Source organism: Anthonomus grandis, chromosome 10 (assembly GCF_022605725.1).
Source record: "Anthonomus grandis grandis chromosome 10, icAntGran1.3, whole genome shotgun sequence".
Classification (NCBI taxonomy): Eukaryota; Metazoa; Arthropoda; class Insecta; order Coleoptera; family Curculionidae; genus Anthonomus; species Anthonomus grandis.
In genome coordinates this window covers 22,011,633-22,132,929 of record NC_065555.1, presented here as the reverse complement: position 1 = coordinate 22,132,929, position 121,297 = coordinate 22,011,633, and the positions used below count along the sequence as shown (strand labels likewise).

The 121,297-nt window shown below is 33.5% G+C and overlaps 3 protein-coding genes and 1 long non-coding RNA gene across 4 annotated transcripts; 3 read left to right on the top strand and 1 right to left on the bottom strand.

Moving 5' to 3' along the window:
* Positions 1 to 11,664: 11,664 nt before the first annotated feature.
* On the top strand, positions 11,665 to 12,520 carry LOC126741719 (uncharacterized). Its single transcript, XR_007662299.1, has 3 exons — positions 11,665 to 11,939; positions 12,054 to 12,255; positions 12,317 to 12,520. It is a non-coding gene; the product is annotated as an uncharacterized LOC126741719 (long non-coding RNA).
* Positions 12,521 to 17,724: 5,204 nt separating this feature from the next.
* On the top strand, positions 17,725 to 35,635 carry LOC126741308 (E3 ubiquitin-protein ligase TM129). Its single transcript, XM_050447701.1, has 5 exons — positions 17,725 to 18,060; positions 18,107 to 18,315; positions 34,543 to 34,789; positions 34,842 to 34,973; positions 35,053 to 35,635. The coding sequence occupies exons 1-5, from the start codon at positions 17,818 to 17,820 to the stop codon at positions 35,317 to 35,319; spliced, it is 1,098 nt and encodes a 365-aa protein (XP_050303658.1). The 5' UTR covers positions 17,725 to 17,817; the 3' UTR covers positions 35,320 to 35,635.
* Positions 35,636 to 41,723: 6,088 nt separating this feature from the next.
* LOC126741528 (uncharacterized) lies at positions 41,724 to 46,293 on the top strand. Its single transcript, XM_050447980.1, has 3 exons — positions 41,724 to 42,086; positions 42,432 to 43,299; positions 45,060 to 46,293. Exons 1-2 carry the CDS (start codon positions 41,756 to 41,758, stop codon positions 43,286 to 43,288), a joined length of 1,188 nt encoding a protein of 395 aa, XP_050303937.1. The 5' UTR covers positions 41,724 to 41,755; the 3' UTR covers positions 43,289 to 43,299; positions 45,060 to 46,293.
* Positions 46,294 to 51,794: 5,501 nt separating this feature from the next.
* LOC126740950 (conserved oligomeric Golgi complex subunit 6) lies at positions 51,795 to 119,675 on the bottom strand. Its single transcript, XM_050447149.1, has 9 exons — positions 119,194 to 119,675; positions 99,238 to 99,487; positions 98,986 to 99,183; positions 98,786 to 98,929; positions 96,041 to 96,176; positions 95,674 to 95,903; positions 58,829 to 59,013; positions 52,259 to 52,388; positions 51,795 to 52,147 (listed from the first exon to the last, which is right to left on the bottom strand). Exons 1-9 carry the CDS (start codon positions 119,539 to 119,541, stop codon positions 51,888 to 51,890), a joined length of 1,881 nt encoding a protein of 626 aa, XP_050303106.1. The 5' UTR covers positions 119,542 to 119,675; the 3' UTR covers positions 51,795 to 51,887.
* Between the last annotated feature and the right edge of the window lie 1,622 nt (positions 119,676 to 121,297).

Sequence of the window (121,297 nt, the reverse complement as noted above, 5' to 3'; positions counted from 1 at the left end):
TTTAATTGAGCGCTCGGTATTCAATATACAGAGCGTCAAAATGAGAAATATAAAATAGTTTTTTTGAAGTAAGTCGAGTGTTTTACAAGATATGAAATTAAAATTTGATGTGAGGGGATTTTTTAGAATGAGAAATTTAAATCCGTTCACGGATTTTCTATACCTTGCAGAGGGCGCCACCTGCGGTATATTGCATGTGTTAAAAAATCTAGATACTTCTTTCTAAGCAAATTGCCTGACCTCAGGCACAAGTAACTTTTTACGTACTGTCAAAGTGACAAATTTAAACGCTTCTGACACTCAATTACTCCTAAAATAAATCTACATTTTTTAATTACATATTTGTATTTAATGTATTTTCTTACAACTTATAAAACCATGAAAACATCTTGGTGGCCTCGTCTCTGATTTGATTTGGACGCGTCCTTTGGATGGTCCTACTTATTAGCTTCTTTGGATATCCATTCTGTTGTAGGTCTTTGTAGATGGTATCCACTTCAGTCTTGAGATCCTCGTCGTTTCTACAGATGGTTCGAGCTCTATTGTAGAGGGATCTTATGATGCCTACTTTGGTGGTTGCAGGATGGTTGGACTCAGCCAGCCAAGCGTCGATATACCCAACATCTGGAAGCCTCTACTCTCAGGACAGTGTAGGATCTAGAGAGAGGCGTGTCCTCCTCCCCCCCAACTCTTTTCACGATGACTTTCCTTTCCACATCGCTGCACACATCTAGTATATAAGCCTATAGAATAGTAGTTTGCTGTCAGTTTACACTTGATAACGGTTGGAGATACTTACCAACCGAAACGTCGTGTTACATTAAATAAATAAGACAATGCAAGTCCGACAAGATGTCTTCACTGTACCATTGTCTACCACCTTCAAAAACAGATTATAAAACCATAATGGCTCATAGACGAAGAAATGTACCCTTTTCTGAAATGGCGGATAAGGTTTTGAAGTTTGGTAAGTTTTATATATTATTGTAAACAGTAAATACCTGTCAATAGTCAACTAGGAAAATGTGACTCGAATGCTAGTTTAGCCGCTAGACGCTAGGCCCAGACATTCCAAAACCGATTTCATCCCAAAAGAATTTTTTAAATTTAATTAACCGCTTAATGGAGACTGGAAATTTCAGCGGAAGACGGAAGGGGAATTGCAGCCGTCCGCGTGCGATTCAACCAGGGCAAGAGGAAGAAATTTTAAGAATTGTCGAAGGATCGCCAAACATTAGTTTATTTATTATTAGTACTAGGGTTTTGGCTGAACGGGTGAGAAATAAATATTGGGAAAAGCGAGATTTTACCCAGTTCATCTAGTACAGGGTTTTTTACCCGACGATCCCGGAGTAATACTTACTTTTTGTAGATGGTTATGTGAAATAAATAATAGAAATGTAGATTTTATAAGGGTGATTTTGTTTACTGACGAAGCCACGTTCACGAGAAACGCAATGACAAATATCCATAACGCACACATATGGGCTGAACAAAATCCTAGGGCTATAGTTAAGACACATCATCAAGTAAATTTTAAAGTTAATGTGTGGGCAGGTGTTGTGGATAACTTTCTTTTAAGAACCTCTCATTTTGCCAGGTAATTTGACTGGTTTTGGGACCATTTCTTTTACTTCTTCAAGAAACACTGCCCGATTTGCTTGATGATTTTCCTCTAAATTTAAAACAAAATCTTTGATTTCAACTCGACGGTGCTCCAGCTCATTGTGCTATAAATGTTAGGAACTATTTACATTAAGTATTTTCCAATCGCTGGATTGGTCGGGGTCGAGATGCTCCTGTTGCGTGGCCACCCCGTTCGCTCGACTTTACACCTTTGGATTTTTCAGTCTAGGGATGTATGACTTTGTGTATATGGTTCGGATTTTAAACGAGCATCATTTAAGGAAAAGAACCATTGCACCTGTAGAGCATTTCAGGTTGAAACCAAACTCAAAGCCTTAGATTTTCTTTCATAAAGAGGGCTCGTATGTGTATACAAATGAATGGAGGTCACGTAGAACAAATAATTTGGGGGTCATTGTTTTTTGATCATTATGATTGTTAATATAATAAGTTAATATAATTTAGCATTAATTTAGAAAAAATAATCTACGTTTATTTTGTTAACTTGTTAAAATGTATCTAGATTTTAAAATCTAATCTAATAAACGGATCCTCAGACATTTACTAAAAAATCTTTTTTTACAAGAAAATATTGGATAATTAGATTTTTTTGTTTACTAGAACTTTATTATACAGGGGTACAAAAAAGTTTTGGTATTTTTAACACATCGCAGATGACGCCCTCTGCAAGGTATAGAGAATCGGTTACTGGAATTTAATTTCTCGTTCCAAAAAACCCCCTCGCACTAAATTTGAATTTAATATCTTATGAAACACTCGACTTACTTTAAAAAAACGATTTTATATTTGTCATTTTGACACCTTGTATATTGAATACCGAGCGCCCAATTAAAAAATGGCATAACAAAAGTCGCATTATTTTGGTCCACCCTATATATAGCCGGCGGATTGGCCTCCTTTTTCCGGATACTCTGTATATGTATCCAGATTGGCGAATGGATTATTACACCTATAAAGTTTCTAACAGACGAAATGTTGCAACGCTGCAACGCCGTTCGAGGTCGATTATTTTAAATTTTAACCGTTGGAATCGGTTTTATTGGAAGCGATCTATCGGTTTTAACCGTGTTTGGTTGAAGAAACTTCGTAATTTGTCAGCTGTCGCTGTCATCATTTTGTTTGTTTGTAAATAATACCCCAGACGCCAGTAATGTTATATGTAATTAGTTCTTAAACATAAATATCAAAAAAGAAAACTTATTAGCCATAATAAATTTTGTGATCTTTAAAAAGGAAATAATTTGTTGTTTGTTTTTATTTTTTCCCGCACTTATTTCAATATCTTTGACATTTGAGGTTTAGAAAACAGCTCCGGACGTCGGTAATTACTGTTCCAAATTGATGACGTATAAGGGCTAATTGGTGACGTCACATATGTCAACACGGTTATAACTATAACCGCTTGGACGTGTTTGGTTAATACCATTTAGGAACGGTAATTATCGATAGACCGCTTGGAATCGGTTTTTGTGTCTGACGTCGGTGGGGGTTTTATCTTTTGCGGCAGAGTTTAAACAAATATTACGCGGTATTGGTATAATATTTTTCTAATGCAGGAATTACGTGTATAAGACCCGCATATATTTGTAATTACATTTTTATGTTTTGCATTGCATATTGAAAATTAAAGCGTTGTCCTATTAAAATAAAATATAAACTCTAACAAAAAAAACAGAATGTAAAAATAATATAAAAATAGAAAATAAAACTCTAAATAATAAACCTAACAAATAATTCTTTAAATAAAATGCTCAAAAAGACCTCCTTCTTTAGCTAAATAAAAGATTACCCTATCGTGAAAGCTGTTTCTTACTTCCAAAAGAGTTTGAGCTAAAATAGAATTGACAGATTCAACAATTTTGTTTCTCAACTCCGCTAAATTCATAAGCCTACTATTATGATGTTTATAAATAGTCTCCCTAAGGTAGCCCCATAAATAAAAGGCATTTGGTGACAAATCAGGAGATCTCGGAGGCCATTTAATTGCCAGTTCCAATAATAAGGCGGTTAGGAAAAGTATTTGCTAAAAATTCTTTTACTCTAACTGCATTATGAGCAGGACAGCCATCTTGTTAAAAATAGGCTGATCCATGGTCTATATCAGGTAGGAGTTGAACCGCAGGAAGAACTTAGTTCTTAGCAACTCAAGGAATCTTTCAGCATTCAAAGTACCATCAATCAAAAATATGCCCAATAATATGGTAATGTGGAAGAAAACTTCTGTGCTCGTTTTCCAAAAGTAACGAACAATAGAAGGATTGTGGTTACCATGCAATGGAAAAGAGAACTCATCTGAAAACAAAATATTTTCTAAGAAATTTTCATTTACCTTTTCCATCATGGCGTCACAAAATTCCATTCTTCGCCACTGGTCTTTAGAAAACACCTCCTGAGTTTTAGAATATTTCAAACATTGCATTCATATTTTTTCTAAATACTCGTCACAGTTTTATGGTGCATACCCAGTTCCTCTCCAATACTTCTGCTTGATCGTGTTAAATTCAAAACTAAAGCACTACAAACCACTTCTATCCTTCTTCTATCCCGCCGTCACCACCACTTCCGTCCCGCCATTTTATCTCCTGGTCCCTTTCAATGGGTGGTTCTTGAGCTTTGATGTGATGTGAAAATTTGACACGACATTTAAAATAGTTTAGGCACAAGGAATCGGTCTATTTTCCAAATTTACTGAGAATAAATTCCTGCTTTGTACTGTCGAATAGCGTCCATAAAACCATTTAATCAATTGAACTTTTTCGAAAATACCCCTTTCATAATGATAAATATTAAAAAAATTATAATAGCGCTTTAAGACTTAACAATGCACTATTTAATCACACAGCAAATGAGGTTTGCTGATTGTTCTGTGCCGACAATAGCAAATCAGATCGGAGTTCGCCGCGCAGCTGATGCTTATCAACCAAAAAGTTAGCGAGAAGCAGTCTTGCCATTTATAATGCCTACCGGGTGGTGCGTCGCCGAGCAGAACATAGGAAATCTCATGTAAATTTTAAGGAGGTCAATTATTGGCTTCCCTGTACATTATATAGAAAACATGTAAGATAACTTTTTGAAGAGACCAATCTGGCAAACCCTTGTGCAAAGTTTAAAAAAAATTTAATAAGCGAATCTTGAATTATTCAATTAAATGTAATTGCAAATTTTCGGTTCAGGTAAAACCAAACTGGCGCCAGTAAAATGAATATTGTCACTGACGTGAGGAAAAGTGTCAATAAATCAGTTATAGTCGATATTTGAAAACAAGTATGAATTATTCAATCGACGAAAAAATAGTTATAATTAAGTGGCATTATGCGGGAAACAGTTTTAGAGCAGTATCTGAAATGTTTTCAGTTTATTTCCCCACCAAGCCCATTCCATCCATTTCAAGTATTAAACGTATTATCAATAAGCTCGAGTCCAAAGGTACCGTAATAAATAATTGTAAATGTTCAATTCAGGATATCGAAAATAGAGCCGAAGAAAGAGGAAAACAAGATGGTTAGTAGTAGTACGAGGGTTCTTGGGCAAGAGGTAAATAAACATCATACAACGGTATTGCGCACTTTAAAAAAAACACAAATATTATTCGTATACAGAGTAAGTTTTTTAAAGTGTTACAATGCGATATGTCAAAAACGGCTGCAAATTTTTTTTGACATTTTGGTGACATTTCAAGTATACCGGGGGGCACTTTTTGTGATATTTTTGACATTTGTCCCTTCACCTTCCTAAGAGGGGGGGAGGGTCACTTCCTTATTTTAAATGGAATGACGTGTTTTTTATTCTTAAATACGAATCTACATAAAATATGAAGTCTGTTTACAAAAAATTTTTAAAATTGCTCTGCTGGTTATGGAATTATGATCAAAAATGTTTTGATTAAATTTAAAAATAATTCGAATATTTTACCACAATAACAGCCGGTTGCCATGGAAATCCTACTGTTTATTTTACTAGTATGGATGGAAATGAAAATCCTAGTAACAGTAGGATTTCCATGGCAACATAACAAGCAGTGTCACATAAAAATTTTGACGTGTTATTAACAAGTAAATTGTGTTTAAAAAGAAAAAAATGGAAGCGAATTTCAGTATCGAAGTAGATATGTTGTTAATTTTGGGGGAGTGTAGAAAAAATTATAGGGAGGCTGCAGTAGTATGGGCCGAGAGGTTTCCGGATATTCCAAAATCTCATATGGCCTTTAAGAGACTGGAGACCAGAAGTCGTATGACTGGTAGTCTAAAAAGTAAACGACGAAATCGGATTAAAACGCAAACAGATGAAAATAAGGCAGTTGCTGTATTAGGAGCAGTAGCTATTGATCCTCAAATCAGTACCAGGCGGCTTGCTTTAGATGCTGGAATTAGTCAATCATCAATTATAACAATTCTGCACCGGTACAAGTTTCATCCTTACCACATTACACTTCATCAAGAGCTTTACGGACATGATTTTGAGAATCGCATTAATTTTTGCACTTGGATTTCAACAAAAATGCGTGGAAATAACCATTTTTTGAGAAACGTTATTTTTTCTGATGAGGCTTCTTTTAAAATTGCGGGCAGGTAAGATTTAACTTATTTAAATTAGAACATATTCAAGTTTTGGTTGTTTGTTTTTCTAAAAGGTAAACAGGCACAACATTACTGGGCAGCAAATAATCCTCACTGGATGAGAACTGTACCAAATCAACATCCCTGGTCTGTGAACGTATGGTGTGGTATTTTCGAGGATAGAGTTATTGGTCCGCATTTTTTCCAAGGTCATTTAAATGGACAGGTCTACACAGATTTTTTAAGAAATCAGTTACCTCGTCTACTAAACCAAAATTTAAATCCTAACGTATGGTTTCAGCAGGACGGAGCTCCACCCCATTATGCCATACAGGCCCGTACTTATTTAAATGAGATTTTTGAAAACAGGTGGATTGGTCGAGGTGGTCCTGTCAACTGGCCTGCTCGTTCGCCAGATTTGATCCCCCTTGACTTTTTTTTATGGGGATTTATAAAAGACAAAGTAATGGCTAGTGCACCTACAACTCCAGAGGGCATGAAGAACAGGATTCGTTTTGCTTGTTCATTAGTGACACCAGCAATGTTACAGCGGGTACGAAACTCATGTCAAGAAAGGATAAGAAAGTGTTTGGAAGTCGAAGGCGGTCACTTCGAACAGCTCCTTAGGCATAGTACATAGACGATAAATAGTTAAAAAGTAGGAAATAATTTGTTTTTATTGCAGTAGAATATTCGAATTATTTTTAAATTTAATCAAAACATTTTTGATCATAATTCCGTAACCAGCAGAGCAATTTTAAATTTTTTTTGTAAACAGACTTCATATTTTATGTAGATTCGTATTTAAGAATAAAAAATACGTCATTCCATTTAAAATAAGGAAGTGACCCTCCCCCCTCTTAGGGGGGTGAAGGGACAAATGTCAAAAATATCACAAAAAGTGCCCCCCGGTATACTTGAAATGTCACCAAAATGTCAAAAAAAAATTTGCAGCCGTTTTTGACATATCGCATTGTAACACTTTAAAAAACTCACCCTGTATATTCGAAAAACATCAAAAGCTGCAGGAAGGAGATGAAGAACGAAGAATGGCATTTTGTTTTGAAATGATGGAAAGAGCAAATAATGATTTTTAAGAAATATTTGTTTTACCGATGAATGTACATTTACCCTCAACAATGAACCAAATGTTCAGAATTGCCGGTATTGGAGCCATGAAAATGAACATCGCTTTGTTCATACTCGGACACAATATCCCCAAAAAACAAATGTATTCGTGGGAATTATCGGACACCATATCATTGGACTCTTTTTTATGGACTATAACCGAACAGCTGAAACCTATTTGAACTTATTTCAAAATCAAATTGGACCCGCCTTGGAAGAAGTTGTTCAGGAAGATCAAATGATCTGGAAAATGCTTTTAACGGCAATATTATTTGTCCACGGTACCGGATACTTTGGCCAGCCAGGTCACCTGAACTTTCACCAAATGACTTCTTTTTGTGGGGTCATTTAAAAAGTGTAAAATTTGAGAATCTAAACCAATTACAAAATGCAGTAATTCTCTATTATTTTTAAAAAAGTTATTGTATTTTATTCCACACTTAGTAAAATAATTAGAGTTCTGTTCTCTCTTTTTTCGGATCTATTTTCGATCTTCTGAGTTAAACATTTACAATTATTTATTGCAATGTCTTTGGACTCAAATTTACTAACAATAGGTTTAATGGTTGAAATGGACCAGATAAGCTTGATGGACAAATAAATTGAAAATATTTCAGATACTGCTATTGGTTTAATTAAATTCTAAGTATGATAACATTATTTTTTTAATAATCGATAATAATAATTGTTATAGGTTTAACTTTATCGTTATATTAAATAAAAGTTTAGATAAAAAAGTAATGTTAACGTGTCTTACTTTGAATGTATGGTTGTGAGCTTGATAAAACGAAAAAAAAACATTTCTTGTATTCGGCTGTACATCAGATTTGACAAAGCCTTATAACAAATTGTTTGCTGGTGGCTGGTTTTACCTGAACCGAAAATTTGCTAATTTCGCAATTACATTTAATTGAATAATTCAAGATTCGCTTATTAAATTTTTTTGAAACTTTGCACGAGGGTTTGCTAGATTGGTCTCTTCAAAAAGTTATCTTACATTTTTTCTGTAAAATGTACAGGGAAGCCAATAATTAACCCCCTTAAAATGTACATGGGATTTCCTGTTCCGCTCGGCGACGCACCACCCGGTATATGTAGTCTTTGATTCGAAACAAAAACAAAGAAAACACCAAGTCACGGTCTTACAACATATAATCACAGGCTAAACTTGTCTTACACTAGCTAGAGCATCACCAGGCCTTTAAAAAACATACACAAACTTCACACTACATCAAGTATATATAAGACAAATATGTAAAAAGCATCATCATCTATCTTGCATCCATCTATTCCCGTACTCAGTATAATCATGGTGGAACTTTGATATTAATAGAGAATAAGTTTTTAGAAAGATATAACTTTGTTGATATAACCAAGTTTGAGTATCTCCTGGAAGAAAAAACTTTTGAATTTTGCATTGTTTATTCTAAAGAATTAAATTTGTACATTTTAGGCCTTTACAGGTCTCCCTCGAGTAATTTTAGTAGTTTTATTGATAAATTATATAACATTTTAAGCCAAATATCGGTAAATGCATCACTAATATTGACAGGTGACATTAATGTAAATTTTTTAGACTGCAACAACTCTAACAATCATTTGTCGATACATAGAGTGCTGAAATCTTTTAATTTAAGTTTGCATGTTGACCAACCTACTCGCATCACTGCTAATTCAGCATCACTTCTAGATTATGTTTGCTCTACTCTCTGTGAAACGCAGGTTGCATGTAGAATTGTAAATGCCGGGTTGTCTGATCATGAGGCCGTATTATGTTCCTTTCTTCTAAGTGAAAAAAAGTGTATCTCAAGAAAAAAAAAGTGCGGAAGGTTGTTCACTAGAAAAAATTTCTGTAAGTTTAAAGAATGTTGTAATTCAATAGACTGGAATGGTATCATTCTTAACAACGGTGATCCTTTTGATAGTTTCCATTCAACTTTAGTGGATGTTTTTGAGTCAACTTTCCCCATGGTGACAATTACGGAAAAAAGGAGAAGACCCTGGTATAGCAGGGGTCTATTAGTTTCTGGTAAAAATCTTCGGTGTTTGCACTCCATAAGAAAGTTTGCCTTGGACAACTCCAAATTCATATCCTACTTTAATAGATATCGCAAAATTTACCGTGATACAGTGAAATTGGCAAAAAACTTATACTACTCAAGTAAAATAAACCAATCAAGAAATAAGTCTAGAGAGTCTTGGAAAATTGTTAATGACTTACGTGGCGAACATGGGAACCCTTCTGTTTTTAATAGCACGGTGTCGGCCGAAACACTCAATCATTTTTTCAGGGTGTTGCTTTGGGTCTATCAATATTATTGCCTCAGTCTGTTGGAGATCCGCGCTCATACTTACACAACATTAAGGTGCCTGAAACATTTTTCTTTGGACCAACAGATTCGTGAAATAATGGAAGCTCTATCCTCAATGAAAAATAAGAACTCCTCTGGATGGGATGGGCTGTCACTAAAGGTCCTAACAGCGCTACCGCTACCAACCCTTGATTCTTTGGCTGAGGTGTTAAATGTTTCACTTTCAAGTGGGTCCTTTCCACATTTACTCAAGGATGCCTTGATTATACCATTATTTAAGGGTGGAAACTATGATGACCCATCAAATTTCAGACCCATAGCCCTGCTTCCCACGCTTGTAGAAAGATTGGTAAAAACTAGGATGATGGAATTTCTGAAACGGCATAATGTTCTTAACCATCAGCAATTTGGATTCCGGACGAAACTGGGTACATCTGATGCTATTTTCAATTTTTTGGAGAGTCTGTACATGGGGTTGAATGCTGGGGAGAGTGCGGCGGCGGTGTTCTGTGATTTATCTAAGGCGTTTGACTGTGTAAGTCACAGAATACTGCTACAGAAGCTAGAAACCTATGGATTCAGAGGAGTTGCTCTCGACTGGTTTCGTTCTTACCTATCTGGAAGAACACAAAGGGTATTCTTTGACAATGATATGTCATCCCGTCTGAATATGGACGCTGGTGTACCCCAGGGTTCTGTTCTTGGACCAATATTGTTCCTGCTATATGTCAATGATATCTCTCAAATTCCAATTAGGGGCAAATTTACTATCTTTGCGGATGATACAACATTACTTTGGCATGACACTGACACCAAGAGATTAAGGAATATTGTTGATGAAGATTTAATTCTTGTAAAGTCATGGTGTGAATCTAATAGATTAACTTTTAATATTTCTAAAACTAATATTTTAACTTTTAAATGTAACCTTGGAACTATCACTTTGCAAAATGAAACAATAAGTCCTTCTGAAACATGCAAATTTTTGGGCCTGACGATTGATAAGCAATTAAAATTTGAAAATCATATCTCCTCTTTATTAGGGAAGTTATCATCCAACTGTTATGCTATTAGAGTAATAACACGTTCTCTGGGACTTGATGTGGCCAAAATTGCCTACCATGCTCTTATAGAGTCTTATCTGAGGTACGGTATTGTGTTTTGGGGTGTGTGCTCTCAGTATTTGTTCAGCTCTCTATTTATTTTGCAAAAAAGAGCCATACGCTATATGTGTGCAGCTTCCTTTCGTAGCCCCTGTAGGCCATTATTTTTAAAACACTCTGTCCTGACATTGCCATGCCTTTTTATTTTAGAGACTGTTTGTCTTATCCACAAAAAATATCGCCATCAACTTGGCCCCCCCTCCTCGGGTTACAATCTCCGAACAACCTTCTCTTTACCTCTGCCTATCCCAAAAAGTGAGCAGATTAAGTCCTCTTTTGTATACGGGGGCAGAAGGCTTTTTAACCACCTACCCCTTTATATAAGGCTAATAAATTGTGAAAAACGTTTTAGGAAAAATATAAAGAAACTCTTGCTTGCTAAAGCATTTTATTCTGTAGACGAGTTTTTAAATACAATCTTTTGACAGTGAAGAATTTTGCGCAGCGTAATGTGAATTCTTACTACCCTTTCTTTGGGTGTGTTCTATATTCTATGTATGTAAGAATTGTTAAAATTTTTATATTTTTGTAAAAGATTATGTTGTCAACTATCTTTAAGATTTTATATAATGCTTTGTTAACAACAGATGATGTTATGTAACAATAAAGCTATTTTTGACTTTGACTGTGACTATTCATTTACATTATTTATTTGGGTAACAAGTGTGTAAAATGATCCGGTGATAATGATGTGATAATGCAGAGAATTTTACACACGTGTAACTTAATAATAAAACTTAAAAATACAAACATTTTTCTACTACCGAAGAAAATATAAATGTTGACAAAAATGCCTCAAAAATGTTGACAAATTATAAATTAAATTTCAAATAAACGTCAAATTACTTTTTACGCATTAGTGCATAAAAAGACTTTTTTAGGCACTAGTGCGTAAAAAGTGAAACTTTATAAACTTTGCGATGTATGTAAAGAGAGCCCTTTACGGAGGGTTGTTGAAAAATAGTGATTTATGTAACAAGTGCATAAAATTATCTTTTTTTTATGGGGAATTCTCTTCATTTATTTATTTATTTAATAGACGGGATCAACCCCATTAAAAAAAATATTACAAAGTTCAATAGTTACACTTAACCATAACTTAAAATAGCTAAAATACAAATATGTTTTTACAGGTAAACCAACATAAAATCATCAGAAGAGTTTACACAATCTCTCTAATTTGATTCCTAAAACTAGACAAGCCAATGCCCACAACCTCAATATCCTCATGATTGATAATATTTAAGGTTCTTTCGATAGGGGAGTGAGTGGCATAGTTGGTACTGTGAAAAGGCAAAGCAAATAGTCGGTTTCGTCTCAAGAGTCTTGAGGGGACATTGAAGCTAATTCTACCGAGAAGGTCGGGGCATACAATCAGACGAATACGTCTTTCTCTCAATGTTGTCATAGCCAGCACTTCCCGTGCATCATCATAAACATGATCGTTCGGTATTTCCAAATTTAATTTAAATAGACAAAATCTTAAAAACTTACTCTGAATCCTTTCAAGGACCAGACAGCTGTTCATGTAATAGGAGGACCATATCATTGAGCCATACTCCAATAAAGAAACCACCAAAGACATGTACACTCTCTTACAGGTCTCGACTGATAGCTCTCTACATTTACGCAGAACAAAACCCAGAACCCTGGAGGACCTAACCACTACATTATGTATGTGTATTTTAAAATTTAAATAATCGTTAAAATAAATGCCAAGATCCTTGATTGTGTCAGAATACTGAACAGGGCTTCCCTCTATATTGTATGATGTTACAACTTTTTTACTTCTTTTGTGAAAACTAATATAATTACATTTCTTTATGTTTAACAATAAGATATTGTTGACACCAATCATTTAGCCCATTCAGGTCATTCTGTAACAAAATTTGGTCTTTGGGAGTCTGGATTACTCTATAAAACTTCAGGTCATCTGCAAACAATAAAAAGGCACTATTTTCAACACATGTAGCTATATCATTAATGAAAATGTTAAAGAGCAATGGTGAGCAGTGTCCACCCTGAGGTACACCAGAATATACATTGATATTGCTGGATCTAGCACTACCCAATGTAACCTGCTGAGTCCGGCCTCACAAGAAGCTTGTGAACCAGGCAACTATATGATTGGAGAAACCAAACACTCTAAGTTTCTCCTGCAAGATTCTGTGATCGACTCTATCAAAAGCCTTGGAGAAGTCTGTATAAATCACATCCATCTGACATCCCCTCTCCAAGGCATCCAACAGATCCTGCTGATAGATCAACAAGTTAGTGATCGTAGATCTGCCCGAACTAAACCCATGCTGCTGATTGAGCAACAGCTCCTTGCAATAGAAATAAATTTGGTCGTAGATTAGACTGTCCAACAGTTTTGGAATGGCCGACTGGATGCAAATGCCCCTATAGTTGCCTATTTGGTCATTATCATCTGATTTAAATATTGGTACCACAAAACTATGCTTCCATAATGACGGAAAGAGTGCTGCGCCAAGGGATTTCTGAAAGGAAGAATAGAGGGCGAGAAACAGTACAGACACATTTTTGTAAAAAATAGTTTGGTATCCCATCAGGACCTGAACTAACTTTGGCCTTTAATTTTAAAATTTTATCAAAAATCAAACCAACAGACAGTTGGGAATTAGGAATTGTCATATTTTCTCCCACCTGTTAACCCATATAATAATTGTTATTTTTATTTATATTAGTATTGTAGACAGTTGAAAAAAACTGGGCAAAACCCTCCGCTATCTGTTCGCAACCAGAAAATTCGTTATCACCATAATAGATTGAATTTGGAATTTTATTTACTGCCTTCCTACTGTTGAGGTGATACCAAAAGCTTTTAAGGTCAGTACACAGTAATTGGTCTAAATTTAAAATATAATCACGGTAGCAAATATTCGTTAAAGTTTGGCACCTCGCCCTGAGATTAGAAAAAGTGACATAATCAGATTGATCACGAGTACTGATGTAATTCTTGTGAGCAATCTTCTTCTGTGTAACTAGATATTTAAGTTCACCCGAGAACCACTTGGGAAAATCAGGTGTCTTATATCTTTTGAGAGGAACAAAAAGGGCTATTGCCATGTTTAAAATGTGATAGAATAAAGAGACAGCTTTGTTAATATCAGTCGTGTTCAGTATTGTAGTCCAGTCAATTCTAGATAAGTAATTATTAATGCCATCATAATCTGCAAGCTTAAAATCATAATAAAATTCTACATACTTTACATTTGGCTTGAATCCACCACACAAATCTAATTGAAAGTTGACCGCTTTTGAGATTTATCAAAAAGGTAGTCGATTGCTTCTGTTACCACAAGATTACTTTTATTAGTGAAGATCAGATCCAAATAAACCAATCTATCATTAGGTATTGTTATTTTTTCAAAAAAATTCAAATAAGCATAAAACTGACCTAGAGTTAAACCTGGAGAGTTAGGACTGCACTCAACCACAGCGCCAAGATTGTCACTCCCCCAGCGAGCATCTGGTACATTAAAATCACCGAAGACATAAAAATCGTAATCAGAATACTCCTGCCGAGAATATCTATCTAGTAGCAATGGCTTTCATACAAACTGATTTCAGAATTAGGGGGAATATAAACCCCTCCAATAATAAGATTATTGTTACCCACTTTACATGATATAAACAATTGTTCCAGAGAATCATATACCAACTTAATCCTTTTAGAACTAATTCTATCACTTATATATATTAATACTCCCCCACCTCGGTTCTTACTGCTAGTGACACGAGATCTATCACAGCGGAACAGGTTAAATGATTTTACAGCCAACTCAGCATCAGAGAATCTATCGGAGAGCCAACTCTCCACAAACACCAACACACTGTATTGATCTTCATAAAAAAGGATCGGCAATTCCCATGAATAAAAAAAGGAGATTTTACACATATGTAATATATAAAATGTTTTCTTCTACCAAAGAAAATGCAATATAAATAACATTCAATTAAATTAAAAATACCAAATTACTCTACGCATTTGTGTGTAAGAAAACGTCAATGTCAAATAGACGTCAAATTACTTTTTGCGCAATACTATCTAAAAAGGCTTTTTTTAGGCATTAATGCGTAAAAAGTCAAACTTTATAAATCCTGGGAACAGTGGCGGCTCGTGAATTTAGGAAGAGGTGAAGCGCAAAACCCAAAATATACCATAAGCAGCAAAAACAAAATTTTAAAACACATAATAAAAAATTAGTATTAGAAAGACACTTACCCACGCTTATTGTTACATCCGAGGCAGTATTTATTTACTTTTTAAAGATAAGGTCTATTCTTCGGTCTTTTAAAGCTGCAAATTTATCAATGATATCGTCATAAAATGGTTCTACACTTATAAGTTCATTTAAAAGTTCCTTTTCAATAGAAATCTTTGCTAAGTTAGTAAGCCTTTTTTCTGTCATTGAATTCCCTAGGAATGTTTTAATTCTTTTTAAGCAAGAAAAACTACGTTCAACTGAAACACTTGTAGAAGGAATGGTCACAATTAGACGAATTAATTTTGCAGCTTCTTTAAAAATGTCACTATTTTCGTGTAACTGTTCCAACAGTTTATCTAACTGAATATTGCGGTTATTTTCGTCATTATAGATGAAGTTTAATTCATTTTTTAGTCGTGGCAAATCAGTAAATATATCAGGGAAAGAGTCTTTTAAATTATTTAATGATCATGGGAATCAATGGGAAAATCCCTAGAATACTCTTCAAACTTAGTTGTATCTATCAACGTAACAAAAGCATTTTTTTCCAAATCTTAAAACCTCGTATCAATTTATCCTAATATTGTATCTAAAAGTTCATAATATAGAACTTTGTACTTTTGAAAAAGTTCTTTGGTCGTCAAAGTTTTTCGTCCATGACGATAATTCGATGGCACTGACACTCTCAAATTCACGATATCAAATAATGATTGGAAACTGTTTTCATTTCTCTTTTCTTCAATAAGTTGCTGGGTGTTTTGAATTTGTGACATGCAAAGGCTAATATTTAGTGAACGTTTCTGTAACGTGTCAAAAAGAATATTAGTAATTTCGAGAATGTCACTAAAAATGCTGATGAAAAGACCAAACTCAAAATCATGGAGGTGGTTCAAGAAACCAACGCTTTGAGTTATTGAAGTTTGATCCGAAGTTTTGTCGTCTCTAATTTCAGCAAATACTTATTTTAAACCATCCCATTCATTATGAATAACATTTACAATATTAGAGTTAGATGTCCATCGCGTTATTGCTGACGTAGGTATTCTTTTTTTAATGATCTGATCAGCTACATAAGTTCTTTTTGAAGAATGATGAAAAAATGAGTGAAAACTATTCACATTTGCAAAAAAATACGACATTGTGGTATAGTACTGCAACTCTGTTGGAGTACTAAATTAAAACGGTGGGCTGCACAGTGTACAAAAACGGCTTGTGGAGCTTCAACTTTAATTTTTGATTGCAGACCATTTACATGTCCAGACATAACACTAGCACCGTCAAAACACTGCCCCACTAATTTCGAACGATAATCATATTTTTCTATTCTTTTGGTAAGAATATTCTAAGTTAATAATTCTAAGTTAAGAATTCTAAGTTAAAAATCAGCTGTTCGGTCCGAACTTACATCGAAGAATCCTAAAAATCTTTCGACCACTTTCCCTGCACTATTAACAAATCTAATTATTATGCTGCATTTGGACTTTTGAAGAATGTCCGTTGAATCGTCCACTTGAATAGAATAAAAATTACATTTGTTTATTTCACGGTCTATATGTTCATCGAGATAATCGGAAATGCAGTCTATTAGTTCATTTTGAATAGTTTTTGAATTGGCAGAGAAAATAGATGATACCTTTTTATAATGCTCTCGAATATCTATGTTACTAATCGATATGTACGAGTGCAAAAGTTCTTTAAAATTACCACGATTGTCCGAAGAATAAGTTTCATCATGCCCCCGAAATGCTAGCTCTTGCTTGGCTAAATACACAGTAGCACGAATGGGTAACTGCATAAACCTTCTATTTAATAGTACTTTATCGTTAAATTGTTTTATACATAACCTGGAATTTTCCTTTAGAGCGTCTTCAATAGTTGTAAGGTTTTTTTTTAAATTCACAAAGGACAAGGCAGATTGAATGTGCTCCGAAGATGCTTCATGTCTACTACAACCTCTTGTCACATTTCCAAAATTATTAAATCCCTCTTTATTGCATCGGATAAGTATTGCATCGGGGAGGTATTGATCCGGGAGGTATTGTATCGGATTATTGTTTCTGCTAATTGTGCTGCATTGACACATGCGGTGGCGGTCGCCGCTGCTATTATGAGAATATGTTTAGCGCGCTCGAGTTTCTGAATACTTTTACAAATATATTCTTTAAAGAATTACACTAATTTTGATAAATCAGATAAAATAAAGAATTATTTTGTTATAAAATATAAAACAAACTAAATTGTAAACGTAGATGTCGATTTTAAAACTCTTAAATTTTTTAAAATTTGTGGTGAAGCAGTGCTTCACCCGCGTCCCCTGACGAGCCGCTACTGCCTGGGAAGTGTGCAAAGTGAGTACTTTACGCACTGTAGTAGAAAAAATATTTTTAGTTTAAAAAACTCTAAATATTTATTTTTTACAAAAATTGAAAGAAAACTAAGGCCGTTTTGACAGAAAAGAAAACAAAACAAAAAAATATCCCAAGGTAATACGAAAGTCCCTATAATTGGTGTGTCGTTACTGTTGATTCAGCATCTACAAAAAATGTCCTTTCTCGTTGCCGGGCAATTGTGCAACAGTCTTACGCCGCTTGTCTGCAATCACGTGTTCATGTGAAATCAGCCTAAGGACCATCGTGATTGTATTGCCATACGTCATTGTTTGTATTATTATTATTATTATTTATTTATTTATTTATTTTTCCCTAATATGTCAGTTCTCGCTTTTTATTCATCTCTAAAGAAAGCATAAGTTTTTAAACATATTTTTTAACAGAATTAAATGTCGTCCGAAGTGGCATTTAATTTATTTTATTTACTAATATGTTTTGCAATTATTTATCCGCACGAAGAGTTTATCAGCACTGGGTTAACCATTCAAAATTGCATGGGAAACTTTTTGGGTTCTGAAAAACAACAATTTATAAGATATCACATGAAAAAGTCTATGTTGAATTTATTCGTGTATTCATGCCTACCTCTAGTATATATAATATTGTTGTTTTTATTGGGCTTTGAAAGTGAAGTAAGTTTATTCAATGTTATACACAAACTACCCACACATTTTGTAGTTTTTCGAATTATTTACAGGATCTGGAGTTTGTTGGAGAATTTTTGCAGCATCAAGTGTAGCAGCTCCTTTTATTGCTCTGTTTGAACTCAAAAGGTGGACTGAAAGTAACCATAAAAATCATCCTATTGTCAAACAACTTACAAAGTGTTGTAATAACAATAATGACTGGGAAGCTGTAGCTTCTGATATAGAAAATGAATATAGAAGGTACTGAGGTATTGAAATAAATAAAAATTTATATTTAAGTCAAGTCAAAGTCAAAATATACTTTATTTGCTAAGTTTACAAACTTATGCTAAAAGCTTCCTAATCCTAGAATTTATAATACAAGTATTTATTTGGTTATACAGGACAAAAACAGAATACAGAAGCATATTTTATATAAACAAAGACAAAACCAAATAATTTTAAATATTAAAATGAATTGTTAAAATACTCTTCAATGCTGTAGTAAGCTTTTGGTAAGATTAATTTCTTTAGTTCTCTCCTAAACTTTTTAAGGTCTGTAACAGTCCTAATCGAAAAAGGAACATGATTAAATATTTTACGACTAATAAATATAAGAGAGTTTCTTGTAAGTGAGGAGGTGGGGATTGGAAGAGATAAGTTGCCCACTTGACGAGTATTATGACTGGTGCAGGATGGTGGACTTACGGACTTATGTATGAGTGTTGCAGTTTCCAATATAAAGAGTGAGAAAACTGTTAAAATTCTTTCAGCTACAAAAAGAGGTTTACAAGAGACTCTCAGACCAACACCACACAGATACCTTAATGCTTTTTTCTGAATAGTAAAAATTATGTTAAGGAGTCCCTTGGAGCACAATCCCCAAAATGTCAAAAATCAAGCTTTGACAGCAGTATTCCATGATCCACACAATCAAAGGCCTTGGACAGATCACAGAACACCGCTGCTGCAGCCTCCTTGGAGTTCATAGATAGATACACATTCTCCAAGAATCTGAAAATGGCATCCTGCGTGCCCCTAGATGACTGAAATCCATACTGATTAGGGGACAGCACATTGTATTTGGTCAAAAAAGAGACAATTCTCTTTTTTGCAAGCCGCTCAAGAACCTTGGAGAGGGTAGACAAAATTGATATGAGACGGAAGTTAGAGGGTCGGTCCAAGATACCACCCTTATGAAGAGGGATAATCATAGCTTCCTTTAAACAGGATGGGAACTCGCCCTGAAGAAATGACTGATTGACTGCCCAAACCAAAGCACCCAAAGCGCTTGCAGGCAGAAGTAACAGCAGACATGAAGAGATACCATCGGAACCCGAAGACCTATAATTCTTCAAGCACTGAATTGTTTCAAGGACCTCGGTGGCATCTACAGGGTGAAAAAAGAATGATTGGTTGATAGCATTCCCATTAAGATACTGCAATGGATCGCAGTCACTGGGAACTGCTTCCAGTAACTTCTCAGCAATATTAGAAAAATAGTCATTGAAATCATCGGGCCCCAAGTCCGATTCAATCAACCGCCGACGAGAAGACTGCCTACATTCGTTAATGATTAACCAACTTTCCTTCTGTCTGTTACCGGACGAATCTAAGCACTCATTGTAATACAGTTCCTTTCTGACTTTTATCAGATGCCTATAAATTTTCCGATAATCCTGAAAATAAGACCTGATGAATTGATTGTCAATAGATTTGCGAAGTTTTGCTAAGCATCGCAAATTTTGAGCACTGAACAGGTAACACCGTCCAGATTACTGCAGAAATAATCAATAGTGGTCGATGAAGAGGACGAAATACGAGTGGGTGCATTAACATGCATGGTAAGTGCAAATGATTTGAAGATTCCATCAAGAGAAATTCTTTGCGGTAAGGAAACCTCTGAATAATTAATATTAAAATCTCCAGCCAAGATAACACGCGAGTGAATTGGGAGCCGGGACAGAAGACAATCTAACCTGTAAAGAAACAGACTGATATCCCCAGAGGGCGGGCGGTATATACAAATAACGTACATATTAAACAACTTACAAAAATACACCAAACACTCAAAAACCCGTTCAACTGAGGCATCACTAAACTTATCAACGGTACAGAAAAAGTTTAGAAAATGTCTCCTAATTGGAACAGCAGTTCCTCCATGCAGAGAGTTCTGTCTATAATAAACTGACAGTGGTACATACTCATCAATACAAAAACATTCATTAGGTCTAAGCCAATGTTCCGTTAATATAACAATGTCAGGAAAATTAAAATTAGCAAGCAGAAGTTGAAGCTCATCCACCTTATTCCGAAGGGATTGAATATTTAATAAAAATGCACTACAATGCTTTAATTTTGATATTGCAGTTGAATGAAGGGGAGCTTGAACCTCTACGGTCTCATCTATAAAAAAGAGTGAGAACCAGTCACACGCTCAGACGCAGTTCCCACGCTTTCGACAAAATTAGGTGATCTATCTAGTTTTAGATGCTTAGAATTATACAGTGGGTTTAAAAAATATTTTTTTATGTGGCCATGTAATATACAAGCCAAATCAGCAAAATGATTAGCATAATTGCATTCAAGTATTCGACTTAGGTCAATGCTGTTTCTATGGAAAGCTTTATATAATGACAGATTACTATTATATACGACACTGCAACCCGGTCCAAACAAGGGCTTGTCATAACGAGGAAAGTAGTGTTTTTACAGGGAATGATAAAATCGTTAATAATAGATGTAGGAGAATATGTTCCGTTCAACCACAAAATCACCAAATCGTTCTTGGTAAAATTGGAAGCAAGAGCTGAAGCAGTTAGTACCAAATCACGAGTCAAGCAACCAGGTTTTAGAAAATATTGAATGTTGTACACATGTCCCATTTTGTTACGTAAAAGCTTAAGAAACAATCTATTACATTTTCCAGCTACAAACAGAAGCTTTGGACGAAAATCATCAGGTTTATTGTTTTGTTTATTGATCTCAGTACGCACATTCCTGGAGTCAGTGACTGTTGATACCACCTGCTGAGTTTTCAAGAGCCCAATCTCCAAAAGGTGGATTTCTTTTTCTGCTTCTAAAACTCTTATAGAAGTCACCATCCCTTCATTAATAGAAGAATACTCATCAACATCTCTTTGTAGCAAAGAAATTTGATGTTTATATGCAAGAGTCTCGTTTTCTACAGCGTGAATGTTGGTAGTTAGGTCCTTATTTAAATCCGTTAATTTATCCATTTTGAGTGAAAGGTCCATTTTTTCCTGTTCCAGAGACTTTACCAACAAATTCAGATCATGTTCCTTAGTCTTAAAGTTGTCAATCTCGTAACTAAGTTCATCATTTTTTTTATTGAGAATATCAAGTGTCGATGAAAACTTTCTTTCCGCTTCAAATACTTCATCCTCAAAAACCAGACTATTTCTACGAATTCTCTCTAAGTGTCTATCCTTTTCCCTAAATTCCTCTATCATACTCTCAATTTTCTGTTCATAGGCTCTAGTTCATCTTTCCGTACACAAAATTTTATAGCCTCCCAACCTTATAACCTCAGATTGTCGCTCGAGGCAACTAGGGTGAAAGATTGAGTTGCAGGCTACGCAGCAGTAATTTAAAAAATCCTTATTTTTACAGCACTTAAAGCTACGATTCATCTTATAAAACTAATATTTCTAAGAATTTAAATGTGCTGCTGAAACCTGAATTTCCCTAAATCCTAATTATAATGTGAAAATGTAAACATAAATACTGAAATGTCAATAGAAACAAAAATAATAATAATACATGCCTTAGATAGTCCATAAAAGTTTAGTTCAGTCTTATCTAGTGAATAATGTTGAAAATGCCTAGTGGATCCCGGGTGCGAGAATAACAATGGAAATACCATCAATTGTTAGCAGAACTGGGCAGAGCAGCCGTTTAGAAGTTGGAGTGGAATTTCTTTATTTGAGGCTCCCTGTATTGAGAAACACTCCTCTCGTTTTCGTAGTTATCTCCAAAACAAAATTTCCCATATGATGATATAACATTTACTATGAGCGGGCTACTTTAAACCATACAAATGTGACCAAATAGTGGAGCCTTGGAACATACGTCTGATATTTACAACCAATATTAAGAATAATTGAATCATTTAGTTTAAAATAATTATGAATATAGGATCTTCTACTACATATAGATCTTCTACTACTGAACTAGGGTCTTCTCAAGTATCTTTGATTTTGCAATATTTTAAACTTTGAGTAGAAAGGGTAGTTTGAAAAGAATAGATTAAGAAAAAAAATTTGTGGAAAATTAGTTGAAAAATTAAACAAACAGTATATGCAGTGCATCCCAAAAGTTATGTCTAAATACATTTAAAATTCAGGGGTGTGCTCGAAAAAAAAAAACGCTCGGACCCGTCGATTTTTATTTTAAGGTGCGCATTTTTGTATGTGAAGTTTGTATATACAGGTTTGCCCAAAAATAAATTATGACCATCAACTTAATTTTTTCAAAAGAAAGCACCTTATTTTTATTTCAGTTTTGAATTTTGCGTGTAATTCTACATATGTTTCGTGCATCATGTCCTATACCTAAAGTCAACAGTTATCGAAAAAAAGATGACCAAACATTATTATTGTAGTTCACCTTACGAGTCACCTTATCTCTGAGAATTTTTATACAGAGCAAAATTCCATTCATTCGTTTTTTTTTTATTGTCGGCTGGTGAGCATGTATTTTCATAGAAACTGTATGCCAAACAGATATTGTCAAGTGTGAAGTGTACAAGCAAATTTGCGGTATTCACAATGGTAAAGTTAACAGAACAAGAAAAAATAGAAATTCTGTGCATGGTTGGGTTTGGTGATAGAACTGTACTCAAAGAGAAGCTGCTCAATTATTCAATGAAATCCATCCTGATCGTCCTCCTATATGTCAAAAGGTGGTAAGTAGAATAGAGGCTAAATTTAGAGAATTCCGTCATGTTAGAGATCTGCCGAAATCTGGTCGTCCTGCTCGAGATGAAAATGAACAACTTGACGTTTTGCTTTCTTTGGAAGAAAATCCATGCACTCCTCTGTTGCAGATTGGGGCAAATTTACACATGGCGAAATCTATAGTTCACTGAATAGTTAAAAAGCACAAATATCACCCCTACAAAGTTATTCCTGTGCAAGAGTTATTTGATGACGATTTCGATAGGCGAAATGAGTTTTGTGAACACTTACAAAGCATGTGCAATCTTAATAATAATTTAGTAACAAATATTTTTTCCGATGAAGCCACGTTCTGTTTGAATGGTAGTGTGAACAGACAAAATTGTCGATATTGGGCAACAGAAAGTCCGCATTGGATGATGGAGGTAAACACCCAGTAGCACTCAAAAACTAAATGTGTGGTGTGGAATAGTGCGCGAAAGAGTAATAGGTCCTTTTTTCTTTGAACAGACTTTAAAGGGACAAGTGTATCTCGATTTTCTCCTTTGAATTAGTTCCAGCATTACCAGCTTTATTTCCAGATCCATTGGACCCAGACTATCCTGACGAAAAACTAATTTTCCAGCAAGATGGCGCTCCTCCGCACTATGCTGCCATTGTGCATACATTTTTAGATGAAACCTTTCCCAATCGGTGGATAGGAAGGAGAGGTCCCATCGAATGGCCTGCGAGATAGCCTTACCTAACACCAATGGACTTCTTTTTGTGGGGATACCTCAAGTCGAAGGTATTTGTTAATAGGCCAAATAATCTAGATGACTTGACTTTAGATATAGGACATGATGCATGAAACATACGTAGAATTCCACGTGAAATTCAAAGATGAAATAAAAAAAGGTGCTTTTAGAGCCAAGCCGTGCCGGGAGTGCAAGGGGTGCGCCGCACCCGGGCGGCGCTCATTTGGGGCGGCAAAATATCCGAAAAATAAAATAAAAAAGCGCCAAGTAATGAAAAAAAAATTATGAATAACAAAAATTTATAAAATTTAAAACTTATAATTAAGGCGCCAACAGAATACAATGTTTACTGAAACCGAGCGTTGTTCCCCGAATCGTTGCTATAATAATAATAATCTATATAGATAAATAAATAGGTACCAGGACCAGGTAATAAAAACAATAGCACCGCAATTATGGTGGGTTCAGCCAGGGCGGCGCCGGCGCCGCCGCCGGTGCTGATGATGTTATAAGGGCGGCATAATTAAAAGAGCCGCGTAAAGTACCACCAATGGTAATTCCTCGAAATTTATTTCTTGCGGAATTTCAATACTTTTGGGTAATAAATAATATGTATTTTGGAGCTGCAGAAATAAGCGGGGGTGTAATGTTTAGAAATTCCCACCCTTCTGTTTTTAATTTATTTTAATTTGCGAGTTTTAAAGCGACTTGTCGATTAGTGTTTATTTTTAATACATTTTATATAAAATTGTGTTTGTGTTGTTAACGGTAAGTTTAAAATATTTTATTAATATCTTCCAAATATTTAGAACTTCATGCCTTAAGCAATTTTTCATTGAAAAAAGTAATGTCTGATTTTTGTGCCAATTCTAAAAAAAATATTTAAGATGGCTGATGGTCGAAAGAGGCTTTCTGGTTCCCAATACCGAAAAAGGAAGCTAGAAAAGGAGGAAGATGACAGGCGGTTAGCAGGTTCGTTAAAAAAGTTTTTTGCGTCATCAACGACCCTACAACCGGCACAACCTCAACCTTCAACAAGCCAAAGGCCGGATGTTCAACCTTTGACGTCAACTGAAGCCGATGCCGATGTAGAACAACCAAATGATGGAGATCAGCAACCATCAGGAGATGAACTGAAACAAGATGATCACTCGACGAATACGCCAACAAATACGCAAACTGAGAACATTGAAGCTGTTCAGGTAAATGAAGAACGATTTAAAGATCCAGCATATTGGCCCGAAATATTAACGGATAATATTAGATTATTGATTTTAGGAATAGGACCCGTTCAAATTAAAAATATTAATTTATATATAATATATATTATATATAATATATAATATATTTATATAATACCCATTAATAATTTAAATAGATGTTATAGCGCTGCTTACTTTGAAAAAAAATTAACTAACAATGAAAAAGTTCCTAGAACCTGGCTTATTTACTCAAAATCTAAAGATTCAGTGTACTGTTTTCCTTGTAAATTATTTAAAGTTTCTGATAATAGTTTTAATGAGGGGAATGGCTATAGTGACTGGCGACATTTATCTAGGACTTTAGAAAGACACGAAACCAGTATGGGGCATTTTGAAACTGTTAGGAAATGGCTTGAATTAAAAAAATCAATAGAAAAAGGTTTAACTGTGGACTCTATCAATCAAAATTTATTTCAAATGGAAAAAAAGATGGACTTCGATTTTAGAGAGAAGTTCGATTTTAGTTATCCAGTTTTTAGCTGGACAAAATTAAGCTTTTAGGGGTAATAGTCAAAAACTATTTGATAAGGGTAACAGTAATTTTCTGAAATTAATTGAGACGATTGTAAAATTTGATTCTGTAATGGCTGAACATATTGATATAGTCCAAAAAGATAGGAACAAAATGCTGCATTATTTGGGAGATAAAATACAAAATGAATTGATTTTTTTAATAGGAGAAAAAGTAAAAAAGTGTATTGTTGAATGTTTAAAATTATGCAAATATTTCTCAATCATTCTTGACTGTACACCTGACGTTAGTCACCAAGAACAAATTACCATTATTGTTAGATTCGTTTTTATTGATGATTGTTCTAAAAGTATAGAAATTCGAGAACATTTTTTTAGGATTTTGTAAAGTTACAAACACTGCTGGTCAGGGGTTAACAGATTTTTTATTAAATTATTTAAAAGAACTGGATATTGATATTGCCGATATGAGAGGTCAGAGCTATGACAACGGAGCAAACATGAAAGGCAAGCACAATGGCCTACAAAAAATTTTTTTAAATATTAATCCTAGAGCCTTTTTTGTACCCTGTGCCGCCCATAGTTTGAATTTAGTAGTTAATGATGCAGCAAAAAGCATTTTTTTAGCATTATTCAGGAAATATATGTCTTTTTTTCGGCCTCAACTTACAGATGGAATGCTCTCTTAAAAGAGCTGCCCAGGCTAACACTAAAGCCCTTATCGGATACCCGCTGGGAAAGCCGTATTGAGGCAATAAAAACTCTGATTTGAGTTAGAAAAAGTGTATGATGCTCTGTTTACGCTTTTTAATGATGAAAGCAGAGATAATGAAACAAAGAATATTGCAATGTCCCTAATAAATAAAATAAAATCATTTAAATTTATTTGTTCGTTAGTTATTTGGTACAACATTTTGGCAAAAATTAATATAGTAAGCAAAACACTGCAAAAGTCTAATGTTATTTTACCAGAAGCTGTACAGATGCTAAAAGAAATCAAATTATTTTTGACACAAATGAGATCGGAAAACGGGTTTTTAGACATGATAAATGAATCTAAGAAAATTGCGGAAGAAGTAGACGCCGAAATTTCCTTTCCAGCCATTCACTCAATAAGACCAAGGAAAAAAAAAACGTTTTTTGATTATGAACACAAGGATGAGCCAATCAAATCTCCAGAAATAAATTTTAAAGTAATTTTTTTTTAAAATATTCTCGATATTTCAACCTCAAAATTGGATGAGAGATTTCACGATTTACAAAAACATATTGAATTATTTGGTTTTTTAAACAATTTGAAAGCATTTTCCAAACCCGAAATAATGACCTATTGTAAGAATTTAGAAGCTAAATTAACTGACCCTGAAACAAAAAATATGGACATAAATGGATTGGACCTCTATAATGAAATCGACATATTATCAATTTACATTAATGATAGAAATATATTCTCGGCCAAAGAAATATTAATATATCTGGTTGCTAACGATTTGAAAGGCATATTTCCAAATTTATTCGTAGCTTTAAGAATATTTTTAACAATGCCAGTCACTGTAGCTCATGGGGAACGCTCATTTTCCAAACTAAAATTAATAAAAAACTGCTTAAGATCCACAATGAGACAATCAAGACTATCAAATTTATCAATAATAAGTATTGAGGAAGACATTGTTTCTAATTTAGATGTTACCGACCTTGCATATAAAAAGGCAAGAAAAGTAAATGTTAGCATTTAAACCAGGGTTCTAATTAATTTTTTTAAATTTCTTTAAATTAGTATGTAAGTATAAATAATGTAAATATATTTTCTTTAGGTGTTTATATCGATGTAATTACATATTAATATAGAAATACTTATATAAGTAAATAATATATATGCTTTTATGTATATTTTTTGTATAGATAATATTGATATATTGATTAATATATGTGTGTTTGGAATTTAATTCAATATGATTTTTTTATTACACCCTTTTTTTAAACGTTGTACTTTGGTAAGAGCATTTTTTAAAACACTTTTTATAAAAATCACTGCAGAAAGGGCGGCAAAATTAGCTCTTGTACCCGGGCGGCAAATACTTTAATTTGCTTTAATTTGAAAAAATTAAATTGATGGTCGTAATTTATTTTTGAGCAACCCTGTGTATACAAACTTAACGTACAAAAAGCGTCCGAGCGTTTTTTTTCGAACACCCCACTGAATTTTAAATGAATTTAGACATAACTTTTGGGATGCACTGTATAATCTAATTTTACAAACTGTCGTACCTGATCAGTTTAAAATAACAAGTGATATTAATAACTATTGCCAATAAATCTTACCAGTAACTTTCCAAAGCTTCTAGAAAAATGCATTAAAAATGGGTTAATAATTTTTTAAAATCATAAAATGATGTCAAAGAATCAATTTGGTTTTCTGAAGGGATGCAGTACAATGGATGCTATGTAACTAATATAGTCAATAACTTGAATTTAAACAAAAAGTGTTTAACAGTGTTTTTAGATTTGACTAAGGCCTTTGATACAGTCCCTTATGTTAAGCTTTTTGACATCTTACAAAACTATGGAATAAGGGGATTACCATATGAAATGTTCAAAAGCTATCTTTCAGGAAGGTTACAAATGGTTAGAATAAATAATGTATTAAGTGATCATCAAAAAATTGGTGTACCTCAGGTTCTTTTTTTATGCCAATACTTTTCATAATATATTAATTCATTGTTGAACTTGAGAACTGAGTTCTTATATATTCATTTCATATGCTGGTGATGCTGCACTTGCTATATCAAGGGAGTCTTGGGAGGAAGTTAAAAATTAAACTATCCTTAATCTAGGAAGAGTTCAAAATTGCAAATTAAGTTTAAATTTAACAATAACTGTGTTTATAGAGTCTTTTCCCTGACCAAGCCAAAACCAGCCTATCTACACTGCTAAACTTTTACTATTGCAACACATAGTATCAAAGAAGCAACATATACCAAATAATTGGGAATTATAATATTCAACTTCTTATGTGGCAACCTCAAGTCTAAGAAGATACACTTTTACATACATACATTTTATCTGTTAAGGGGTTTTTTAAATAGGAGCTTTTTGGGTGCAATTTATAAATCACTAGGTAAATCTGTTTTGACATGTGGTATTTTGGTTTGGAGAGGACTATATAATAATGCTTTATACAAGTACATACATGACATACAAATATCTTCTACACTACTAGGACACACAACGACAACACAAGAGTCATTAATAGTTAAAAATATTTTTTTTAACAGAATAGAGACAGTTATCTCTTGAAAATCTTACAATATTTTTAAATATATAGGGCATGCAGATATTCAAAACATCTAGGTACTTAGGTTATTTTTCAAAAAATAATTATTAAACATCTTGTAAATTTTTATATTATGTAAATTAAAACACAAATACACACTTTAAACATATATTTATATAAAAAAATACATATTACATATTTATATTTAAAAATAATATCGGTTTTCTGATTTATTGCAATAAATTGCAGAACCTGTCGAATGCCATTTCTCCATATAATTCTCTTTACATAAACTACATAATCATACATAAACATCATGGGAGGCTGCATTAACCCTAGGCGATATAGGAATTACTTAAAACATGACCAAAATACCTCAATATAGTTGGTACATACACCTGTTTCCAGATCAACAAAAAATTCTGGAATGATTCACAGTTAGGTGTAGGTAGGGAGAAACAGGCTTTAAATTTGTCTATGTCATTCTGTGTCAACATATGTTTCTCAATCAGGCCATCTTAAGTAGCTGATGAACAACTGGAATATAAATCAGGCTTTATTCATATATCAGGCTTCTTTTGGAGTGGACATCACATATTCCCAAAATCCAGTTCACATACAGTCGGCTCCCAGTTATATTTTCTTTTGGCTATTTCTGAGTCATCAATTTAAATTACCTAACCTGAATGACTTGATATTTATAGAACAGAAAAAGAATAAATAAAATTAAATTACATATAATACCACTTTAGCCAAAAGGAATAAATTGTCATTTTGCAATAATTGCAAGACTGCATAATATTTGCAAGACTCGAACACAGGCCGAAGTTTGCGATCTGTTTAACAATAAGTACCCGGAGAGGCCGATTACACGTTCGGTAGTAAGCAAAATTGAAAAAAAGTTTAGAGATTTTGGTCATGTTAGAGACAAATTCATTTAATTCAGAAGCTTATTGAAAATGATCACATCCGCAGAATTGAGTTTTGCGAAATAATCTTAAATAAATGTAACGCAAATCCACAATTTTCAAGATTGTTTTTTTCCGACGAGACAAGTTTTTTTTAAATGGTTCTGTAAATAGGCAAAATTTTCGTTGGCACCAGAAAATCCATACTGGAGTATGGAAAGTCACACACAATTTCCCAAGAAGTTAAACGTATAAGCAGGAATTGTGTGCACGTCAATTGTGGGTCCCTATTTTATTGAGGACGCACTTACCTCTGAAAAATATGTAGAGTCGCTTTAAAATCAGATAGTACCTACTTTAATTGCACTTTATGCAAATGGTGAAAAACCATTTATACCGGCAGATTCGATATGGTTCCAAGAGGATGGCGCCTCCCCACACTATTCGCCAACAGGTATAAGATGACCTTACCAACATTTTCCCAAATAGATGGATTGGAAGGGGGGGTTTTATTGACTAGCCAGCAAGGTCGGCAGATTTAACCCCATTGGATTTTTATCTATGGGGCTATCTAAAATCTAAAGGTTATTTTGATAAACCTGAAAGTTTAGAAGAATTAAAAAATAGAATTAGAGCCGAAATACAGCAAATCCGGCCTCAAACAATAAGTAAAGTATTAAAAGAATTTGAATATCGACTTGGTTACTGTCAGGATGTTAATAGTCAACAATTTGAACATTTATTTTAATTTTTTTGTTTTGTTTTTTTTTATAAACTGTTGCTATAAAATTTATAGTTATTTATAAAAAATTTAATCGCAAATTTCCTAATAAATCTTGAGGTTAGGTATAGGACATGGTATACAAAATACAGGGTGATTGATGGTTGATGGCACCTTAGACGTTTACGGAGAACGGAAAATAATTTTTTTTTGAAAATTTGGCAACATGGGTTTTAGCTGATGATCTAACGATTAAAAATATTTTTAGCGATGCAGCGTTGCCGCTTATACCAAAAAGTAGTAGCAACTTTGTTATTTTAAATGGAATACCCTGTATATTTTCTTATTTTCCGATCCGCTATCACTTTATGATTGGTTCTGTATAAGGTGTTCCTATACCTATCTTTAGTGGTTTTCGAGAAATTAATTATTTTCTTTATTTTTTGACGAAAACATAGATCCAAATAAATTTGTATTACTACGGCACTGGAACGCGCAGAACCTTGAAATTATAAACGTAATTTATGGAAGTATTGTACATTATTTTTCACTATGAAAATTTGTTAAATTTATAACCCTTTATAACGTAGAACAAATTTTATATATAAGGGTTGCTCAAAATTAGTGATTTTACCACTAGATACAAAAATGGTAAAAAGTGAATTTTTTTAAATGGATCACCCTGTATATTATAACATATTCTAAAAGGAAATTAAAATCCCTGTCTAAAGAGGTATTATGTTCCTATATCGAAGTAGTTCGGTTTCGGAAATAAAAGCAATTTTCTGTAAAAATCGCAATATTTTCACATATTTGCTTTAGTTGGCCATGAAAGGTCATGATAAAACAATGCTATGCTATTGATGTTTGACATTGACATTTAGTTGATTAATAGTAAATACGCTTGGGTGTTTTTTTTAAAATAGTGACCTAAAAATTCATTAAAATGGAAAGAAATAGTTATTCAAATGAAGTTTTGATGAATCTATTTATTATTCATGGACAATGTGACAAAATTGTAGCAAGAACATGCAGAAAGTTCAATGAAATGTACCCGAATTTACAAAAAATGGATAAAAGAAAATTTGTGCGAATACAAAATAACTTTATACAATTTGGTTCACAACTTAAAAATGATACAAGTTTGCCCAAGCCTGTAACGTCTGATGAGGACAACATCGTGAATGTTTTAGCCTACTTTCACGCATATCCACAAGCTTCCATCCGGAGTGCAGCAGATGATTTAGGCCTAACTTATTATTCTGTGCAAAGAATTCTGAACGACAATAATATGCATCCCTTTAAATATTCAAAAGTTCATCAGCTGAAACCGGATGATTACCAACGTCGCATTCAATATTGTGAGATACTTCTGACACGCACTCAAGAGGATCCAAACTTTCTAAAAAAAATAATATGGACAGACGAAGCAAAGTTTTCTAGAGAAGGTATTTTTAATAGAAGAAATCAACATTTTTGGGCTAATCAAAATCCACACGCGGTTAAGGAAATGGGGTTTCAAGAAAAATTTAGTTTTAATGGTTTTTGTTTACTAAAAGACAGTAGCAATATACAATCAAATAGCTTTTTTTTATTTACGACGGGTCATTAAACTCCCATAAATACATTCAGATTTTGCGCTCAGTAGTAGAAGATTTTCTGGAAAATTTAACGCTTGAAGATTATCGCACTTGCTGGTTCCAATTGGATGGGCATCTGCTCATTGCACTGAGGAGGTGACACGTGAGTTATTTGAGAAATTCGATGACCGCTGGTTTAGGCGTTTGGGACCATGGGACTGGCCTGCGAGATCACCTGATGTACAACGCAGGATTTTGAATTGCTTAGAAGTCAATGGCAATCATTTTGAAAATTTATTGTAAATTTCTTATAATCTTGTATCATTTTTAAGTTGTGAACCAAATTGTATAAAGTTATTTTGTATTCGCACAAATTTTCTTTGATCCATTTTTTGTAAATTCGGGTACATTTCATTGAACTTTTTACCACTTTTTGCCATTTTTGTATCTAGCGGTAAAATCACTAATTTTGAGCAACCCTGTATAACGTAGACCAAATTTTCATAGTGAAAAATAATGGACAATACTTCCATAAATTACGTTTATAATTTCAAGGTTCTGCGCGTTCCAGTGCCGTAGTAATACAAATTTATTTGGATCTATGTTTTCGTCAAAAAATAAAGAAAATAATTAATTTCTCGAAAACCACTAAAGATAGGTATAGGAACACCTTATACAGAACCAATCATAAAGTGATAGCGGATCGGAAATTAAAAAAATATACAGGGTATTCCATTTAAAATAACAAAGTTGCTACTACTTTTTGGTATAAGCGGCAACGCTGCATCGCTAAAAATATTTCTAATCGTTAGATCATCAGCTAAAACCCATGTTGCCAAATTTTCAAAAAAAAATATTTTCCGTTCTCCGTAAACGTCTAAGGTACCATCAACCATCAATCACCCTGTATACTTACAATTTTATACAGAATTAAAAAATAAAATAAAAAATGGGTGTTTCTATTTAAAAAAATTAAGTTGATAGTCGTAGCTCATTTTTGGTCCACCCTGTCTACATTCATCATCAAAATAATCGTGGCAAAAAATAAAAATTAACGTATCCGAGAGTTTTTTTTTCGAACATACCCCTATATTTTAAATTAATTTGTTCCGACTTGCGCGTGCTCACCGTATATAAAATAATAATTGGGCTTACTTGTTCACCTTCTGTAATAAGAATTGGGTTTTCCGCACTAGACATATATACTCGTCTGTCAGGCAGTTGCACAAGAGATATTGTTTATCATTTATTAAATTCATCATTCTGGCATAACATTCAATTCTATTAAATTTATCAATGAAGATGATTTATCAATACCTGTAGAAGAAATCTCCTGTTACATGAGTGAAAATTATTTAATTTGAAACAAGATCTTCCTTACTGTTTTATGACTCGATACTACTTCACATTATATAGAGGATACAAGTATTATAATCAGAGACTATACTTTTGAAAAAACCAACGATTGTTTGATGGAGTGCACCATATGTGGCTATGAATGATTGTTTTACAGCTGAATACCTAAAATTAAGCAAAAAAATCACCATATTAAATTTGTATATATATTGATTTTGTATACAGTGACTTTTGTAAAATGTATTTTTTATATTTGGAATTACATTGGAATCAAAAATTTTTCTTAAAATATTAAATGGGCTTTCATTATACCTGGTCTTTAGTATTTATTTCCTTCAAGCCAAATTGCGAATATTTTAAACAATTATGGATTTTTTAGAATGTTTTTCTATACAACCTGTTTAGTTTCGTATTTATTCTTTTCAAAAAGTTTGCTGACAAATTTACAATAACAGGCTATAATACAGTCTAGCATATAATGAACAATATTTTAAAAACATAAATTAAAATTCTAATTTAACTAAATTAATGTAATAATTTAACTACTAATTATATTATATTTTCCATTTTTTTAACAACTATAAAGTTCTTCCTATTAACAAATTCATCATAATTATTAAGGCTAGAAAATAACAAACATTTTATTCAGTACTATCCTTTTACCTAGTGATTATTATCCAATTAAATGAAATTAAATCTAGTCTGCCTAATTTACTTCTAAAAACTATAATAATTAATCATATTTTCTCTGATTCCTTGAGGGGAGGAGCGGTCAATTTGAAAATTCTGCACAATAACTGATTTTAATTAAAAGAAAACAATATACGATTTACTCAATGCCGGCAGAGATGCGAGAAAATCTACATATACTAATTGTTTGTAAATGTTTGCAGATACAACGTATAAAAATTAATATTTTTCTTCTTTGTCTTTACTAGTCTATCAAAATTTGAAGTTTATTAAACTAAATTTCTTGTAAAAAAATGTGTTGGCGGTTTTTAAGCTAATAAAATTATTTAATATTTATTTACATCACAAACGCCGAGACAGCAAGAAAAAATGCACACAATCATATTATCTTCACTCCAGCTACAAAAAACTGATAAGAAACAAAAACATTCTAAACTTTGCGACTAACTCGACTGAAAAAGCAAAACCTTCCTACCATGCAAATTAGTATTTTGACAGTTTAACTGTATTTTACAATTGAAATGTCAAAATTATTTGTAATTTGGAAACATAAATTCTAATTTTTTGTAGGTTGGGCTCAATATCATTTAAAACAAACCCTATCATCAAAATAGTAGTCACTGAAAATTGGCTTCTGAAAGTCACCCCACTGACAATCTTTTTAACACACCAAAGTGATGCAACCCTTTGTGTGAATCAGGCACAAAATTATCAGCTGTCTCATATGGGTGCCAGTGAGACTCAGTTTTTAAACATCGAAGTCAAGTGTACAAGAGCTGACAATTTCACTATAAGGATAAATTCGGTTGACTTTAAGGTAAAAATTTAGTTAGTTGACTACATGATGGTTTGTTTCTTTTTTTTTCTAGGATTTAGAAGACAGGTTGGCCAGGTCAATAAATATTTTACCAGACGTTAGATTTCATAAAACTGTAACTGAACAGTTCTTGGAGGTGTTTAAGCAGACTGTAAGGAAAAATCCGAAATACAATACCGATATGGTAAAAAACTTATTTCTTAACATTATTCCGGCTGAGATATAGTACTTATGTTATATGTGTTATGTGTTATATTTTTTAGGAACTAGACCAATGCATAGGTTGCTTACAAGCCAATCCACAAATTAAGCTTCAAAAACAATGCCAAAGTACAGAAAATCAAAGTATGAATTGCACCAATTGTTTCTGTAAGCCCATGTGGTGTCTTGATTGCATTGGCAAGTGGTTTATGTCAAAGCAGGACCCAGAATTAAAGAACCAATGGTTGGCCAGTAAATGTACATGTCCCATGTGTAGGGCAACTTTTTGTCTGTTAGATGTGTCTCTTTTAGGAAGTGTAGAGGAGTAGGCCAAGTTTTTATATTTCTGTCAGAGCTTTTTAAATAAAACTTTATAATATGCGGTTTACTAAAATGGAGATATGACATTTCTTATGCTAGTCACTAAGTCATTCATATTATTAATCAGGGTAATTGCTTGCTGTTGCAAATTTACTTCTCTCATGTTGCGGAATTTGACTTTCAAAACCAACTGAGCAAAACTCGTTTTGCTATCATTCTTAATTTAATGTGATAATCTAGATTGTGTATTATTAAAATATGTATTATATTTTACACGAATCAAATGTTTTTTTTTATCTAATAAACAAAAAAAAACATTTAAGATTTTGGTGTCTCATTAAGATACTCCCAAATGAGCAACTAGACCAAATAGTTCATACCCGCAGAAAACCTACCTAAGATAAATACATAATATTGCTTAACGAAGATGTCGAGGGAGGCCCGTCCGCAAATTTAAAGGAAAGGCCCACTCCCTAACTGAAATTTTAGTATGTGAATATTCAATGAGCGCTTATAACCATGCACTTTTTACATGTGTGGGTAATATTGGTGTTCCTCAAGGAGCTTGGATCCGTACTATTTTGGAGATATAGTAGTGATCTTATAAGCGTTGAATTATATGCCAAAAATACACTTCCTGGTGGCACTACAATGTCCCTTGCAGCTGATTTACTTGGGGATTTTCTTGAAGGTTCCATGTTGGCACTGTCAATCTTTAAAATTGGTTTTATATAATTAAACTTAGTCTTTACTTATTAAAGCAAAGACTACGAGATTTGATTTTTTCCAACAAAATATCTCTTTATATTTTTTAAGTTGGGTCACTATACAGATTGGCGAATGAATCACTAGACATATTTATTTTTGGTCTGATATGTTTTTTGTTAAATTTTAGAATGAATTAATAATTTGACATTTTTTTTTAATTGTTTCTAAAATAGAAAGACATTTCAGGTATGATAAAGTATAATGCTATTGTTTATTTACTTTTTTTAAATTTTTTGGCAGAAACTGATTAATTTTCTTTTTGTCAATCCGTAATAGCATAGTAAGAAGGCTATTGTTGAAAAGAAAATTTAATAGTTACTAGTTTATAAGGTTGAAGCTTAACATTTTTAATGGCTTATATACAAACTAAATTTATATTCGGAATACCCGACTCTATTAGGGATTTAATTTCATTTTTTGTTTATTTTTTTATATATGCCTAGTATAGTTTTATGTGTGGTGGCATTTTTTTATGTTATTCTTAGTTTTATCTTTTATGGATATGGCTAGGTTAGCTAGTTATTCTTCGGAGGCATGGCATTGGCGTGGGGTGCTGACGGAGGGTAATAGGAACAATCTTGTTTTTTGTAATGGATGATAATGGCGGAAATGGCCAGTTTGGTCTTAATACGCGTCAATTATTAAATTCCAATAATAAGTTTTTATGTGGTCATCTCAATATTCGGTCCCTTAATACTGGATTCGATGAATTTGTAAATTATATAACTGATAATAATTTTGACATTTTAGGATTGACTGAGACCTGGTTGACGGCTTATACTGATAATTTGGCACATCAAATTGAGGGTTATAATTTCGTCAGGAAAGATCGATTGGGGCGTGGCGGTGGGGTCGGTTTTTATGTTAAAAAATATGTTAATTTTGAAGTTTATCATATTCACAACCGGCCACAGAACTTCGAATTCTTAAGCATAAAAACTCAGATTTCTAGCAAAAATATTTTGTTTACCGTGATATATCGTCCACCTTCATCAGATATTAACAGTTTTCTTGATTCCCTTGAGGATCTATTTACAAATATTGTTCTTGTATTTGATCATGTGGTTTTTATGGGGGATATTAATATACTAAAAAAGTACTAAAATACTAAAAAGAGGATATATTAATTTACTAAAAAAGTGTACTTTTTGACAGATTTTTAGCACTCTTAAATACATTTGATTTAAATCAAGTAATAACCGAGCCTACAAGATGGAATATATCTAACAATACAAGTACCTTACTTGATGTCATTATTATAAATAAACATTTCCCAATTAATGGAGTCGGTTCGTTGTCTTGTCAGAAACCATTAGTGATCACAACTTATATTCGTTGTCTTGAGTTTCCTAAAAGTAAAGAGGGACATTTTAACATGAAATGTAGGAATTATAGTGTTATTAATACGGATTTATTTGAGCATGACGCTTTAAGACTTAATTGGGATAGTATCTATTACCTAAATTCCGTTAACGATATCACACTGAATCTCATTTCAAGGCATTATTCCTAACAGGCAAGATGTTGCAATGCCGCGGTCGCGACAACACGCTGGTGTTCGAGGATCGAGCTCGATTATTTTAAATTTTATTTTAGTAAGCGTCTGACCACATAACACATAAGAATTCTTATGTGTTATGTCAATAACACCTCTACTGTCTTTGAGTGGGTGTTGGTTATCTGCGTCTGACGTCGGTGGGGACTGTATCTCTTGCGGAAAAACTTTAAAAAATATTGTGTAAAACCCGCATATATTGGTAATTACATTGAAAATTAAAGCGTTGTTCTTATTAAAGTAAAATATGAACTCTAATAAAAATAGACATTGTAAACATTATAAAAAAAAACAGAAAATAAAACTGAATAATAAACCTAAATAATTCTTTAAATGAAAGGCTCAAAATACCTCCTTCTTTAGCTAAACAAAAGGTTAGCCTATCGTAAAAGCTGTTTCTTGCTTCTAAAAGAGTTTGAGGTTAAATGGAATTGGCAGATTCAACAATGTTGTTTCTTAACTCCTCTAAATTCGTTGGCCTAATATTATGGTGTTTATAAATAATTTCCTTAACCTATAACCCCAAAAATAAAAGTCATTTGGTGACAAATCGGGAGATCTTGGAGGCCATTTAATATCGCCAGTCCCACTAACAAGGCGGTTAGGAAAAGTATTTGTTAAAAATTCTTTTACTCTAATCGCATTATGAGCAGGACAGCCATCTTGTTGAAAATAGACTGATCCCAGGTCTATATCAGAGAGGAGTTGAACGGCAGGAAGAACTTGGTTTTGTAGCAACTCAAGGTATTTTTACGGCATTCAAAGTACTATCAATGAAAAATGGCCCAATAATATGGTCGCCCAAAATACCAGCCCAAACGTTCAACTTTTGAGGGTACTGAGTACGGAGGAATTGAAAAATATTGATTCGTACTGAGTACGAAACTGTGCTCGTTTTTCTGAGACCAGTAACAAACAATGAAAGGATTGTGTTTACCATGCAATGGAAAAGAGGACTCATCTGAAAACAAAATATTTTCTAAGAAATTTTAATTTTCATGTGCCTTTTCCATTATGGTTTCACAAAATGCCATTTTTCGCCACTGGTCTTCAGGAAAACACCTCACGAGTTTTGGAATTTTAAAATATCCATGTTTTTTTTTCAAATACTAGTCACAGTTTTATGGTGCATACCGAATTCCTCTCCAACACTTCTGCTCGATCGTGTGGAATCCAAAACTAAAGCACTACAAACCATTTCTTCTCGTCGTTATCGCCTGGACCCTTTCAATAGGTGATTCTTGAGCTTTAATGTGACAATTTCTACATTCTTGAAGGCAAAAAGATGTCTTAAAATTTGACACATTTAAAATAGTTTTAGCACAAGGAATCGGTATACTTTTAAAATTTACTGAGAATAAACCCCTGCATTGTACTGCCGAATTGCCTGCATAAAACCATTTCATCAATTGAACTTTTTCGGAAGGGGTATAAACCATAATGATAAATATTTAAAAAAATTAAAATAGCGCTTTAAGATTCAACAGTGCAGTATGCAATCACATAGCAAAATGAAGTCTGCTGATTGTGCCGTGCCCAAAAATAGCAAATCAGCGCCGCTTATCAACTAAAGAGTAAGCGAGAAGCGGGGTTGCTATTTATAATGCCTATGCGTAGTCTCGTATTCGCCAACCTGTATATATTAATGGACACTATTTCTGTTTTGTCTAATGCGATACATTCACTGCAATCAAGAAACAAGTTTAGACCAATAACTCAGAAGGGTCTATTTTTAGTGGGTCTCGGTAAGAGCCTTTTTTGCTTCGCCGACTTACTGAGAATGTTTCTTGCCGAGCATTGAGATTAGCCTACTTTGCCATCTTCCACTAGCAGCTATCTTATGCTATTCTTGTGTGGGACCATGCTGCAAATACCCATCTATTTGGCTTTAAAAGAAAGCTGTTAGAATAATCGGTGGCTTAGGATATGGATGGAGATAATTGCAGGAACCAGTTTAAAATGCTGCGAATACGTATGCTTGTATATTTACATACTTCAATTTATTTTGTAAAAATGTTTTCGAATGAAGAAAATTGGATATGCTAGTTTTTTTACATTTTAGGGTATCGAAATTGTTATAACGCGAAGCAGATGTATTTGAATAAATATCCCGAAAGACGGCAGAAGAACCTTCAGTAAGTTAGAATGCAATCTGAAAGAATACAATGCGTTTAAGAAACTTATGCGTTCCCGACAAAAACCAAGTAACGAAGACAAAGTGACAAACGTATTAGTAGCTGTTACGAAGAACCCTCCTATTTCAACACGGGAAATTGAAAATAATTTAGGCGTAAACAAATCCACGGCGAAATTCGTTTAAAAAAATACATGTTTCATCCGTATAAATACCGACCTTGTCAAGGACTTAGACCCGGCGATGCAGAGAGGCGTCGAACATTTTGCAAGTGATACAGGAGAAAATGTCAAGATACTGACGATTTTCCTAAGGAGATCATCTGGTCTGATGAGAGCATGGTAATGAAAAATTGAATTTTCAATAGAAGAAATCACCATTATTGGGCCACAGAAACTTCTCGTTTGGTGAAAGAAGTACACCAGGTGCGTTTTGGATTTAATATGTGGGCTGGTATTGTGGAAAGAAGAGTTTTAGACCATTTCATTTACTACCATAATTTAATTTAATTCCGAACTATATATGCAATGTTTTGAATTACTGCAAAACGATTGAGAGAAAGCTTTAGATATTGTTCCTCTTGCAGAAATTCGAAACCATTGGTTTCAACAAGATGGAGCACCTACTCATAATGCCAGAGTAGTTAGTAATATAAATAATAGATAATATAATTATTATTATGACAATATATAAATAGAATAGAAAATATCTATCAACTAGATTACCAAGAAGACATATCAGCACATATTTCAGAAGGCCCTGGTCAGCACGTTCCCCCGATATTACTTCCTTAAATTTCTTTCTTTTAAGATATATTGAAAATTACGTTTACAAAAACAACTTTGAAACCGAAGAAGAACGAAGATTAGTGTTTGAGTCTTTTGACAGTATAACTAACAATAATGTATTGGAATCTATGATAAGGAGATGCTATTTATGCTTAGAAAATGAAAGAAATCTTTTTGAACATCTATTATGATTCTTTTATTTTGTACTTTTTTATTGTTTATTTATTATTATTGTGTGTTATGTATGGTTATTGTTTCTTAACGTTGTCGAATTGATTTATTAGCCAGCATTAAATTAGTTATATTGAATATGCCTTAGATTGATTTTTTATAATATTATTCTAAATATTTTAGGCACGAGAAGATAAAAAGCAAAGATTCGTATCGTATTCGTGAGTTTGCCCGCGTTACGCAAACGGTCATTTCTTGGTTATTTCGTAATTTCATTTCGTCGTTAAACAATTTTATAAATTAATTTTTGTTGTTTAGCTTATTCATTATTATTCTACGTTTAATGTGAATAAGATTATAAATTCATTTTCAAGTTCATATTCTTTTAATTTTCGGGTGAATAATAAGAAATTATGACAGGAAGTTATACAGACTCTAAATATGAAAGTGGCGCTCCAGGACCATCAACAAGAAATTACGTACGGAAATTGTGCATAAATATACATATGAATGGAGCTAAAGAAGTTTTATTTACGTCGTGTGGTCTCAATCGCACTAATTTTTTTTGTTAAAGTTACGATGTTTGTCATATCTTTTTTTGTATTAACAGTAAAAGCTGCAACATTAAAATCAATACTTATTTTAAAGCTCAATAATATATTTTATTGCAAAAAAAAGTCTTTAAGATATTACTGTTGTAAATAAGATGTCTTTAAGACTTTTTAAAGGTATCTCTATGATATGTGAGGTATCTCCATTAATTATATTTGACCTCGTCTCGTAAATAATGATATATGTAGTCCCCCCATTCCTATACTAACCGCCACAAATTTTAAAGCAAAATCGCCCATCATAGCCCATCCCTAGTACCCTGTCGTCACCCGCACTCTTCACGGAAATATCATTCTCTATTTTTGTGCCGACCGCTACGCTTATCGTTTTAAGACGGTAGACAAAACTGAAGTTTTAAGTGCGTTTTTATTTGTGTTTTGAATAGTTTTGTGGGTGATTTGATATCATCTAACAATATGGGGAAACATTCAAAGAAAAGGCAAAAGGAAAACAGTAGCAGCTCTTCAGAAGACGAATATACCCTAAGGAAGAAATACAGGCGTATACATAAACGTCTTGAAGATCTTGAGAGGCAAGAAAAATCGAACAAAAGTAAAACTTACGCCGTTCGTTCGCCTGCGTCACGAAGACGTTCACGCTCACCTGATTTGATATCAAGAGCGGATGATGTTTCTATCTCTCTTATTCCAGAGTGTGAGTCTCTGGATGACCAAGATAAAAGTTGTTTTGATAACGACTGGAACGATAAAGCCTCCTCCATTGGGTCTTTACCTATGCAGTCGAGAGGTAAACATAAAATATTTTTTGCATAGAAACGCCTGTTTATTAATTATTTCTTTTGTTTTTGAAAACAAAATTAATAATAGTTTGTTTTGAAAGCAAACAATTTTGTTTTTTACCCATGTTAAAAAAAAAAACAAAAAAAAAAGTTGTGTGCAAAAATGTTGTTGTTTTGAAAATGGCAAATAAAAACAGCAAAATATTATACATAGTTCTTTTTTCTCTGTACTCTAATACTGTGTTTTGAGAACATAACATGAGAATAAAATGCAATGTATAATATTTCATCTTTATTTTAAAATAAAATTTGATTTTTTATTTTTTTTTTAATTTTTGAGTGGTTATTTTCAGATAACCAAGAGAACAATAATAATCAAAATAACACCTCTGAACTGTTAGATTCAGACTTGAATGCAACAGTTTTGTCCATATTGGGCTATGATTTAGCACCAAAAAGAAATATTAGTCCTCCATTTCAAAAGGAAGTAGCTTTAAGTTGGGAGGACATGCTGAAAAAAGGATTATTAGAGGATGAAAGGGTTTCACTTATGAATAAATATACCCCTCCAGAAAATTGCCCCTTGTTGGAGGCTCCTAAGGTCAATCAGGAGGTTCTTAAGGTCATGAGGGATGTTATAGCTCGGAGGGATAAAAAGATCAGTGAGCTTCAAAATCAGGTGGGATCTGCATTATCGGCTTTGGGGCAAGCATTGACTAATCTTCTTAAAGATATCGAAAAAGAAGATAATAGAGTTGCCATCCAGCTTGTTAATGATGCTGCTCGTCTTCTGTTGGATTTCCATCAAAAGCAATCTAAGTCCAGACGAGAACTAATTTGTTTAGATTTGAAGAATGAAGTGGGAGAGACATTATCAAATGTCCAAGTGGACGGATGGCTTTTCGGAGATAACCTCGGTGAGAGACTAAAAGCCTCGAAGGAGATGGAGAGATCTGGTTTAGAATTAAAAGCGACAAAACCAAAAGCCTTTAAAAAACCATCCTCATTTACAACACCAAAAAATTTAAACTCCAGGCGTCCACCTCGTTATCAAGGGGAATCACAGGGTGGACAGAGACCGCAGACACAGAACCCCGGATCAGCCAGACGACATATGAAACCCTACCCGAGAAATCAGGAGGGGAGGAGTGCCAGGAACGAGGCCAGGAAGGAAAACCTAAGAAGCAAGACTCTCAGGGAAAGATATTAACAATTTCTCAGGTAGGCTCAATGTGCATTGCAGGCAGACTAAAAAATTTTTATCTTAACTGGACAAAAATCACTAATGATAAGAAACTTCTTTCTTATGTCTCAGGATTTAAAATTCCTTTTATATGCACACCATCTCAAAAGTTTGTTCCAAAAGAACCCTTACGTTCTGACAAGGATTGTAATGTATTAATGAATTCCATTTATACATTAATAACTTCAGGTGCTATATGTGCAGTAGAACCTTGTAAAGGTCAGTTTATTTCCAATGTTTTTTCTGTGCCTAAGCATGATGGTTCATTTAGGCTAGTTATTAATTTAAAGAATTTAAATAGGTTCATAAAAACAAACCATTTTAAATTGGAAGACCAAAAAACAGTGGCGCGCATTTTACAACCAAAAAATTTTTTAGCAAAACTGGATCTGAAGGATGCTTATTTTCTAGTCCCGATCACTAGATCTGATAGAAAATATCTAAGGTTTAAATTTCTGGGCATTATCTATGAGTTCACTTGCCTTCCTTTTGGTCTGAATTGTGCTCCACTAGTTTTCACTAAACTTTTAAAGCCAGTGCTGGCCTGTTTAAGAAAACAACAATTAATGTCAGTAGTTTATCTGGATGATTTTCTTTTGATTGGAAAAACTCATGAGGATTGTGTAAATAATGTTAATTTAACAATTAAAATTTTAGAAAAACTGGGTTTTCTTATAAATTATAATAAAAGTGCATTGCATCCTTCACATAAATGTCAATATCTAGGTTTTGTGTATGATACTGTCAATATGACAATTTCTCTACCGAGAGAGAAGATATCTGCCCTTATTATTTTTATAAAACACTTCAAAAAATTAAAAACCTGTAACATCAGACAATTTGCTAAGTTGACAGGAAAACTTGTTTCAATTTGCCCTGCAATTCGTTATGGTTAGTTACACTTAAAACCATTTGAAAGAATTAAATTTTTAGCCCTCGAAAAGTCAAATAATGATTATAAAAAATTGATGGCTGTAAATACATTAAAAATCCCTACTTTTCAATTAGAAATTTTTTCAGACGCTTCCTTAACAGGCTGGGGGGCACATTGTTTAGGTGTTTCTTCTCACAGATACTGGTCTCAGGAAGAAAAAATTATGCATATTAATTATTTAGAACTTATGGCTGCTTTCTTCGCTATCAAGTGTTTTGCTACTAATCTTAAAAAATGTAATATCTTATTACGCATTGATAACACCACTGCCATGGCCTTTATTAACAAGATGGGGGGTGTACGTTTCAAAAACCTTAATAAATTGTGTTACAAAATTTGGCAGTGGTGCGAGAAGAGACAATTATTTATCTTTGCTTCTTATATTAAATCCTCAGATAACATAGAAGCTGACTTGGCTTCTCGGCATTTAAGTCCAGAAACAGAATGGGAACTAAATAATATTTATTATAACCAAATAGTTGATGCTTTTCATAAGCCTGATATAGACTTGTTTGCAAGCAGAATTAATTCCAAATGCCGTAAGTTTGTCTCTTGGTATAAAGATCCAGAAGCATTGTTTGTAGATGCTTTCACAATAAATTGGACCAAATTAGATTTCTATGCTTTCCCTCCTTTTTCTATGATTTCTAGGACATTACAAAAGATTGTTAATGATGAGGCCACTGGCATAGTGGTAGTACCTCAGTGGCCAACACAGCCATGGTACCCATTATTCTTTTCATTGTTAACTAAAGAACCAATTACCTTAAATCCAAATAAAAATTTGCTGCTTTCTGTTGATAGATCTACTCCTCATCCACTATGGAGCCATCTTACCCTGGTAGTAGGAATATTATCAGGGAAGCCCTTCGACTAGGACAAATTCCAGAATCGGCATATGAAATCTGTTAAGCGTCAGTGAGATCATCCACTTTAAAACAATATAACTCTGGATTAAAAGCTTGGTGGATTTTTTGTACTACTAATAAAATTAGCCTATTTTCACCTTCTATACCAGATGTTTTAAAGTTTCTATGTATCCATTTTGAAAAAGGGGCTTCTTATGGAACATTGAACTCTTATCGTTCAGCTATAGCTCAGGTCTTAGGCCCTAGCATAGCTCAGGATTTTAGAGTAAAAAGATTTTTTCAGGGAGTTTATCAATTAAGGCCTAGTAAACCCAAATATACTAATACTTGGGACCCAAGCATCGTCCTAAATTTTGTTAAAAAATTAAACAATGATCATATTACTTTAGAATATCTTACATATAAGTTAGCTATTCTTTTAGCTCTCACTACTGGTCAAAGGGTTCAAACTTTGTCCTTAATTGATACTAAAAATATATTTCAATCAGAAAAAGGTGTAGAAATTAAAATTACAGACAAAATAAAAACTTCTGGTAAAAATGCTTTTCAACCTATATTAACTTTACCATTTTATAAAGAGGATATTTCTGTTTGTGTTGCCACTACACTTATATGTTATTTAGGGAGAACTAAAGTTTTTCGATCCAATGATGTCAAATATAGTAAACTTTTGTTAACTTTTAAAAAACCAATTCATAATGCTACAGCCCAAACCATCTCTAGATGGATCAAAAAGCTAATGAAGGAATCTGGAGTAGATATAACAGAATTTACTCCTCACACTACTCGGCATGCTTCAACATCAGCCGCTTTTAAAAAAGGCATTACTTTTGACACCATTCGATCGGCGGCTGGTTGGTCTGCGAATTCAAAAACTTTCGCAGTTTTTTATAACAGACCCATAAAAAAATTTATCTTCTTTTGCTCAGGCAGTACTGAGTTCTTAAGTATAAAATGTATATTTCTTATATATAATATATTCTTCATACAATATAGATTTAAGTAATTTATATGATATAAGTTTATTATTACATGTTTTGTTGTTGCAATTAGTTTTTTAGCGTTGTTTCTCTAATACTTAATCTATTTTTTTTTTGTTGAAATCATGAGTTCATGATATTTCTTACTACCTTACTGGTGAGAGTTTTTAATATACTCTGGGATTTATTTCAAAATGTTGGTTTCTTTAAACATCTACATATATCATTATTTACGAGACGAGGTCAAATATAATTAATAGATCAAACGAACTTACCTTAAGTGAAGTTCGATCCTAATTATATTTGACCTCGTCGAAGTAAATAAGTCCCACCCAAAGGTAATCTGTATCCTCACCCAAGAAAAATTATATAAATTTTTCTTCCAACTTTTTTGAAATAAAATAGGTCTTTAAAAAGAATGATATTTCCGTGAAGAGTGCGGGTGACGACAGGGTACTAGGGATGGGCTATGATGGGCGATTTTGCTTTAAAATTTGTGGCGGTTAGTATAGGAATGGGGGGACTACATATATCATTATTTACTTCGACGAGGTCAAATATAATTAGGATCGAACTTCACTTAAGGTAAGTTCGTTTGATCTATTAATTTTTTGTTTCATAATTATTTGGATATTCAAAGTAAATTTTTTGAACATCCTGTAATATATAGATGAGACAAAGTTTGCGTCATCCATTGGATGACTTCTAGAAGTCCATTGGACATGCTATTTTTATATATTATGTCATATACAGGGTGTTCATTTGAAAACTTCCCACCACGGATTTATCGAAAACCACTGTTTAAAAAAAAAACGCCGAAATACTTCAAAAGGTTTGTCAAGGGGGACAACTTTCTAACCTAAAATTACTTCACCCCCTTTCATCCTCTGCCCTCCAGGGTCATCCCCTTCAAAATTTTAAATGGCAAGGGGTATCGAGTAATAGCTTGTTTAAAAGGTCTTTCAAAGTCTTTTATTTTGACGTTTGATTTTTTTAAATCGGTCGATTCGTTTTCGATAAAATTAGAAAAATCTTTTTTTATCTTAATTTGTTTAGATAGAAAATAAAAACATGAAAATATCAGTTTTTATTTCAATAAGTGTTCAACATGTTGCCCGTTTAGGGTTTGCCAAATCTACAATTCGTTTATAATTTAAAACGAAAACTACCAACTTAAACAGCAATTCCGAAGATTAGACATGAAAAAAAAATTATAACAGCCTGAATTTTTTTCCGCATTCTTTTCATCAACACAGATATCCTGGGTGAACTGTATTTATTGTTATACCTGCTTAGTTATTTATAGTTGCTATTGTTGCTAAGGAAAATAAAGAATTTATTTGTTGAATTGAAGATTTTATATCCAAAATGGTTTAAACACTAGCCGAAAGAGTGGAAATTATTCTAATTTAGAATTATTCTGAGATTCTTGAGAATGATTCTAATTGGTGTCCAAAATCAATGTGCTCGGCAAACTGCCGTCACGTTTAACGCCAGACATCCGGAGAAGATAACTTCGCATAGGTATGTTTTGGACCTTGTTACTAAGTTTACTGAAACTGAATCTGTTGCAAATAAAAAACGTGATCATCGGCGAATTTTGGATGAAGCCGCTCAAGTTGAAGTTTTGGGTCATTTTGGAATAAATCCTAATACTTCATTACGCAAAATTGTTACTGCCACTGGTATTTCATTAGGCTTTGTTCACACAGTTACCAAACTTCATAAATTTCATCCATTCAAAATGAAAATATTGCAAGAGTTAACCGAAGACGATTTCGATAGGCGAATTGAGTTTTGTGAAAAAATGACTGAAGCGATTAATAATAATACTATTCATGTAAAGAATATCTGCTTCAGCGATGAATGCACATTTTATCTAAATAGATTTGTTAATAAGCATATAACTGTAGATATTGGAGCAATGAAAATCCTCATGCATTTGTAGAAGGGCATACCCAGTACCCTCAAAAAATTAATGTATGGGCAGGCATTTTAGGAAATAAAGTGATTGGGCCATTATTTATTAACGGAAATTTAAATGGAGATATTTATTTGGATATGTTGGAAAATACCATCAATCCGCTTATCACTGAATCCATTGAAAACCAAATCGATGATGATGGAAACCCTATACTTGATGAGGCTGAAATATAGTTCCAGCAAGAATTTCCTCCTCACTATGTTCTTCCCGTTCGGCAATGGCTAGACGACGACTTTCCAGATAAATGGATAGGGCGAAGGGGGCCTATAGAATGGCCTGCTAGATCTCCTGATATAACGCCGTTGGACTTTTTTCTATGGGGTCATTTGAAATCAATTGTGTTTACTCCCCAACCTGAAAGTTTGGATGAACTTTGTCAACGCATCATCGACAGCTGCCATGATATCCCACAACATGTTTTTAAAAATGTCCGTCAGGAATTTCAACGTCGCCTATCATTGTTTGGCCAAAAACGGGCAACATTTTGAACACTTATTGAAATAAAAACTGATATTTTCATGTTTTTGTTTTCTATCAGAACAAATTAAGATAAACAAAGATTTTTCTAATTTTCTCGAAAACGAATCGACCGATTTAAAAAAATCAAACGTCAAAATAAAACACTTTGAAAGACCTTTTAAACAAGCTATTACTCGATACCCCTTGCCATTTAAAATTTTTAAGAAGATGACTCTGGGGGGCAATGGGTGAAAGGGGGTAAAGTAATTTTAGGTTAGAAAGTTGTCTCCCTTGACAAACCTTTTGACGAATTTCGGCGTTTTTTTTTAAACAGTGGTTTTCTATAAATCCGTGATGGGAAGTATTCAAATGAACACCCTGTATATATATATATTTTAATATCCCTTTGCATTGAAAAGTATTGGTTCCAAAAAGAGGAAAGCTTCGGATGTCCATAGGACACATTTAAGCTGTTTGAATGCGTGTGATGAATTTAAATACGTGCTATAATTTCATCATTTGGATTTTTTTTTAATTTGGGTGGATTTTTATCGAAAAACCATCGCATTGTAGAATTATTAGTTGTACAAAAACAGCGATAGAAAAAAAAGAAAATCAAAAATAGTAGTCATTTTACACTTACCATCATTGAGCCGGTCTCTCATAGCCGTTGATTAATTTCGATGAAAATTCTACGTTCGGGCAATGGACGATCTGGAAACCGCTGCCTGTACAATCATTGTGCAAACAAGCATTACCGCGCGCTTCTCCTTACAAAAGATGCTGTATAGTCAGCTCAGCCAATCCAAAGATTCATTTTGTTTTTGCAGTATTCTTTTTAAACAGTTAATTACTATTAAATTGTAGTGATAATAAAAAAGTAAGTTTTGGTCGAAAAAAAGTGACTGTCACTCAACTTTGTGTATGTTATCGCCTTGACACTCTTATTTGAATTTGGGTATGGTATCTCTTAAAATGGTTTTTTGCCATATCGTAAAAATACGATGTGCACTGAAACCAAACTTAACAAAATATATGGTATATATACATATAGTGCATCCGTAAACTAGCGGATAAATTCAATAAAAATGAAATGGATTGTTTCTGAAAAAAAATGCTTTTTAAATGGAAACCACGATTTTTTAATGCAGAATCATGAAGAACGCATTTTTTTACAGAGAATATGTTGCAAATGAATAGTGGTTACATAGGCAATTTTGAACGAAAAATGATGAAAAAATTTAAAATTGAAGAAATACTTATCTAAATTAAATGTAGGTATTTTGGTTTTTTAGTTGTTGTCAGTGTCAAAAAGTGAATGTATTTTGGTGCAACTATTTGAAGTATTTTTACATTTGCAAGTGGTGTTTATTCTTTTTAGGAGGCGAAACCAGTGTCATCCTGCGTTTTATTAGTAACTACACTTTATTACCTATTGTTATTGAATGAAATATGAAAAAATTAACCGAAAGAATCGAAATCTTGTGCATGACTGGTTTCGGAGATATGTCGCGTACTCAAAAAGTGGTGGTTTATTTATTTAATGCAACTCATCCTGATCGGTCGCCTATTAGCCAAAGCATGGTAGACATAGTTGAAGCAAAGTTTCGTGAATTCGAGCATGTTCGGGATACTCAAAAAGTTGGTCGAGGTTCAATAACTGAAGATGAGCTTAACGGTCCAAGATAATCCCACAGACACAATCACAGGCACGGCTTTTAATATTAATTTATCGCGATCTACTGTGCATAAAGTTTTTATACGGATTTGGTAGAACCCGACATGCACCAGCGTGATCTTTTTTTTCAGCAAGATGGAGCTCTGCCACACTATGCTTTACCAGTTCAATTATGTAGATGAAGTTTTTTCCAGATCGTTCGATAGGTAGACGAGGGTACTTTGAATGGTCACCCAGATCGCCAGATTTAACTCCCCTCGTTTACTTTTTATGGGGATACTTAAAACGTAAAGTGTATGTCACTAAACCAGCGAGTTTAGAGGATTTAAAGGAACAAATACGCCAGGAAATCAGATATATTACTTCAGATATCATTGACATTGTTCAAAAAGAATTTTTGGTGAAGTCCCATCCATTTGGAACCACATGTGTAGACGAGTATTCAGTGGGACATCCAAAAGTCCTTGCAGTTCTTCCATAAGAAACTTAAGGTAACTGTCCGCATTCAACCTTGCAGGAAGCAGAACAGGGACCAATCAACAAGTCATAGATTAAAGCAGCCCAAACGTTAACAGAAAGTTCATGTTGCAAATTACAAGGACAGCTTTTAGATTTTCTGATTCCCACCTATGCAGGTTTCTCAGATTTGTAATACCACGCCTTGTAAATGTCGCTCCATCTGTCCACAGGACTGTTCTGCAGAAATGAAAATAAAGACGGGACTGTCTTAATATCCAGTTAGAATAAACTAGACGAGGATAGTGATCTTCCTCAAGCAAACTTTGTACTATACGATAATGATACGGACGTAAGCCTTCACGTTTTAAAATTCGCCAAACAGTCATTCGCGGTACTCCGACTTGTGTAGATTCGATGTACACTGATAGTTGGATCTCTTGCAACCGTATCTAATACTTGTTGCCCCTAGTCTGCTGGCAAGTTGACTCCCTAATCGAAATAATAATCACGCAGTCCGCTTTCCCGAAATTTTCTGTGTATTTCCAGAAATGTTCTGTAATGAGGAATGCGCCTATTTGGAAACCGATGTTCATATTCGATAACTGCTTGACGAGCACGGTCGTTACAGTAGCCATACACAAAATGCATATCTGCGAGAGAAGAAAATCGGTAGGGCATTTTGATAAAGATACCGTCACTCACTAAGAAACCAGGAATAGCTGTCTTGTTTATCATAAAATAATTGTGTTGGTATTTAATGAGAATTTATTAATATTTATTGTGATAAAAATTAAGTAGGTTTTATTTACTTTAGGAATTTATTTTTAGTATTACCCTCTAATAACATTCATGGGCGAGTAACTTTGAAACTAATAAAAATGGACCTATAAGTTTTGCGTTTTTTTTTTTTTAATTTAAAATAAATATACTTTATGCCCCTAAATTTGAACATAACGATACGGGACATCTTGTATAAATATATATATAATATATGTAAACATCACTCAGTATTTATTTGTATTTATTATATTTCCATAATTGGATAGAGAATTATGCAGATTCATCTTACGGATTTTATCATGAAACAGTACAAAATAATAACAGATAAACCCCAAAATTAAACAATATATTACATTAATTATAATAAATATGTATAAGCATAATTTTAACACTCTCATCTAGTAAAAATACTAATTTAAAAAATCATTCGAACAATTTATTTAACTCTTCTGGTGTTTTACTTAATATTTCAGTAGGATTTTCATATTTATTTTCTGGTTTTTGTACAGCATCATACATTTGTTGGTAAATAGCCAAAAGTAAACCGAAAGACCTCTTTTGGACAGTTTTTTTATGTTTTGATGAAAGTAAAAGATTTATTTGTGGCAATAGTATGGAATCCGGTTGCACAGCTAAGTTATCTAATTTTAAAAGAAAATTTCGAAGATTAGATGGTTCCATACCTAAAACAAAAAATCAAAACTAAATTATATTTTATTTTCCTAAAAATTGAACTTTACTATTTATTAAAACAATTTAAAATATCTCTTAGATGTTGCACAAAATATACTTACCAGGCACACCAGATAATGGTCCTTCAGAATGGTCTTGTAGAATAGTATAAATAGGACCTAAACTTAGGTTAGCCACCAGGGAACTTGCTTGTTCTGATGTTAGGGTATCTATCTGGGCATCTGATTGTGCCTAAAAAGAATGTTGAAATAATAAAATGTTTATGTTTTTTCTCTTAAAATGTTATAATACCAAGTCCTACTACTTTTTAAATCAAGATTAATGCAATATCATTAAATTTCTGTATATCATATACGTTAAATGCATATCATAAATGGATTCATACAAGGTATCTCAAAAGAAATTTTATATTTGGTTAGCTTAGTGTAAACACAAAGCATCCAAAGGAGGGAGAGGAGTAGGTCAATCGGTAGCCTGGCTCTTGGAAATTTAGTTGCTATGGAGCGTTTCGCGCGTTATGCGCGAATAAAACCAACAATTCTACGAGCAATGACTCTGGCGCGAAAAAATTTCTGCAATGCTCAAGGTTTACGTCACTTAAATGATGCACCAAGCATCTCTCTCATTCGGAATTGTGTTAACAAGTTTGAGAAGACCAGTTCAAAACTATAAATAATCAAAATCCGGATGACCAAGGTTATCAAGAACGTGGAACGGATTAATTAGCCTATTCGGGATGATCTCGACCTCTCTATTAGGAACTAAAGCTGATTCCTATAAAATTCAATTGGTTATTATATACAATAATTAAAACCCCAGGATACCATGTAGACGCTGGAATTCCTAATAATAATAATAATAATAATAATAATATATATTATTATTATTATAATATATATTATTATTATTATTATTATTATTATTATTATAATATATATAATCCAGGGCCCGACAACCTGGAAAGGGTCCCCTCAGAGCTTAATCCTTTTGATATCTTAGATATCTGGGATAAGTAAATGTTCCCCGTAAAACGGGAGTGTGATTGCCGCAAGGCAAAAAAAAAAAATAATAATAATAATACGTTTATTTCCAAAATTCAAAATACAAAATTTAAATACAAAATACTTATTGTACTTTACGTACAAGTACAAGGAAGAATAAATGATTAGTACCGAAGCTGCTCTATTTAGAAGCTTGTTGGTACTTTTTCTTTAGGGATATATAGTCCAATTCGGGTTTAAAGATCAATATCGGGTTTTTCTTATCAAGTCCGAGAAAATAATCCATTATTGGTTTTTCAATACATCACTCATAATTTATTTGTATCTGTCCATATTCAATTATTCTTATTGCCGGTTTTAAAACAACATTAAAAATAAGGACAACCACATCTTGCACAACACATACAATAAGAAAAGACAAAATTATTTAAATTCAAATACTCACAGTAGCACATAAGAATCAACAAAAGAACGTTTAATAAAAGTTATCGCTCTGTTATTACAAAAATAATAAGAACAAGCTTCAAGTTATTCACCAAACGATGAAATATAGCCGCATCTGTCTGTTCAATCCATTGCCCTACTGGCCTACATAAACTTTAAAGGCTGCTGTAGACATGTTTTCCTGTCTGGGTCTTGGTATAATAATATAAAGTTTCGGTGCTAAGTATTTGAAATGACGCTGACCAATACTTTTTTTGTTCCTACCAACATGCGCATTTTGATTAAGCCTATTTCTTATCTGGGGTAAGTGTACGATAAAGTTTCAAGAATAATTTTTTTCCTATATATATTCATACTTAAATTGAAACAGTAAAGTTTCCTCATGTCAGTTATTTTTGTTTCCTTATAAAATAAATTGGTTAAAATAGTCGATTTTTTTCAAATATAATTTTCAGTATCCATTTTTGAACGATAGTTAATTGCTTAAGTGGCAATCCCGGACTCAACCTCACCCGATCAATCCATAAGTCAAATGAGATTGAACCAACAAATAGTATATTATGGTAAGGTTCTTGATACTTGGTATTGTTTTAAATATTTAAAAGTTGAAACTAAACCTCTAATTTTATTGGTCAACTGCTTTAATTGTAAATCCCATTTAAGATGTCGGTCTACAATAATACCCAAATATTTTATGGACGGTGATGCAGGAATTGACAACGATTGACTAATTTCTAAAGCACCTATTTGAGAAAGATTTCTGGTGTAAGAAGTAAAACTAATAAATTTTGTTTTTTACCCATTTAATGTTAGTTTGCTCTTCTTAAACCAATCTGCAAATCATTGAAAATCATTTTCGGCTGTTTGTTTTAGGGCTTGCCAGGTCTCTCCTGTGTAGACAAAAACTGTGTCATCGGCGAAACTTATAATTCTTCCCACAGTTCTTATAGAAAAAAGACTATTTATATATATAATAAATAAAAGTGGTCTCATTACAGTGCCTTGGGGTACTCCACATTTGATATCTCTCATTTCGCTATAAGTGTTGTTAAATTTTACCACTTGTTTACCTACCTGTCAAATAACTTTCGATAATTTTATTGGCTACGCCCCGAATGCCGCAACTTCTTAATTTTTTTTTTAAAGTATTGAGTGGTTAACCATGTCAAATGCTTTTGTTAGGTCTACAAATATACCTAAGATTGGTTTATTTGCATCACATGCGTCATACAGCTGTTCCGTTAATTTAATAATGGCATCCTCGGTTGACGTCTTCTCCCGAAACCCACACTGGTTTGGGAATAAAATCTTATACTGTTTTTTAAAAGTTACCAAAAAACCAAGCAATTAAGCGCTTACCAACGTTTACCAAAATCATATAAATGAACCTCATTTCCATATTGGGCATGTCAACGCGCAGCAAACTGTCGTTATTGCAATGCAACCAATCCCAAATGTAAGCATCAGAAATCCTTAATTCGCCAAAAGTCACCGCCCGGGATACGATATCATCACGAGGAATAATCGGTCTATACTTTTCTGCAGATAAAAAGCGATATCCTCTAAAAACCTTTTAAACAACTGTATTATAGTTTGCCACCAACTCGTTGCTTGGCTTGGAAACTTTCTTCAGAACCGATCCATCCAGGTTGTCGTTGATAGCTACACCTCGCAGAGGTTTCAAATTAACACTGGTGTCCCTCAGAAATGCATCTTGTCTCCTACTCTCTTTCTGTTATATATCAACGACCTTTTCGACAAGGCTTCTAATCCAATTTACAGCTTGCTGATAACAGTACAGTAGTGTCTTCATTCAAGTGACCCACGAAGATACTGGACTTCAGCCGATACCCAGTACCATAGGTAGTCGCTACAGGTAATAAATATTAATGCTGACCTTAACATCATTTTGGAGTAGGGTGGGTGCAATCTAATTGAGTTTAACGCATGCTGCTGTATTTGTAAAGAAGGCTACACCTGCCACTCCAAGCCTTATTATGTCTGAGCTTACTTTGCCTTTGAATAGCTAAAGCAGCTTCTCCAAAAGTTAGGGCTCTCGTTCCAACGAAAACGCTGTATACACCGCAACAGCTTTTAACGCTTGATTCTATCCAGAAAAGGCCATATGTCTTATAGGAGATCAGAGATAACTGGAAGCTTGGACAGTTTGGCGCAGGAAGGTGGTGGACCTGACTCTGTTTTATCGATACCATCATGGTAAATGCTCTTTCGAAGTGGCGCATATCATTCCACCTAGAGTTATACACGCAAGACCTACTCAACAGGCAGATGCACTCGATATGCGACTCATGAATATCGAGTGCATCTGCAAACGCCTAGAACGTCACTATATCGGTACTCCTTTTATGGAGAAGTGCAAGTGTATGGAATCAACTGCCAAAGTATGTCTTCTTCCAATATTAGAACTTGCATAACTTTAACAAAAACATAGAAACCATCTAAATCACTGGAATATCAAGTAACTGGCGTTGTGTTACTCGCTTTTTAGTGACTGGGTGTTTGTTATTTATGTTGTTCTTGTAATTTTTTTTTATTTTAAATACTACTATGACTAATCAAGACTACGTAAAAGCACAATCAGATAACTTACTAAAAGTTCTCATGATGATTCCAGAAACTTTTACTGAGAATGATGTGTTTTCAGGAGCGAAAATTAGAGGAATAATAAGAAGGCAGTCAGGTAGACTCTAGTAACTGGGAATTTAGGTAGACTAATTTAGTACATAATAATCACTAAGTTTGAATAATAAATCAAGTCATTATTTTTATATTACTTAAAATCATTTATTTTCTTTAAAAAAGTTGAGGAAACATCGATAAAAAGACTGTAGTAGTGTATACCTATCGCATTTTGGTTGTACTTGCAGGATATGTCTTTTATTTTTAAAGAAAAATCTTAACCGTTTTCGCGAATCCCTGCTACTTCTTTGTGAAACTAATGCTGCAAACAGAACTAAGCTAACATATTTTCTCTCTGACATACAAGGTGAAAATGCAAAATTTTACTTTTTACCGTGCTATCATTGTCGCATCCAGTATATGATAGAAGATAAAAACTGCTTTGAAAAAGTTCTTTTGCGTAAAATTGATTGACGTTCTTAAAAACAAAATTAGACTTTTTCTTTTTATTATTTAATTATCTTCTAATAGTTATTACCATAACTTTAAAATGATGTATAAGACTAAGCATTCGTTTTAAATAAATACCCAAAAAACCTGATATTTAACTGAAATTTAATAATTATGGCCATAAAAATAAAAAAAGTTAATAGTTTGGAACAAAAGTAAAGTATTTTAATAATTAAAAAACTGTTTTTGCTAAGTGTGTATATTTTTATTAACTTACTTAACAGATGCAACTCTCTTACTATTCAAAAAACGCGGCAATCATTTTGAGCAATTTAATATCTTTTTATACTAAATTAAAAAAATATACACATTTAATTCAAATCAAAAAACGCTTTATTATAAAAAAAATACATTAAATAAAGACAAGCAAATTAAAATCATATCAGCGAGAGATAAAGAGATAAAGGGGCAGGTCTGTAATATCTTAAAAAGGGAAAACAAATATACAACTCATTAGAATGGTATAGTCCGCATCACAGAGCATTATTAAGGAATTCAGCAACATCATAATAAACTTTCCCCAAAAGCAATATTTTTATTCGAAGACCTAATGCCTAAAGGAAGATGATTAAAGGCTTTCTTACAAAGTAAATAAAATACTTTTTCATCAAAGTGCTCCTAGGAATCTGTAATCGAATATTACTCACTTGCCTTGCAAGATGTGGTCGAGTGAATTGGAATGCTTCCTATAGATTAGGCACTTTCAAGCAAATACAAGCATGGTAGAGTTAGGATGTTTTGTGAGATTAAAATTGCTTTCAAGACTGCCTAAAAGACATTTTAAACATGAACCTTGGAACCAGTTTCTGTAAGGTAAATAGGTAAATAAGTTCCCTGATGTGTGCTCAAATTTTAAATTATCATCAATTGTGAGACCCAGGAATTTAGCACTTACAGCGGGTAGTATTTGATTATACTAGTTTAAAAAAATATTAGCTAGATAACATTTGAAGTTTAACATATTATTTTGGCATGTTAAAGGACAGTTTATTACTATTACATCAAGCTCTTATCGAAAGTAAGTCAGTATTAATCATTTGTTTGAGTACCACAACACTACCTCCATGCAAACGATAGTAAAAAGCCTAATACCGCCTCCGATCTGAATAGAGGCGAGATCGTTAATATAGATCAAAAACAGAGGGGGAGGGCAAGGATGGAGTCCCGAGGTACTCCACAACTGTTCTGCAATGACACGAAGGTTTTTCCTCCATAGGCTGCCTCCTACTGACTGCCTACGATCGCAAAAGTAAGACTTGAAGCAATTATAAGCTTCAAGATTTACAATTCACATAAAATTACTGCTGAAATAAAGTTTGCATTTGTGCTTATATAAATATCTTCTAGAACAGAGAAAATATCATCAAAAGTTGCTATTCCACTTTGAAAGCCAAATTGAGAACTGGAAAGGATTTAATTTGCACTGATGAATGTAAGAACTCTCTTCTTAACAAGCCGCTCTATTAGCTTACCTAGGGAAGGAAAAAGAGAAATTGGGCGAAAACCTCTTCATAAAGAGGCACAACCGAGGCATGCTTAAGAATGCTGGGAAATTCACCTTTCTTAAAAGAGACGTTTATGGCACACATGAGTAGCTGAAGCTCAGCATCGCTAAGGTGAAGAACGATCCTGATCGAGATGTCATCATAGTCAGAAGAATTTTTATTTTTGAACAGTTTAAGGGTTTCTTTAATTTCAGGAATATCTACTGGCGCCAAGAAAACTGAATTAGGGACCCTCTTACCTATTAGATTCGAAGGTATTTGGTAGAAGTTTGAGCTGAGATAGCACTTCCGCGATAGAGCAATAAAACACATTTAATCATTTGTAGACAAGTTGAAAGAAGAAATTTTTAGTAAAAAAGTTTTAAATTTAATAAAATGCTTTAGTTTCCTTCTAAACTTTTTTTTGTTTCAATGGCCAGCTTTTAAGTTTGAGTTAGTAATTTGTTTAATTAAGGATTGACCTATTTGATTACAATTAATTATCCTGGAAAATGTAGAAGTAATATGCACGGACTAAATAATTAAGGGCAACTAAAAAGTCTAATCTTGTCTTATGTTATTATTTACTTACTTGGAGCCTTTCTAGCTGCTCTTCCATAAATTCGAACATACTAAGGCATGTAGACATCGAGTACATGCAATTTAAGAGATAAACTGCCATGTCAGTTGGAGGCAGACGGGAAGCCTGTTCATTTACTGCCCTTAATAAAGGTTCTAAGATCGTACCTGCTATTTTTACCATATCTATTTCCCTTCCTAAAATATTAGTATTATTATAATAACTAATTCTAATTTAATCGAAAATTCAAATATTATAAATATGCACAAATTTCGGTAAAAACAAAATATTTCTGCAGTGATTCACAGAGTCATCCATAAAAGTACAAAAACAACATTTTCAGACAAACAAAAGATACGTGTCAAAAAAAATTCTACACGGATATACAGCGTATTTCCTAATGATATATTATAATTTGAAGGAGGTAAGGAGACATTCCTGGACCGAGTGTGTGTCTAAGATAGTATAGACACACTTTTTAGATGTTTATTTACTTTTTTTCAGCAACTAGTGGCTTAGCTATAACTAATTATGCCACTAATCTATACAGGGTGTTCCAAAATCAACGTCACAAGCTGTAACTTTTTTATTTTTAAATATAAAAATTTTTAAGAAAATGTTTTTTTAATAATTATAGGACCACTACCCAAAATTACTTAAAAAAACTACCTCCAACAAATTCGTTCCATAAAAACCACTCCTTCTTTTTTTTAGCACCACCATTATTTCTTCTAAAAAAATTATGTGTTAATATCAACGAAAGGCACAGAATATCTTTTATTGATTTTCTTATTAGTTTACTCATGCGTTTGTTAAAAACTTTAGCAAATCTTCAAGTTATTAGTATTTTATTTAAGTAATTCAAACAAGTTAAAAAGAACAAGAGTATTTGCCAATAACGCTCCAAACACTATTGACACTAGTTAAAAATTATCAGCGGCATAGCGTATTTTTGAATCTGTAAACAAATAATTTAACTTGGTCATCAGTATAAAAATATATATTTAGGTATAAAGCATTTTTAAATGTATTATCTATAAAAAAAATTATGGCCAAATACATGCATTCTTTAAATTGGCAATATCCGTTTTCGTATTCGTGTTCTAATATTCAGATTTGTGGCCTTTTTGTATAGGTCCTACACATTTTAGTTCCATAGTTTCCGCTTATTAACTTTGCTATTGTCTTGCACAATGCCAAAACTTTTTACTCCAACTGAATATGTCGATATGCTTCTTATTTACGGAGAGTATAGAAAAAATGGTCGCGAAATAGAAATGGTTTATCGAGAACGTTTTCTTAAAAAGCCTGTCGAACAATTACTCATGGGAGCAGTACATTACTGCAACTTGCACAAGAGAAATCTTTCGGCGATATGAAGCTTGCGTGGAAGCTGATAATAATAGATTTCAATTTTGTAAAACAGATTAATACGATGTTAAAATAATTAATAAAAAATAAATTGAATTCAAAAAGAAACTTGCTATTTTCATTTTTGCAACAGAAACAATTTAATTTTAAAATTTTTAAATTTAAAAATTCCTTATGTTGTATGTTAACACATGTTTTTTTATGAAATTGAATTAATAATTTTATAAGTATTCCAAACAGAAGAAATAATGGTGGTGCTATTTGAAAAAAAAGTTGACGTGGTTTTTAGGGGATGAATTTGTCGGGGGTGGTTTTTTTATGTAATTTTGGGTAGTGGTTCTATAACTATTAAAAATACATTTTCTTAAAAAAAATTATATTTAAAAATAAAAAAGTTACAGCTTAATAATGTGACAAAATTCAAAAACGTGTTCTTTGGATGAAATTAAGCAAAAAAGTTTTTATAAACATAGGTGATAACTTTAATATCCCTGTAGATATTTTTGTAACAATTGGTAGGCAGTTTCTATGTATCCATAGCCTTTCAAATTTTAATATTCAATTTAAATTTTAATAGTGCATGCGGGCTTTCAGCTGAATACGTTTGTAAAAAAATAGTACGCCATTGGTTTTTCTTATATTAAAAAATATTTTTAAATCTTTATTTCATTTGCCTTCTTTTGCTAGATGCATGGTTTTTGCATAAAAAAATAAAAACCATGGATACATCGCTGAGATTTGAGTAGGTTAATCAAGAATTATTTCCTTTATGCTAATAATTATTACTTTTATTGCATTTTTAATATGAAATTTGCAATTTAGGAACAAAAAATGTTTTTCTGTTAACTTTACCACCATATAATAAATCACTCCCAAAGTCAAAAACACGTTTAAGACCCATGTTTATAGAAACTTTTTTGCTTAATTTTGTCAAAAAAAACATGTTCGTGAATTTCTTTAAAATATTTAGACATCCTGTATATTAAACTGTTGCTACTAATTAATAAATTGGGTGACACAGGAAAAAAGGAACACTTTATAACCTTTTTTTACTTTTCAACATAAACAAATAAAATTTTGTATATCAATAGAATGGTTATAAGTTATAGTTATAAGCATCTTTTGACATATTCACTTGTTTTCCATCTTTTTTCATATTTAAAAGAAACGTTTGGTATATTATTAGGTATTTCGATAGAAAATAATATTTCGAGAACAATGATACCGCATTTAATAAATAAATAAATAATGTCTTTATTATACCAAAATGTACAAAGGCGAAGTCTAGCCTAGGGCTAATCAACTTAACCTCTAATTACATGAAATATACAGATCGTGTTATCGTGAGCTACGTATTACCCAAAATAATGGCAACACTGCTTGGTTGCGGCTTGCAGGCGGCGGAATTTTTCGTTTTTATTTTTTGAACCGGGAGCAAAGATAATACTACTACGAATTATACAATATCAAAGATAATACTACTACCCGTAGTAGTATTATCTGTGGGGTCGTAGTTTTCTCGCACAGGTTTGAGAAGTGAACTAACAACTAATGTATGCTTGAAGGACCATATTTATTTAACAAAGGCACAACACATGATAGGATCGACAAAAGGGTGCGCAGCCGATAATGGATTCTTAAACTCCCTGAGTTTTATTAGACTTAAAAGATGAGATGACGCTAACGCTACCGAGACAGGGACGAGACTCTCATAACGCCTACACGGCCGGCCGTCACAAACATTTTCGACGTTGTCACGTAGAGCACACATTAATATGGACTTATTAAATATAAATGGTTAATAATATAAAAAAAATAAATATCGTTTAGTTCCTAACATAGTCCCCCTCTTGAAAGGCTATGACTTTCAACAAAATCAATACAATTAAACTACTTATTGGTTAAGGTAGTACTAAACACTTCTAAACATCTAGGTAAGTATCCTACCCAACCCCATGGACACGAAAAAGAAATTAAATCTAAAATTCATACTTATAGATAGATTTAACCTAAATTATAATATTAGTTTTAATTTTAAACAGATTAATATCTTAATATTAAATTCACATTCACAGAATGTCCTTTTAGTCTTTAGTTTCATCTTCTGGACTAGGCATTGGAATTACTCGACAAATGCCTCTTTTAAATGTTCCATTTCGGGTTCTGACGCTGATCACTCTGACAGTACCATCTTGGCCGGGGTGGACTTGGACAACTCGACCCATAGGCCAAACCATAGGTGGTACGTTGTCCTCTTTCAGCAGCACCAAATCGCCAATCTTAATTTGCCTCTGCCCCTCGCTCTGGTACCATTTATTTCTTTGCTGTAGGTGATTCAGGTACTCCTTTGTCCACCTACTCCAAAAGTGCTGTCCCATTTGTTGAACAAGGAGATATCGCTTACTGTAGTTCGTCTTCGCCTCCAGCAAGTTTCTTTCAGGCACGGCCGTTAATGCTTCTCCAATTAATAAATGTGCTGGAGTGAGGGCTTGTAGGTCAGAGGGATCGGAAGACATAGGAATGAGAGGTCTTGAATTTAAAACCGCTTCAATTTGACATATAAGGGTATAAAACTCTTCATAATTGAGATTAACGCCGTTCAAAATTCTTTTTAAGTGATGCTTGCATGATTTAATAGCTGCTTCGTGCAAGCCGCCAAAATGGGGTGTACGAGGAGGTTGAAAATGCCAATTAATTTTTGACTGAATTAAATAATTTTGAAACTGTGATGATTCGATGAGACCTCGTATATTTAACATTTCGTTGTTGCAGCCCACAAAGTTGGTAGCATTATCGGAGTATATATCAGTACAGAATCCCCGACGAGAGATAAATCTTTTGAGCATCGCAAGAAAACCGTCACTGGAGAGATTTGTAACTAGCTCGATATGACACGCCTTTGAGGCTAAGCAAACGAAAACGCAAACGTATCCCTTTATCACTTTATTTGACCGGGTTTTGCTATCCTTTAACTCGAAAGGCCCGCCATAATCGACCGCAACATGTAAAAAAGGTCGCGCAATCGTTACGCGAGCTCCCGGTAAAACGCCCATCTTGGGAGATATTTCGCTATGGGGGTTAACCTTAAAGCAAATTACACATTTTCTAACGAAGTTTCTAACTACTTGCTTGCCCTTTAAAGGCCAGAATTTTTGCCTAACGTGTGATAGTGTTCCTTGAATACCCGCGTGAAGAGATCGTTTGTGTTCGAAGTCTATGATTAAGTTAGTCAAGTCATGTTTGGATGGTAATAGTATTTGATGTCTTTCATCATAACTCAATTCGTTTGAATTTTGGCATCTACCCCCAACCCTTATAATGTTGTCTGCATCCAAAAAGGGAGCTAGACACTTAAGTTTACTTTTATGAGAAACAGTACCATGTTTCTGTAGATGTTGCAGGTCAAGTTGAAATGACTGTTTCTGAGCTAACTTAATTAAGCACTTAAAACTATTGTCAACTGCAGAAATTGATAAACGTCCAGTTTGTCTCTGTAAAGGATATTTTATATTATTGAAAAACCTCATTAAAAATGCAGTGACACGAATCAATTTATAAAGATCTGAATATCGCGAAAATGTGTCAAAGTCTACTACGTCGACCTTAAGACAGGTCTTTACCTCTGAAACGTCTGTTACATGGGAAAAATTTGAGATATGGGAGTTAATTGGCCAGTATTGAGGATCACGTAAAAAATCAGGTCCATGCAACCAAAGATCTGATACAATTAAATCCCTTAGACTAGAGCCTCTAGAAATTATATCCGCAGGATTTAATTGAGACGGAATATGATTCCAGCACTTTATTTTAGTAAGCTGCTGTATTTCGGCAACCCTATTAGAAATAAAGGTTTTCCAGGACCTTGGTTCTCTAGATAGCCAACATAAGACGATTGTGGAGTCTGTCCACAAAAAGATTCCATTAATATTGATTTTAAGTGCTTCCAAACACTTTACAAGCAATCGAGACAGTAGCAAAGCTCCCAGTAATTCGAGCCTTGCCAAACTGATGGATTTCAATGGGCTTACGCGTGATTTTGCGCACAATAAATGTGAAGCTGTGGTACCATCAAAATCTATAGAGCGCAAATAGATGCAGCACGCATAAACACGCTCGCTGGCATCCGAAAAGCCATGCAGTTCTAATACCTTAGGATTTTTGACAAGAACGTGTCGATTTATATGCATCATACCCACTTGAGACAATTCGTCACTAAAGTCTGACCACTCGTCAAGAAGGTGGGGAGGAATTTCCTCATCCCAATCAAGTTTTAGGACCCATAACTTTTGTATGATTAATTTGGCTCTTATAGTAAGAGGACCCAACATACCCAAGGGGTCAAAAATCTTAGCCACAAAGCTTAGAATGCTTCTTTTCGTAACTGATGCAGAATTATTGGAAAAAGATTGTGAGTTATATTCAAATACGTCCTGAGAAGGGATCCATGAAATTCCTAAGGTTTTTACACTTGAACCATTGGTGATTGTGTATTTTGAGTAACCCTGGTCATCTGAGTTTATTTCCTTAAGGACTTCAGAACTATTTGACTGAAATTTGCGGAGATCAAAACCATATCTGGACAAAATTTCACAAAGATTCTTTCTTAGAGTTATCATGGATTGAACATCATTAACGCCCGTGATACAATCATCCACGTAGAAATCGGAGCCTATTATTTCACTCTCCAAAGGAAATTCATCTTTCGTATCGATTGATATTTGTTTAAGACACCGCGTGGACAAATAAGACGCCGATGCAGTCCCGTAAGTGACTGTATTAAGTTGATAATGTTTCACTTTTTGATCTGGCGATTCACGCCAAACAATTCGTTGCAAATTTCTTTCATTTTTATCAATTAATATTTGCCTATACATTTTCGCGAGATCACCAATTAGGCAAATGTTATGTTTTCTAAACCTAACAAGCAGTGAAAATAAATCATACTGTATAGTCGGACCTATTTTTAGGACATTATTTAATGACAGATTATTAGGTGAGGATTTACAAGCCGCGTCAAACACTACGCGGAGTTTTGTTGTAGTGCTTTCTGGTTTTTCTACGCTGTGATGCGGTATATAGTAAATTGGTGTCTCCGATTTAAAGTCTCTAGAAATTTCTGACATGTGATTTAATTGTAAATATTCCTTCATAAAACCTTTATATGCCACGTCAAGAATTTTGTTTTTAGACAATCGTCTTTCGATCGCGTAAAGTCTGTTTATCGCGGTTTCTTCCGTATTTCCTAAATCCAAATAATTTTCCTTTAAGGGAAACTTTACGATAAATCTACCACTCTCATCGCGAGTTGTGGTTTCGCAAAAATGATTTTCGCATTCTATCTCTTGATTGGTCATTTTAGAACGAGGATTAGGTGCTACCTTTTCTACCGACCAAAATTTTTCTAAATCAAAAGTCTCTTTTTCTTTAGGATTTTGGATAAAATAGCAATGTGACAACATAGCATCAGCTTTAAATGTCTGTCCTTTAGAAGGAACTTGACCTGCCACTATCCACCCAAATAAAGTTTTTTGTAGGATAGGTAGACCCTTTCCTAGTCTAATTTGACCAACAGAGAGTAATTCGTAAAAGACTTCAACTCCCAATAGCATATCAATATTAGAAGGTATATTAAACTCGGGATCTGCTAAAGTTAACTCGGAAGGAATCTTAAGATTTGAAGTATCAAAATAAATTTGTGGAGACATATTAGTAATGGTAGGTAAGACATAAAATACTAGTTTAGTATTATACTTAGTGTGTCTTGAAAATATTTGTAAATCGGTTTTTTCAGTTATATTCGATTGTATTTGATTAATACCTATTATAGGCATATCAACCGGTTTAGTGTCAATATTTAGTTTTTTAATTAAAGACTTTGTTACAAAATTTGATTGAGAAGCGCTGTCTAACAACAATCGACAAGGTACAAACTCCCCAATATTATTTTTTACATTAACAACAGCAGTGGATAAAAGATTAAACGAACCCATGGAATTTTGACACGAATTTGCCATCACGTGATTTACAATGTTTGCACAAGTTTCCTGTTCCGAAGAATAAAACGATTCGCCACCAGAAATATCTTTAGATATTAAAACTTGAGAAGAACTGGGCTCTTCATTTGGTACAGCGCAAGCGTTATTTTCATTTTTATAACCGCGTGATTGATGCAACAGTGTGGAATGTTTTTGTTGGCAAATTCTACAACCGATCCTCTACATTCAGATGTTTTATGACCGTATCGTAAGCAGTTTGTACAAAGCCTTAATTTTTTAACTTGTATATAGCGATCATTAATGGGTAAACTTTTAAATTTGTCACAAAGGAAAATTGAATGAGAACTTTTACAAAATTGACACTTTGGTATGTAATTATTTGTATTTGTAACAAATGACTTTGAAGCCTTATTAGTGCTAGGCCAAACAGGCACATTTGAAAGAGTTTTTGTGTCTAGAGCTTCTAAAAGCTGACATCTTTGTTCCATACAGTCGATAAAATTATTAATCGTAGGAGAATTTATGTTTTTGGAAAAAACTTCCCATTCTCTTTTAGAGTTTTGATCTAGTTTTGAGCTTAAAATGTGAATTAAAAGCGTATTCCAATCCACGACATTTTCTCCTAAGTTATCTAAAGAGCGATAGTTTTTTAGAAAATTATTTAAAAATGTTCTTAATTGTCGATGCGATTCTTTATTTATCGACGGATAATCTACAATTTCTTTAATATGTGCATTAATTAACACCTTTTTATTTTCATACCTACGTGTAATTAAATCCCAAGCAACCTGATAATTCGCATCTGTGGGCAATAAAGAAGCAATAACATTCTTTGCCTCACCCTGTAAAGCGCTCTCTAAATGATAAAACTTCTGAACATCAGCAATTGTTCTGTTATTATGCACGATCGCGGTAAATAAATCTCTAAAACGCTGCCAATCCCCGTACGATCCGCTAAATTTCGGAATCGCGAGCTGTGGTAGATTTAATAATACGCTTGGCAACGCCGCCGCCGTCATCGTTGGTATTGCGGAAGAATAAACAGTTTCCGTTACAGCGTTCACGTTCTCCCCTTCTACCCCTTGCCACAGTACGGGCGGATGGTCAACAGAGAGCCGCGTAAGCGGAACTGCTGACGCGGACGGGCGCGGTGGAACCAGCTGGGACTCGCTTGATTCGTTAGGAATTTGAATTGAATGACGGGAAGTGTCCGTCGGATTTATGTTTGTATGAAAGGCAACAGGGCTAACACGTTCAAATGTAAGCAATATTTTCTTTGCTCTTTCAAGAGCATCGTAATATCGTGATTCGAAATTATCTCGTTCATCTAGTTGCGCAGCTTCATTATAGTCGATTGGAAAATCACTAAGAAGTAAATCTTCAAACTCACTTTGTATTTTAATAAATCTTTCCAGTATCGATTGAAAATTATTCATTCGCGAATCTAAGTAAATTTTAGTACGATTTTTCTGGTAAAATTCGTCTAAACATGTCTCGAATCTGGTCATTTCACTTTTAAGTACCGATCTTTCTTTTTTAAGACGTTGAATGTCAAATTCGGGAGCGTTTCCTGCGGTAGACATTTTGTTGTTTTTTAAATAAAAACGGATTAAAAATGCTCAAAAGATTCACAAGCGTGGGACTAATAAATAAATAAAAGATCAAGCAAAAAAAGGGGTATAAATAAATAAACACACAAGGGTCTTTATTATAGAACAATTAAGTAATAAAATACCCACCTTTACTCTCCTTGCTTGTTGTAGTATTTTTAGTACAAATACGCCGATGATGCTCCAACCCTGACTGCTAGATTTTTTTTAATTTTTTTTTTTTTTAAATGTGAGCTTTTTATGAAACGCTACTTCCTATTTATAATAAAATTTGGCAAAAATATGTATATGAATATATATGCGCTTTGGCTATACCTGTGACCTTTACTCACACTGAGTTTAGCCTATGAATTGTTTTTGTTTATTAATTTACTGTATTTATACACATACGTCATTTATATTTATACAACAAAGCCCCATCGACTCACTGTATATTTATGTTTAATAAAACAAAGGTTTTATGTACCTAATAAATCATGCAAGTTTGCTTTTTGTTGCATAAGACAACGATTACTTATTATTAACCCTTATATGGCTTTGAAATAGCTTTAATTAAAAACAGAAGGATTTAATATGATTGTTGATTGATGGGGTTTGAGAATTTAAGGAATAGAAGGACTGACCTTAAGCTTTAGCTGCACATCAATATCAAAATGGAACCACGTCACCATACCATGTCTTGAAGCCTGAATTTGATTTCTGCTGGCTGCTGGTTTCTATGCGGGTCGAAGCAACACCTACTCAAAGACATTTGTAGAGGTGTTATTGGTCGAAGGCCAATGTGGGGTCGTAGTTTTCTCGCACAGGTTTGAGAAGTAAACTAACAACTAATGTATGCTTGAAGGACCATATTTATTTAACAAAGGCACAACACATGATAGGATCGACAAAAGGGTGCGCAGCCGATAATGGATTCTTAAACTCCCTGAGTTTTATTAGACTTAAAAGATGAGATGACGCTAACGCTACCGAGACAGGGACGAGACTCTCATAACGCCTACACGGCCGGCCGTCACAAACATTTTCGACGTTGTCACGTAGAGCACACATTAATATGGACTTATTAAATATAAATGGTTAATAATATAAAAAAAATAAATATCGTTTAGTTCCTAACATTATCTTTGCCGGGAGTCAGCAGACCTCACTCTGCTGTATTACTGCACGTTGCATTAATAATTTTTGAGCGTTATTTTCGTGTTTTTTTCACTATGGCTGTTTATACCCCTTCCGAAAGAGTTCAATTAATTAAATGGTTTTATGGAGGCAATTCGGCAGTACAATGTAGAGATTTTTTTCAGTGACATTTAAGAATAGACCGATTCCTTGTGCAAAAACGGTTTTAAATGTGGTTACAAATTTTGAGACATCTTTTTGTCTTCAAGGTTGTAAAAAATTCCACACAAAACGTCAAGAACCCCTGTTGAAGTGGTCCAGGATATAGAACGGCGGGAAGAAATGGTTTGAAGGGGTTAGAATCATAAGGGTCTAAGTGACAGTTTAAAAAAATATTAGTTAGACCCATGTTTGCATAGTTAAATGTAGTGTTTATTTGGTGGCAAAGAGATCCAAGTGATTCTCAAACATTTGGCGCCATCTATTATCCAACCAAAAAATGTACTAAATTTTATTATGTTAATTCTTAGAGTCAAAGGGATCTAAGCGCACTTGGATCTGTTTGCCTCTAAATTTTATTATAAAGTTTTGTAACATATATTCAATGTTATTGACACGTGTATACCGGCTATTACAGTGAAACTTCTCTAACTCGAATCTTCAAGGCACAGACTAAAAAATTTGACTTATGGAAAAATCGACTTACAGAAAAAAACGCCTAATTAAGGGGTTATTGTTTATTAGTACCAAAAAAAGTATTTTCTTCGTATAAAACTAAAATTTTGTATGTTGTATGTGTTACATAATATGTATGCATATCAATATGTTTATAAATTTTTTTTAAAGAAGTCAGTTTTTTTTTGTGTGAAATTGGTCCATTTTTCCTTATCTATAAAATCTTCTAATAAATTTAAAGAATTGTGTATTTCATATGGAATATTTTCTCTGGATAAAATAAAACATCTTATCTTTTCAATAGCAGAAATCGTCTCGTCAATTGTAGGTGTCGGAACAGTCTCACCTTCGCTTTGGCCATCATCTTCATTTTCTTCAGGGTCTGAAACAATACAAAACAATTCTTACAATCTAAAAAGGCATAATCTAGACTAGCCTACCTTTTTTATTTGGAACAAGATTTTCTATTACGCTTTCTAGGATCTCTTCATCAGTTGGAAAACCTGTTGTTTGTACATTATCATCAATCGTCACATAGTCTTCAAATGAAACATCACTCATGTTTATAGCCCTTCTGTATAAGGTCCACAGGGTTTTTAATTCAGATAATGGAACAAGGTCATCCTCGTCCCAGTTATCAGCATCTTGTTGAACTTTATCTTTAACAAATCCTGCTTTTCTAAAGCAATTAGCAATGGTTTGTTCTTTTACGTCCAGAGTCCACGTTTTATTAAGATCTTGAATTGCGTCAAATGATTGTAGGTAGAAGATTGTAGATCTTCGTCACAGTTGTAGGAGTTGTCACTTCCATATGGGCTAAAACTTTCATAACAATCCGCTTCCTATAATGTTGCTTCAAATTTTTTATAATTACTTGATCCATGGGTTGTAAGATTGACGTAAGGTTAGGCGGAAAATATTCAAGTTTAATATTTTTTAACTTAGATTCAACAGACTTGGGATGTGCAGGACAATTATCAACGAATAGTAAAACTTTTCTTCTTTGGGCTGCAAATTTCTTATCAAGCTTTAATAGCCATTTTTCATAAATCTCACTTGTCATCCATGCTTTTTTATTAAACTCATAGTCTACTGCAAATGATTTAATGCCCTTAAAACAACGTGGATTCTTTGACTTACCAATGATTAGCAACCTAAGCTTTTCAGTCCCACTCATATTACTTCCAACCATAACTGTAATTCGTTCCTTGCTGTTTTTGCCACCATGGCATTTTTGTCCTTTAAATGCTAGTGTTTTGTTGGGTAAACATTTAAAGAAAACTCCTGTTTCATCAGCCTTAAAAATATCATCCTTATCATATTGACCGATCAGAGTGGGCAATACATTCTTTTGCCATTCTTCACAAGACGCCAAATCTGCAGAAGCACTTTCACCACATAAAGACATTTGAACGATGTTATGCCTAGTTTTAAACTTATCTAACCATCCTATGCTAGCTGCAAAATCGTTCCGCTCTAAAGCAGTTGCAAACTCCTTAGCTTTTTCTCTTATAAGAGTTCCAGATAGAGGGAAATTTTTATTTGTGCCGTAGTAACCCACTTAAGCATTGCTTCATCAATATCTTCATTCACACAAGGTGTAAGCCTTCTCCTCTTACAGTTTGAAGCGTAATCATCTTTTTTTTTTCTAAAAGTCTATCCTTGTTTTTTAGGATCGTTGACAGAGTATTGGGTGGTATCCCAAACTGTTCGGCAATATCCTTTTTCTTTTCACCTTTTTCCACTTCAGCAATTAATTTCAATTTCTCACATAATGGTAAGCACTTTAAATTTCTCTTAGCCATAATTATTTTTAATAAAAACAAATTGTCTTAATTCGCATACGCACCAAAAAACTGTAACCACAAAACCGCCACGTCACGATGAGAGCCTTTTTTCGTTTGAACTAATAAAAAGAAAAATGATGCAATAGTAAATCCATGTAACAAACAGATTTTTTCCTAGAGAAATGTCTGTACTTCCCCGCAAAATTCGAGTTAGCCATCGGCAATGCGTTAAACGTTGTCTTGTCTTGTCTTGTTGACTTGATGGCTCTGCTGCAAGGCAATTGCCAGCCCGATTTGTGTGAGATCCTACTTTATCTGGCTCTGGACCATGTAGGAGTCTCAGGATACTTTGCTGCACTGTAACTCTTTGATAAGGAAATACAACTTATGATTGGGCCTCTAGGCGTATTCTGTTTCTATCTAAGGCTGTAAAACAGGAGGAATATTAGTGATACAACAGAGGGAATATATGACCACACCAATGTACTAAAACAAGCAATTAAGGCAGGATTATAGGACAATTCAAGGTTAATGGAAAGTTAAGCTTTAGATTTTAATCTGGTTAATGTTTATGAACCGCATGATTATCTCTATTAAACGTGACGAGAATCTATAGTTCAAGGATGGGATAGATATGCCAAATCCCACCCTGTTGCCCTTTTTTGAAGCATCAGAATAAATAAATGTATAGCGGATTTTTAAGTTGTTGGTTTCGTCTATAAATTTATTTCCTGTCATGATATCTCCCTTTTTTAAGTTACATTTTATAATTTTTAGAGACCCACTTAGAATGTTTAAGGGGATTTCGTAACATGGAAATTTTTCTCCTCTATAGAGTAAGGTTATGTATGGTCTGTAGCTTTGAAATGCAGTCACTAGATATGGAGTTTTATTGTTATTCCAAAACTCAGGTCTATGTATTATTTTAGATCTAATATTATTTATGATTTGAATAATAGGGTGATTTGTAATTAATAAAAATTTCGAAATTAGTTTGGAAGCCAGTAGTTTTCTCCTGTATTCTAGGTCTATCATAGATGCTTCCGCTAACAATGCCACTCTGGGCGTAGAGCGCATACATCCCATACATATGCGTAAGCCCTCATAAAACACCACGTCCAATCCATTCAGAGCCGTTCCTGCACATGGTTTAAAAAATATCGAACCGAAATCTAGATGAGATTGTACCAAAGCAAAAAAGGCAGTCAAGAGGGTGTTTGGGTCTGCACCCCACCATACTCTACACAATGCTCTTAGGACGTTCAGTGACTTTTTTGCTTTATTTTTAATTTTTAAGATGTGAGGTGGCCACTTTAGATTCTCTTGCAATACTATTCCCAAATATTTGACGTTTTGTTTAAAGGGGATAACTGAATTATTAATTTGTATGGGAGGTGGGGTGACACTTTTTCTCCCTCCAGTGAACCACATTGCTTCACACTTATTAATCGATAAGGATAGGTTATTTTCCCGGAGATATAAATCTATGCGTTCCAGGGCAATGTTAATTTTATTAATCATTGTAGCTACGTTTTTGCCCTTGATTATTACTGTCAAGTCATCGGCATATCCTATTACAAATGCATCCCCCAGGTTTAAGTCAAAAATGTTTTTTATATAAATATTAAATAGGATGGTACTCAAAGGGGAGCCTTGTGGAAGACCCATAGTTGTCAGCACTGGACCCAAGAATGACCCATTATTGCTCCTACAATACAGAAGTCGGTGTGTAAAAAGTTTGTAGATTACATTACACATATGACTGGGCACTTCCATGTTTTGTAGAGTATTATACATTTTATAGATGTTTACATTATCATATGCTGCTTTTATGTCTAAAAAGACTGCTATAACTGATTCAGAGGAAAGAAATGCATCATTAATATAAGATGTGATAAATGCAATATTGTCATATATGCCCTTTCCCTTACGGAAACCTGTCTGTCTATTTGAAAATTTTAGATCATGTTCCAGTTGCCAATCCAGACGATTCTTGAGCATAATTTCTAAAACTTTAGCACCACATGATGACAATACAATTGGTCTATAATTGTCAGGGTCCATTGGGTTTTTATTTGGTTTCAAAATACTAACAACATTGAATTTTTTCCAGGATATCGGTATTTCCCCTCCCATTAGGATTTTATTGTAGATATTTAAGAGAATTTGTTTAGCTTTAAAGGGCAGAAATTTGAACATTTGATAGGATACATCATCCATACCTGGTGCAGATGATTTCTTTTTATTTAAGGCCAGGTTTAACTCATTTAAGGAAAAAAGCAAGAAATTGTCATCTCCATTGGCCGGAACCAGATTGAAACTGGGGTCTATATTTATAACTGACATATTGTCTAAAATGGATTGCTTAAAATTATCCGAAATTACGTGATTAAATCTACTTATTTTAGAGTTGTTATTAAATTTTTTAATTTTCTTCCAAACATATGTGATACTCGAATTCCTATTTAAAGTGCCACAAAAAAGTTTGAATTTTTCTTTTTTTTTATGTTTTAGTTTTTTCCTAGTTATTGCAATTGTCTTTTTAGCCATAATATAGTTTTCTGTAGATGGGGCATTATTAAAATTTGTTATGGCATTTTTTCTTTCCCTAACCCAAGATGTACATTCATCATCCCACCATGGATTACCCCTCTTCATAGGTGTTCCAACCAATTTTATTGGAATTACTTGTTCAGAAACCTCAAAAATTATAGACATCAATTGGTCATAATCCAGATTATAATTAAGATCTGAGAGCTGTATTAAGAGTTTATCATGATAGGCTTCCCAATTTGCCCTTTTGAAGTTTCTGATATTATAAGGACTAGCAATATTATTATGTAAGTTAACATCACCGTTATCGTTAAGAATAACGCATATGGGAAAATGATCACTGTTACCACAGTCTTTAATAACATTCCATGTCGCTTGTATAGCTAATTTTCCGCTTACCAAAGTTAAATCTACTGCACTTGGTGTTGCAAGGGCTAGTTGGAACAAAGTTGGTGAGCCATCATTCAAAATCACAAGTCCATTATCTTGAATAAAATCACTGATAATTCTACCACCTTTATTAGGTGTGGCTTTATCCCATAAGGGATGATGGGAGTTAAAATCCCCCATGATTATTATATTTTTAGCATTATAAGAAATCAATTTACTTAAAACTTCAATAGATATATTGTTATGTGAATTACAATAGAAGTTGACCACTTGTAAATTACCTATCTCTACTATTATATATTGTGTGTTGTCTGATGAAAAAGTTTCGATTTCCTTAAAAATAAGATTTTTTTAATACAGGTGACCACTCCCCCATAACCGTCATGTCTGTCCTGCCTGATTGTAGCATATGTATTTAGATTGAAGGTGTCGTTAGTTTTTAGCCATGATTCATTTATTAAAACAATATCGGGACTTTCTTTATGCACAAGGCTAATTAAATTGTCCCTATTGGAATTTAAACTTCTCAGATTCCAGCAGATAATTTTTAGTTTATTTCTATTTAACATAAGGGTGTGAAGCAAGGTAGACTTTTAGGTTGAATCGGATTGAAAACTGGGATCAATATCCATGTCAAGGTTTTGGTTGTACAATATACTTTGGATTAATCTTTTATTATGTTCTGAGGTGTTTAAGATTGCATTAATAATATGCCTGACATCATCAGGGTAAGGAGGTTCTTGTAAATTATAAGTGTGAACTGCACTAGTACTAGGCAATGATGTATTTAAATTATTTTCTGAAATTTGTGGAAAAATGGGTGCTCTAGTTTCTTTTTAAGGTCTTGAATTGGGAAACATTAAATGTTCATTATGTGCTTTTTTTTCATAACCCTTATGGATTATGCGTTTTTTCCTATTGTTTTCAGTGACAACTTGTTGAAAAGATCTTTTTATAGGTGCTGTTTTTGCATGTTGTGTGCGTCTCTGTGATGGTTGGATTGTATTTTCTGAAGGGTCTTGTCTGGTTATATTTTGTAAGCTTGGGAATTCTGTAGGACGATATACAAATTCATCTCTTGAGATGTAGTTTTTTTTAATGATTTCGCTAGCATCATAAAAGGTAATATTTTCGAAAGCCATTAGTTCCTTAATATTTTTCTGTCTGGTGTACTCTGGACAGCTTTTGTCTGTTGACTTGTGTGGGTTTTTGCAATAGAAGCATTTAATTTCACAACAGGAGTGCTCCTCTTCATTGTTATTTTTTTCCTCTGCACATGTAAAACACCTCTCTTTGCCTTTGCAATTTGTACGAGTTTGTCGAGTATGTCCATAGCGCAAACATCTAAAACACTGTGTTACTGGAGATATATATATGGATACTGGTCTTTCGAGCCTATATAAATTTATAGATTTAGGAAGACAAACACCCTTAAAAGTAAAGAGGACTGACCCAGTAGGTTCATATACGGTTTCTTTATCTTTAACAATTCTACGATTCAATCTCCTGACTTCAAGAATTTCAACTGCACTATTTGTTTTGCAGCACTCTAAGAGTTCTCCTTCCCCTATTTCTAAATCTATCTGCCTGACTAACCCTTTGCATGTCACAAAATTAAAAGGAATGAAAATTTTATACCCTTTATTGAGTAAAGTTTTATTTTTTACAAAGTTATTTGCTGCTTGATAATTAATGAATTCTACGGAAATTCTATTTAGGCCTTTGTTTTTAATTTTTTTAACATCATTAAGGTTCAGGTTAAAGATATCTCTAGCAATTTTTATGTTATTAAACTTGCCTATACTGAAGCCCACTTTTTCAGTGGATTCTAGATAAACTAAAAATGGACCATTATCACTTTGAGAATAAAGAATTGGTTCTTTTTCAAGTTTGGTATTTGTAGAATCTTGCAGAATACCAGCATTACCTACAACACATTCCTCTGAACTTTTTACCTTAGGCAGGGGGGGCCGCCCCCCCCCCCTGTATCGCTCATATTACTTTAATTGAAAGCAAGAATTTAAGACAAGCATGCACAAAATGAAAAAATTCTAGCCAAAAAGCAGATGATGTAAGCCAAAACAATGAAAAGCCAATACAACGTATAATAAGCTCAACTTACCGTTAAACAACGTACACACAAACAATAAGAGATTAGAGGGAAAGAGTTAAAAACACTGCCTCCAAAAATCAATGTAGCCTCTAACGCGAACGAAGCCCGAATCGTGCGTTAAACGTTATTTCGACTTATAGAAAAATTCGAGATAGAGAAATTCGACTTATAGAGATAAAATATCATATAAACTTGATGATACCTTTTTTGGTAGTATAAAATATTCGAATTAGGGAATATTTCGAGATAAAGAAGTTCGAATTAGAGGAGTTTTACTGTATGTTTTTTTTTAAATATTTTGTGCATTTTAATATGAGTAGACGGAACATAAATATTTCCGGTAAGTGATTGTATTTTATAAATCATTCTAAATAAAAAAAAATAGGATAGGTTTCTGCTTACTTAAGGTGAGTTTTGCAAAATGATATTGTAAAAGTAGGTCATTGGCTATTATCCTGTTTTTTTTTTAGTATGTTAAAAGTCTTCCTAGTACTGTCACCCATTTAATCTGCTATAGTGATCAATGTGGGGGCCAGAACAAAAACAAAAATATTGCAAAATTGTTTGTGTATCTACCTGCCTAGAAAAAGTTGATCACAGGTTTTTTGAAATTGGGCATTCATACATGGATTGCGATCGCTCATTTGGCCGTATTGAGAAAGTTAAAAGAACTTTTGAGTCCGTTTTTGTTCCACAAGACTGGACCAAAATTATAAAAAAAAAAACACATCTAAAAAATTCACTGTGTACGAAATGCAAGAAACTGATTTTGTTTCATTTGAATATTTTAATAGTCTAATGATTGACCCAAAAAAAAGACACTGAAAAAAAACCGATAAAGTGGCGTGAGATAGTGTGGTTCCAATTCAAAAAAGAAAACTTTTTTTGTTTTTTGTATAGTAATGTAAGAACTTCTTACATTCCTATGAATCAAAGCGAGAACTGCTCAATGCTTAAAACCGGAAGACCATCTTGGTCGCTAAATGACAAAGTATTTAAGAGCCTATATCCCACTTCATTGAAGATTCCGTACCTAAAATGGGAAAATTTAAAGCAACTTCTACCTTTTATCCCACCCATTTATCATGATTTTTATTTAAATATGCCACATGAGATCAAAGGAAAGAAAAGCTCTAAGAAAAAAAGTCAGAAGACGGTTCTGGTTAACGATGAAGAAAATACAGAACTAGATGTAGACAACGACGGTATCGTGTCAGATTACGATGGTTAGACATATTTTAGTTAGTTTTTGCTGTAAATTTCGATAATTTGTTGTTTAATAAAGTGTTGTTTAATAAACCTTAATTATCTCAAGACAGTGGCAGACGCACTTAGACCCTTATGATTCTAACCCCTTCGTTTGCAGTACCCTAGAACTTGATTCGACACGGTCCACTAGAAGTATTGGAGAGGAACTGGGAATGAGCAATAAAACTGTTGCTCGTATCTGGAAAAAATATGGGTACAAATGTTTCAAGTACTCAAAAACTCAGGAAATATTTCCTGAAGACCAGTGGCGAATTTTGTGAAACCATGATGGAAAAGGCAAATGAAAACGAATATTTTTTAAAAAATATTTTGTTTTCTGATGAATCTTCTTTTCCATTACATGGCAAACACAATCCTTCCATTGTTCGGCAGGTATTTTGGGCGACAATGTTATAGGGCCATTTTTTATTGAGTTGCTGCAAAACCAAGTTCTTCCTGCCATTCAAATCCTACCTGATGTAGACCTGGGATCGGTTTATTTTCAGCAAGATGGCTGTCCTGCTCATAACGCGGCTAGGGTAAAATAATTTTTAACAAATACTTTTCCTAACCGCCTTATTAGTGGGACTGGCTATATTAAATGGCCTCCTAGATCTCCAGATTTGTCTCCAAATGACTTTTATTTGTGGGGTTACCTTAAGCAGACCATTTACAAGCATGAATTTAGTAGGCCAACAAATTTAGAGGAGTTGCGAAATAAAATTGTCAAAGGTGCCAATTTTACCTGAAACTCTTTTGGAGGTGCGAAATAGCTTTTACTATAGGTTAAGTTTGTTTATTAGAGTTTTATTTCTGATTTTTTTATTATATTTTTATCAGAATTGATATTTTATTTTTTATTAGAATAACGCTTTAATTTTCATTATGCAAAACACAGCATATAAAACATTTTAAGATTACAATTCTATGCGGGTTTTACACATTGTCATGTCTGTAAAACCCGCATTAGAATAAATATTTTAAAAATGCCTGGATTTTCGCGTAATATTTTGGGACATTTTGTCGCCAAACAACGCAGCTCCCACGAAAGTCAGATGTTTACTAATCCCGTCCTCGGGCCGGCACTGTACACGTGCGACGTTGCAAAATTTCGCCTCTATGCGGTTTCCTATAAGTAACGAACGAAAACACGATCTGTACTATACCAAATTACATATATAGCAGTTATAGAAAAAAGATAATAGGAAACCCGTGAGATGAAATGTACCATGAAATCTATCTTGAGATGGAAAAAAGCAATGACATAAAACCAAAAAAAAATAAAAATTAACACATTTTTCCTTTAAATTATAAGGAGATCATCTGTAACATGAGAAAATGCGATTTGATTTTGCTTTAAAACCAGCAATGGACATGCACTTAAGTGAATTCGGAAGTTCATTATACACCGAACCAGCATTAAAAAGAAAACATCTGTGAAACAAAGCAGAATGAAAACGAGGAGCCGATAATTTACTTATACATCTTAGATTGACGTTATGCACATCTCTTCAAAAACTGAATTTTTCACGAAGGTAAGAAGGGGAGGATGTACCAAGCAATCGATGCACGAAAACGGCCAACTGGTGAAGATAAAGATTCTCTACACGCAACCATCCAAGAGTACATATTTTTTCTGAAACTGTCATATTTTCTTCAAGTTAAAAATGAATCTACAGCACTGATTTTGAAGCTTCTGCAAATGATGACTTTATCTAAACAAGGAACATAAACAATGTTACAGTAGTTCATAATAGCAAGTATTAAGGTCTCGCATAATTTCTTGCATACTTTGTAGTTAATGATACTTCTATTAGCGTACAATGGGATTTTTTAATAACGTCAGAAACGTGCATTTTGTATCTTAAGTCCTCCTCAAAAATTACACAAGATTCTTAATGTAAATTATCCAAGACAATTTTTTTCTTATTTTTTGAAGAGAAACACATTACAGAACACTTGCTAGGATTTAATTTTAAATTATTGCTCGACGAGAAAGTTGAAACACATGACAAATTTTCATTTATTCTACTACAACTCCCCAATACGTCATCAGCTTTAAGAGAATAATAAATTTGCGTATCATTCGCAAAGCCCTGAATACTGCAATATTTAACAACCTTATACATGTCTGCTATGTACATTAGAAATAAGATAGGACCCAAGACGGATCCTTGTGGTACCCCAGAACCTATATAAGAGTGGTTTGACTGAACTTGATTTTCTAATACCACCAATTGCTTTCTTTCAGAAAGATACGACCTGAAGAAGTTTAATGAATTATTATCGAATCCATAATAGGTCGATTTTGCTAGAAGCAGGCTGTGATCCAACGTATCGAAAGCTTTAGAAAAGTCAATCAATACGAGGGCCGTAGTATCACCTCTATCCAAAACCTCAATGATTTCTTGAGTAAGTTTTAACGAGGCAAACGTGGTGCTGTGCCGCTTTCGGCAACCAGGCTGGCCCTGCGGGATTATGTTATTTATGATAAAGAAATCATAAATCTGTGGCTAAATAAACTTTTCCAAAACTTCACTACCACATTAAATTTAAGATCTAAAACTATTTTTAAAATTTCTGCTAGGCGAAATGAAAACTGGAGATCAGGACTAAATGTATGATTAAGAAAATATTCGAATCTCTCTGGGCTATAAACTGATAAAAAATAATCATTTATTTTGTCAGGATTTTGAAGGTTTACAGGTATAGAACGGTTAAAAGAATTTCTGAGACTAAGGTTTTTTATTGCTTTCCAGTTTTTTACTATTGCTGCTTTTTTGATGAAGTTCCAAATATGCTTTCTTTTCCCACCTAATCATCCCCACCACCGAATTTTGTAGTTGCTTGTAGAATAGCCAATCGGGTAAACTCTTAGACTTAAATCTCGATAACGCGTTATTTTTTTCTTTTATAAAGAGTTTAACGCTTTCGGTAATCCATGGAGTATAAGGTTTAAAAATCCTTGAGGTAGTAAATGGGGCATGTGTCTCAAATAATGGACAAATGTTGCTGGACAAATACTCGACTTTTTCACCCAAACCATAAATATGGTAAATATTATCCCAATTTATTTCTTCTAGATCAGCAAGAAAATCATTCCTGTCAAAAAATATATTAATATATTTTATTTGTTCATTTTCAACCTTAATCCTGACGTCACAAACTAGTGCATGATGATCGGAAATTAAAATCAGCATTCAGAGTATAAGAACGTAGGACACTTGTGGGTTTATTAAAATAAAATCACATCAAACAAAGTTTGTGTATTAGCTGCTACACGAGTAGGCTCATTTATTACCTGGGCCAAATCATATGCAAAAAATCAATCCAACAAAATATTGTTTGAAAAGCGTTTCACATTAGAATCACCGAGAATAATAAGATTATCATATTGTGAACATGCAAGGGATAAAATATTGTCAAAACAATTAACACAATGACGTAGATCTCCTCTAGGAGGCCTATAGAATGAGCCGATGAGAAAAAGTTCCTTTCCTAAAACGTAATTTAACGATTAAACACTCGAGAGAAAGGGAGAAATCAAAATCCTCCAAGGTTAAAGAGCTTTCAAGAGACTGGATCGACATTTGCTACTTTTTGTTTTATATTCTTAGAAAAAAATAATAATTCTTACATTTTAAAATAGGGTGCCATGACTGCATTAAATGTTTTAATTTTTAACCAAGTAATCACGGAAATATAGTTTTTATTAAATTTTATTTCTTAAATCTTTTACACGCTTTTTTAAAATATCCCAACCAGTATTTTTGGCACTTACCTTAAATAGCACGTTATTGAATTGCATTTTTTTTTTTGCAATAATTTAATATGTTATTTTAAAATCAGTTGACTAATAATCTCAAAAAAAGAAAGTCGCGTAGGTAAATGCATTTATTTAATAAGAGTATAATTTAATAATAAAGTGGATCTTTAATTTAAGGAGCGCAAGTAAATGGTAATATTAAATGGTAATAAAAAAAGGGGCTGCGTAAGTGATCCTAGTCAAAACTAAAGATTCCACGCCCAAATTATTGACCACAAGTCATTAATTAAAAACATTATTGGAGAATTCGAGTCTTCTTAAAAACTCTGGTTTTGCACCGAGTAGAATTCATCTGTTTGAACCCTCCCATTATCAAGCCGGGTAAAAGTGAATGTAGATAAAAAAAAGTATTTAAAGAACAAAAGTGTAAGAACTAAATCTATAAAATCAGATTCTTTATTTATGTTTAAAATCTATTTTTCTATTTTTTAGACAGCAAATACTCCAATCAGAGCATCAGAACATGCAACAGAGCAGACGGCACGCAGTCCCACACCACCGTTCAAGAACCACCGGTGTTCATCAAGAATTTCTTCGCTGACAAAAAATAGCCATTAAGGAAGTAGGTAACTAACAGAAAACTGGCAAAAAGCAGTCGTGAGCATGTCATTAAAGAGGAGGAGAAAATCTGGAATCTGGACAACGTGATCGATCAAACGGTTGACCCTTTAATTATTATTTCACGGGCTGATGATAGCTCTTTATCAGATGATAAACATTATAATTTTTTATAATTTAATTATATATTATTTATAGATAATATTTAAAAAAATAGTTATGTCATTTTATTATTGTTTATTTAAATTAGATAAAAAACACAATCTGGTATAATTAAAAACATAATTTTTAATATTTATTTTTATATTTTTTTAACTATAATAATATTTATATATTTTTTTACTGTCAACAAAATTATTATACTTGGTGTAATTTATATTAATAGTACCATTCCTCCAAGCCTTTTTTGTACCAATTTCATTGTTTATCCGATCGGATAACAATATAAAAAGCTCATAAACCGATCCAAAACTAGGCAAAGCAGGTACCCTTAAGCCTGTACCCTTTTGCATACTTATAAGGTTTTATTACTCTCTACCTATTTGAAATAGATTATAGATCGCCAAAAAACAGCTTAGGCTACGGTTACAGTGCAAGCGCGAATAACAGTTACAAGTCTAGTAAGTAATTTGCTGGATTTCGCGCGAAAAAGGAGTGATTTCTGGTATTTCTAAAATTCACGCGATTAAAAGCAATTTCATGAATTTTAACTATTAAAGCACAGGTCGTGAACGACATTAATTTGAAGATATGGATATCGAAGAATTTTATCTAGTTGAGAATTCAGTATTGAAATTAATAACATTTAATAAAAGAAATACGCGGTTCTGGGTCAACGAAATATACGCAAGTCATCATTTAAGCGAATATTACCAGATTTTCGAAGAGTTAAAATTGCAACCGATAAAGTTCTTTGAATATTATCGAATGAGTTACGACACGTATTCTTATATATTGAACACAATAGGGGAAGTAAGAAAACAGAGCAACTTCAGGGAATGTATTTGTCCATCCGAAAAACTAACAGTAACATTAAAGTAAGTAATACTCGAAGTGCAGCAAATCTTATATTAATTTTAAACGTTTTCATTTTCGAGGCCAAGTTTATCGCGTTTTGATGAATTGGAGTGCTGGGGTACGGAAGGTGGAGAACAGAGTGATGGCGAAGATAACTTATACCAACTCGAGTTGGCTGAAGCAGGTGACTGAGGAGTAGTATTAATAGCAGTGGCGGCTCGTGGTTAGGTGAGAGATGCGTTTTGCACATTCATCGATAAAATATAAAAGATTGCAAAAAAGGGGAGAAACGTGGAGAAATCAAAGATGTTTTTTAAACTAGACAAAATTAAACTTTTCCTTATAGCTTTCATTAAATGGTGTTTATATAGGTATTCTTATTAAAAAAAACTAGTATTAAGTCGGGTAAGACGCATCACCAAAATTTAACTGACTAACAAGTTAGGGACAATCTATTTGGAGCCAAATTAATTTATATAAAAATACTACTCCTGCTATTTTTCTTCTTTTTTCAATGTAAAAAATTGATGAAAAGAACGTATGAGATATCAAAATAGTATACAGTAAGTTTTTTTATAATAAAAGTACCTCAAAAACTTGTTTGTATTTTTTCAATGGCGTATTTTAATACTTTTCATAAAAGGAACTCCATATAATAGCACAATAGTCTAAATAACTCCTAAGATATCCATTATAAAGAATTGTTGAGGTTGTTTGATTTTGAAAACCACGAGAGTTTCGAACTACACTGCCGTACAAGTCAAAAAAGTACTATTTTTTTTGACGAAAATGGGTTTTTTATACTCCACAGCCAAGTGGATTCCATATCTATCTGCGAAAATGAAAAATGCATGTTTTATGGGACTATTACTTGAATTTTTCCAAGGAAAAAGACGTAAGTGATAAACGGAATCTGAGGGAGCATTATCAATTTTTATTGAAAATATTTTATCCGGTATGAAAATATAAAATTTTAATATGTATTTGGAAGAAAATCGTTTTCGTGGATTTTCTCCGTTCCAAGCTGAACAGACTTAAGTACTTTTTTGACTTGCATTTTGTATCCTTTGAAGTTATAAATTTAATGTGTTTGTTAAATTTTAGCTCGCGATCAAAAATTACTCCAAGGTCCCTAAATTATGCCACTCTTCTTAATTCTCATAAATTAAAAAGACTAAACGAGTTATAGCTTTATTAAATGGTGTTTATATAGGTATTCTTATTAAAAAAAACTAGTATTAAGTCCAGATATGTGTCTGAAAACAGCCCCTTTTTGACATTTTACCTTCCAAAAATATATCAAATAAACATAAAAAGAACATGCAATTTGCGAACTTTTGCCAACCAAAATTTTGCCTTGTACTTTCCCGACTGTTTAGAATTTAAACAAAACAGGAGCGTACTCTTATGACCTTGTTCACCTAGATTTCGGTACTTAAATGTGAAATTAACTGCATACACATATAGTATTTTAAACTTATACATTATAATAAATATATACATATATATATATTTTTTTTTTTAATATTTATAATTACATTGTAACATATAATAGTTATTTTTTGAAGATTAAGTTTATTCTTCGATTTTTTTTGGCTGCAAATTTGTCTATAACCATCTCGTTGAAGTTTACAGTTTGCGTGACGATTTGCTTTTATCTTGAAAGCATCGATAGTGCTACCAGACGTTCTTCCACCATAGAATTACGTAAAAATGTTTTGATGCGCTTTAAAGTGGAGAAAGAACGTACGAAGAAAAAATAAAACTAAAAGAGGAAGAGCGGCCGTTGCCCGATATTTTAATAGAAAAGTGTGGTTCAAGCCGTGGAAAATCATATAAAAGAATTTTTACTCCAGATATTTATTCGGTCAAATTATTTTCTATGAGTAATTTTAAAAAAGGTATTGCTCCTTGTATCTCCCTGCAGTCTGATCTGGAGTAAATCACTGAAAGCTCTGTTTTTAAATGCTCCTTATCAAAATTGGGGTATGAATCGCAAGTTACTTTTAATTTTTTATCAGGAAAATAATTAATATAGTTAGCGAACTGGTCAGAATACAGCAATGAAGCAGCTAATAAATGATTTTTAAAATGAAATCTATCCTTAGCGCAATTAATAATTATGTCACAAACTTCTAACGCAGCAATGCGGTGATCGAATTGACTGTCATATTTTCTTTTTCTTTTAGGAGGTCCTACTTCACATTCAAGCAAGGATGCAATATCTTTGGCTTCATTAATAATTTCGTCAATTGAATTTCTTACTGTCGTAATGCTCTGCTCAAAAACTTGTATTTTGTGGTTGATTTCTACAGGATTAATTTTTCGTTTTTGTAATTCGTTGTACAAGATATCGGTGTGTGGCATAATACGGTGAAAAAATGTTAGCCAGAAAATAAACTTTGAATCCTGTAACATTCTTCTTATTGAGGAAGCTGCGGTACATGCCATTGAGTTAATATATGAATTTTTTATTTCTTCCATGCATTCAAGCATAGATTCCCGATGTTCAAATACGATGTTAACTGTTCTAATATTAAAATTCCAACGTGTTGGTGCTCCGTGGGGAATTCTTTTCCCAACAATTCTATTAAGCACAGCTACGCGCTGCGGAGAATTTTTAAAAAATAAAGGAATTTCCTGAAGACTGCCAAAAAAAACTCGAACTTGGGAGCTCTCAGATGCTGCCTTAGACATTATTAAATTCAACTGGCGCGCATAGCAGTGTACAAAATGAGCAAATTTGTACTGATCTTTGATTCGCGCCTGAACACCAGTATTTCTGCCACTCATTACTGCTGCTCCATCGTAGCTTTGAGCTATCAACTTATCCTTAGAATTTTCTAAAATCGGGTCTAAGACACTGCGAATATCAGCAGTCAAACTTTCTGCATTTAAATTTTGTGGCTCCAAATAAGTCCAGAACCGTTCAACCGGATCCCCATTTTGGATATATCTAAAAATTACAACCATTTGAGATTTGGCTGACACATCCGTTGTTTCATCTGCTATAACGGAAATATATGGAGCTGTGCGAATCTCGTCTAACATTTTTTCGTGGCAAACTTCCAATATACAATCCAAAATGTCATTTTGAATATCTTTTGATATACCTTTAAATACACTCGAGTCTTTTAAATGTTCCGCCACTGTTTTATCAAGTTCAGCTGTAAAATTTATCAGACCACGAATAATACCTGGGTTTTCCGATGTCAAAGTTTCATCGTGGCCCCTAAGCGCAAGCTCGAATAATCCACAAAATTTTATGCAGTCAATAATTTTAGATAACACATACCTGTTTTTTGTTACGCTCTCGTTATATAATCGAATATTTGTCCAATAGGCACTGTCCAACTTTTCACGAATATTAACACTACCCAACAAACCTAGATTCATTACATTGTTTAAATGATTTCTCGATGTTTCGTGGCGTTTAATTTTTTCACTTAGATGCACCAGGTCAGTTACACCAACTACAGTCCAAGATTTGTCCCCACCAAATAAAAGACACGGAAAACCAAAAAGAGCATTTTTTTTTATTACATCCGCATATCCAGTTATTTCTAGCATAAATATCTGGAGTAAAAATTCTTTTATATGATTTTCCACGGCTTAAACCACACTTTTCTATTAAAATATCGGGCAACGGCCGCTCTTCCTCTTTTAGTTTTATTTTTTCTTCGTACGTAAATTGGGAGAATTGTTTTATATTAATCAAATTATACACCACATTCATTTTTAGAGTATAGAGATCAGCTGACACAGCACAACACACAACGCAAAAAAAACAACCAACAACTAAATGCAAAACCGTCAACAGTCAGCAGAATTACTGCAAATGTTTGCAGCTCCGTTCCGACTTAAAATTCGCTATCTAAACTTATGGCGAAGTGCGGTGCGGGGCGAGGAAAAGGGCTCAACGCGGAGCACAGAACTCGAATGTGGTCCAGCTAGGTTGCGTTAATGGCATTGTAACTGTAGTGATTGGCACGCCAACAGTTTTTACTTGGCCGACTGTAATAATCAGGTGTTCGTTCGGGGCGCGTTTGAGCGCGGATTGAAGGCATTGAGACCTACTATATGGCGTTCTCGGCCGAAAATATACTGTTTTATTATTTTGTTAGGTTTTAATTTTATTTTACTTAGAAAAATATTAAATAATTTCAAAAATAGTTAATCTGTATGAAAATGTTGGGGGTTCTGCAGCTCTTATGTACTAGCCGCCCCTGATTAATAGTAAAATACGATACATGGGCCGCGGAAGAACTACTTGCATAAATAATATTTTTTGGTGGTTGAGTTTTGTGGGACGTGATTTCGTTAAGGAGGACTTGTCTTAGTTGTAACTGTATATTCAGTTTCCTTTCTTGTTTCACATTTTTTAAATGAGACAGTAAGCTCATTAAGAAGTAGTGAAGTATCCCTTGGTGTCATTTGAGCTCCCAAAAAATGCAAACTCTCAAAGTGTGGCCAAGAAGAACCACTTTTTTCCCCTCCTGTCGCACCGGACTGTTTATATTTAAAATATTTTTGAAATTCTCTTCTAAAACTATCTCGTAACCTTTTCCATTTAGTTTTTTGCCATTTCACCTAAAAAAAAAAATATTTAGGAACTGCAGCTCCAAACGCGAAGAAAGTCTTTAGTAACTCCTCATCTCTCACACTGTCGATGCGCTCGATCTCTGTATGAGAAGGAAACTTTAAGTTGGGAAAAAAATTGCCCTATCAACAAAATACATATTTAGGCTGGGTTATTTTTGCAAAAACCACAAAAATTCTAGAAAATGGAACCTTTCAGGTCAATCATCTTCTAAAAATCCACGATGAATATCAAAAACTTGGTGATTCATTTGCAATGAAAAAAAGGCCGCTTAATCCGGAAAATCGATTTAATAAGAACCTGCAATTAAAAGTAGATTATAACAAGTTTATTAATGAATATTTGTAATGAATGTTTGTACATAATAATAGTGGCGATAATAAAAATTTTTACCTCACCATTGTTTCCTACAAGAAAATAGTAATAGAAATACCACTATATAGTAATAGAAATAGATATAGTAATAGAAAAAACCACCAAGCTTCGTGTGGTGTTTAATGGATCTGCCTTACTGTTGCCTTGAGTTACTACCTCAGCTTATTCTCTTAATGATATTACTCCAAAGGATTTTCAAGTGCAACCTGACTTACATGACATTTTCTGTAGATTTCGGCTCTTTAAGTCTGTACTACCGATATAGAGAAAATGTACAGGCAAATAAAAATATTGAATTATCTACAGTTATATATGGAACTAATAGTGTTCCATATCTCGCTACTAGGGTATTAAAGGAAATTGTTGAAAGAAATATTTCGCAATATCCACATGCGGCTGATGCACTGCTCAATCAATGTTATGTTGATGACATTTTAGCTGGGTGTGATAATCATAATGATCTGGGATCGATTTATTCTGAATTAACTAATTTATCAAAATCCGCAAATTTTACATACATAAAAGGTGCTCTAATACCCCTCATTTCCTTAAAAAATACAAAAACAAAAATATAAATAATAAAAATTTTAGGTCTATCTTCGAATTCTCAAAATGATAAATTTTCGATCACTATTCCCAAAATTTTAAATAAATCTGTAGTAACTAAAAGAGAGGTACTCTCAATGATAGCTTAGATGTTTGATACCCTTGGTTTAATTTGACCTGTCATTAGAATTGGTAAAATTTTAATGCAACAAATTTGGTTGTCAAAATTGTTGGGATGAATTTCTAAATCAATCTCTTCCTAAAGAATGGCACAATTTCGCTAACAATATTTGCTATTTAGAAAATTTACAAATACCTCGCTGTCTATTTCAGAATAAAAATATTTTAAAAATTGAGATACAAGGATTTGCTCATGCAAGCATAAAAGCTTATGCCGCATGAATTTATCTTTAGATAATTTATACTGATAATTCAGTTTTATGTAATTTAGCAACTTCGAAGTCACGAGTTACTCAAATAAAAACAGTTTCTCTTCCAAGATTTAAATTATGTACAATGCATCTTTTATCAAAACTTATTAAAAAGATTATTTCAATTTTTTTAAATAAAATAATATAAACTCGGTAAATCTCTGGACCGATTCCCAAATAGCATTGTATTGGATTCAGTCACATGCCTCACGATGGTCTGTGTTTGTGGCCAATAGAGTTTCACAAATCCAAGAATTAACCAAGTGGTAACCAAATAAGTGGCGTCACATTAAGTCTTCAGAAAACCCTGCTGATTTGTTATCATGAGGTGTTTTAGATCATGACATTTTAAAGTCAAGATTATGGTGGAATGGTCCTAGTTTTTTGCAAGATGCTACAAGCATAAATAATTTCAATACCAATGTTAATATAACAAATCCACCTGAAGAGAGAAAAATCTCCTTAGTTATTACAAATGAAAATAAAAACACTTTATGGTCTGATTTATGATTAAAATTTTCACGGTTACAATGAAGTGGCATATATTATTCGTTTTACAAATAACTTGAAGCCAAATTTGCAAAAAGTGAAAGGATTTTTAACTGTTAAAGAATCCCAAGTTGCTCTTGATACAATCAAAAATATACAATCCGAACATTTCTCAAAAGAAATCTCTGAAATTAAAAATAATAAGCCACTATTGAATAAAAACTTATTAATGTTAAACCCATTTATTGATCGTCTCGGTTTTCCCTGTGTTGGTGGTGGGTTGGAAAACGCTAATATTCCCCATCGACAAAAACATCCTATTCCTCTGCCTTCACATAACCACATAGCAACTCTTTTGCTCAAACAAGAATACATTCGTTAAGGTCAGGCTGGACCTCAAAATGTGTATCTAATTCCCGATTGACTTATTGGCGATTAAATGGTTTGCGTGAAACCATACTTATAATAAGAAAATGTGTAATATGTTATCGATTTCGAGCTCGCTCAATTCAACAGATTGTGGCTAATTTACCTAAATATACGGTTAATATTTCTCGACCATTTGAAAAAGTAGATGTAGATTTTAACGGACCGTTTTTAATGAAATCTTCCAAGCTAAGAAAAGCACCAATTACTATATGTATAAACATTTATATTATAAATGTTTTTAGCAAAGTGTGTATGAGCACAAAGGCTGTTCACATAGAATTGATGTCTACCTTATCCACTGACTATTTTTTGATGACACTAAAACGATTTATTTCCCACCGTGGTAAACCCCGTATAATTTTTAGCGATAATGCTACAAACTTCTTAGGATCTCGAAATTATATTGAAGAATTCTATAACTTTATTAATGAAAAGGAACACTCTGATGAGATAGGTGAATTCTTCTATCTACTAAACAAATCGAATGGAAATTTATTCCACCTCGTAGTCTTCGCTGGGGAGGTATGTAGGGATCTGCGATTAAAAGTGTTAAATATCACTTGTATCGACTTCTAGGTCCTGCTCATTTAACTTTTGAAGAATTAAATACAATTCTTACACAAATTAAGGCTATTCTTACTTCCCGCCCTCTCTGTCCACTTTCAAGTGACACATCAGACCTTCAGTGTCTAACTCCAGGTCATTTCCTAATTGGCTGACTGCATATCCTGAAAGGAACTTGACAGATATTCCTGAAAATAGACTCTCGTTTTTCCAAAGGTGTACTCAAATACAGCAAGTTTTTGGAAGCGCTGGTCAACTGATTACTTAAATAGATTACAGAATCGCCCTAAATGGTTTACTCCCACATCAAATCTTTAAGTTAAATGATATTGTTTTACCACCATTAAAATGGCCATTAGCTCGAATAATTGAAGTGATGCCTGGAGCTGATGGAAATGTAAGAGTGGTAAGGGTTAGAACTCAAGATGGAATCTTTATCAGAACTATCACTAAGCTATGTCCTCTTCCTATTCAGGAAGAAACTGAATGTTAAACTTTAATTTTTCTTTTCTCTAATATATATTTTTTTAAATTTATTTTGCTCTATTCTTATCTCTAAACTGAAATTTTGAAGCAATTGCTTCAACGGGGCAGAATGTTGTGAAAACCACAACACTGTCAAAATCACAATTAAATATTTGCAACAAATACGCTATTCCTTAATGAGTTCATATTCCCTAGTATGAACCGTGCTTAACGATTGCACAAGAAAGTCTTTAGTAACTTCTCATCTCTCACATTGTCGATGCGGTCGATATCTGCATAAGAAATATTTCTGGAATTTCTAAAAATAGTAAAAAGTTTAAATATTGGCTTTTTACTAGCAGTTTTTCTATAGTACTGCATGTGTTGTTAAAGGTGAAAGTAAGTTTAGTATTAGAAGTTTCCTGTACCCGTAAATATAAGTGTTGGGTAAACAAATGTGAAGTATTATGCAGTTGAGTAGTGCTGCGTAAAAAAGGACTTTTTTTTACAATATTAAAGGGATGTAAAGAAGTAACCCTTAATGGTATTCTAATGTAACTTTTGCCTTTCCTGGGATAAACTTCAACCTATGGTTGTGGTCCTTCGAAATCAAAAGTAGAATCAGTTGCTGGGTTCTACGTGGTGTAAGATTAAGTGTTGCCCTCCCCTTAAATGTTGGTGATTCAGGAAAACCCAATGTGAAAACCCCAAAAATGAATAGTGGAGGGGTATCCACTATTCATTCAGAATGTCACATAGCGCAATAAGAAATATCATATATGAAACTTGTACAACTATATAAAAATTGCAGCCTCAGCACTTGCCTCAGCTTATGACAAGTGGAATTTCCCTCATGGTGTTGGTTCCATTGACGAAAACATATCCGGAGTAAACGCCCTAAAAAGTTGGCAACTGTTTAATAATTAGAAACAGTTCTTTTCCATAGTACTACAGGCTGCAGCCGACGCAAATTATAAATTACTTTACATTCATGTGGGTACATATGGCAAGCAAAGCCATGGCGGAACATTCGCTCCTTTCACATTATATGAGCAACTAGAACGAGAATATTTTGTTCCAGAAGAGAAAAAACTTCCTAATTCCGAAATAGCCCTTCCACACGTTTTACTAGGTGATGATGCATATCCTCTAAAATCCTATTTAATGAAACCATATTCTAAACGCAATCTTTCACGCGAAGAAGAAATATTTAATTACAGACTGTGACGGAGTCGAAGAACAGTAAAGTGTTCATTGGGATTAATGGCATCAAAGTGGAGGCTGCTTAATAAACCTATAATTATATTAAAATTACGAGACAGTTTGACCGCTAACCAAAATTCTTTTTTTTAATTCTTGACGCGTGTTTCGTTAACGGTGTTAACATCTTCGGGAGAAGTTTTAATCTTCTCCCGAAGATGCTCTCGTAATTTGAGTGTCACACCAAAGGTTCCAACCACAGGACTATAACAAACCTACAGAATGTCATCCTGATAAGATTGATTTAATAGTCAAATGTATTTGCGTATTATTTAGTATTGTTATAGACAAAGAAAGTGTCAACCAGTCCAATGTATTGTAACTCGAACTATTAAATTGACAGAGTAAGCACAATTTCATATCAAGTGTAAACAATAGATCTGCTAATAAAGCATACAATGTACAAGATACATTTAAATTTTATTTTAACAGTAAAATCGGTGCAATACCACAGCCGTATATTAATACATAATATACAGTACATCCCAAAAGTTATGTCTAAATTCATTTAAAATTCAAGGGTATGTTCGAAAAAAAAACGCTCGGCCCCGTCGATTTTTATTTCAAGTTGCGCAATTTTGTACGTGAAGTTTGTATATACAGGGTTGCTCAAAAATAAATTACGACCATCAACTTCGTTTTTTCAAATGAAAGCACCTTTTTTTATTTCATCTTTGAATTTCGCGTGAAATTCTACGTATGTTTCATACGTCATGTCCTATACGTAGATTGTAGATTGAGAAGGGAGTCGTTTCGGCTGATCCGCCGCTCAGCACTGCTACCTGTGAGATATTTTGTGCATAACTCTACTTGTCTTAGTTTGTCTCAAAAAGTCTTAGACTTCTGCCGTACAAAGCTATATTTTTGGGAGGTAGTTGTCCCACTTCTTGAGGTGTTGGTTGTACCCCTTCCAGGTACTTGAGCCTCTTGCAGAGTTGGGTCGGGCATTCACAGAGCAGGTGTTCTGCTGTTTCTGTGGCATTGCTGCAGAATCTACATTGGTCGTCCTCTGTTATACCTATTGCCTTTAGGTGATATTTCACTGGGCAATGACCGGTTAGGAGTCCGACTGCTGTTCTGATGTCTGATCTGTTCATGTCTAGGAGCTGTTCAGCTCTTTTTCTAGAAGTGGTTATAAACTTTTTTGCCTGTATTAGTCCTGGTGTGTCCTATACGTAAAGTCCTATACGTAAAGTCAATAGTTCAACATCGAAAAAAAGACGATTCATGTAACAAATAAAAAAAGAACAAAAATTAAGTTAAATGTTCAAAATGGTTGCCATTCACGGCTTGACAATATCCAAGGCGATCAATAAAGTCTCGTTGCATATTTTCAATCATTTCCGGAGTTATGGCGCGCACTTCTCTGCGAATTCTCTCTTTTAAGTCGTCTACATTATTTGGCCTATTAACAAATACCTTCGACTTGAGGTAACCTCACAAAAAAAGTCCATTGGTGTTAGGTCAGGTGACCTAGCAGGCCATTCGATCGGTCCTCTCCGTCCTATCCACCGATTGGGGAAAGTTTCATTCAAAAATGTACGCACAGTGGCAGCATAGTGCGGAGGAGCGCCATCTTGCTGGAAAATTAGTTCTTCGTCAGGATAGTCTGGGTCCAATGGATTTGGAAATACAGCTAGTAATACTGGAACTAATTCAAATTGGAGAAAATCGAGATACACTTGTCCCGTTAAAGTCTGTTCAAAGAAAAAGGGACCTAATACTCTTCCGCGCACTATTCCACACCAAACATTTAGTTTTTGAAGTACTGGGTGTATACCTCCATCATCCAATGCGGATTTTCTGTTGCCCAATATCGACAATTTTATCTGTTCACACTACCATTAAAACAGAATGTGGCTTCATCGGAAAAAATAATATTTATTACTAAATTATTATTTAGATTGCACATGTTTTGTAAGCGTTCACAAAACTCATTTCGCCTATCGAAATCTTCATCAAATAACTCTTGCACAGGAATAAGTTTGTAGGGGTGATATTTGTGCTTTTTAAATATTCGGTGAACTATAGATTTCGCCATGTGTAAATTTGCCTCAATCTGCGACAGAGGAGTGCATGGATTTTCTTCCAAAGAAAGCAAAACGTCAATTCTCTAAATTTAGCCTTTATTCTACTCATTACCTTTTGACATATCGAAGGACGATCAGGATGGATTTCATTGAATAATTGAGCAGCTTCTCTTTGAGTACGTGTTCTATCACCAAACCCAACCATGCACAGAATTTCTATTTTTTCTCGTTCCGTTAACTTTACCATTGTGTAAACCGTAACTTTGCTCGTACACTTCACAATATCTGTTTGGCGTACAACTGTCATACAGTTTCTATGAAAATACACGGTCACCAGCCAACAATAAAAAAACACGAATGAATGGAATTTTGCCCTGTCTAAGAATTCTCAGAGATAAGGTGATTCGTAAGGTGAACTTCAATAATAATGTTTGGTCATCTTGTTTTCGATAACTGTTGACTTTAGGTATAGGACATGATGCATGAAACATACGTAGAATTCCACGCGAAATTCAAAAATGAAATAAAAAAAAGGTGCTTTCATTTAAAAAAATGAAGTTGATGGTCATAATTTATTTTTGAGCTACCCTGTAGATACAAACTTTACGCACAAAAATGCGCAACTTGAACTAAAAATCGACGGGTCCGAGCGTTTTTTTTTTCGAACACACTCCTGAATTTTAAATAAATTTAGACATAACTTTTGAAATGCACTGTATGTATATTTTCAGTTAAATACAATACAAAATTTACTTATCGTTAAATCTGCTGCCACGTCTTCCCATAATTTTCGTGATTTTTCACGATTGCTATAACCTTTGCTCCTTTGTCCCATAATAACCTTCTATCAAACACAAGAAAATAAGTTTTTCATTATTCATAATATTTTGTTTTCCATCAAACTGACCAAGAACAGGTCAGAAAACCGCGCGACTGCAAATAGTTGGCGCGAAAAAAACAAATCCGTTTGAACTTGCACCTGCATTTGTTTATGCGAGTTTAATAATTCGGGCGAATTTGCTGGATTTCGCGCGAAATCCGTTGCACTGTAACCGTAGCCTTACCACATGCCAAAGGTCATTGGTTTTGTTTAAAAAGCAGAGAAGTTAGATACTTAGAGTGTTCCCATTATTCTGGGCCACCCGTGATATCGAAAAACCAAAATTTGCTAGTTCATTAATTTTATGAAACCATATTTTCCGTCAAAGAATTAGATTAGTCAGAATGAATGTAATTCTAGAAAATGCAAAAAACAAGGCGACAAACTTCATATTGTAAAAAAAAATATAAAATCTGCATGTTTAACAAAGCCTTTAAAAGTCCAGATGTCGTTTAATAATAATAAATATATAATAAATGATCATTTTTAACTTAGTAAAATTATTAACGGTATTTATTACGCTATTACCTTCACTCATACTTGCTGTAGACAACATGTCTCTTAAAATGTTTAACAGGTGTGTAATGGCGGTAGTTGGGCTAAGATCTCTTGGCGGAGACTCTACTCTCACTAATAAACTGTTTATCTGTTGTTTTAAAGAATCTAAAAAGCTTTTTTCACTTTTTAGTAACAAGTCTGATAGCGTTTCTTCCAGTTGACCTTGATTTACAAGTTTGTTAATGCATTTTTTGTAGTATCTGTAAAATAACACAAGAAAAATTACATAAATATTTTGCAACATATTTTGAATTATGAAAGACCATAATGTAAAAATTAATAATTGTAATAAATTCAATCATTTAAAAGGTAATAATTTTAAAGATAATGTATGTACCTTAACATATTGACTATTGAATATAGGATGGTAGCTTGATTTGGTACTCCTAAAATTTTTTCTACTCTGATTTTTAAAGGTTGACAAACTCCCTCGCAAATATTGGCTAGCGCTTCGTTTAATAGGTTGTCTAATCCTAAAATCCAGTTAAATTTGTCAAACTAGGGCATTCTTTAAAATTTGAAAAGAAATAAAAGACAATCATTAAAAATTGCAAGAACTGATTGTTTTGAGTTTTAAATGGTAGTTTTTTAAAATACGAATATAGAGGTAATTTTAAAGACTTAAAAGCCATTTTAAAAAAAGAGGTTAGTTCATTTGGTGATCAATAATAGATTTATATATTTAAACCAAATATTAAACGTTGCTTGTACTAATTGTAGTTCTTTATGCAATAGGGACCTAACAGAAAAAACACGTTTTTGAGCAAATATAAAATATATAACAAACTTGTTTGTTACTTTAGTAAGTTTTCCAACTACAGTATAACTTCAGTAATCTGGTCAGTCGCAAATCCGGTTACACCAGTGATCCGCACACTTCTATTATTCGGACAGTTTCTAAATTTTGCCTCTACAATCCGGGCGCAAAAATATTAACGCGTAAAACAATGGAACTTTCTTGTCTGAACAAGTAGCAAAGAACCAGACAACGGGAAGTCCGTGACGCGTGACGTCTCATTATTGTCTACAGTTTTGTAAGAATAGACGTGCACTATGGCTGTACAACTGTATGGCTGAGGACAACTTTCCCCAGGAAGAAAACTGTAAAAAGAACTCTGAACAGAAAAAAACTAAAAAACAGGCTACTGCGCTTAACAAAGAGAAGTGATCTTTTTACTTAGAAAGACTGAAACAGGAGAGATTTATTAGGACCTTGGCCTGATGCAAGAACAAATCAATCACTGTAGGCTCAAAAAAGTATAAAAATTACATTTATTTTGAACTATGATTTTAAACAAAGTCGGAAAAAAAATTAAGATTTTTTTTGTTATTTTTTTCGAATTTCTCCGGATAAATATTTCAATTTCACACGTCGATATTATTTAAAATATTTGCAAAATGTTTCTTTGGATACTTTTAAATTAATTTCCGATCAGCAAAAACAGTTTAAATTTGGTGACTTTTTAATCAGTTTTGTTGTTTATATTAGAGAAAAGTAAAAAGTACCCGTCGAAGAATTAAAAAAGTCTGTTCCTAAATTTCTTGTTTCTTACGGAAGAGAACCTGAGTTTGATAAACAAAGCCACCAATTTTAAAGATTTTATGTTTAAAAGATTTTCCTTTGATGATAGATAAAGTAGCTTATAAGTCAGTATATACAGTGGCGGCCAGCAAATTAAAAACGATACAATTTTTAATATTTTATGCTAAAATCATACGGTATATTTTCTATTTGCACATAAATGTTTTTATCACTTCATGTTAAGCTTGCACATGCATAAATATTTGGATTTGAAACAGGTTTGGAATCTGATATTTTAACAATTTAGAAATACCTTGGACAGCTGAATAAAAACGATCAATCTTTTGTTTTTTTTTTTATCAATTTTTGTCGAATATGAATGTGTAGCATTTATTTATCATTTAGTTGGTGTCTCACTTAAGTAATACAAGGTCAATATAATACAACCGTTATGGGTAAAAAAAAGAGTTGTGACCCTGAAAAAAGACAAGTAATTTTAAATTTGATTCAAGAAGGGCATTCATACAGTAAAGTTGCAGCAATGCTAAAATGTTCCAAATTTATGGTTCATAATGCTATTAAACATTATAAAACTCACGGCACGGTTAGAAATGTACCTAGGAAGAAAAGGCCTAGAATAACAACCGCAAGAGAGGATAAAATTATGGTACGTTTGGACCCTTACCCAATGGAAAAATATACTTTGGTCGGATGAAACAAAACTTAATCGCATCGGATCGGATGGTCGTACTTACGTACGAAGACCACCTGGTGAGAAATTAAATCCAAGGTTCACAAAATGAACTGTTAAACATGGAGGTGGTTCAATCATGATGTGGGGCTGCATGTCATGGTATGGAGTTGGATCAATTTATAAAATAGATGGAATTATGGATCAGGAGAAATACAAATCTATATTAGAAAATGTGATGCTTCCATATGCAGAAGAAAAATTACCTATTACCTGGAAATTTCAACAGGATAATGACCCCAAGCATACAGCACGTTCAGTAAAAAGGTGGTTTGAACAAAACGTCGTTGATGTAATTGAATGGCCCTCGTGTAGTCCAGACCTCAACCCGATAGAGAATCTGTGGAATGATCTTAAAAGAATAATTCAGCCAAAGCAATTTAAAAACATGGACGAACTAGTGAAAGGTGTTCAAGAAGCTTGGTATTCCATCCCAATTACTCGCTGTCAAACTTTAATTGAATCTATGCAAAGAAAATGTCTAGCAATAAAAGAAGCTAAAGGATATCCTACCAAATACTGATTTTTTTTGGTGTAAAATTAAAATATTGAATTCGTTTTTAATTTGTTGTCCATTAATTTTGTAAACATTTTTTTTCCCTAGATTTTTGAATAGATTACTATTGATTTATGGTAGAATGTGTTTAATATGTCTAACCCTTATAAATAAATATCATTCGTAAAACTGCATAAAATGGTTTTCCAAAAAAATTTAATTTTGTGTCGTTTTTAATTAGCTGGCCGCCACTGTAAATGATAGTCAAAGTACCGAAAGTTATAAATGAGGATGATTAAATGTTTTAACTGACCTTCACATGTACAAAACTTCAGGAGCATTTGTAGATTTTGTTTCTCTACCGGAAGCGCTCTATTAATCCATACTAGCATATCAGTTATATATATTTGAGCATCGTGGGCTCTCATTTCAATTGGAGCAGGATTCCCGGAAGGTCCTAGAATTGTAAGTAAAAAAAATATTTTGTAATTACACAACTTTTTATATACATGCCTCCTTTAGTCAGAGCATTTAGAAATTCATCAATTAAATAACTTCTCCTATAAATACAGTATTCTTGAATAATATATTTAAAATGTACAGTGCGATTTTGCAGCCTTGACACAGCCTTAGCAATGATTTCGTTAAACTCGGGGTTGTCAATGCTGCGGCAATGGTTTTGCGTCCACCTGTATAAAACTTCTAAAGCTCCTAAAAAACCCTTTTAAATAAAGTCGCCTTAAAAAATATTTTTTGTAAGCTAACCTTCTTCATGTAAAGTCATTTGTTCCATGACATCTACCGCTAGTGTCTGTAGACCCACTTGCATGAGCATTTTACAATCTTCATGAATTTTTCCCACTTTGTCTAATGCTTTAAAGGTATCAGGTGTAATTGAAGCATCACCATGCTTTTTATTTCCATAAAGTGCTGCCAAATCATCAGGCTGCAGCTGGAATTTTTTTATAAAAGCTCCTGTGATATTTTGGCAAACTTCAATTTTCTCTTTTTGTTCCTGTTAAATGAATATGAAAATATAAATAAAAACTTCATATAAATAGGAAAAAGAATAAATAGAAAAATAATTGAGGGTAATATTAATCATATAAAGTATAATAATCATATAATTATAATAAGTATAAATAATTATACTGCATCTACAACCAGTGGAACTTGGAACGTCCGAGGCCTCCCCCAAACCGGAAAATTACACATTCGGGAAAGAAAAATCTGTAGAAAAAACGTATCAGTATGCGGGATCTCAGACACATACTGGAAAGGAAATGGTAATTTTAACACAGCTGACCATACTATCTAAATATTGGGAGCAAATGATACTAGAACAAATGGCGTTGCATTTTTGCTTAACATAACATAACATATGTCAAATATCTGTCCAGTGAATAAGCCGCAGACACTTAAAATAATAACGGAGAGACAATTACGGATGAAAAAAATACAGGTTGTTACAAAATTCTGTGCAAATATTTTAAGGGCGTATCGTTGAAGTTAAAATAAGACTTTTTTTCCTATAAACATGTGTCCTAAAATGCACTCCCTCAGAGCTACAGCCGTCGCAAATAGCCTAAATAAAATCGATTTTTTTTTTTGGATCATAACTACAATTATGCATCAATTCTTCTCAAAATTTGCATGTCTCCATTTTTTGGGTGCCCTTTTTATTTTTGTGTAAATCCTATTTTAGGGGAGGATCTAGGGAAGCTTACCCTTCTGATGATCTGTATCTTATGTTTCCTATACGAAATTTAAAAATCTAATCTAGTTACCCTTGTAAAAATGTAACATTTTTGTCTCTTGCATTTTTTCCGATATAATTAAGGGATTTTCGAGAAAATCGCTGATAAACAAAAGGGGAGCATTATTAAACCCGATTAATCTCTTAAATTAAAAAAAAAGAAGTGGGCTGTGACTGTTTTATTTTTTGTCAGATCAAATTAATTTTATCCAAATTGCAAAAAACGATAATTTTTTATTTTTTTATGACTGATGGTGTTCTACATTTTAAAATTTCTTTTTGGAAATATAAGATATGAGCTGCCAAAGGGAAAGCCCCCTGAATCCTTTCCTAAAATTGGGTTTACACCATTTTTCGCACGGAAAATGAGATCAAGAGAACCGAAATAATTAGGACTTGTAAATTTCCAAAAGATTTGATGTATAACTGTAATCAGTTCCAAATAATCGATTTTCTTTAAGCAATTTGCGGGGGCTGTAGGCAATACCACGAAAAACGTTTTTCTACTGCTAAAGCCAAAGACCATAGTTCATCAAAAATTGCATCAAAAATTGGCGAGGTAGAAAAAGAGCCCCCAATATTGAAAGCCGAAGTAAAAATAGCCATAAGCCTTCTAAAAAACAAAAAATCTGCTGGTGATGATGGCATTCCTGCTGAAACAATAATAATAATAAAAATAATAAGCCTTTATTTCCAACAGGCAACTTGCCCAATAACAGGAAACAGTTGCAAAACAATGAAAAATATAGTTAAAAAAAACACACACAAACAAACCTAAAAGAATGAAAAGAAAAGTAAAAAAGTAAAGTAAAGTAAAGTCACAATATCAAAAGATATCCAAAAAATTAGAACAAATAACTATTAATATGATATAAAAAGTCAATTATAAAAGTTTAACAGGATAATCACACATTCAACAAAATTAAATTAAATTAACTGCAATATACCTACTAACTATAACTTAAACACATGGGTCTTAATCCCAAGAGTAATGATCCACTAAGATATCGACAATCACATGAACCGGAGAGAAATTTATATCGCACATGTGACAGATCCGATTAAATATAGCGCATATTGTATATAGTGGCGATTTCAACAGGATGTTAGTATGAGGCCTTGGCAGAAAGAATGTTAGGGGATGTCTAGCATTAAGCCTAGGCACCATGAAACGTACACCAGAAAGAAGTATAGGACTATCAATTAATCCGTTCAGTAACCCATGCAGAAATTTTACAGTGAAGATCATTCTTCTGAGATGTAATGGATGTAGATTGAAGCGTTCCAATAGTTGCCGATAATCAAACCCTCTAACCGGATATATGCCATCTTGCCTGAGGGCAAAAACTTAGCAAAGCTACGCTGAACAGATTCAAGGAGACCAACATGATTCTGATAGAGCGGGTTCCATATAATGCAGCCAAACTCCAGTTTTGATCTCACAAAGCAACAGAAAAGCAATCTTAATGTAGATTCCAAAGTAAAACTCTAAGAACTTCTAATTATGAACCCAAGCCTTCTCAGAGAACGAATGTAAATTCAGAGTCAAAGGTGATACCAAGATTAGTAATTTGCTCTAATCTACTCAAAATAGTATTATTAATAAAGTAATTAAAATTTAAGGGTGTTTTTGATCTAGAGTAACTGACCACACTACATTTAGCCGTATTCAAGCCTAACCTGTTAACAGCGCACCATACCTCCAATGTATTTAGACAGTTCTGAAGAAAAACACAATCCTCCAAACCATATACATTTAAATATAGCTTTAAATCATCGGCAAAAGCCAGCCTATGACAAGTGAGTGACTCAATCAAGTCATTTATAAAAAAACTAAACAGGAGCGGACCCAGGTTCGAGCCCTGTGGCACACCCGACGGTTCTTTAAAAAGTTTCGATTTAAAGCCCTCATATTCAACATATTGAGATCTACCAATCAAGTAGGAATGAAATAAATTAAATAATCTCCCTGAAAAACCATACTGAGTTAATTTATGCAGCAAAATATAGTGATCTATCCGATCAAAGGCTTTTTGGAAGGCGGTATAAATAACATCGACTTGAGAACATCAAGTGATTCACAGATGTGGCTAGACAGACAGGATAAGTTAGTAACACAAGATCGCCCGCTAAAAAAATCCATGCTGGTCTACAGAGATGAGTTCTTTTGCGTGACTAAATAGCGACCGATTCAGGATAATTTCGAAAATTTTTGAGAAGTTACAGAGTAATGAGATTGGCCTGTAGTTCACGATTTGATCAGAGTCCCCAACTTTTAAAATAGGTATTATTTTAGCAGTCTTCCAAATTTTAGGAATTTGTTCTGTTGACAGTATTAAGTTGAAAATGTAGGTCAGCGGATCAGCCAGGACACCAATACAATCTTTAACCAAGAAGCTAGGTACACCGTCAACACCAGATGTTAACTTATTTTTGAGTTTTTTACTAGCCAAAATAATTTGGGAAGCATCAAAGTTGGAAATGTCAAAGTGGGGCACATTATCAGACGTCGACGAATGGTTAATGAAATTTGATTGTATAAATGCCTCACCAAAGAACAGTGCAAAAGCATCAACTATGTCTTGTGGGTCTTTAATTACCACGTCATCGGGTAGCCTCATCATACCAGGAATCCTGGTGCCAGCCTTCTTAGAACCAATAAAATTCCAAAAGCTAGATGGGTCCAAAGAAATATTCCTTTCGGTGTTTGATATATACAACTTATATTCATTGCGTATTTGTAGTTTGATAAGGCGTCTAAGAGAATGGAATTTATTTTGAAAGAATGGAGAATTGTACATTTTAAAGTCCTTGAAAGCCTTTTCTTTACTATAAATGTTCTTAATCAATTCTCGAGAATAATAATTTGGAAATCTTCTTTTACGTTACTGCTTAAGAGAAATGTGTGCGGCAAATATGCCATTCAATATATCATATAGGGCTCCACATGCATCATTAACGTTAGAGGATAAATACACAGTAGACCAGTCAGCTTCAAGGATCGAGTCATAAAGGAGATGGAAGTTGGCCTTTCTAAAATTAAAAAAATGAGATAAGTTTTTATTAAGCTGAAAAATGATGAACACGTTGGCCTGAGACAGTAAAATCAATTTCCAGTGCAGGGTGATGCAAATCCTCTAAGACAAAAGGCACGTCACTACGCGAAACAGTACAGGTGAAGTTAGATAAAACAAGATCCAATAGTCTGTTATTATATATGATTGACCTAACATGATTACCTGTAGGTGAGTTAATAGAGAAATCAGACATGTTAAAATCGCCCACTATTATTACATTATGGTTTAGCTTTGATATTAAAAGTGTAAACTGATCCAGAAATTGCTCGAAAATTACAGATGTGATAGATGGTGGGATATACAAAACAATCATGTAAAATATCTGTAACCTAATAGTAAATTTACAGCCAACAACATCGATAGAGGGCGCAATGCTGTTGTAAAAATCAGACAAACTAATTTTTTCAGACACAATGTTTTTAGAAACTCCACAGAGAACTCCGCCACCACGTCTGGCAATAACGGATTCAAATGTTCGGTCCGACCGGTAAACATCATAAGTCTTTGGAAATATTTCACCACTAGATATCTCCGGCCTCAACCATGTCTCGGTGATGCATATGGTGTGAAAATCCTGAGCAATGGCGGCAAGAATAAAAGCTATTTACGAAATTGCTGTTCATGCAATCGAAAAACTGTGTGTTAAAATCTGTCAAATTGGGTATAGCTAAAAGAATAGTGTGAATAGGTGTATTCCTGTTCTGCTTCATATGACAACCATTTAAAACCTTTTTTACTTCCACAGATTCCCGACGAACAGACAGGATTCAAAAAAAAAGGAAAAAAGGAAAACATTTTTAATGTAAGACAAATTATAGAAAAAACATATAAATGTAATGTAAAAACTTGTTTTTCGACTACAGCAAGATGTTCGACTCGGTAAAGTGAAAAATTTATTATTTTAGAAAAACATGGCAGTACCCAAACATATGATTATTTTTCTTAAAAACCTCTACAACACAGCGGGAAGGTGAAAGTCAACAACATGCTATCTAAGTATTTAAGTGCGGGGTATGATAGGGCTGCATTGTGTCAATATACAGGGTATTCCGAAAATATTGCGCCAAAGTGTAAGGGTAGATCTCGCCAAAACAAACATTTTTTACTTATTAACCCATGGGCGCATGCGCCTTATTTCGGTACTAATAGGTATCATAAGACAAAAGCTTAACATATGTACAGGGTGGCCCAAATTCGACCCTCATCATTGGGATCTCGGAAACCGTAAGAGATACAAGGTCGGTTAAGTTACGTCAAAGTTGCTAAATTTTATACTTAACAAAATGCCGTTTTAAAATTAAAAAAATTTCGAATCATTCCGAAGATATCCGAAAAAAAGCGAAATCTGGAAAAATCTTTTTTATTTTTTTATGGCGTTATTTAAAATCGTATAATAAAATAAATAACACTTTGTTAAGGGCACTTTTTCTCCTCGACAAGATGGCGTTTTCAGAATTAAAATGCGACGTTTCGTTTTTGAGATACCATCATCAACTTTTTTTTTCATATACCGCTCAGGATTCTATTAGCTTATTTTGTTGACCTACATTTTTATAAAACCTATGACGTATCAAACTTTTTTATTTTCAACCGATTTAATAGCAAAAACTTAGATTTTTCATAATTAAAAAAAAAATCTTAATATGAACCTCCTTAATTTTTTTCCTGCTTTAATTTTTTTCTTTTAATTAAGTATTTAGTATTGACTTATTATTAATAGAAACTAATGCATCCCATATATCTTTGCAATTGGCAATTTCATCAACAACTATCAATAAGCTGGCGAATGTAAGTAAATGTGGAGGAAATTCAACGTGTTGATGTTTTTTGATCGCCAATATTAAAACAAAATTAGAAAGGCGGCGTGGAAATAAACAAAAGATAGCGTTCGCTTGTAAGACATTTTGTTAAAGGTTGCGGTAAATCCTCGCGGTTCCTCACGCCAATTTTCTTTGGAACTGAATATACCTAGGATGCAGATTCAGAGAGTTAAAAAAAAATCAGTATCGAACATATATCGAGACAGCGCAAGAAAGCTTGAATTTTGCAATTGGCATAATGCAATATTACATGAAGATGAACATTTTTTGAATAAAATAATATAAACGGCAGAGTGAAATTTCTCCACGAGTGGTTTTTTTTAACACAAATAATAAGCATTATTGCGCAGTCGAAAATCCGTATCAAAATCAGCCAATTCGAAGACAGGGACGGGAGTCATTTAATGTTTGGATTAGGCTATATGGAAACAAAATTTTAGGGCCAGTTTTGTATAATGTTGCCCACAATCGGATTCATCTGTATTTACAGCGCATTCTTACGCTCCGCGAATTTGCTTTATTTTACACGATTAGAAAGAGGTAGACTTCAGATTCTTACATATTTTCTGCTTCTTGGCATTGTCTTTGCAATATTCTGATCTGGTACTGTTAGTGATTGGTGGTTCGTGAGTAATTGTGATTTTCAGTGGAAACAATAGAAATTCTCAGATAACAATACGTTTTTTTTTTGTGCGTCTATGAGAATCAATACCTGAACATTCTTGGTATTTATTTTGCCGCTCTGCTTAAGCCAACGAGTTTGAAGAATTGGATTTGTTGATTTTTAATAATAATTTCCAAGTCACCGTGTTTTCGGATTTGGAGTTTTTGGGAGCCTGTTAAATTGCTATTTTGATCTATATCATGGCTTGCGGAAGGTGTGGTGCAAGTCTAACAGATAGAGAGGTAAAATATAAGATTGTTTGCGACTTCTGTAATGTCGTGCATTGCTTATCATGTTCAAAATTTACTACATCAGAGGCTCAGGTCACTCAAATGAAGACTAGAGTCATGTGTTTTGTGTGTTCTGTGTGCAAACCCAGCTTGCGGATAACCAGCACGGATAACAGCTCCCCAACAAATGCTGCTATTTTTCTGGAAGCTCAAATGAAATCCTTTCAAAACACAATCACCAACCAAATTTCTTGTGGTTTTCATGATGCTAATATTGCATTCCAGGAGGGACTTATGAGATTGGTCGAGAAAGGAATCGGAGGAAAGGGCGTTTCCGCCTCAAACAGTGATTCTGAATTGTTAAAACTACTACAAGCAAAAAATGAAGCGCTAGAGGCCAGGTTGACAACACTGGAAGAGGATTTAAACATGCTCAAGGATCTTATTCCATCAAAGTCATCCTGCCCCCCAACTAATATAACTTCTCTAACATCTTTGTCTCCGGACAATACTGTGTCTTTGCCGATAGAAACAGAAACAGTAGCCCATACCTACGCAAAAAGGGTTGATCCAATCAGATCAAGGCCTAGTAGCTCTTCAATGGCTGGCGCCAATTCTGAAGCAAAATCACAGAATAGGTCGACACCACAATCAATCCATCGAACTAACCCTGGCAGACAAACACTCATCATTGGGACTTCTTCTGAAGCTTCTTCACTATCTGCAGCTGATAGACGTCAGTGGTTGTATTTGGGCAGATGCAATCCGGACACTACTGAGCAGCAGATTCTAAAATACCTTGAGAAGCAACTAAACATCTCAGATGTTAAATGTGCCATATTGGATAAGAATGAGGATGTTGTATCCTTTAGGATAGGGGTAAAAGAGTCCCTACTGAAGGGACTACTTGACCCGAACCTCTGGCCAGCCGGTATAGCGGTCAAGGAATTTCGTCCCAGGCGCACTCAGGGCCGAGGGGCGAATTTTCAGTTAGACCCAACACTGTCTCAGCGCCCACAGTAGATGATGTATCGTTCTTTTATCAGAACGTGAGGGGCTTAAAAACTAAACTAAAGGGATTTCTCTGTGCTGCCCAAGCAGAAGACTACCACATTATTGCCCTAACTGAAACTTGGCTGGATCCTACAGTCAACGACGGTGAATTCCTTAGCTCCAACTACTGTGTGTATAGAACGGACCGCAACACTAGTAACAGTTCAAAAAGTACAGGCGGGGGTGTGCTCCTAGCAGTGAGCAACACCCTAAAATCCCATCGTTTGCCAACTGCTGACAATTCACTTGAAGAAATCTGGATCTCTGTGCGTCTTGGTGATGGCGAGGATTACTACATTGGCTGCATTTATGTTCCTCCATCCATGGATCTATCTGTGTATGCAGCGCATTGTGCCTCTGTTACCAAAGCTTGCGAGAGCTTTAATAATGTTCTTATTGTTGGTGACTTTAACCTTTCTAATATGTCATGGTTACCTAGTGATGATCATTATGGCTTAACCCCAAATAATGTTACATCTGATAAAGAAAATTTTATGTGACACATTCACTTTTCTAGGTTTAATGCAGCTCAATGCAGTGGTTAATGATCATGGAACAATTCTTGACCTTTGCTTTACAACTTTTCATTCCACTTTAACAACTAAATGTAATGGTTTAGTCGGGTCAGATCCTTACCATCCTGCTCTTGAGCTGCAACTACCCAATAGTAAGTCCAATTACCTGGAACTACCTATAACATATTTTTACAACTTTAATCAAGCAGATTTTGTGTCTATAAATAACTACTTTTCTACATACAACTGGATGTCAATAATTGTTAACGATAACTTAAATACCACTGTTGCAAACTTCTATTCTGTTGATTATGATTGTTTGAATCTGTTTGTGCCAATAAAAAAACACTCTCCCAAGAAACATTATCCACCATGGTTTTCTAGAGAACTAAAAAGTCTAGTTATTCAGAAAAAAATAGCACATAGAAGGTACAGACAGTCAGGATCAAATACTGATTACTAAAGTTTTAGTGTTCTGCGCTCAGAATGCCTTTCATTATCTAGTGAATGCTACAGAGATTACATTGAGAGAGCCGAAAATGCAATAGAGAACGATAGCAAGACCTTTTGGAAATTTGTAAGACTTCAGTCCAATCAAAGCGATTCTACCGTTCCAGATGAGATGTTCCTTCATGATCTCAGGGCCGATACTGGTATTTCTATTGCAAATCTCTTTGCCACCCACTTTTTATCTGTATTTAACAAGAATACTAACCCTTCTAATGCCTCTGACGGTCTCGATACCTCATGTAAATTTAACCATATCAACCACGTGTTCCTTAGTGCTACTACAATTGAAACAGCATTAGCTAAACTGGACAGCAGAAAGGGAGCGGGTCCCGATGGAATTCCAAACAGGCTTTTGAAAGAGTGCGGCCATTCCCTTTTCCTTCCACTTTTTCATATTTTCAATTTGTCCCTAACTTCTGGAACTTTTCCAGAGAACTGAAAGCTATCTCATGTATGTCCTATTTATAAATCTGGGAATAAGAGTGACATAACTAACTGTCGTCCCATTAGTATCCTTTCTGCAATTCCTAAGCTGTTCGAGCACTGTGTAGAGGTGGTTCTATCTGGCACATTTCAGGAAATAATTGGAGATCAACAGCATGGATTCACCAGAGGTCGTTCTGTGGATACAAACTTGTTTGTTTTTAGCAACTATATCTTCAAATCTTTTGCCGACGGTAATGAAACACATGCGATATACACGGACTTTAGTAAAGCCTTCGATAAGGTCAACCATAATATTCTTATCTCTCATATTTCAGATCTCGGCATCAGCGGATCTCTTTTACTTTGGATCAAGTCTTATCTGATGGATAGAGAGCAGCGTGTTAAAATTGGTGGTTTTTTGTCCAACCCATTTTTGACAACTTCAGGGGTCCCTCAGGGCTCCCATTTGGGACCATTGTTATTCAGTCTCTTTATCAATCACCTCGGCTCCCTACTGGAGTCTGAGTTTTTGCTCTTCGCTGATGATTTGAAAATTTTTCGGCGGATTTCCTCCTCTCAGGATCAGTTGGTGCTTCAGAGAGATATAAACAGAGTGTTTTCCTGGTGTAAGTCGAATGAAATGTCATTGAATGTTAAGAAATGTGGGTTTATGAGGTTTACTCGTTTAAGGGTCTCCCCTCCTTGTCAATATGTTATTGATGGTATCCCCTTGAAGGAGCTTGACTCAGTCAAGGATTTGGGTGTCTTTCTGGACCCGAGTCTTACTTTCTCCCACCACTTCGAAAATACTGTAAATAGAGCTAATAAACTGCTTGGTTTTATCAAAAGATCTTGCAAAGACTTTGCTAATGTGTCAGCATTGAAGACACTATATATTTGCCTGGTGAGATCTCTTCTCGAATTCTCCAATATTGTTTGGTCACCTCATTTTCTGATTCACATGGAGAGGCTTGAAAATATCCAGCACAAGTTTATCAGGTTTGCCAGATATACTCTTATGAAGTCAGGCCTGGATCTTACCTGTTCAGAGACCATGTCCTACCTGAGCATAAACTCCTTATCAAGGCAGTTCTTTGATGTTTGCTTTGCGTTTAAGGTTCTGAATGGTATTGTTAGAAGTCCGGAATGTCTGTGCCTTTTCTCTTTGCATGTATCTTCTTACACAACACGAGGTCAGGCGCTTCTCCATATTCCCTTTTGCAGAACATCCTATCTACTAAACAGTCCTATAAATAGAATAGCTTCTACAGTGAATAGATTTGCAAAAGATCTTGATTTTTTCAGTACATCTTTAAATAAATTTAAGTCGTCAGCTAGGGCAACTATCTTGGGATAGTGCCCTACTCCCACTCTTTTAGGTTAGCACAGTATTGTTTATTAGTATTATAGTTTTTACTTAAGACTACTGTTAATTATTAATAAGTACTTGAAATGTTATATACGTTGATAAATAAATAAATAAATAAATAAATAATGGAAATTTGAATTCCGAACGATACCTAAATTTGCTACAAAACGATATATTTGGTGCTCTAGATGACGAGCCGTTGAATATTGTTCAGCTATTATGGTGGCAACAGGATGCGGCACCACCAAATAATGGTATTGCTATGTCTCAGTTTCATAATCAAACTTTTCCCAATAAGTGGATTGGAAACCAACAGGTCGCTGGCCTGCCAAAAGCCCCGATTTGTCACCTCTTAATTAATTTTTATATGGGGATATTTAAAAGGCCGTGTATTTAAAGAAGTCCTCAAAATATAAATATTTTACGCCACAATTGTACTTTGGAAATCACAAATTTATGGGCAAGAGGAAGAATGATCCAACGGGCAGTCACGAGTAATCTGCGCCAGCGGATTCAGAAATGCATCAAAGTTAAAGGAGGATTATTTAAGCATTTCATGTAGTTTTTTTTTATTATAATCAAAATGTAATTAGTGTTAGAAGTTTAATTATTATTTGGCCTTTTGGGTGGCAGGATTCGACAAAAAGTACGTCATATTTACTAATATATTTCTCTGCTTTTTGTTACAGTAGTTTTTTTAAAAGATGTTAAATGTTTAAAGTATAGTTTATTTAGTTATTTATATAATCGGTAATTTTAACTGTTTTGTAAAAAATGTGAGTTTTTAATATTAAATTTGATGATAATATTGATGATATGTCATAAGTATTTTATAAAATTAAATCATAGGATGGATTAGTTTTTATTAATAATAAGTCGATACTTATATATTATTATAAATAAACTATAATTAAAAGAAAAAAAAGCAGGTCCGTATTAAGAATTTTTTTTAATTATGGAAATTCTCAGTTTTTGCTATTATGTCGGTTGAAAATAAAAAAGTTTGATACGTCATAGGTTTTATAAAAATGTAGGTCAAAAAAATAAGGTAATATAATAAAAAAATAAGGTAATAAAAATAAAGTAAAAATCGAGGGCCGTATTTGAAAAAAAAAGTTGATGATGGTATCACAAAAACGAAACGTCGTATTTTAATTCTGAAAACGCCATCTTGTAGAGGAGAAAAAGTGCCCCTGAGAACAAAGTGTTATTTATTTTATCATACGATTTTAAAGGTCATCAAAAATAAAAAAGATTTTTTCAGATTTCGGTTTTTTCCGGATATCTTCGGAACTATTCGAAATTTATTAAATTTTAAAACGGCATTTTGTTAAGTATCAAATTTAGCAACTTTGCCATAATTTAACCGACCTTGTATCTCCTACGGTTTCCGAGATTCCACTGATGAGGGTCGAATTTGGGCCACCCTGTGCATACGCAAATAATATTGATATTGAGTTGACGAAATCAAAGAAAACACAAAGTCACGGTCTCACAACATACAAAATCACAATCTACACGTCTTACGTTCTAGCTAGAACATCATCAGGCCTTTAAAAGCCATATACCAACTTCACACTACATAAAAAAACAATCGTTTTTTGACGACCGCGTTCGACTTGTTTTTATGGGTTCACATGAAAGCACTTGTATACGACACTCAGTTTCGGAACACCCTCTATACACACCTCTATATACACCCCTATACAGAGTATAATATAATAACACTCTTCAATTTATATATAGAGTATATAATGAGAAAAGTTCTACAAGGCTGGTAAGAGGGATTAGTCATGGAAGGAAAAAGAATTACCTCCTCATGAGAAAACTCATGGAAATTATGAAAAATGGATAGGATCAGCAGAGAACATACTTTAAACAAAAAGGAAACAAAAGTTATGATAATAGACCGCAACCCTCTCAATGTTAGACAAATTGTTGGTTTTGAAGTGATCGAGAAATTTAAGTGTTTAGGAACACTTATCACAAACAAAGGCAGTTCTGACGAAGAAATCAAACGCAGACTAGCCCTGGTATGTAGCTCAATATTGAAACTAACTCGAATATAGAAAGATTCTGCAAGATCTCAACGCAAAAAACTGAAAATATTAACATTTTTGAAATTTCCATATGCCTCTGAGACCTGACTTTAAAAACGGTTAATCGAAGAATAATAGATGCTTTTGAAATATGGGCCTACAGAAGAATGCTGCGAGTATCATATACAGAACATCGTGCTAACGGTTCCATTCTGAAGAAACTAAAAATCATCACAAGGCTATCATCAACCAGGATAACCAATCATACCTACAGTATTTTGACCACATTTTAAGAAGTACCTGGCTGGGAAAACTTATTGCGGAGGAAAAAATCAATGAAAGAGCTCCGACGCGCTAGGTGCTTGTATCTCAAGACCGAGAAAGATGGAGAACTACTCCATCCGAGACCTGAGATCTGAGCAACTCAACTCGAGAAAGGACAAGAGAGGGGACATTTTAAAAGTTGTTTTGTTTCCTGATTTAAATAGAAAGGCCAAAATTTATTTCTGTCGACCTGAGGAAGGCATAATTTATTTTTAAACATTTAAAAGCTTTGGATTCATTTTTCCCAAATTCAACTAAACAGTTTAAATTAATAAGTTTATTCTTACAACTTATTAATTTAAACTTAATTTTAACACATATTAACAGCCAAAGATTGAGGGATATCCAGTAATAGGGTCATTAGCTACGTTTACAACGCGCGGATATATTAGCTCCATGGATCAAATGATAACTATTTTTATTTAGTACAGCCCTGTTTACAGGGATTGATTGTGAGGGTTAATTTAGTGCAGGATTATCTCTAAAATCAAAATGTCAGTTGAAGGGAGTTTATCAGTTTAGAGAAAGAATTATAGGACATAAAATCTAAATCTTTAAAAGTGTTATTGTTGTTTTAAAATAATAAAAATAAACTAATAATTTTTTTCAAGGCTTAAGCTTATCATCTTTATCTTCTTTATTTTTTTGTACAAAAATAAAAACCTCCTAAGCTAACATCCAATAAAATGCCAACCTTGTCATTTTGGTACTTCAAAATAAGTCCTAGGTATTTACACAGAAAAAAATTAATCTACCCTGTTTGGGAAGCATCAAATTCGCGTATCAAATTTTAGTGCGCTGCCATTTACACCGAAAAAATAGTTCTCATAGTCATTTGATCCAAGTATTAAATATTTGTGCGTTGTAAACGTAGCCAATGTGCCAGTTCACTAACCACTGCTAGTTCGCGTCCAGTTTTGACTTGGATCTAATCTAAAATAAACAGTAAAAAATTCACTGTTGTTGGTACAGAAAATAGTAAGTAATTTCTTTTCTAATTCCCAAAATTATTGATTATTATTATATTAGTAGATTTAATTTTTTTATGCAATTATATCAGAAAATATTGTTTAAACCATGTTTTAATTTAAAATTTTTGATGGTCTGAAACTAATATATAAAAAATATTCAGTTTTAGTTTGCGACCGGGGTAGTCGCCGACTGAGGTTTTAGCCGCCTTCTTGCAGCTTGGGTAATACGTTTAGAAAAGATGGAAGCAACTTTTTGTTTTCAGTTTATTTGTAAAATATTAAATATTGTTCTTATTTTTTAGTTTGCAATCACCATTTATTAATTTAAATACTGTAAAAGAGGTCAATATATATATATTTATTTTTTGTCGTCGAAAATCTAGATTATGAAGATCTAATTCGCGACCAACATGTTTTATTACTTCTGGGAAATTTTGGTCGCGAATTCAGCTATTTTTTTACATAAATAATTTATATATATTTATTTTTACGTCCACAGAGCTTTAGTCCTTGATTAACACACTAACATTAAATTTAGATTTTCTTCCAGTGGCACCCAGAAAAAACATACTGGACTGGGTAATTATGATTGCAAAATGTGGATTTCAAATCTCAAAACAATTATTGATACATACTATAGCGAGAATTGCAGCTGATTCAAACAAAGCAATATTTAATCAAAGCAAGTTGCCTGGAGAGACATGGTACAAAGGATTTTTAAGAAGAAATCCGGAGATATCACTTAGACAAGCTGAAAATATAATAAAAGTACAAGTTGCAACATTCGAAAATGTTTCAGAGAATTACATGATTATCTTTTGGAAATGCATTTCTTAAATATTCTTAAAGACTCAACCAAAACATTTAAGGGAGGCTGGAAGTCTGGTTTTTCTCTCTGCCCCAAAAGTAGAAAAATTTTAGGTCCAAAAGGATACAAGAATTTATATATCGTAAATATATTGCTGATAACATTTAATGCTTGTGGTAAAATTGCTCCTCCTGTAGTCTTGCCTACAACGATGTCAGTTTATTTAAACCATTAAAAACTGACTGCAAAAAAACCATTTAAGACTGGCAAAGTAGTAAATACATGTTCCGTCATTACAAAAACCAATTTTTGTAAAATCATATAAAAATGGATTTTGGAAGTATAGCCTTTTTCCTTTTGGTCCAGATGGGGTAGACTACACAAAATATGTTAAAAAATAATTTAGAAAATGCCACCAAAAAAACAATAGAAGAGATATAAGATCAACAAAAAAAGTATTGCTAAAAAATAAGGCTGGAACTTGAATCATATGGAGTAAATGTGGAAGTAATTTTAAATAAAGTGGGAGTGCTTGAAAATAATATCAATTTACCACAAAAATAGAAAAGTTTGACTAATGAATATTAAGATGATGTGGAAACAACTACTTCAGTCACCACTTCTCATTTGCCATCAGAAGCTGACTTTTGCCTGAAATCTGAACCATTCATAGTGAAGAACCTAGAGTGAATTTTGAATCTTTGGATTCTTCACTAATTGATATATCATTGGTATACTGTTGACCAGCCATCAATATTCAAACAATTTATAACTTCATGTGAACAAAACAGCACACTAAATACATCACTATTAAGTATTGCAGATGTAAGACTTCCAAGTTGTTTGAATGAATGAATTGTCAAAACGGTGGGCTGCCAAGGCAGTTGTGCATATAGGTCTCCTGATGGACCTGTCATGCCCAATCAGTTTTGTTTTTCAGCCAGAGCCCAACCGCTTTAGAGAAACCGATAAGGCTCTCTGGTCTGAAGGACTTAAAGTCACTCGGTAGTCACTGAAAGTGTTACCCAAGTATTTGAACCTGGCCCGCGTAAGTGCTGGGCACTCCCAATGACCAAATTTTTGCGTGACCTGTCTTGCCAGCACGTAGTTCGCCGAGGACGTATAGCCTGTACGCAGTCCTCATTGCCTCGAATTGCACAACGAGGTCCAGAGGCGTTCCAAGTTGTTTTAATGACACATTTATTAATGAAATTCAAACCGAGGTTGGCAAGTTACCCAGTACTGCAGAATTAAAAAGTAAAACCATTAAAGTTTTAATGCCATTAACTAGTGAGAGTACATCTAATCAAAAAAAAAAATGAAAAGTGCAATTCCTGATTTTTTGGATTGTGTTTTTAATAAACATCTTAAATATCCAGAAGCAAAAATAATAATAGAAATAAAGTTTAAACCTCTAGTGCCATATCTTCAAGTAAATGGAGAGATTATTATAGAAAAAAGAATGCAAAACTAATAAAAAACTACAAAAAGTAACTAGACAAAAAGAAAAAACAAACACCAAAGAAAATATTTCAGAAATGACTTTAAAAATACCCTGTTTATTATGTGCAAAGAAACTTAACAGTGATACATGATGAAGGTATGAAAAACATTGGCTGTGATTTTTGCTTCAAATGGTACCATAAAAAATGCACTGAATTTTGTGATGTCCCTTACCTAACTAGCAGCGGGCAAAATTGTAAATGTGTGTAAGTGTTTTTGTTATATATAAACTAGGAATTTTTTATTTTTTTATTTTAAAATAATTATAGGTATAATGATTTTTTTCTTTTTTTCCTTTTAAATAACAATTTTACATTTTGTTTAATTTTTGGTGTTTTTGTGTATCAGTTAGAGACTTAATTTTATTACTTGTTTATTTGTATTTTATTTTGTATTATTATAATCTTTATGTTTTCTTTTTGTTTGTCTTAAAAAACCATTGTTCATTCAAAAATAAAATTTTATTTTTAGAGTTTTTTTATCTTTTTTCCTTGCCTACAAGGAAAAAAGACAAAAAACTTCCTAAGTTTCATTATTTGTTTTTGAAGGTGGTAGACAATGGTACAGTGAAAACATCTTGTCGAACTTGCATTGTCTTATTTATTTAACGTAACACGACGTTTTGGTTGGTAAGTATCTCCAACTGCTATCGATACTTAACAACCGAAACGTTGTGTTACATTAAATAAATAAGACAATGCAAGTTCGACAAGATGTTTTTTTTTCATTATTTGGTCATAAACTGTCGCAAAGTAGCAAAATGGCACTTTTTCCATATTTTTAGGAAAATTTCATATTACATCAAAAACAGAAAATAAAACAAGTGAAAATGAAGTGAAAAATCTGAAATTTCAAGCTTTAAGAAAATATAAGACTTATTTGGGGGAATGACGACAATGGTGTGGTGGTGACTTGTCCTTTAAACTCGGCGGGTCTAGTTTTAGGTCAGCATTATGCTTGTTTGAGTTTTTATCAGAATATTACAATTCCAAATGACAGGCTTGTTTATTTAGATCTAATTTTTTCAAGCAAGCAAACTCTTGGTTTAATGGAATCAGTTGATTGTCTTTTTGAGGGGTCATTAAATCACAAAGGGTATAATTTTGAAATTGATTTTAGTTGTGAAACTCAGTCGAATTTAAACTATGTAGAGTTTTATTATGATTTTAAAATGGGTGATTATATTAGTATTAATAATTACTTATGTGGAATTAATTGGGACTTGGTTTTAAGCTCAGCAGACATTAATATAGCAGTCTCACATTTTTATCATATACTGGATATGGCTATAGCACTTTTTGTTCCCCTAAATAGATTCAAAACTTCAAAGTTTCCTAGTTGGTTTTCAGCTGAATTAAGATATTTAGTTAGGCAAAAGAAAATTGCACACAAATGCTACAGGGTCAGTCATAATGTGGCAGATTATATTACTTTTTCAAACATTAGGGCTAGATGTAAAACTTTGACTGATATTTGTTATGATAATTATATTTCAAACTTAGACCAACTACTCTCACTAACCCTAAAAGTTTTTGGTATAACATAAACAATAAAAGATCAATTAATAAACTTCATAATTTAATGTATTATAATGATAATGAGTTCGTTGGCTGTGAACAGATAGCTGAAGGTTTTGCCCAGTTTTTTTCAACAGTCTATAGTCCTATTAATAATATAAACAATAATGGTGCTTTTATCAATCAGCAAGCAAAGTTAAATATGACCATTCCTAATCCCACCCTTTCCGTTGGGTTGATTTTTGATAAAATTACCAAGTTGCCACCCAAAGTTAGTTCAGGACCCGATGGCATTCCGAATTATTTTCTAATAAAGTGTGTATGTACTATTTCATACCCTCTTTTTATAATTTTTAAAAGATCTTTAGATTCTGCAATTTTTCCAACCTTGTGGAAACATAGTTTTGTAATGCCAATTTTTAAATCTGGCGACAATAGCAAAATTGAGAATTACAGAAGTGTCTGTATACAATCAGCCATTCCGAAGCTCCTGGACAGTCTTATCTATGATCAATTATATTTTTATTGTAAAGAGTTGTTACTTAGCGAACAACATGGATTTATTTCTGGAAAGTCTACTGTGACTAATTTGTTAGTGTTTCAGCAGAATCTGTTGAATGCCTTGGAGAGGGGATGTCAGATGGATGTAATCTACACCGACTTCTCCAAGGCGTTCGACAGAGTCGACCATAGTATTTTGGCAAAAAAATTGGATATTTTTGGATTTTCTAATCTTATGGTGAATTGGTTTGTAAATTCCCTGTCAGGGAGGACCCAGCAGGCACGAATAGGTAATGCAAGATCAAGCTATATTAATGTCACTTCAGGTGTTCCACAAGGTGGGCACTGTTCACCTTTGCTCTTTAATATTTTTGTGAATGATATTGGTGCCTGTTTTGAGAACAGTGACTTCCTTTTATTTGCTGATGATTTGAAGTTTTTTAGAGAGATTTTATCAATACTTGATCAGATTTTGTTGCAAAGTGATTTGGATAGATTGAATGAGTGGTGTGTTAACAACAATTTGTTTTTGAATGTAAGCAAATGCAATTATATAAGTTTTCTCAAGCGTACTAAAAAGGTTGTCACTTCATATAACATTCAAGGAAGTACACTTCAATATTGCAGCATAGTTAAAAATCTTGGTATCTTGTTTGATGTTCATTTAAACTTTAATGCTCACATAAACAATGTTGTTCTCAAATCCTCTAAGAATCTGGGTTTTGTACTAAGGAACTGTAAAGAATTTTCTATAGAGACCTGTAAGAGGTTATACATGTCATTGGTTGTTTCATTGCTGGAATATGGCTCAGTGATATGGTTGCCCTTTTACATGAATAATTGCTTGTCCTTGGAAAGAGTTCAGAACAAATTTATTAGGTTTTGTCTCTATAAACTTCGAATAAGAATTCCGGATGATCATGTTTATGATATTGTTTTAGAAATGCTTGATATGAAGACATTGAGACAAAGACGGATATATGCAGATTTAATTTTTTTGTATAAATGATTAAATGGTCAGATAATTTGTCCAGAACTTCTGATGACAATACAATTTAATATTCCATCTAGGAATTTAAGGCAGTATCGTGTCTTTTCATTACCATTTCATAGCGCCAATTATGCATTACATGCTCCTATTGTAAGAACTCTAAGAATTGTCAATACTAGGGAGGTTGAAATTTTGGGCATTTCCTTATCTAGATTTAAGAGTCAAATAAGAGAAATTGTTTAATTTTTTTTTTTTTTTTTGGTGCAATACTGAATATTATACTTTAGTAGGGTATGTTTTTAGTATTATTAGAATTCTGTTATATTGATTTAAGTTATAAAACTATTTTCGGTATTTTACATTTATAAGTAGGCTTTATTACTGCTTAATAGTTAGTATTTTACTGTTAAGTATGGTTAGGTTCAATTGATTTTGTATTTAATTTACTGTTGTAATGGGGTTGATCCCGTAAAATAAATAAATAAATAAAAAAATAAATTAAAATCTTCAAATTAGTGTTTTTATAAGATTTAGAAACTGAAATTTCAGTTAATTGGTAGCGAACTAGCACATTTACCATACTGGATATTGTTCATATGGTTACTGAAACATTATGCATACTTTTTTAGAAATCAAACAAAGCCTACCTGTAAAGAGTTGGTTTTTTGTAACAGTTTTTTAGTTTGAGATTTGGCATTTTGCAACTTTTGAGTCATTTCCTGTAGGCTCTGGTTCATCTCTACTATATCATTATAAACACAGTCGAAGCTTTCTTTCACTTCCATAAATGTAGACAAAAAATTCTCATTAATATCCAAATTTCGTTTCTCTATTTGACTCCGAAGATTTCGACGGGCTTGGAGGGTGTTCTCCTTATAAAACGTCGAAAGTTCACGTAGGGCTTCTATAGTATCTTGATCATTTTCTATACGCGATTCTAGTATTTTGTTCATACGTTTAGACAGCACATTCTCTTTCCCTGGATCTGGAATCATCTTGTCTATTTCCAGTTTTTTTAAAAACTGAAATATATTAAAATAATTTTTTCCTCAAAGTCGATGATTGAAACCAATCACAGATACACATTACAGTCATTACACATACACCTCATTCATAACAAACACAAATCAGCTGCTCGACATTAACGCAATGTCCTACGTGAGCGATCAGTTGCGACGAAGCTAACGACGCGATGCGATGCGTATATAATGCGATGAGGGGCGAAGCGATGCGATTCGATGCCGCTGTCCTATGTATACCTATTTCTTAAAATTATATATGTATATACATATATTATTAGAAATAGGAAAATGTAAATAATCACAAATGACGATTTAACTACAAAAATCCAATTTTATTGATTGATGATTGATTCTCTATTATCCCAATTGTCTCTACACTCCATAGTTATATTGGCTGGTGACTTTAATATTAACTTCACTGATGTAAGCTTGCCATCATATCATACATCCCTTTTAAGTATATTGGAATCTTATGACTTGAAGATGCATGTTCTTTCACCCACACGTATAACATCCTCATCTGCAACTACTATTGATTATTTGTGTACAAATTTAAATGATGTGTCATGTAGAGTACTCTCATCTGGTATTTCTGACCATAAAGCCATTCTCGCTAGGATTCCATGCAACACCGTATTTCCTTCATCTCATTATATAGAAAGAATTTTCAGCAGAGCAAATTTTAATGCTTTTTCTTCTACTGCAGCTTTGGTTCAGCTTCAGCTAAAAACCTCCGTTTTTTGGCTAAGCTGTGCAAGTTTACAACTAATGCAAACATTATTCTTTATCATCAGAAATATCGTAGTCTATATAGAAAGACGATAAAAGCAGCTAAGGTTAAATATTATAGTGACCGCTTGAATATGTCCTCAAATAGGCAGAGAGAATGTTGGTCAATTATAAATGACTTCAGGCATTCTCACAAGAAAGTTTCAGAACCAGAAGTAAGACCAAATAGCTTAAATGATTATTACTGTAATATTCCTTATTTATTGCTCAAGGATGTGAATACTAATATTGATCCTTTGCATTATATTCAACAAGTGTCAGTTCAAAATTCTTTTTTCTTTTATCCTGTTAGCCTTACTGATGTTAGAGATGCAATTAAAAGCTTAAAAAACCATAAATCAGCTGGAGCTGATGGAATATTATCAAAATTACTACTCCTTTTGCCTGACTCAGCATTGAATGCCTTAGCTTCTGCCATAAACAATTCCTTTCATAATGGCATCTTTCCAGCATGTTTGAAGGAGGCAGTGGTTATCCCTCTTTATAAGGGTGGAGATGTGAGTGAGCCTTGTAATTTCCGTCCAATTTCTATATTATCTACCCTCTCCAAGATAGTTGAAAAACTTGCAAAAATCAGAATTTAATCTTTTTTGCAACATAATTGCATTTTATCTGCAAATCAGTTTGGATTTCAAACGGGAAAAGGGACTCATGACACTGTTTTCGGCTTTTTGGAGAGTGTCTATGTGTCCTTAAATTCTGGAGAGTCCGCGGCGGCAGTGTTTTGCGATTTATCCAAGGCATTTGATTGTGTAGATCATGGAATACTGCTGTCTAAGCTCAATAATTATGGCTTTAGAGGTATGGCATTGCAATGGCTGGAATCCTATATGTCTAATCGTACCCAAAGAGTTACAGTATCTGGATGTTTATCTGATTCCAGATCCCTTAAAACTGGAGTACCTCAGGGTTCGGTGTTAGGACCACTATTATTTTTGCT

Excerpts from the sequence above, each read along its gene's own strand:
- LOC126740950 (XM_050447149.1), bottom strand. The coding sequence starts at position 119,541 with ATGATTCCAGATCCAGGGAAAGAGAATGTGCTGTCTAAACGTATGAAC. Across the intron at positions 98,930-98,985 it reads AAATGCTCTGACTAAAGGAG|GACCTTCCGGGAATCCTGCT; the intron begins GCATGTATATAA and ends TTACAATTCTAG. Across the intron at positions 52,148-52,258 it reads ACCATTATCTGGTGTGCCTG|GTATGGAACCATCTAATCTT; the intron begins GTAAGTATATTT and ends TTTTTGTTTTAG.
- LOC126741528 (XM_050447980.1), top strand. The coding sequence starts at position 41,756 with ATGGGGAAACATTCAAAGAAAAGGCAAAAGGAAAACAGTAGCAGCTCT. Across the intron at positions 42,087-42,431 it reads TTTACCTATGCAGTCGAGAG|ATAACCAAGAGAACAATAAT; the intron begins GTAAACATAAAA and ends GGTTATTTTCAG.
- LOC126741308 (XM_050447701.1), top strand. The coding sequence starts at position 17,818 with ATGTCGTCCGAAGTGGCATTTAATTTATTTTATTTACTAATATGTTTT. Across the intron at positions 34,790-34,841 it reads TAAATTCGGTTGACTTTAAG|GATTTAGAAGACAGGTTGGC; the intron begins GTAAAAATTTAG and ends TTTTTTTTCTAG. Across the intron at positions 34,974-35,052 it reads CGAAATACAATACCGATATG|GAACTAGACCAATGCATAGG; the intron begins GTAAAAAACTTA and ends TATATTTTTTAG.